Source organism: Ornithorhynchus anatinus, chromosome 11 (assembly GCF_004115215.2).
Source record: "Ornithorhynchus anatinus isolate Pmale09 chromosome 11, mOrnAna1.pri.v4, whole genome shotgun sequence".
NCBI classification, from domain to species: domain Eukaryota; kingdom Metazoa; phylum Chordata; class Mammalia; order Monotremata; family Ornithorhynchidae; genus Ornithorhynchus; species Ornithorhynchus anatinus.
In genome coordinates this window covers 6488039-6632217 of record NC_041738.1, presented here as the reverse complement: position 1 = coordinate 6632217, position 144179 = coordinate 6488039, and the positions used below count along the sequence as shown (strand labels likewise).

Genomic DNA, 144179 nt, shown 5'->3' with positions numbered 1-144179 from the left:
CCAGGAGAAAAACCTCCCACCAGTAACCTTTTCACGTGTGTCCCTCTTACATGATGTAAGTTTTGCCCCGGGGCAAATATTTGCCCAGAGGCCTAGAGGCTGCGGTTGCTGAACCAGCCAGGGTCATGGCAGAAATCAGAGTGGTTGGGAAGCAGTCAGGATGGCTATAGCAGACGGTACCTGCTCCTTCTATTGTTTCTTTTTTGTTTTTCTTATTTATGGTATACGGTAAGTGCTTACTATATGCCAGGCGCTCTACTAAGCACCGGGAGAAATACAAGTTAGCCGGGTTGGACACAGTCGCTGTCCCACATGGGACTCACTCCCCATTATGCCCCATTTTTACAGATGAGGTGACTGAGGCACATTCATTCATTCAATAGTATTTATTGAGCGCTTACTATGCGCAGAGCACTGTACTAAGCGCTTGGAATGGACAAATCGGTAACAGATAGAGACGGTCCCTGCCCTTTGACGGGCTTACGGTCTAATCGGGGGAGACGGACAAAAACAATAGCAATAAATAGAATCGAGGGGATGGATGAACATCTCATTGAAACAATAGCAAATAAATAGAATCAAGAATATATAGAATCAAGACTAAATAGAATCAAGGCTCAGAGAGGCTACGTGACTTGCGCGAGGTCACGCAGCAGACGAGTGGCAGAAAGGGGATTAGAACCCAAGTCCTTCCGACTCCTAGGCCCACGCTCTATCCGCTAGGCTACGTTGCCTCCTCACCGTCCCTCGGCCTCGCCCATCCCGCCGTCGACCCCCGGGCCACGTCCTCCCGCGGTCCCGGAACGCCCTCCCTCCTCACCTCCGTCAACCTGATTCTCTTCCCCTCTTCAAATCCCTACTTAAAGCTCACCTCCTCCGAGAGGCCTTCCCACGCTGAGCTCCCCCCTCTTTCCCTCTGCTCCCTCTACCCCCCCTTCACCTCTCCGCAGCTAAACCCTCTTCTCCCCCGTTTCCCTCTCCTCGTCCCCCTCTCCCGTCCCACCCCCTCGGCACTGTACTCGTCCGCTCGACTGTATATATCTTCACCACCCTATTTATTTTTTTTATTTTGTTTAACGAGACGTACATCACCCTGATTCGATTTATTTGCCATTGTTTTTATGAGATGTTCTTCCCCTCGACTCTATTTATTGCCATCGTTCCCGTCTGCCCGTCTCCCCCGATTAGACCGTAAGCCCGTCGGAGGGCAGGGACCGTCTCTATCTGTTGCCGACTTGTACGTTCCAAGCGCTTAGGACAGTGCTCTGCACATAGTAAGCGCTCAGTAAATACTATTGAATGAATGAATGAATGAATGAATAAATGAAGAGATTCAGCCTTCAGGGCCAGAGGAAGATCACCAGGGAATGGAGTCTGTCTTCTGCCCCCACGTATATAATCTGGAACAGCAAAAAAATCCTTCTACCATCTTGGAGCCAGCGGTAGAAGGCCTATCACTAGGACTCCTCCCTCTGACCGAAGCTCTCTCTCTCTCTATCCACCCCCTGAGGTGACTTACCCAAGGTCACCTAATCGCAGCTCCACCACTTGTCCGCTTGTGACGTTGGGCACTTCTCTCCGCCTCAGTTACCTCACCTGTAAAATGGGAATTGAGACTGGTGAGCCCCACGTGGGACAGGAATTGCATCCACCTCAATTTTCTCTTGTCCACCCCACTGTTTAGTACGGTGCCTGACACATACTAAGAGCTTAACGAATACCGTCATCATCACGAGTGTGAGAGAGATTGTCTCTCAAAGACACTCACAGTGCCAGCCAAACCACGGTCGACTCCAAGGAAGACCCAAGCCAAGCGAACCTGCAGAAATTCCTAGAGTTAAGGTTTATGGGGAGCTGGATTGCGGGGGCAGGGGATGGACATTTTTTGAAAAAAAAAAGGGAAATACTTGGCTGGGTTTTCCTTGGCTAATTAGCATCCCTTCTTAGCATTTTAAGTAACTGCTCATTTAGATCAGTGAATGATTGCTCTGAGATTAGAGTGTGGGGAAAATCTTTCTGTTGGGAATAATCTACTTATGCTGCTATTTGTTTGAAGCAGTGATAAACAGAGAGATTTTCTTCCTCTACAAGCCAAGCCGAAGAAAGAACAGGCTGATTAATGAACCTCTGCTTTCTGCCAATAAATTTTCAACTTCGGATTCAAATTTGTAGTTTTCCTTGAAAAGAAAAGTGAAAAAACCTCATCCCAGTTCCACAGTCCTTTGAAATCAGTTCCTCTGTAGCTATTCCTGGACCAGAGGAGGTTTAGATCATTTTTCATTGCCTCTACTGGGAATGGCATTTTGCGTTCCGTTATTTATAATTTGCAGAAATTAATTATGCTGCTAATTAACAGCTTGCAAACAAATTATTGCTCAAGGAGTTATTTATTCAGTTATGAAGCACAGCTTTAGGGCTGGATATAGATTTATTCTGACAGCTCTTTTATTTTTCCCTTTTTGTTCCTTCAGTCGCTCTGTTCTAAGGTTCATTAAAGGTCTGCTCCAGTGTAAATTTCCAGCTGACGACAATTAGTCAGCGTTCCAATAACCAGGGATGGGACTCGGTCCTGCCTGGGACCACTCGGGTGCTTCGACTCTTCTTAATTTCCTGCTCCCTTCTGGCCGTCCTGGTTTTCGGGCGGGGACAAATCCTCGTGGAAGCATTAGCAGCGAAAAGCTGCCACTCGTGCGTACGGTGTCTGGCACATAGTAAGCGCTTAACAAATACCGTAATTACTTTAATGATTATTCACCGAGGTTTACGTACCCACATTTCAGTAGGTTGGCTGAGCGCCGGCAGCGACATCTCCTGTTATTGGGAAGCAGTGGAAGGAGCGGGGGCCCGGGAGTCAGAGGACCTGGGTTCTAATCCAAGCTCCGCCGCTCGTCCGCTGGGTGACTTGGGCAAGTCGCTTCACTGCTCTGGGCCTCAGTTTCCTCGTCTGTAAAATGGGGATTAAGACTGTGAGACCCCTGCGGTCAAGGTACTGTGTCCAACCTAATCGGATTGTATCCACCCCCGCAGTTAGTACAATGATGGCCCATATTAGGTGCTCAACAAATACCGCAAATAAATAAAAGCTTCTCGGCGCCTCAGTTTCCTCACCTGTAAAATGGGGATTAAGACTGCGACCTCTTTGTGAGGCGGAGGCTGTTTCCAACCCAATGATCACGTATTTACAGTGCCCGGCACATAGTAGGTGCTTAAGAAATATCGCAATGATTAATCCCAGCTCCACCCCTTCCTTGCTGGGTAGCCTTAGCCCAATCACTTAACTTCTCTATGCCTCGATTTGCTCATCTGTAATAATGGGGATGATATACCTATTTACCTTCCCTCTTTGACTGGGAGTCCCTTGAGGAATGGAGACTGAATCCAATTTGCTTATATTATATCTGTACCAGCAGTAGACCCGGGGCTTGACACATGTAAGCATTTAACAAGTATCACCATTATTACTGAGGCCTTTTTCAATCCAGTGGTTCCACAGAGGCCTCCTCTCCTAATCGAAGAGGTGGAGAAACCGAGCCGCGGTGTCCCGCAATAAAGCACCGGGGCTTAGAGGGAGGTTGCCCGTTTGACCCCTTTATACCAGAAAGTCCAGTGTTTCGTTGGCTTGTCCCTTGTCAGTTGTTTTGGGTTTGGTTTTTTTCTGTTTCGGAGTTTTTGTTGTTTTTCGGAGCTGAGTCTCCCTCTATCATGGCTCCCGTTAGTAATAATAATGGTGGTATTTGTTAAGCACTTACTATGTCCTAAGCGCTGGGGCTGATACAAGATAATCAGGTCAGATGGAGTCCCTGTCCCCCGTGGGGTGTTCAGTCTGAGGGGGGAGGGAGAATAGGTATCGAATTCTCCTTGTACAGATGAGGAAACTGAGGCCCAGAGAAGTGAAGTGGCTTGCCCAAGGTCACGCAACAAGCAAGTGGGGGAGGCAGGATTAGAACCCGGGACTCCTCACTCCCAGACCGGTGCTCTTTCCACTAGGCCAAGCCGCTTCTTGCTAGGGCACACCGACTGCCTCTTCAACTCCAAGAGAAATCCTCGGAAGATGCTGCTTCCGCGGCCTACGTGTTCACCGCCGATCCAGAAGCGATGGTGTCACGGCACCAAACGGAAATTAATGCAACACCTGCATTTCCCTTCAAGTCTGGCCCGTGGCCGTTACGAGCCCCGAAAACCGAGGCCATAAAGCTGCCGAAGATGGCCCGGACCGGGCAGCCTCAGTTTCCTAGGGTAGGGCTCCCCGTTGTTAAGGCCCGGAGCCAATGGGAATCAGAGCCAAGGCCCGGCATCGCGGCCAGTTACCCAGGAGACGGCTACTAATTGCACCTGCAGCACTTTGCAGGTGTCAGAGCCACCCACCCGCCAATTTGGTATCCATTCAAGGAGGCGGTGGGTGGCGGGGAGGGCCTGGCTCCGGGACAGAGGGCTGGAGCCATCCGATCTCGCTTGTCAAAAGCTAAAACAAACCCATTTTGTACTGGGTGAGCCACTTTGCCCCCCACTTTTCACAGAGTCCATCTTGGCCTAGTGGATAGAGCATGGGCCTGGGAATCGGAAGAACCTAATCCCAGCTCTGCCACGTGTCTGCTGTGTGACCCCGGGCAAGTCATTTCACTTCTCTGGACCTCAGTTCCCTCACCTATAAAATGGGGATAAATAATAATGTTGGTATTTGTTAAGGGCTTACTATGTGCAGAGCACCGTTCTAAGCCCCGGGGTAGATACGGGGTCATCAGGTCGTCCCACGTGAGGCTCAAAGTCTTAGTCCCCATTTTACAGATGAGGGAACTGAGGGCCAGAGAAGTGAAGTGACTTGCCCACAGTCCCACAGCTGACAAGTGGCAGAGCTGGGATACGGACCCACGATCTCTGACTTCCAAGCCCGTGCTCTTTCCACTGAGCCTTGCTTCTTCATAAAGCATAAAGCCCGTGAGCCCCGTGTGGGTCAGGGACTGTGTCCAACCTGATTTGACTGTATCTACTCCGGCGCTCAGAACGGTGCCTGGCACATAGTAAGCACTTAACGAATATCTTAATCAGAAGAAGAAAAAGATGGCACCTAGGTATAACCGAGGGAGAGCAGCGGGGCTCGGTGGAAAGAGCACGGGTTTCGAAGTCAGAGGTCGTGGATTCTAATCCCCACGCCGCCACTTGTCAGCTGTGTGACCTTGGGCGAGTCACTTCGCTTCTCTGGGCTTCAGTTACCTCATCTGTAAAGTGGAGATTAAGACTGCGAGCCCCTTCTGGGACAACCTGATTACCCTGTACCTACCCCATCGCTTAGAACGGTGCTTGGCACGTAGTAAGTGCTTAACAAACGCCGTCATTATTATTACTATCATCACCAAAGGCGCTGTACGGCATGAGCAACCTGGAGCGATAGGATAGGGAAGCAGCGCGGCTCAGTGGAAAGAGCCCGGGCTCTGGAGTCAGAGGTCATGGGTCCGCATCCCGGCTCCGCCACTCGTCACACTTCTCTGGGCCTCGGTTACCTCATCTGGAAAATGGGGATTGAACTGTGAGCCCCACGTGAGACAACCTGACTCCCCTGTGTCTACCCCAGCGCTTAGAACAGTGCTCCGCACATAGTAAGTGCTTAACAAATCCCAACATTATTATTATTATACCTCGTCATCATCCACAAATCGGTTTATGAGCAGAGACGTATGTTAATCTTGGTCCTAGGAGTGTTTGAAATTTGTCTCTATCTCCCCTGTTAGATCACAAGCTTCTGGTGAGCAAGGATACAGTGTTCTGCACATAGTAAGCGCTCAATAAATACGACTGAACGAATGAATGAACGAATCCATGCACGCCACAGGAGCTGAGAGGCACTAGACCATTTTAGCAATCAACAAAAATAAGTGAAATGTTTTCCCAATGGAAAATTTTAATCATCTCAGCAATTATTGGAAATGAAATCACCACTGTACCCAGAAAGTACCAAAATATCTTCTTTCGAATGAAATGGAGTGTAAAGCAGACGGATGGTGATATTCAATCTCCTCAGAGGCGGAATCACAATTGAATTATAAGGAGAAAACAGCTCTGTTCTGATTTCATAATTATCCTGATCTACTCTTACGATCCCTCACTGGCAGAGCGGTGGGTGAAACCACGATAAATCACTATTATTTATAATGCAACAAATCACGAGGAAGCAACATCAAGAGACATAATTCACACTCACTCCGGATCATAATTACCAGTACAAGGCTCCACGGCCTTAGCCGGGGGTATGTCAGTAAGGAAGCGATCTATAAATCTGACTGAGAGGGATGAAAACAAAAGTGAATAGAGTTCGGCGTTACATTCCCCTGGGCCCAGCTTCCCTGCCGTATTGTTGCCGAACTGGACTTTCCAAGCGCTTAGTACAGCGCTCCGCACACAGTAAGCGCTCCATAAATATGAATGAATGATCCTTAGCCTGCCTTAGTGGAAAGAGCACACGCTTGGGAGTCAGAGGTCATGGGTTCTAATCCAGGCTCCGCCGCTTGTCAGCTGTGTGACTTTGGGCAAGTCGCTTAACTTCTCTACGCCTCAGTTACCGCATCTGGAAAATGGGGATTAAGACTGTGAGCCCCGTGTGGGACAACCTGATCACCTTGTATCTACCTCAGTGATTAGAAGAAGAAGATTAGAGAAGCAGCGTGGATCAGTGGAAAGAGCCCGGGCTTGGGAGTCAGAGGGCATGGGTTCAAATCCCGGCTCTGCCACTAGTCAGCTGTGTGACTGTGGGCAAGTCACTTCACTTCTCTGGGCCTCGGTTACCTCATCTGTCAAATGGGGATGAAGACTGTGAGCCTCACGTGGGACAACCTGATGACCCTGGATCTCCCCCAGCGCTTAGAACAGTGCTCTGCACATCGTAAGCGCTTAACAAATACCAACATTATTATTATTACGACTGTGCTCGGCACATAGTAAGCGCTTAACAAATGCCATCATCACTATTATTATCATTAGGATCTCAATCATTAAGTCTTCTCCACTTCCCATCCCCCTTTGGTTGAAAGAGCCTCCAGCCATTGGGGGAGCTGATAGGAAAAAGCTACAAGAGCAGAAATGACTATTGATCATGGGGAGACGCACGTGTGTTTGGTTATTTTTAATCTTCTCATCTTGCATTTTATTATCCATTTCCACCTCATTAAATAAATGTAACTGCAAATTATTTCAATCTGGCGGGAAGCCTTAAAACTGAATCCATCTTGTCAGCCACCAAAGCTCTCCCCTTCCTCTTCAAACAGACTCCGAACAGAACTCGTTTGAAGATCTTCCGAACCAAACCAGTGACTTCATCTGGTTCAAGGCTCTGAATTGTCTATTATGCCCCTGGCACCGAGCCACAGAGTTTGTTATGACAGTAATCTCAGAGCCTAATTTTTAAAGAATTTCTCTTTGAGGCAGAACAGATTCTGTGGTGATTTTTTTTTTTTTTATAAATATAGAGAAAGAAGAGTGAGAGATGGAGTTCAGACCGGTCTCCGAGAGGTTGAGTGATCTCATTTTAAAATAAAATGGCTTTTTTAGGGTTGTTTTTTTTTTAATAACTGCATTAGAAAGACCAAAGGGAAAGAGGGGATGGAGCTTTGGCTGGCTCTAATCAGCTTCAGGGGAGCCTCTACCCCTCCAAAGAAACTTCCACTGGTCTTCATCCTGCAGCTGAGAAAAGCATCTAATCACACGGGCAATCACGGGAATCCAGCAACACACAAATCCTTCGAATCACAAGCTCCTTCTAGACCATAAGCTCGATGTTGACAGGGAAAGGGCCTACCAGCTCTGATGTAGCGTATTCTGCCAAGTGCTTAGATACGGTGCTCTGCACACAGTAAGCGCTCGATAAACAGCATTGTCGGTAATGACCATCGCCAGGGAAATATTGTAAACGAGATGCACTGAGCTCAGCCAGAATGTAGATGTTCACTATGCAGAACTAGGGAATGCTCCTTTGACGAGACCTGTCCGTCAGTTGACGGCGACGGAAGAAATAGGCCTCTCTACCCAAGCATCGGCCATGGGGTGAGTGCCACAGAGTGAGTTTTCCTTACTGTGGGTTTCTGCAGAAACACAATACCAAGTTGAGGAGAACTATATATATTTAGTACATGGACTGAGGAAGGGGTGAATATCAAAAGCGTCCGCATTCCCATCCCACACTCCGCAGCGCATCATCCCATTCACACGTTCTACAGTTCGAGCCGTCACTCTACTTCTTAATCATTTTTCCTTTCTCTTCTATCTGAAGATCCCTTTTGTCTGCCTCACTTATTACCCTGTGTGTTCCTTGAGTGGTAACAGTAACAGTGTTTATTAAGTACTTACTGAATGCAGAGCATTGCACTACACACTGGGAAAGAAAGCACAGGTGGAAGCTAGAGACAGTCAGAGAGGGGAGGGACGGCATCTTCTACCTCTCTAGTAGTGACCCCAAGTCTTCATGCAGTGCTCGACACAGAGTAGGTGCTCAATAATGGGAAGCAGCGTGGCTCAGTGGAAAGAGCCCGGGCTTCGGAGTCAGGGGTCATGGTTTCGACTCCCGGCTCTGCCGCTTGTCAGCCGTGTGACTGTGGGCGAGTCGCTTCACTTCTCTGGGCCTCGGTTACCTCATCTGGAAAATGGGGATTAACGGTGAGCCTCACGTGGGATAACCTGATTACCCTGTACCCCAGCGCTTAGAACAGTGCTCGGCACGTAGTAAGCGCTTGACAAATACCAACATCATCATCATCATCATCATCAATAAATATGATGGATCGATTCATTGATTCACTGATGGTGGCAGAGATTTTTGAAAGGATCTCAAGAGTTCATCTGTTTCTTTCGTTGCTGGCCCGGGACTCAAGATGATCTGCCAAGCTGACGTACAAGATAAGCTCTCCAGGCCTCTTCTCACCTCCCCCTCCAACAAAAAGACATTGATTTTACCCAGAACGTACACACCGTCGATGGTGTTATCCGCGGGAAAGCTACCGCTCTGCATCTTATACAGACAACCATGTGGTCTAGTAGAATAACAGGAGTAATTGTTTATAGGGATTCAGTCCTGCCGGAGCACTCTGTCTTACTGATTTTAAGAAGTGTGGCTTTCTTTCCTGGAAAAGGGAGGGAAATCTCTCTGTAAGAAGAGGTAACAGAATGACAACGGGGCAACCGATCCCGTCCAGGATCTAATCCCTCTCTGCTTCCGTTCATAACCACCCCCAAACAGAGCCCCGACCTGACCTCCCTTGCTCTGATCCATCTCTCAGTCTATACAGAAGCCCCCGAGAAGCAGCGTAGCTTAGAGGCAATAGCCCGGGCTTGGGAGTCAGAGGGCGGGGGTTCTAATCCCACCTCCGCCACTTGTCTGCTGTGTGACCTTGGACAAGCCACTTCACTTCTCTGTGCCTCAGTTACCTCATCTGTAAAACGGGGATGAAGACTGTGAGCCCCGCGTGGGACAACCCGATTACCTCGTATCTACCCCAGCTCGTAGAACGGTGCTTGCCACATAGTAAGCACTTAACAAATATCACAATTCTTATTATTATTTCATAGAAAATAACTCTTTTTCCCCCGATCAAAGGTTCCTTGAGGGCAGGGAATGTGTCTGCCAACGTGTACTCACCCAAGCGCTAACTACAGTGCTCTGCACATCATAGACCGTACTATGTATATATTATATATATAGTAGTATATACCATGTACTAGTATAGACTGTGCTGAACGTTGGTATTTGTGAAGCGCTTACTATGTGCAGAGCACTGTTCTAAGCGCTGGGTAGATGCAGGGTAATCAGGTCGTCCCACATGAGGCTCACAGTTAATCCCCATTTTACAGATGAGGTAACTGAGGCACAGAAAGAGAAGCGACTTGCCCACAGTCACACAGCTGCCAGGTGGCAGAGCTGAGATTCGAACCCACGTCCTCTGACTCCCAAGCCCGGGCTCTTTTCCACTGAGCCACGCTGCTTCTCTAGACCGGAGATTAGACCGTGAGCCCGTCAGAGGGCGGGGACTGTCTCTATCTGTTAGCGATTTGTCCATTCCAAGCGCTTAGTACAGTGCTCTGCACATAGTAAGCGCTCGAGAAATACCACTGAATGAATCGTAGACGATAAGTTCCTCGATCCATCGATCGGTCGTATTTATTAAGCCCCGTCGTACTCTCTGAAGTACTCAGTCTGGTGCTCTGCATAAATACCACCGATGGATTATACCAGGCAGGTGTGAGGAGAAAGGGTGGCATCTTGGCTCAGCGAGTGACACGTGAAGGAGGAAGTGGGATCTTTAAAACATCCAAAGATTAGAGTCGGGATCGTGGAGAATCGGAGGGAGGGACAGAGAGGTCTCTGGCAAAGGGAGAAGGACCTGAGTGAGCCTGGCAGTTCTCCATGGAATATATTTATTGAGTCAAAGCACGGTATTTACTTAGGCACTCCCCCTAGGTGAGGGAGCTCAGGACGAAACCAATGTTCTTTTTTTAAACTGGTATTGGTTAAACGCTTACTACGTGCCGGGCAATGTGTTAAGCAACGGGGTAAATACGAGTTGACCTGGTTGGACACGGTCCTTGTCCCACGGAGAGCTCGCGTTCCTAATCCTCATTTTGCGGATGAAGTAACTGAGGTACAGAGAGGTTAAATGACCTGCTCGAGGTCATAAAGCAGACAAGTGGCGGAGCGGGAATTAGAACCCAGATCCTTCTGACTTCCACGCCCGTGCTCTGTCCTCTAGGCCGCACTGCTTCTAGGAGAAACCTTTAAAGGAAAAACCTGTACATGCACATCCCCTTAGGAATTCAAAAGAGCCCAGGCTTGGGAGTCCGAGGTCATGGGTTCGAATCCCGGCCCCGCCGCTTGCCGGCTGTGTGGCTTTGGGCAAGTCACTTAACTTCTCTGGGCCTCAGTTACCTCATCTGTCAAATGGGGATTAAAAACTGTGAGCCCCACGTGGGACCACCTGATCACCTTGTATCCCCCCAGCGCTTAGAACAGTGCTTTGCATATAGTAAGCGCTTAACAAATACCACCGTTATTATTATTTATCTAGCGCTTACTGTGTGCAGACCCCTGTACTATGTACTTGGGAGAGAACAATAACAGACACATTCCCTGCCCTCAACAAGCTTACGGCCTAGAAGGCTGCAGGAGTTCATCTGGGGCAATCCCCGTGAATATGGATATTTGCTCCTGTGACCGCGTGACTGGACGGACCTCCTGATTTGCAGGAGATCAGATGCTGAAAACCAATGCATCATCATTATTATTATTATTATTATTAATAGTATCATTAGCATTATCATTACTGCATATGCTACACCACGGGAAGCAGCTTGGGGTAGTGGATAAAACACGGCCCTGGGAGGCAGAAGGTCAAGGATTCTAATCCCTGCTCCAGTGCTTGTCTGCTGTGTGACCCTGGGCATGTGCCTCAGTTACCTCATCTGTAAAATGGGGATTAAGATTGTGGGCCCCGTGTGGGGCAGGGATTGTGTCCAACCTGTTTAGCCCGTATCTACCCCAGCGCTTAGAACAGTGTTTGACACATAGTAAGCACTTAACAAATGCCATAATTATCATTATTCTATGTGCCAAGCACCGTTCTAAGTCCTGAGGGAGACCCAAGTTCATCAGGTTGGAAGAATCCCTGTCCCTCCCTAAGAAAGAGGGAGAAGCTCGTTGTGGGCAAGGAATGTGTCTGTTTATTGTTTTATTGCACTCTCCCAAGTGCTTAGTACAGTGCTCTGCACACAGGAAGCGCTCAAGAAATACGACTGACTGACAATAAATCAACAATACTGTACGGAGGGAGGGGAGCCGGGCTGAATCTCGACTTCCAAGACCCCCGTCTCCCGAAACACGATATTGGATCACAGGAGGATTTTGTGGTTGGAGAGCTTCTAATCCCAAATTTAAATCCTTCCTGAATTTCAGAGGTTCCAGGACTAATATCCTTTTAGGTCTTTTAAAAGTGTGTAATCTGTTTAGGGATTTTTTTTGTTCGACTCTCTGGACTCTCTCTCTTTTCCCCAAAATAATCTTCTCCATTTTTAAACTTAGATTTTGAGGGGAAAAAATAAATCTCTCTCTCTATCCTCTATTTAACCCGAGAAGTATCCACGTCTCCAAAAATAACGGTGAAAAATGCTTACTTGACGTCTATAAAAAAAACTCTTTTCTATGATTATGGCGGAATCCAAACAAAGGGATTACCGAAAGGGGGATTTAAAATACTTTAATTTTCAAAAGAGAAGCCTGCTAAAGGAAAAGAAATTAATACGTGGGGAGGAAATCCACATATAAGCCCCTCTCCTAAAAACCACATTACAGAGATACTCCCCCGAAAACGCTCTTGGTTCCCATATGAACACTGACATTAAAGGACAACGGTCCACAACGCCCTTTATGCCGTGCAAACTTTCCTGTGGGAAAAGGGGGAGCCGAATTTATCTGGATCTTCGGGGGACGTCCCTGTCAGTTCTAGAACATTCCGCAATGCCCCAGAGCTGACCTGTAGCTACTGTCTTTCCCCCAGCCTGCAGGTATTCATCAAGAAGTTTGGTTTTCCACTCCATTACCCAGCCCCGGGCCCCGGAAAGCCAAAAACACGAACGAAACCTATTTTCTCGGTATCGGGTAAAGACCTCGGTCATTAAAGCATCCCTGGAAACAGCGGATGGTTTGGTTTTTCGGCGGTTATTTTTTCTTAAGCTATCTCGACTTTGAGGGCAGACTTTTCCTTGAGATTTTTCAGTCCATTTTCATCATCTCTGTTATAACATAAAATTTCATCAACTGTAAATGTCAGTTCTTTTTCTTATTATTTGCTAATGTCATAAAAATCTGAATTGTTTGCTTTGTTAAAGGGCTCTCCGAGCATTGACTTTTCTCTATCCGTGTTTTACGGCCCAAAATGTGTACGGTTCTTTTTAAAATAACAACCCCTTTGAAATGGGATTTAAATAACAGAGCAAGGCTTGCCATTATCATAAATGTATAAAGTGCTTTGTGAGTAATAAAATGGATCATGGATTCAGGATAATTCAAACTGAAATGTTATGTTCAGTATCAAGATTAGATTACATTAATGCAGTTCATTTTAAATGGTTTAAAGGCCATCAGATGCATGTGAAAAGAGTCTGTATCATAACTTAGAATAAATAGACTGAGACATTTGTTTATAATGTCAGTGCTAAACAAATCTATTACTACATTTCTGCATGTAGCGTGATATTACTACTGCTATTAAACAACCAGAGCATGAAGATAAATTATAGCTTTAATTATCAACATTACCTTTGCGTATTTATTAATTTAGAATGGAACAATGTTCAATAACCTTAGGTTATTTATATCCGCTAACATTTTAATTAACGTTGTTGTATTTATGCGACTACGTAATCGTTTGTGGCTGGTGGGCACGTGGAGCCGGTTGAATAATGAGGTGATTGAACCTATCACGGTACGGACTGTCCGTTCGACGACACTTAGCCGTTAGGATCGTTGACGGAGATTCCGACTCTACGGGAGAGGCTCGGGACCATCGAAGCCTGTGTCTCCTTACTCGCTGTTCTTCCTTGCATTCGTTAGGTCATTCGTCGTTAGGTCATTAGGAGAAGGAGCGGGGAATCGGGATTGGCAGTAGGGGAAGAGAAGCTGAGGGTACAGGTCCAGTTGGTTCTCGGACAGGCTGGTCACGTGCCCCGTTTCGGCCGGCACGGTTTGGGATTTTTGAACAGGGGCCCGAGAAATCTTAGCCCGTCAGCAAATGCTCTGGAACGGCTAAGCCGTTGAGTTTACCTGGAAACGGAACCTCGGCTGCTCTTTGAATACTTGGCTGTTCACATTCGGACAGGCGCCCGCTCAAGTCGGGCAACGCTTTAGAGGGGGGGAGTTGGATAGGGGAAAAGAGAAAGGCTTAGCTAGTAGAGGAGTTGCCTGGTACAGCGGAACGAGGGTGGGTCTTGGGAGTCAGAAGACCTGGGTTATGATCCCGGCTCCATCATCTGTCTGCTTCCGCGTGAGTTGGACAAGTCCCCTCATTTCTCTGGGCCTCATTTTTTCTCATCTGTAAAATGGGGGTGACATTCCTGTTCTCCCACCTACTCACACCGTGAGACTCGTGTGGGATAGAAAGTCAACCTTATATCTCCCCCAGTGCTTGACGTAGCGCTCGGCGTAGGGTAAGGGCTTGCCAAATACCTCAGTTAGCAGCGGCAGCGTACGTACGCCCACGGAAAGTGCTACGGTCGGCTGTGAGTGGAGCAATTCAGTAGTCGTGGGAAAGCGAGGACCTGGAGAGAAGAACTTTCATTGGGGAGGGGCTTCTGGAAGAAGTGGACTTTCAAGAGGGCTTTGCAGGGGGGTTAACTTTGATCCGGAAAATCTGATGGAGTCTTAGACAGGAGGAAGAGAGGGAGGAAGTAGTCAGATGGGAGATTTGAGACCGAGGCACGGCGAGAAGGTGCGACTGCGGGGAGCTGGACGCGGTGGGAGAGGAGATTCATTCAATAGTACCTATTGAGCGCTTACTAGGTGCAGAGCACTGTACTAAGCGCTTGGAGTGTGTAAATCGGCAGCAGATAGAGACAGTCCCTGCCCATCGACGGGCTTACAGTCTGCAGAGCTTACAAGATCTGATAAGTGGAGAAGAGTTTCCACTCCGGTGCCTAGTACGGCGGCTGGCACATAGTCAGCACTTAACAAATGCCTTAATTAATTAATTAATATGTAGGGACAGTTTTTCTTTTAACAGTGGGTTCCCAGCAAGCCCAGAGGCATTGCCCCAATCCAGGACCCCAGAGGGTTTCAGCTCGCAATTTCAGAGTCCAATTCCTCTGTGGAATCTCCCACCACACGAATGCTCAGCTTTATTCAGAGAAGCTTTTCGGTGGCATATTTAATCTCAATGGGGCACCGGCTTAATCAGGTCAGCTGCCATACCTTAGCAATCATTTAATTGCCAATAGTTTATATCCTCTGTAGTCAGTGGTTATATGATTGAAAATTCAGTGATGGAAGCACTTAAGTAAAAAAGACAAATATTAACACCCACTGCAAGCAAAACTCAAATGAACAGGAATGGCTTTTTATTTCTGTGGGTTGTTGGTTTCTATTTTTTGTTTTTTAATCTGTGTGACATAAAGTTCATGAGCTGTGTCTACAGAGGGAAAAATGGCCCCATCCTAATTGGGCATTTTCCATCTATAAATCTGCATAGCTAGACTCTTAACCTGATCTAGTTAAAAGCATCTCGTTAAGCTGTATTTATTCCCATTTGGTGCCTGGTGAACTTTGACCTTTGACATTTTCTGAATTCATCCTCTCCCTCCAGGTTAACTGCTTGGAGCAACTGCCTAAGAGGCAGTAATGTGCCGGATGATGTTTCATGAGGATTTTCAATTCCAATTTTTTACCCCGTCCGCTAGTCTCTTAGGGTCGTTTTAAATCAGTTCATCTCCCCCGCAGAGTAGAATTCCTGGCTCGGCACAGGCATCTGATCTCTTTCGGGGTTTGCCAGAGAGCTCCCTGCCTCCTTCACAAGTCAGAGACAGCGGCCCCTCGTCGGGCTGGGCAAACAGTAGAACATGTTGAACTGTGGGTGAATAGCCTGGCCCCGAGACTTGAGAGCCGGAAGGAAGGAACTGTATGGGACGGAGTCTCGGAGGGGCAGAAAAATCAGCCCTTCCCAGCCTACGTTCCTCGGGGAGAGAAAGCTAAGGTGGCGCAGGAACGTGGGGGCTTCAACTCCGACAGCGTGGGCTAGTAAGTAAATTACAGCTCCTTAATAGCCTCAGCGGGCACCTTCCAAAGCTGCCCCTCAAAGCAGTTCTGCCCGGCGTTTAACGTAAAACTCACCCGGCCAGTGTAGCCGAGAAGGCGGTGCGGTCTAGTGGAAGGCACGTGGGACGGAAGACCCGAGTTCTAGTCTCAGCTCTCCCACTGACCTGCTGCGTGACTTTCAGCAAATCTCTTAACTGCTCTGAACCTTAGTTCCCTCGGTTGTAAAATGGGGAAAAAAAACCATTCTCTCTCCTTACCTCTTAGATGCAGAGCCCCATGTGGGTGAGCAGGACTGGATCGACCCCAGTGTTTAGCACGGTGCTTAATAAGTATCCAACAGTAATTCGTATCACTACTGCTGATAAAAATTTTAGGCCTTCTTCTGAGACTCAACAGTGACAACCACACAGTACACATAATCGCCTACTACTGAACCGCCAATGAATTTATATTAATGTCTGTCTCCCCGTCTAGGCCGGAAGCTCACTGTGGGCAGGGAGTGCGTCTGGGATATTGTCATATTGTACTCTCCCAAATGCTCGGTATAGTGCTCTGCGCACGGTAAGTGCTCGATAAATCCTACTGACCGACTCTCTGACTGGAATAAAAATGGAACCGTCCAGGGCCGTAGGAACGCGACAGGAGCGGCCCTTACCAGCCGCTTTCGAGGGAGACCTCCCGACCCAGTGCCAGCCCTAACAGGCAGCTGCCGCTCGGCGCCCGTCTCACTAAGCCAAGGGTGCCAATGGGCTGAATGCCCGGGGCCCCGGAGGCTTCAAGCCCCGGCGAGGTCTAATTTTGCACTGGCGCTGGACTGCCCGCTCACAGTTCAGTGTCTGATCTGCGTATCAGAGAAGCGGCGCGGCTCAGTGGAAAGAGCAGGGGCTTCGGAGTCAGAGGTCACGGGTTCGAATCCCCTCTCTGCCACTTGTCAGCTGTGTGACTGTGGGCGAGTCGCTTCACTGCTCTGTGCCTCAGTTACCTCATCTGGAAAATGGGGATTAAGACCGTGAGCCCCACGTGGGACAACCTGATTCCCCTGTGTCTACCCCAGCGCTTAGAACAGTGCTCTGCACGTAGTAAGCGCTGAACCAATACCGACGTTATTATTATGTCTAGATCTTAAGCTTACTGTGGGGCAGAGAATGTGTCTGTCGTACTGTTATACTGTACTCTCCCAAGCGCTTAGTACAGAGTTCTGCACACTCTAAGTGCTTAATAAATCCGACTGGCTGACCGACTGATATCACTTATCTACCTCAGGGCTTAGAGCGGTGCTTAACAAACACCCCGAAGCTTTTAATGGACAGGGATCGCATCTATCAACTCTACTGTATTGTACTTTCCCAGGGGCTTAGTACAGTGGTCAGCACACAGTAAGCACTCGATAAATTAATAATAATAATAATAATGTTGGTATTTGTTAAGCTATGTGCAGAGCACTGTTCTAAGCGCTGGGGTAGATGCAGGGTAATCAGGTCGTCCCACGTGAGGCTCACAGTTAATCCCCATTTTACAGATGAGGGAACCGAGGCCCAGAGAAGTGAAGTGACTTGCCTACAGTCACACGGCTGACGAGTGGCAGAGCCGGGATTCGAACCCATGACCCGTGACTCCCAATCCCGGGCTCTTGCCACTGAGCCACGCTCTGACTGACTGATGGATATCCTGTATCCACTCCAGCACTAAATTAATGAATAATTATCGTCCTGGAGCGCATATGACCCGGACGGGCTGCACGCGTCAACTGAGCGAGCCAGGTAATTGTCACAGGTAAATTTCACCGTGAGGAGAGTGGCCCGGGTCTAAGGTCAGCCACAGATGGTCATCCGAACGGGACCAGTGAGGCGAGAAACGCCGGCTGCTGAAAAGAACAGTCATTTCTAGAGATTCACGCGGACCCTCCAGACCCGAGATGTAATTCTGCATTCGAGTGCGTGATTGAATGGACCGGCCCAGAGTGACCGATCAGACGCAGAGCGTTAAACGAGGAAGGTGAAGATTTTCCCGAAATTCACGGGCCGTCCCTTGTCACAGAGCCCTTCTCTCACAGAGCAGGGCCGAGCTGAGGAATTCAGCCAACAATATGAATTTCAGGGAAATATTTTTGCCATTAATTATGTCATAAGCAAAAGAGTAAAATAAACTGTTTATTATCACATCTGAAATGTTTTTGATCAGTCAACTGAAAAACTAATTTCATTTTCTCATTACACAGCCTCAGGCATTCTTTAACGTCAATTTTTATTACAGGCAGAGCAAGAAAATTCAAACGATCGGTTGTAGAGTAGGGAGAAACCTTTGTTTGGGCATGTTTCAAAGCAAGAGGAGTAAGGCACTGAACCTGTTAATCACTCATAATAACTACAAGTCACCGGTCCAAAAAGGGTCTGCCCCGCTCTCAAGTTCCTCGGCCTCCAGCCCCTCGGTGACGACGGGAAACAGCGCGGCTTAATGGAAAGAGCCCAGGCCTTCGAGTCAGGGGATCGGGGTTCTAATTCCAGCTCTTCCACTTGCCTGTAGTGTGACCTTGGGCAAGTCCCTTCACTTCTCCGGGCCTCGGTTTCCTCATCCGTACAATGGGAATCGAATGCTCGTTTCTCCTCCTGCTTTGACTGGGAGCCACAGGTGGGACGGGGACTGTGTCTGACCTGATTATCTCGTATTTCCCCCACTTATTGGCTCAGTGCTTGGCACGTGGTAAGACCTTATCAAATCCTAGTTATTATTAACAAGGGTCCTGGAGCCGCCCCGGGGGCTGCCTCGGAGGAGAGGAATGGAGTTGAATGATCACGCTCCCCTCTGTGTTCCCTCAAGGACAGCGAGAGCTGCCCATCTCCCGGGGACACCAGAGAAATCGCCACTCGGTTGCCTCATCCGTAAAATGTGGATCCAATTCCTGTCGTCCCTTCACTTCGACTTTGAGCCCTCCTGCTGCCTTGCAGCCCGAAACTCAGACCTCGATCTAGAGGCCCGATTGCTGGCTGCTTAAGAGACGTTATTACCCTCCTTACACTGATCTGGCCACGGGCAAAGGAATCAATCATTCGAACCGTCAGTTGTAATAATAATAATAATAATAATAATGTCGGTATTTGTTCGGCGCTTACTACGTGCGGAGCACCGTTCTAAGCGCTGGGGGAGATACAGGGTAATCAGGTCGTCCCACGTGAGGCTCACGGTCTTCATCCCCATTTTACAGATGAGGGAACTGAGGCCCAGAGAAGTGAAGTGACTTGCCCACAGTCACACAGCTGACAAGCGGCAGAGCCGTATTCACTGAGTGCTTACGGTGTGCAGGCCAGTCTACTTAGAGCTTGGGAGAATACAATGAAATAAAGTTGGTAGACGCGATCCTCGCCTACAAGGATCTTACAGTCTAGAGGAGGCAACGGACATCAAAATAAATTATGGATATGTACATAAGGGCTGGGGAACTGAGTGTGAGATAAATATCAAGTGCTTAAAGAGATAAGAAGCCTTGGTGGAAAGAGCACAGGCTTGGGAGTCAGAGGTCATGGGTTCTAATCCCGGCTCCGCCACTCGTCAGCTGTGTGACTTTGGGCCAGTCGCTTCGCTTCTCTGTGTCTCAGTTACCTCATCTGGAAAATGGGGATTAAGACTGTGAGCTCCATGGGGGACAACCTGATTGTATCTATCTCGGTGCTTAGAACAGCGGTTGGCACAGAGTAAGCACTTAACAGGTACCATCATCATCATCATAAGAGAAGCAACCTGGCGTAGTAGATAGGCCACCGGGCTGGGAGTCAGAAGGTCAGGGTTCCTAAACCCGGCTCCACCACGTGCCTGCTGTGGGGCCTTGGGTAAGTCACTTCACTTCTCGGTGCGTCAGCTACCTCATCTTCAACAGTGCTCCGCACATAGTAAGCGCTTAACGAAGACCAACGTTATTTAGGAGGAGCAGCGTGGCACAGTGGAAAGCGCCCGGGCTTGGGAGTCAGAGGTCATGGGTTCCAATCCCGGCTCTGCCACTTGTCAGCTGTGTGACTGGGCAAATCACTCAACTTCTCTGAGCCTCAGTTACCTCATCTGTAAAATGGGGATTAACTGTGAGCCTCACGCGGGACGACCCGATGACCCTGTATCTCCCCCAGCGCTTAGAACAGTGCTCTGCACCTAGGAAGCGCTTAACAGATACCGACATTATTAAAATGGGGATTGAGACCGCGAACCCCACGCGGAACAGGGACCGTGTCCAACTCGATTTGCTTGCTGTCCACCCCATCTCTCTGCGCAGTGCTTGGCACATAGTAAGGGCTTAACAGATGCCACGGTCATTATTTATTTATTACGGATCCAAGTTCGTAGGTAATGCGGAAGGCAGAGGGGAGAGGGGAAACGAGGGTTTAGTTAGGAAAGGCTTCTTGGAGGAGATGTGATCTTAATAAGCCTTCGAAGGTGGGGAGAGTTGTGATCTGTACGCGCCCACACGCACACCCACAGTGACACGCACACAGGGACAAACACACGCACACAGCATACAACCACCCAACCATGTAAACCACTTAGCTTTTATGTAGCGGAATATGAATCTACCTCTGGGTCATCATGAAATATTCAGAGCCTCAGCAGAGAGCAAACAAGGGAAGGAGCCATCGGAGAAGAGCGAGTAACAGAGGGCCCAGCAGACTTCCCTCGGCGCCAGCTTCCAGACCCCCAGATTGTGTTTAGGACACACCGTCATGAAACCTGCTCCCCCCAGACAGGGGGATCTACACCTGCCAAGGTGCTCGTCCGAACGCCTACCTCCCGGCGAGGCCTGCGGGGCCAAGGACACGGGGGCGAAAGCAAATCGTTAAAAGACGAAGGAGAAAAATGATCATTCGACAGAAACGGTAATAATCATCGCGGTATTTATCGAGCACTTAATATGTGCCGAGCCCCGGAGGTAGATACAGGATAATCGGGTTGAACCCAGTCCCTGTCCCACGTGGGGCTGGGAGTCTTAAACCCCATTTTACAGGTGAGATAACTGAGGCACAGAGGAAGTGAAGTGACTTGTCCAAGGTCTCACAGCAGATGAGTGGCAGAGTTGGCACTGGGACCCAGATCCTCTGACTCCCGGGCCCATGATCTCTACTAGTAATAATAGTAGTGGTGATATTAAGTGCCTTGTTTGCGCAGAGCATTGTGCTAAGAGTTCTGTGCTAGAAAAGCACCGTGGCCTAGTGGAAAGAGCACAGCCTTGAGAGTCAGAGGACCTGGGTTCTAATCCTCACTCTACCACTTGTCTGCTGTGTGACCTGGGGGAAATCACTTCACTTCTCTGTGCCCCAGTTACCTCATCTGTAAAAATGAGGGTCAAAACCGTGAGCCCCAAGGGCTGTGCCTGACTTGATTAACTTGCTTCTACCCCGGCGTTTAGTACAGTGCCTGGCACATAGTGAGCCCTTAGGAGATACCAAAGCCCGTCAAACGGCAGGGACCGTCTCTATCTGTTGCCGACCTGTTCATTCCAAGCGCTTAGTACAGTGCTCTGCACATAGTAAGCGCTCAATAAATACTACTGAAAGAATGAATGAATACCATTAAAAAAAAAAAAAGCTGGGGGAAAAAAACCAAGAACTAGACACAGTTTCTGGCCCTTAAGAGGCTCCTAATCCAAGAATAAGGGAGGGGCAAGGGGATGGACAGTAAACAAATAAGGAAGGCTGAAACAAACAAGAACAGAAAAACAGAACGAAAGAGCGGTACGATGATCAATTCAACCAAAGGGATAGGACGGCTCTCTGTCGTCAGAGATCGTGTCTACCAACCCTATCGTATTGTACTTTCCCAACTGCTTAATACGGTGCTCTGTACACCGAAAGCGCTCGATAATTACCATTGATTGATTGATTGATTGATAGAGGAGCACAGCTCCTACTCCTCTCTGCTTAGAGTCTAACGGTCCCGTCTGTGGGCACGGACATCGTCGCAACCTGCCCATTGTCCTGAAGGTTGAGGTCACATCTACTAAGTCTGGTGTCATTATGACGAGGAGGAGGAGGAGGATTATTTTCTCCATGTAGTTTAGAGAGGAGCCTGAAGTCTCTCAAGCCAAAGCACCAAAAATCCAGGAGTCTGCAGCCTGAGAATTGGCAGATTATTTACAAGTAGCGTGGAGCAGGAGGGAAAGCAGGAGATGACATAAAGGATTACAAACATATCATGATGACATGGCTAAATAAATAATTGAATTTACAAATATGTGTATTATATATCTATAAACAAATTCAAAAGAATTGAATTTACAAATGTATGTATTATATATATATCTACTATTACCAATTTATAAATAAATGTATACATGTATTATTTATAATGAATTTACAAACGTGTGCATATATGCGTTTCCTATATATATATATATATATATATATATATATATATTTGTAATATATAAGTCCAGAGGGTAAAATACAATACATAAGTGCTAGGGATGGCCATCCTGGTTAATTCTCATTCCATTAATGTTAACGGAGGGTGGGCTAAACAGGATGGCTTCCAGAAGAATACGTGTGTTGCTTCTGTGGTGCTCTCCCAAGTGCTCAGTACAGCACCAAGAACTCACTCGTTGCCCAGTCAGGATCGCTGATGATGCCGATTCGGGGAGAAATGATATGGAAAACTAGGAGAAGTGAACCCGGCTGTTCAGAGCTAATAATTACCTCTCTCTCTTTCTCTCTCTCTTCCCCTCCCTCTCTCGTTCCCTCTCTCCCTCTCTCTCTTCCCTACCTCCTCTCTCTTTCCCTCCCCTTTCTCCTCCAACCCCTCCCCCCTCAGCCCCACTGCCTCCATCCTCCTCCTGTCTGGAATTCTTCTTTCAACATTAGTCTTTTCAATGTTGCTCTTTGGAGCATTTTTGGGAATCCATGGAAGTGGAGGTTTAGGCTCAAGGAGTTAGGAGAGCGAAAGAACCACAGAAATAGTGATGGATGCAGAATTGGAGGCTCCTGCCCCTTTTTTTTTTTTTGCATAAATTGAAGGAGATTATTGTCTTTCGAGAAGTATTTTCTCGGTAATAGGGAAAACTATTTTTTGCAATGAAAATGAGAAAATAGCCATCTCACCAGCCTGGGCAACCATTCCCAGCAAGAGAATCTTCAACCCAGAAATATATTTAGCCCAACCATCCGAAGAGGGGAGGGAGGAACAATTACCAGTGGTATCTACACTGATTTTACTCTGAGAAACACCACTCCTACAGGGTCCTTAGAGGGAAAAGGAGAAATATTACGGGAAGACCTTACATAATAATCTTTTTGTGAAAGGCAGATGGCAGGATGATTTTGTAAGACACTCCACTCACATGTCATTAATCAGAAACGACAGTCTTTATTCTCATATATTTGACTGGCGCTGCATAATTTTAGACTCCAATAGGTCTGGATAAATGACCCTAAGTATAGCACTTTTTCAAATTGACAGTGATTGATGGTGGAGCCAAAAATTATGAACACAGAAAAGACACTGGGAAGTAAACAGCAAAGAAGGCTAGACTTCTTAGCATCAGACAGATTGCTGGTTTCATTCCACAAAGGTTTCCCAACTCTCTTTATCATTCAGTTCCTCAGATCCAATCATTTTCAGAGTAAGAGGGTTGCCCACGTGTATGCCTCAAGAGCCTTGAAGACCAGCTTTGAGACTGGTAAGGAAGAGCTGGGGGTTTTTTATTTTTAACCGGTAATTGTTAGGCATTTACTATGGGCCAGACTCTGTACTAAGCCCTGGGGTAGATGCAAGATAATGAGTTTGGGCACAGCCCACGTCCCAAGTGGCATTCACAGTCTTAATTCCCGTTTTACAGATGAGGAGACGGAGGCACAGAGAAGTGAAGTAACTCGTCCAAGGTCACGCAGCAGACAGCTGGCAGAGCTGGGATTGGAACCCAGATCCTCTGACTCCTAAGTCCATGCTCTGTCCACTAGATCACCTGGTTTCTTTAGTAGGAGTAGGAATAGTGGCATTTATTAAATGCCTTGTCTGTGGAAAGCGTTGTTCTAGAGAAGCAGTGTGTCCTAGTGGAAAGAGCACAGGGTTGAGAATCAGAGGAGCTGGTTTCCAATTCCAGATGCTCCACTTATCTTCTGACTCCCAACTCTGTGCTCTATCCACTAGACCATGCTTCTGGGTTCATTTCACGCTTGTCTTACTCTTACTCATGCTGGGGAAAAGTCTTCTTTCACTTTGACCTAGAGGAAATAGGATGGTTTTGGTCCCAGCTCTGCCATCAGCCCGCTCTGTGACCTTGTGTAAATTACTTACCCTCTCTGTGCCTCATCTGTACAATGGGACTAACAATGCCACCTCTCCCTACCACCCCGGAAGAGAATAGATGTTCTGGAGAATAAAACGGGGAAATCGATATGAAAATCCGATAGAAAAATAAAAGACAGTCGAGGCATTATTGATATCCATTTTTATGGCCATACTCAATGCAAATGGATTGTAAGATTGCCGGGTTGGTGCCATCAGGAAACGGAACCAGCTCAAAGACCCATATGGACAAGTTGGTTTTCAAAGGGCAGATTTCAGTTGTTGCTGATGAATTGTTGCTGATGAGCTCTAACAAGGCCGTCTCCTCATTACTCCTTTGGGTGATCCGGAAGAGCAGGATCATCAGGCCTAGAGCAACTTATTAAGCGCTTACTATGCACCAGACACCATCTGAAGCACTGTGGTAGACATGAGATAATCAGGTTGGGCACAGTCGCCGTTCCACATAGAACTCCAAGTCTAAGGAGGGGCAAGAACGGGTAATCAATCCCAATTTTACAGATGAGGAGACTGGGACGCATCCAAGCCAAGTGACTTGCCCAAGGTCTTATAGCAGGCAAATGGGAGAACCAAGATTAGAACCCAGGTCCTGTCGCTCCCAAGCCCATGCTCTTTCCACTAGGCCATGCTGCTTCCGATGGCACTCAAAGTAATAATGATAATAATAATGATGATAGTACGTGTTAAGCACTTACTATGTGCCAAGCACTATTCTAAACACTGGGGCAGATACAAGTCCCTATCCCATATGGGGCTTCCGGTCTTAGTCCCCATTTTGCAGGTGAGGTAACTGTGGCACAGAGAAGTTAAGCGACTTGTCCAAGGTCACACAGCAGACACGCGAGAGAGCCGGGATTGGAACACACGTTCTTTGACGTCCAGGTCCGAGCTCTTTCATTCATTCATTCAACTGTATTTATTGAGCGCTTACTGAGCGCAGAAGACTGTGCTAAGCATTTGGAAGAATACAGTAGAAGAATAAACAGACACAGTTCCTACCCCCAACAAGCTTATCGTCTTGAAGGGGAGATAGACATTAATAAAAACGAATACATCTCTTCGGTTCAGGTCAGGATGGTATTTGTTAAGTACTTCTCATGTGCTTACACAGTCCTTGACCTGCAAGGGGCTCACGGAATAAATAGGTGGGAGAACAGGTATTTAATCCTTATGGGGAAACCGAGGCCCACCCAGAGAATTTAAGTGGCTCGCCGTGGCTCAGTGGAAAGAGCCCGGGCTTGGGAGTCAGAGGTCATGAGTTCCAATGCCAGCTCTGCCACTTGTCGGCTGTGTGACTGTGGGCAAGTCACTTCACTTCTCTGGGCCTCAGTTCCCTCATCTGTAAAATGGGGATTAAGAGTGGGAGCCCCACGTGGGACAACCTGATTCCCCTGTGTCTACCCCAACGCTTAGAACAGTGCTCTGCACAGAGTAAGCGCTTAACAAATACCAACATTATTATTATGATGATGATGACAGGAAAGTGGCAGAGCCAGGATTAGAACCAAGGCCTGTGCCCTTCCCACTAGGCCAGGCGGCTTCTCCACAGAAGCCAGGACCCAAATTCTCCTCTTCCACGGGCCGGCTCTCTGGATGTCCTGCCAACTCCTACAGGTCTCCAGGATCAATGCGAAGCCCAGAGTCAGGCCAGTGAGAGGCGGGGTGGTCTAGTGGAGAGGGCCGGGACTGGGACTCAGAAGACTGGGGTTCTGATCTCGGTTCTCACGCTCACCTGCCGACTGACCTCGGGTGAGTCATTTAACTCCTCTGGGCCTTCGTTTCCCCATCTGTAAAATGGGGATAAGACAGGAACTTGCGTCATATGTCCGAAGACAGCTTCACCTCAGAGGTGTGGAACAGGATGGGTAATTGAATCCACCCGGGAGGTCTCAGGGAGAAAGAACTTGGGAATCTTGACAAGGGAAAAATGAAGTTTGAACCTGGAGAGGGATCAGGTTGAGAGGATATGACAGAACGAGGGGAAGATCCCCAGGTCCCTCCTCACTTCAAGCGTGGGCAGGGAGGGTTTCCGTGGGCCCGGGTTCCTTCCAACTGAGCAGGGCCGACGGGCCCGTGTGACCGGCCGGCCGGCCGCCTCCGTCGCGGTTCTCCCTTCCCCAGGTCCCCAGGTCGGCGGCACGACTGCCGTCTCCTCAGGCCCCTCGGCGGCCCCGCGGGGGAGAGCCAAAAGAGGCCTGCGCGTGAATCCCTCTGTGGCAGGCCGGAGGGTCTCGCCGCTTTGACTCCTGGGATCTGGGGAGAGTTCGGCCGAACAGCGCTCTCACTGTGTGTTGGGGCAAGAGGCGCTTGACCGGCTGGTGTCGTGGCTGGCCCAGCTGGGAGGCAGGGGACGGCGGTCCCGGAAGCCAGATGCCACGTCTGAGCCATCGCCCCTAATCGTATTACCTCTGAGGGCGGCCATTCATTCGCTCACAAGGGCGATTGACCGAAAGAGCCGGGGGCCCTGGCCCCGTTCCCGACCTGGGGGATGACAGAACGCAGGGGCCCAGACTCCCCTCACAATGAGGCACCCGAGCCCGGGGCGGCCCCCGACGAGCCGACCCCTCATTAGGCTAAATGAGGCTAAATGCTCTCCCTCGGCCTGGCCGACTGCAGTCCGGGGTGAATGGAGACAAGGTGATTCATAATGGGCCCTTTATCAGCCTGCAGAGCCTCCATTCAGTGGGGGTATCGATTCGGTTCATCTGGCCCCTCCTCTCCCTCCTTCCCCTTCCCTTTTCCAACAAGAGAAATCGACTGCCCTGAGCCCGGAGACCCCATAGTACCCAGACCGGGGGTCCAAGGTGTTTACTGAGGGGCGACTCTGGAGGGTGGGGGGCCAGTTCAGAGCTCTCTGCTGCTTGGGATGCCTTTGCTCAGAGCTTTCAGGAGAGAATAGAACGGCATTTGGCGGGGCGGGGGCGGGGGGGTGCCGCTGGACTCAATGGCAGTGTTGCTTAATGGATAGAGCACAGACCTGGACGTCATAGAGATCGGGGTTCTAATCCCGGCTCTGCCACTTGCCTGCTGCGTGACCTCGGGCAGATCACTTCACTTCCCTGGGCTTCATTTACCTCATCTGTAAAATGGAGGTTAAGAGCGTGAGCCCCATGTGGGACAGGGACTGTGTCCAACCCAATTGACTTGTATCTACCACAGGGTTTAGAACAGTGTGGGCACATAATAAGCACTTAACAAGTACTATTATTATTAATGATTCCATTTTGTTAATGAAGGGCCTTGTCAGCCAGACAGTGAGGAGTAGGGAGATTGGGTGGTCTTCTCTCAGCACAGACTACACAATGTGAGAAGCAGTGAGGCCCGGAAGTCATGCGTTCTAATGCCAGATGTGCCCGTTGCGTGCTGTGTGGCCTTGGCCGAATCCCTTAATTTCTCTGTGCCTCGATTTCCTCGACCGTAAAACAGGGATTCGCTTTGTTACCTCAATAAACTGGGTGAGGGGAAACTAGTGGAAAGTTCTAGAAGAGCTCAGAGAAATTCATGGGGGAGAGAGGTCTAATGGGTTGCTGAAGAAAAAGTTTAAGGTCCATCTTTGGATGGGGCAGGGATCTACCAAATCTGATGTATTGTATTCTCCCAAGCACCAAGTAAGTGTTCTGCAAATAGTAAGTACTCAATAAATATGATTGATTGATTGATTGATTGATTGATGGATTAGATGTCCACGAAGGCAACCGTCTCACGGTTCCCCTGTCCTGTTGAAACTGTTGTAGACAGAATGCTGGGTCAGGTGGATATAGCTATTTTAAGTTCCCCGCTTTCCTCCACTTCGACTCCCGCTGACGTGTCCCATCAATCCACCAGTCGATCCATCGTATTCAAGGAGAGCTTACTGTGTGCATGACACTGTATTAAGCACTGGGGAGAGTACACTGTAATAGAGTTGGTAGACACATTCTCCATCCACAAAGAGCTTAAAGACTAGAGAGGGAGACAGACTAATAAAAATAAATGAATTATGGATGGCTATGTGCTGAGGGGCTGAGGGTGGGATGAATGAAGTGTGCAAATCCAAGTGCCGGGGTGATGCGAAAGGGAGTGGGAGAAGAGGAAATGAAGATTTACTTGGGGAAAATCACTTGGAGGAAATACGATTTTCATAAGGGCTTGAAGGTGGGGGAAAGGGATGGTCTGTCAGGATGGGGGAAAGAGCTCCGGGCCGGAGGCGGGACGTGGGCAAGGGGTCGATGGCGAGACAGACAAGATCGTGGTCCACTGAGCAGGATGGCTGAACAGTGAAGTGTGGGGGCTGGGTTGTAGCAGGAGAGTAGTGAAGTGAGGTAGGAGGGGGGCAAGGTGACTGACTGCTTTAAATCCAATGATAAGGAGTTTCTGTTTGATGCGGAGGTGGATGGGCAACCGCTGGAAGTTCTTGAGAGGGGAGAAACATGGCCTGAATGTATATGTAGAAAATAAGATCCAGGCATCAGAGCGCAGTATGGACTGGAGTGGGGAGAGACAGGAATCGGGGAAGTCAGCGAGGAGCCAGATACAGTAACCAAGGCGGGATTAGGATAAATGTTTGGATTAATATGGCGGCAGTTTGGATGGAGAGGAAAGGGTGGATTTTAGCGATGCCGTGAAGGCGAATCTGACAGGATTTAGTGATGGACTGCATATGCGCGTTGAATGAGAGAGAGGAGTCAAGGATAATGCGGAAGTTCATGAGACAGGAAGGATGGTGGTGCTGACTACAGTGATGGGAAAGTCAGGAGAAGGATGGGGTTTGGGTGGGAAGACAAGAAGTTCTGTGGCCACCACAGTGACCTGTGCCTTTTTTCCACCACAGATTCATGGGTGAGGCGTCCCAGGAGCCCTCTGAAAGCTATGCAGTCTCCGTTGAACTTTGTTCCCGAATAGCCCCTTTCCTGCCAGAAGAAAAGCTGATCTTTCTGGAAGTCCCGCAGAGGCAGTGAAAAACAAAGGAAGAAATTCTGCTTTTTTTCTCATAGATTGCACACTCTTTGTGGGAAAGGATCACGTCTTCCAACTCTACTGTGCTCTCCCAAGCACTCAGTAAAGCAGTCTGTCCATAATAGACAGCAAATACTATTGATCAATTGATAGATTAGGGGCTTATTCTGCAGCCTGAAAAGCAGCTTGGCCTAGTGGACAGAGGACGGGCCTGGGAGTCGGAAGGACCTGGATTCTAATACCAGGTCCACCCCTCTGCTGTGTATGACCCTGGGCAAGTCATTTCACTTCCTCTAGGCCTCAGTCCACTCACCTGCAAAATGGGGATTAAGACTGTGAGCCCCTTGTGGGACAGGAACTGGGTCCAACCTGATTAGCTTGTATCTCTCCCAGTGCTTAGTGCCTGTCACATAGGCACTGACAAATACCGTTAAAAACAAACGACAGAATCAAACGGGCAATGAGCCTGCTGTCTCTTCTTCCCTCATTAATAACTGAGGTATCTGTTGAGCTCTTACCATGTTCCAAGAACTGTATTAAACTCTGTGGGTGGAAATAGGTTGATGGGTAGGACACGGTCCCTGTTCCCCCAGGGGCCCACTGGGGCCGAGGACTCAGAGATGGGATGATTGGGTGACTGAGGAATGGAATCCCATCCCACCTTGCAGCAGTGGAGAAAGCACTGATAGCGGGCAGAAGGCTCCGGCTGGACCGAGCAGCTTCTTCATTTCCAAACTCCTTTTTTACGTACCAGGCGCTGTTCTAAGCGCTGGAGTAGATACAGAGTAATCGGGACGGACACGGTTCATATCCCAGATGGGGCTTGCAGTCTTAATCCCCATTTTACAGATGAGGTAACCGAGGCCCAGAGAAGTGAAGTAACTTGTCCAAGGTCACATAGCAGACAAGGGGCGAAGCCGGGATTTGAACCCAGTTTCTTCTGACTGCAAGTTCTGTGTTTTATCCACTCGCAATCCAGAAATATGCCATCTTCCATAGTGCTGATCTGCTCTTTCTGCTCAGGTAACTGCGGTAACTGCTACTCAAACCCCCTGGAGCTCAGTGACCTGTGCCACCTGGCCCATGCAGAAGTCACTCTAGGCTGCAAGCTAGTTGTGGGCGGGATTTGTGTCTCTGAGGTGTTTAGTACAGACCTCTGCATCCAGTAAACACTCACTAAATACCATTGATCGATTGGTTGACAAGATGCCCAGAGATATGCCCAAGTGGAGGAAGACTCGATACACCCATTTCTAGAGGAAAGAGTGTGCGCCTACGAGAGACAGCAGGCCTGGGTTCTAGTCCCAGCTCTGTCATCAGCCTGCTTGTGTGACTTTGGGTGAGTCGCTTGACCTCTCTGAGCCTCCATTTCTGCATTGGTAAAATGGGGATAATTGTATTTATTCATTCGTTCGTATTTCTTGAGTGCTTACTGTGTGCGGAGCACCGTTCTACGTGCTTGGAAAGTACAATTCAACAGTAAGGAGAGACAATCCCTGCCCACGTTGTTTCTGCCTCTCCATACCTTGAGGATAAAATGAGATCACGGATGTGAAAAGCTCTTTGGAAAATTTCAAACAAGATACAAATTCACGGTTTTCATTATCACCATTACCACTACTTTATATGAAAACATAAATCTATACAAATTCTAGTGTTTATTATTTTATTACATTATCATCATCACATTCGCATCTTTCCAACTCTGGGGTCGGCTTGGAAACGGTTGAATATGCTGTGAACTCTGCAGGTCTCTTCTAGTGGATGGGGTGGGAGGTTAGCGTTTTCCTTGAACGATAGTTTTTCCAGCCTGGTACAACGTTTGATTACCCAGTAGTCACGGTGAATCGCTATAGGAAACCACAGTCTGTTTTACAGCTTTTTCACATGGAGCTCACATCTTCTTTCCAGAAAACGCGGTGTTTTTGTTCCAACGTAGCCATCCAACGTAGAACACCTCGCAGTTCCGTGAGCACATCCTGCTCACCTGTCTCCACGCGGTCTCCTTCCCCATCGGAGCCTGCGTCCCAACTCTGTTCCTATCTGCTTCTGCCCCGACTATGGCTGGTGCAGGAGACAGCGGGGCTACCGGTGGATTGTTCGGAGACCCGAACTCTAGTTCTGACTCCTCTGGCCTGCTCTTTGACCTTGAGCATGTCACTTAACCTCTCCGTGCCTCATCTTAAATGAGGAAAATAACCCTATTCTCCCTCCATCTCAGATTGTGAGCCCTGAATGGGACAGGGACTGTGTGATCTCATTGTCTTGTATTTTTTCTCCAGTCAATCAATCAATCAATGGTATTTATTGAGAACATACTTAATAGAGTAATTGAGTACTCAATTCCAATTGAGGAGCAGTGTAGTCTAGTGACTAGAGCACGGGCCTGGGAGTCAGAAGCACTTGGATTCTCGTCCCGGATCTGCCGCGAATCTGCTGTATGACCTTGGGTGAGTCACTTCATCTATATGTGCCTCAGTTCACTCATCTGTAAAATGGGGATTGAGACTTTGTGCCCCACTTGGAACATGGACTGTGTCCAACCTGATTAGCTTGTATCTACCTCAGGGCTTAGGACAGTTCCTGGCACATAGTATGCCCTTAACAATTACCGTTAAAAAAAAGAAATTTACTGGGTGCAGAAGCACTGCAGTAAATGCTTGGCAGAACACCATACAATAGAGTTGGTAGAAGTGAATTTACAGTCTGAGTCCGTACCGTTGTTATTCATTATCATTATTATCATTGTTATCGTCATCAGAGTCTGGAACCCCATCACTCCCTCTGCTGAGAGAGAAGGGGGAAGATTGGAGAATGCACACGATACCTTTAATGCAGCATCTCCTAGCTTTCTTCCAGTAAATAGCTGGTAATTTGGAAGCAGAAAGCTGTAAGTGGAACCAAAGTCCTGACTTTTAACCCTGCAGAGGTCTCTCACTCTCTCTCTCTCAATCAATCAAGGAATGGATGGTATTTACTGGGCACTTCCTATATGCAAAGCACTGTACTAAGCCCTTGGGAGAATTCCATACGACAGAGTTAGCAGACACGCTCCCTGCCCAAAAGAAGCTTACAGTCTAGAGGCTATCCATTGCAACTGTGTACAGTACTCTACTAAATATACTGTACTGAGTATTGTACTAAGCACGGGGAGACTACAGTATAATAGAGTTGGTCGACCCAGTCACTGCCGACAATGAGCTTACACATAAAATAAATAAATTACACATGAGGGAAGCAACAGAGTATAAAGATATGTATCTAAGTGTTCTGGGGGCAGGGATGGGGTAGCAAAGCATTTGGGGGGTTGGACCCAAGTTCATACGTGTCTCAGAGGGAGGGGAGGGAGGATAGGGTGGGGTTCTGAAAACTTCGTCCGGGAAGGCTTCCTGGAAAAGGTATGATTTTACAAGTCTTTGAAGATGAGGAGAGTAACGGCGGGCCAGTTAGAAACGGGGAGAGAACGAGGCACCAAAAATGAAGGGGAGAATGGACTGAGGCTTTCTTGGACAAACAGGTTGTTCCATAGTGCATGCGACAAACTTCAAACCCAGCCCTGGAACAAACATCAGAAAATCTTTCCCAGAAAGTAAACCTGGTCTTAAAATCCCCAGAGTCTCCCTCTGAGTTGATTGACTGCAGAAGAAGAGCGGGTTAGCTGTCACAGTTCAGCAAGACTCCTCCACTAATGGCCCCCAAAGAACAACAAGGGAAAAAAAAAAACACTGTCACACTGAACAATCGTCCATCATTACTCCCCTGCAACATAGCCAAGGTCCCCTGGCCAGTCAAGATGCCAGTGTTTCAGGTGTGGAGTTTTCCAGTCTGCTGCCATTTGAATAATAATAATAATGGTCTGTTAAGCACTTACTATGTGCCAAGCACTGTTCTATGCACTGAGGTAGAGACAAGGTAATCAGGTTGTCTCACATGGGCCTCACGGTCTTCATCCCCATCTGGCAGATGAGGGAACTGAGGCACAGAGAAGTGAAGTGACTTGCCCACGGTCACACAGCAGAGCCAGGATTTGAACCCACAGCCTCTGACTCCCGAGTCCAGGCTCTTTCCACTAGCCAACGCTGCTCCTCTATATTTTTGTAATAGCCATCTTTCTGCTTAAGGAAGACCATGTATTTCTGGCTTTTTTCCCAGCTTTATAGTCATTCCTCCTTGGCACCATGTCTTTCTCCCAAATAAAGTATCAGCAAATACTGGCCCGTTTAATCTAAGCAATAACAATTGCCACTGGAAACTGTAAGTTCCTTGAGGGCAGAGTATTTGACTCTGATTCAAGTGGACCTTCCCAAACAGTCGGAACAGTGATCTATAACTGGCGTTCAGAAAGAGTTACTGATCGAAATGTGCCCGTTTGCCAATCGCTGGCACGGGGAAGGGAGTTGAAGGGAGGAGAGGTGGAGCATATAAAATTAACCCAAAAGAGGTCTGGGGAAACTGATATGCTTTTCATGGGCAGACTTAAGACTACTGCTAAATCCCCTAATAATTTGGGACCTCCCCCACCAAAGTACAGTGCAGAACAGCACAGTCACAGAGAGTGTACGGTCCATCCTTTGAGACCTAATAACAGCAACAATAATAATAATCTGTGGGTTTTGTTAAGGTTGGTATTTGTTAAGCGCTTACTATGTGCAGAGCACTGTTCTAAGCACTGGAGTAGATACAGGGGAATCGGGTTGTCCCATGTGAGGCTCACAGTCTTCATCCCCATTTTACAGATGAGGGAACTGAGGCCCAGAGAAGTTAAGTGACTTGCCCACAGTCACCCAGCTGACGAGTGGCAGAGCGGGAATTCGAACCCATGACCTCTGACTCCCAAGCCGGTGCTCTTTACACTGAGCCACGCTACTTCTCTAAGCATGTACTATGTGCAAAGCACTGGACTGAGCATCGTGGTAGGAACAGTATAATCAGATCAGATACAGTCTCTGCCCCATACGAGGTTCGAAGTCTAAATTCATTCATCCAATCATATTCACTGAGCGGCTACTGTGCGCAGACCACTGTATTATGCTCTTGGGAAGTACAGTTCAGCCACAGAGACAATCCCTGCCCACAACGGGCTCACAGTCTAGAAGATGGAGAACAGTTATTGAATCCCCATATTACAGATGAGAATACTGAGGCACAGAGAAATCAAGTGACTAGCCTAAAGACACGGCGTAGGCAAGGGGCAGAGCCAGTGCTAAAACCCAGATTTTGTGACACCCGTTCCTAACAATACCCTGTACAGGAGCCAAGGGGCATCTAACACCAGGCCAACCTGTAGGGACAGAGATAACGGGGCTGTACTGGTCACATTATTTCATGACCTCTAGAACTCAACTGGCCAGTGCACCTATATTTGGCTTTTCAGGCAATTTTATCTGCCTTGCTTCCGAACGCATTTAACAAAATGGTGCGACTGGAACCATCAGCAACTAGGTCTTGGAATTGCAGTTCATCCTCAGCACTGAAACAGTGCTTAACTGCACAAAGAGAGGGCAGGATTCATGACAAGACCGGATGGATGGATGGATGCTGTGGACAAAACAGGATTCCTAAACCTACTTGCTAGAATTTGCTAGAAAGAAAAATACATCTGCTAGACTATAAGATCCTATTAGGCAGGGATTACGTCTATTAATTGGATTATATTCTCCCGAGTGCTTGGTCCAGTGTCCCGCTTATAGTAAGTACTCAATAAATACCAGAAATAATAAATACCATCCATCGACTGATTTTCTGACAGCCTTTCCCACTTTTTATTAGATGGAAGCCAACATGCCAGCATCCCTGAGTGGGAGAAAAGCCTAAGATTTTCCTAAATTGTCCACATCTGGGAATTCAAGCAACAGAGAAAATGCTCTCCTTCTAAGGGCTAATGTGGAGATTGAGGGATCCATGGCCATTGCCCTCAAAATAGGGCGGTCTATGGAGTAGCTGAGGGGGAAGAAACGGAGGACTGGGCCAGCGGGAGGGGAAACCTAGAATCTGTTGGTTTTGGAAGATGGGGAAGGGTGGGGATGCTTCTCCTTTTTCATTCCTGCCCTGTCAACCAGCAGAAAGGGAAAGTGTCCACACCCACATATCCTCTCCCTCGACCCCCACACACTCCCCCAGGCCCTCACCCCGACACAGATCAACAGGCCGGGCCAGAGATAGGTGAGATGAATGCTGGACCCTCGCCTACTCACGGATCTCTTGGTCCCAACCGGGCACGGCTTTCAAAAGCATCAGGATGTTGAACAGGTCCAGCTGGCCCTGGGGCAGCAGAGTTGAAGGCCCACGCAGCCTGCGAGATTCTACCAGGTTCCCACTTGTCAAGTCCAATCTACCGTTTCCCTGCCCAATCTGCATTTCGGGCCCAGGTTCATATAAGGTTTTACCTACCTACCGACAGACACACACACACACCACCCCCGATCCAGTTTTTTTATCGGGCAGACTGGTTTTCAGGTGGCCTGCCCCCAGTCCAGTATGGTACGAGAGGGGAGGTCGGCAAAGGGGCATTCAGGATTCTTCCGTGCCATCGATGGACTACCTCCCCTCCACCAACACACACGCAAACGTACACACGCCATAGGGACCCAAGTGGGCAGAAACGATTCCCCAACTGAGAGGCAGCTTTCCCCAGATGCTCCATTTGCAGTCCGTCGATCTGTGGTATCTGTCAAGCGCTTAAACCGTGTGCTGAGCACTGGCAGTAAGTGCTTGGAAGAGTACGATGAGGTTAAGTAGAAACAACCTAAGTACTTCAAGGACTCCAAGCCAGCAGGCGAGTGGCGTAACAATAATAATAACGGCGTTTGTTAAGCGCTTACCAAGTGCCAAGCACCATACTACGCGCCGGGATGGATACGAGCAGAAGGGTTTGGACCGAGTCTCTGACCCGAGTGGGGCTCACGGTCTCAATCCCCACTTTACAGATGAGGTGACTGAGGCCCAGAGAAGTGAAGTGACTTGCCCAAGGTCACACCGCCGACAGGTGGCGGAGCCGGGATTAGAACCCCCGTCCTTCTGACTCCCAGGCCCGTGCTCTCCCCACCGTGCCACGCCGACCAGTGGTAGGGTGGACCGCGGTGGCCGGGTGACCACAGCCGGTCACTTCTCTGGGCCTCAGTCGCCTCATCTGTAAAATGGGGGCCGTTGTCCACCTCGATTTGGATTAAGACTACGAGCCCCGTGTGGCAGGGGCCGGTGCCCGCCTCGGTGCCCCGGCGCTCAGCACGGCGCCTAGCACATAGTAAGCGCTTACCAACTGCCATTACAATCATGACCGCCGGCGGCCCGCATTTCACCTCGGCAAACGCCTCCTCTCCAGCAACTCTGCTAGAAAGGTGCTCGAGCCACACATTTTTGTGATGACCATCTCCGCAATTATCCCGTTTCCCCTCTGCCTCCTTAGCCCATTAATGCTCCCTCTCACTGAGCGGGCATGTTTCTGGGGCAGCAAAGGCCCTAAGTGGCCCGGGAGATGAGAGTGATAGATCACATGTACATGCTGTGTCATATCTAATTAACTCAAATCGACTGTATAGCGCATTATGCTGTTAGTGCATGGAAGATCAATAAATATGGAGAAAATCCAAGCCGGCCCTCTCCTTTCCCGACCGATCCTAGTAGGTCTGAGACAGATCATGCTGTTGAAGCAGGCAGGTGGTGCACAGACACCATTCAGACTGGGTTTATTCAATCCCAACTCCTCTAACTCTCCATTCATGCATAGCAAAACACCATCTGGTCCTATTTTGCCTCTAGCAATCACAGCTGACCAAAAACGATAATAACAGCTGTTGCAAAACAAAAGCCAAACAAAAGGGAGGAGGGAAAGGTTAGAATGAAGTCCAGTGCTGAAAAATGCTCCATGAAGTGAGAAATGGAAAAGGAGCCATTCAGATGTCGAAAGCCTATTCAACGGAGGCAGAAGAGTCGAGTTAAACCCGGGCCACTCGGTCCATCTGCCTAGAAAAATCTTCCGACCTCCGACGGCCGGGTGGGAACGTGCGATGGGAACGGCGCCGCGTCAGAGTATTTAAGCTCTGGTTCCTCGAGTCGCCAGCCAACGTGTCCGGGTCAGCCGAAGATGAGAACGTCGGACGCTCTATCGTCGTTCGGCGGGTTCGGTTCATGGGAAAATGGAACCGAGGTAACCGGAAAAATAAAAATAACTACCTCCTTCTTGGGGGGAAGGGAAGAGTGAGCCACGGGGGAACCGGCAATGTCGGGAGGAGGAGGACACGCTAATAGGTCCAGCGTGTCAGGCTCACACAGGACCGGCTCTCCCTTCGAACCGTTTCCATGAGCATGATTAATTTGGGGTTATTTGTGACCTGTAACGAAAAGCGCACCGTGTTATGGACTCGAATTCTAGGAATATGAACAGTCACATGTGTAAGCTGAAATACAAGCTGTTTCACAATATGCTTTAGTGGATCTTGTGAAATACGATTTGGTAACGAGGTTGGGGAATTCGTGTTTTTCCTGATTCGTGTCTTTGACATTTCGAACCCCCGCCCCCACCTGATGATTAATTTTATTTTTTTTTGACTGTGGTAATTAAACACTTTTTCCTGGAATTGACCATCGGTAGTTCAGCACACTTAATCAAATGTGATGAAACCCAAGATTTATAAAATCGTTTAATGGGAGTAATAACACCTGCTTCTAACGGCACGGAGCAGACAACCGACTTCAGTTGCAATTAACTCTTATCGCTAGTGACATTTTTTCCATGTGATACTTTGTAGGTCTTCAAAATGACAATTAGAGAACTAATACACAATTACTGTCACATGTAGTTTAGCAATTAAGTTTTGAAGACATTTGTCTAAAGGTTTCGAAACAGAATATAAAATAGGTCCCATCTTGAAGTAATGCTAGTTTCGATCCAGAGAAAAATCACCGATCATCTTTGTTTGAGACATTCCTACCGTAAGAAGTGCCGTTTTATAGACTACAGTCACCCCTTGCGCATGCTTTTAAGTAACCTTCCAGGCCTGCACGGACCTTAATATTTACCTGTCAACTAACACGGTTAAGAAAAAGCTTCAACCAATACCTACATTTTTCCAGTGTGAGAAATCCATAAATTTATAATTAGGACATCTTCCAGTTCAATATTTATATAAGGTGAAGTATGGGAGGATTATGAAATATTCAAAGTAGAATCCATTATTAATAGCCCACAACACGACGATTTTTGGAACTCCAAAAGCAACTTTTAGGAGCGTCCCATTGTTTTCATTACATCCCAGGCCCAGTAACCATGGACACAACATCTTCCACTCATTCTTTTCAGATTAGGATTCTGGTCAGGCTTGATGCTTGTTGTTTTTAATTTTCATTTTATCATAAGCAGTTTAAGACTGTTGCCGGTGGTAATTTGCAATTTTTATCAAGACCTCTTCATTATAGCTTCTGACAGGACAGATGCTGTAATTAATCACGCAAGACAACTGGGGATAGTGGCCATACTTCTCTCTCCTAGTGCAACTATACAGAGAAAAAAAGAAAAGTCACGGGGGGAGAGGGTGTGGGAAGGAGGGAGAGGATGAGACCGTAGAAAGAACGATCCTTGCTTAGAATATGCATCGTCCTCCAACCGCACTCCAACCTTCATCTAAAAATGGGTGGTTTCTCACACCTCATCTTTCCTTGAATCTAAGAAACCTGAAAAAAAAGAGGGAGAGGGAGGGAGGGAGGAAGGGAGAGAGGGAGAGAGAGAGATGGAGAGAGAGAAGGAGCACGAAAAGCTTTTAAGAGACCTCAAGATCACACTAACACAGATCTAATCACGTAACATAGAGGGTCATACTCTGCCTCTCTAGAATTGGGTAGGGTACATATTTACTCAACGTATTCGGTGAACCAGAAGGAAAGTTAAAGGGTCTTTTTATTTGATGAGTCAACAGTTTCTCGGTTGTTGCATCAAGACACAGGCCACGGTTTTTACTGAAATGTGTTTATTCTATAGCAAGATAAAAGCATTTTTTTAGTTAAGCAAAATACAAACAACTGAATCGCTGCTATCGTAACTCATAAAAAAGTATAAAACAGCATAAAAACACAATAAGCAACATAGCAATGGATGGTTTATGTTACCAGTGTTTACATTAAAGCCTCATTTATGAAAACTTTACAACACATGATATGAAAACTTACAACTTTTAAAGAAAATATTTACATTGATTACTGTGGCGCTTCTTTTAAATATTCTACTGGTTTTACAGCATAATAAAAACTCTTGTGTTTTTTTTTTTAATCTTCACTTTTGTAATAAGTTTTCATTTAAGTGCATTTCCCTTTGAAAAATACAGTGTGTTTATTTTGAAACTTGTCACTCGAAACACAGAATCTAATATTCACATTTGTCTTCTAATTAGAACGATCAGAATGAAGCAGCAGCGAAGGCCATGGGTATGTCGTCGTCTGACCGGTTGGCGTCGTGGATAGATGTGCGAGTGGGTCACATTTAATCCCTTGCGTGTGTTTTTTTCTGAAGAGATTTAGGACAGAAAAATAAGAGCTTTGGCAAAAAGTCTGATTTACATTATTTTTCGTGACAAAAAAAATGTCATCGACTAGTCACGTCATACATGTTCTTGTATGAAACCGTATCTTCGTTCTACAGGTAGTTAACAAACTGTGCTTTTAAAGGCTTCATGAGTTCAAACTGCCTGAAGGTACGCTCTTCCCCTCTTTGAGAAACGAGGACTACATTCTAGAACTCGGAAAGGACAGTCTGCAGTCACCGTCACGTCCCAGGATTTATTAGGCCATTGGATTCACATATCGTAGGTAAAGCTTGAATAAATTAAAAAGGCATCACACGAAAGAGCACAGCTTTTATTTTGAAAAACAGTGATTTATCGTCAGCTAAAAGATGATACACGGCTACATTGTAGTTCTTTATTGCCTATCTAATAGACACTTTAGAGGATCATTTGATCTGTTACGCATCCCTGCATAACTACCATCGACAATTGACAGTTCGCAGTCGAACGTGGTTTACCCTCGCGTCCTTCTCCCTTCCTCCTCGCCCCTTCCCGCCCCAAACAGCAACCCCCTCCTCCCCTCCCTCATCGGCCCCGGGGCCAAGACACCGCAATCCATCCTGCGAGACGCATCTTCAGAAAATGCTGACCTGGGATAACGCTTGAGTCTGTGCCTGAGCCGGTATTTGGGACTGATGCTGCTGCTGGGGGGCCGGCTGGGGGCTCCCGATGGCGGGGACGGGGGACGTCATCTGGGGGGCCGCCGGGGAATGCTGCCGCGGAGAAGGCTGGGACTGGTGCTGCATCTGCTGCATCTGCTGCTGCTGCATCTGCTGCAGCTGGATCTGCTGCAGCTGCTGCTGCAGCTGCTGCTGATTCATCTGCTGCTGGAGCTGCTGCTGCTGCTGCAAGTGCTGCTGCATGTGGTGCTGAAAATGCTGCTGCTGCATCTGCTGCTGGATCTGCTGATGCATTTGGTGCTGATGGAGTTGCTGCTGCTGCATCTGCTGCAGCTGCTGCTGCTGCAGCTGCAGCTGCTGGGTCTGCACCGACGGGCTGGCTTGGGTGGAAGATGGACTGGCCGCCATACTTGTCCCCATAGAGCCGAGCAGGGGGGCCGCCATGTTTGACGGCAGGTTCGGGGCAACGGTCACAGAAGCCACAATCTGATTGACGGGCAGTCGCATGGTCAGAGGTTTGGGAGCTATGGCCCGCGGGAGGGATTGCTGCAGAGTCTGAGGGGAGGCTGACACCGAGGCGTGCTGAGCGAGGGGAGGGTTCAGGAGGAGGGACGACGACAAATTAGTCGATGCCAACGTCTGCTGAACGGAACGAATTGTCTGGGCCTCCGCCGATTCTGCAGCCGCCTGGGTCGAAAATTGAAACGGAGGGCCACGATTAGTCCCGGAGGGGTAGCCGACCCCTCCCGGGTACCGTACGCAAATGCGCCTCAATCGGATGGAAAATCTTTTACATTCTTTTAGGGTTGCCCACGCCGCCTGGGGAGTGGTGGGGGGTGAGTGGGAGGGAGGTTGGGAGGGAAGGGGGAGAGAGAGAGCGAGAGAGAGAAAGAGGGGGTCGGGGCAGAGGAGGGGAGGGAGAGCGGGGGAGGAGGGAGATGGACGGGACGAGTTCTGGGGCCACTAGGCCTGGAGCCATCAGAAGAGTGAAAGAGCCAGGCTGGGGCGGAGAGAGACAGTTCCGGGGAAGGGGACGGTAGAGAAGAGCGGCAACAGGAGGGAGGGGAAGGGGGCGAGAAGCCGCCGACCAGATATTTTACAAAATCCCTACACTGTTATTGTCCACGAAACCTGGCTCAGAAGGGCTGGGACTTGTCTGCTGTGTGACCTTGTGCAAGCCACTTTACTTCTCTTTGCCTCAGTTACCTCATCTGGAAAATGGGGATGGAGACTACGAGCCCTACGTGGGACAGGAACGGTGTCCGACCCGCTTAAATCGTATCTACCCCAGTGCATAGTACAGTGGCTGGCACATAAAAAGCACTTAAATACCACAATTATTATTATTGTTATTAGTAGTAGTAGTAGTTTTAAGAAGACAGGGAAGAAATGAGATCTCTTGCCCCGAGACAAAGAGCAAGTCTGCCCTCTGGGGAAGGGGGTTACAAATGGAGACACCCCGGCTTCCGATTTCACGTGGAGGTCATGTGGTTGTCCCATAACCACCTTCATCCTCATCAAGGTCCATTTCGAAAATTGAAACGGCCACATCGCAATGCTACACCACTAGCTTGCAAACTCACTTTTGAAAAAGCCAATAAAATAAATAGCCCCGGCCTTAAAGGCGTGTTCATCACCCGCCTTTAAATAATGAGGATTGAAGGGAAAAACCCGACGGCACGTGATTTGGCTCTTCCGCTCTCCGACAAAGACGCTCACCTGGAACGCCCGTGCATTCGCTCTGGCAGAAAGTGTGTTTTCACCATGGTTATGGCTACGCCACCACTTTGGGATTGGGAACGTTCTCCCGACATAACAGACCCATCTGGATACAACCGGGGATGCGCCTGTGGCATCGGACACGGTAAGGTGCTACAAATGCAACTTTTCCTTAGTGCTGGATTTCGTAAAACCCACAACGCTCCCGTTCCACTGGCGTGATCAGGTGGCTGCGGGATTTTCATAAACGGGAAGTCCTGGTCTTGCATCCTGTCTCTAGAAATATTCCTGAGATTCTTCAGTACCGAGCCTATATGTGACTCGGAGTGGTTTTCTTTGTTCTGGCATCTCACTGCCCTAGACACTTTTTACTAATTCAGAGCATGCATTACAAAATCCACTCTTTACTGAACTTATTTTAGAGAAGCAGCATTGTCTAGTGGATTGAGCATGGGCTTGGGAGTCAGAAACACCTGGGTTCTAATCCCAACTTCTCCACTTGTCTGCTGTATCACCCTAGGCAAGTCATTCCACCTCTCTGTGCCTCAGTTACCTCACCTGTAAACTGGTGATAAACACTGTGAGCCCCATGTGGGACACGGACTGTGTCCAACCTGATCGGCTTGCATCCAGCCTAGCGTTTGGTAAAAGTGCCGGGCACATAGTAAGCGCTTAATCAATACCGTAAAAAAATACACTGACGACTTCTTCACCTAAAATACATTCCAAAGCACAAGATCTCTTCCTGACTAATCTCTCTGTACCCCAAATCATAAGCCCATCAGCTAGCTCTCCCATCTACGAGTGATTTATAAACATCCACAGCACTCTGGCCTGCACGTTTATTCAACCGTACATTTTATTACTCATTTTGACTACTCGAGTTGTAAATACTTTTATGTCTGCGTCCGGAGACTGCGTTTAATTCCCACCTGTGTGTTTTCTCCTGTATCTTAGTGCAGTGATGTGCCCACAGTAAGCGTCTACTGCTGTTGAGGGTCAGTTCTGTGGGACGGAAACATGTCACCTCTTTATTCTGTACTTCCCAGACACTTTCACTGCACCGGGAAGACGCTCAATAAATCCCACTTCTACTGCTGCTACTGCTTTACTCTCAGTTGGCTCGTTTTAGAAGGAAAGCCATGTTTTCTGGATAAGTAGCTCTCAAATCATCTAACAGATCCTACTTAAAAACCAACTGATCAACCTGGTTCCACAAAATGGCGTCCGTCAGTATTTTCCGTATATAAACATATTTTCCCTCGTTACGTTTTTTTTTTTTTAAGCATTTATTCCGACTCAGGTTGATCTTATACAATCCCTTTAGGTGAAACAGACTTCCTCAACAGAAAAACCAGGTGCTTGGAAGAATTTTGCGCGCACTTTGTGACCGTGAGGAGGAAGTTCAATGTTCCTTTTACTGACTCATCTTTCGGTCTCCTCGGCTGAAAAAAAATCACAACCATCTTTGATCTTACCAATAGCCAACAGGCCGGTTGTGATGTGTTGACAATGCAGTAATCCTTCACACGAAATCTAAGTTTAGGATGTTGTTCCGTTGGCTCTATCAAATCTTGGGGGCTTAAAAAATAAATCCAGCTTACAGAGCTGCTCTCAATATTGTGCCTACATCCGGTTTGAGCAGCTGCTCCTGACCTGATTGAAGTCAGCGGGCTTACCTTCGACACAAGGCTGGCTCGATAAGCAGCAAGTGCTTTCAGGTATTCTTTTTTGGCAGCTTCCGTTTTCCGTTTATAAACCTGTTAAAAGACCACAAATTAAAAGCCCCTTCCATGTTTGAATTCTGCCCCCACAGGACCAGGGCCCCAAATATAGCCCCCCAAAATAATGGTTGCTTTCTTGGCTTTGACTTTTCAAATGAAAAAATGAATTCCCCACTTTCCCTCCTGGTGCAGGAGGCTTTCAGCCCCTGAAGGGAATATTTCAAGTTCTAAACTCGGGGGTGGAGACTTTAACCTCGTTGCCTCATGGGAGACAGCATGGGGAAGAGCCAGGATCTGAGAGTCAGGAGACACGAGTTCTAGTCTCACCACTGCCACTGGCCTACTCTGTGACCTTGAGCAAGTCACTTTATCTATACCTCAGTTCTCTCACCGGAAAAATGAGGATAAAATACCTGATTTCCCTCTCTCTGTGAGTATGGGCCCCTTGTGAGGCAGGGCCTGGGTTCAATCTATCTTGTAACTACCCCTGCACTTAGCATATTTGGTAGGAGCTCAATAAATTCCACAATCAATCATCACTCAAAGTGTGTCAGTGAGTGTTTTCCCGGCTCAGGCACATTCTGAAACTCGTAAATCCCGGAGAGGTAATACATAGCGGATAGAGTCCGGGCCTGGGAGTCAGAAGGTCATGGGTTCTAATCCCAGTTCGCTACTTGTCTGCTGTCTGGCCTTGAGCAAGTCACTTCACTTCTTTGGGCCTCGGTTACCTCATCTGAAAAATGGGGATTAAGACTGTGAGCCCCACGAGGGACAGGGACTGTGTCCAAGCCCATTTGCTTGTATCCACCCCAGCGCTTAGTAGAGTGCCTGACACATAGTAAGCTCTTAACAAATACTGCAATTATTAGTATCAGTAGTGGAACGAAGGCAGCTTGCACTCAGTAGGTGAGCAAAAAGCAGTTCCTCTCTAAGAAAGATGCTCTTTCTCCTCTTCAGACACGTCTACCGACACTTCACTGGCGATAAAGAACCGATTACTAGGAAGGTTCTGAAGACAGAGACCAATCAACTTTTACTATCAATTAAAAAGGGAAATGAGTGGGGGCTGAAACATCCCCAAAAAGGCAAAACCTTGGCTCTTGTGAGCATGAGAATGCAAATCAGCAGCCCTTGATTATGGCCAGGGAGTTATGCATAGCAAATTCCAGGCTTAGCAAAAGATTATGGAGGCTGCAATGTTTGAGCAGAGGGTCATGGGACGAGAGGAAGCCCTGGGGAGAGAAAAGCTAAAGAAGCTGCAAAAGGGAAGTGAAGGTGATCGAAAAGCGGCAGAGGGAAGCAGTGTGGTCAAGAGGAAAAAAGCACGGGCCTGGGAGTCAGGATCTGGATTCTAATCCCGGCTCTGCCAATTGCTTGCTGAATGACCTTGACCAAATCACTTAACTTCCCTGTGCCTCCATTTCCTCATCTTTAAAATGGGGATTCAATCCCTGTTCTCCCTTCTATTTAGACTGTGAGCCCCATGTGGGACAGAGACTGTGTCCAACCTGATAAACTTCTATCTTCCCCAGTGCTTAGAACAGTGCTTGACATGTAGTAAGCACTTTACAAATACAATCATAATAACGTTCCAGGTAGACAGCAAGGGGAAAATGGACTCTTTTGCCAAACCAGAGACCGATCCTCTCCACACTGGTAGCGATGGAACGCCAGGACTGGAATTGGAGAATGACCCCTAAGGAAGCATCTCCTACCAGTACGACTAATCTCTCAAAACCTATCGCACTCCAGACCTCAAACGCAGTGAAGGAATAACATTTCAAATGCTTGGCGACTATAATGAGACATGCAGAGTTAGCTTCAAAGTTTGGAAACCAACCAGGGCATTACAAAGATTGACAAAGATGATCAATGGAAAGGCAGGCATGATGTACTAATCCTTTTCTAGTTTAACTTGACAAAGAAAAAAAAAATCCACATTATTAAAAAAAAAAAAACGATAAAAGTGGATGCTCATAGGACACTGAGAAGACCTCTTGCAACCTTCCCCTAAATTGGTTGTGAACATTAATCCTGCAAGATGACAGAGATAGGTTTTTCCCCAGCAGCAGCAAGCCCCAAGTTTTTCAAAACGCACAAAGGCTGGGGTAAGAAGCAGCCAATCTACCATTTACTTGGAAGGGCTGAAACTTAACTTGTGGGTATGCACGGATTCCTCCCCGCAGCTGCACCTCTCATTACCTGTTTCTGCTCTTCCCCGAGGCTGTCCCACATTGATGCCACGATTTTCGAGACCTCTCCGAATGTAGCGTTGGGGTTCTGTCCTTTAATTGCGGCTTGCGTGTCTCTGAAGAACAGGGCGTATGCGGACACTGGCTTCTGGGGCTCGTTTGGGTCTTTCTTTTTTTTCTTCTTTGGAGTCTTGGGCTTCTTGCCAGAATCTGGGGCAGCTCTTTTCTCTCCAATGGCCTAGAAAACAGACAGAGAAGTCACCGCCTACCCAGTATGAACTTGGAATGCCATTTGAGTCTACAATTGGCTCGCTCCAAGTCCGAGAAACAACAGATGAATATCAACAGATTACCTATCTCCCAAACCGGGAAATATTTTCAACCGCAGTTGAACGGTCTAGATTGATATTTGGAAGAGTTCAGGGGATTCGGGTTATGATCCATTTGCCCCACAAACCCCAACCATCGCACCCTGCTCTGGCATATATACGTGCAGTAAAAAACATCCTAACCCAAAGTAGGTTTCGATAGCAAAGGCTCAGAAAAATTGATTTTGAATATTGTTCTCAAGGATTTTACAATTTCTTCCTGCTCCAGGATGTGTGGACTTGAGTTTAAAAGGAAGATTTGAGGTTTCCTTTATCGGAAAGTCCTTTGGCTAAAAGAACGATCTAAATCTTAAAGAAAATGAACTGTAGAAGTATTAAAGCTTTCACCACAGAGGTAAAGGTCAGCTTTTATTTCTTTAAAAAAAAAAAAGTATTTTTGAGGAAAAGGATACCAAGAAATGTTAAAGTGGAAAAGTGGTTTTAAATGGGAGAGAAAAGGTATGGCTACTCTCCATAAAACTATATATACATGTGATTTCTAGCACATGAAAAATGTCACAAAGACTTTCAGAAGCAGTTCATTCTCTCCACACTTCCACAGCCCCCACAGTGCACCTTTGGAACTGGTTGCTGAGACACCACTGAGCGAGAACCACATCGAGTGGGTGCTCCTGAAATATATTTTGCTCTTCCCCACGAGACTGTAAGCTCCAAGAGGGCGGGGACGTTGTCGACTTCATTATACTCTCGAAAGAATTTAATACTGTGCTCGGCACACAGTGAGCACTCAATAAATACCACTGATACATTCCCGAAGCCCTTCTCAAATATCATCCTGGATAAAAGTCCATTTTGGTCCCGACTGTCCCCCAGGATTGGTTGGGAGAGCAAAGAAGATGAGAAATAAAACAGCACGGCCCAGTCTGGGAGTCAGGAGACTTGGGTTTTAATCCTGGATCCACCACTTGTCCGCTGTACGACCTTGCGCAACTCACTTAACTTCTCGGTGCCTCACTTACCTCATCTGTAAAATAGGTATTCAGATTGCGACATGGGACAGGGATTGTGTCCAACCGGATTATCCCGTCTACCCCAGTAATAACATTAATAACGGTATTTGGTAAGTGTTCACTATGTGCTAAGTACTAAACCGAGGGTAGATACAAGCTAACCAGGTTGGACACAGTCCCTGGCCCACATGGGGCTCACAGTCTTAATCCCTATTTTACAGATGAGGTAACTGAGGCACAGGGAAGGATCCCATAGCAGCCATGTGGCGGAGCTGGGATTACAACTCATGTCCTCTGAATCCCAGGTCCGTGCTCTTCCCACTAGGCCATGCTGCTTACAAGACAAAGTCCTCTAGACTGTGAGCTCATGGGAACAGGGAATGGGTCTGCTTACTGTTATATCGTACTCTACCAACAGCTAAATACCGTGCTTTGCCTCCAGTAAGCCCTCAGTATGCTGTGTGACTGTGGGCAAGTCACTTAACTTCTCTGGGCCTCAGTTCCCTCATCTGTAAAATGGGGATTAAGTCTGTGAGCCCCACGTGGGACAACCCGATTCCCCTGTGTCTACCCCAGCGCTTAGAACAGTGCTCTGCACATAGTAAGCGCTTAACAAATACCAACATTATTATCATTAAATACGACTGAATGAATGAAAAAATAGTTCCGATTTTGTCTACTGATTTCTACTGTCCTGTGCCTTCCAACAGCTTAGTACAGTATTCTGCACGTAGTAAGCCCTCAATAAATACCACTGATTGAATGATAGTTCTGGGAGTTTGAATCACTCTTCGGCCCCAAAGGGACGGATTGGGAGGATTCCTGAACAGCCTTGGCGTGGGCTGGGCCTGTCCTATAGACCAGATCCTGAACCCTCTAGACTGTAAGCTTGTTTAGAGCTTACAGTCAACAACTCTGTTACACTGCACTCTCCCAAGTGCTTAGTTCAGTGCTCTGCACACAATATGCACTCAATAAATGCGATCGAATGAGTCGAACGAATTAATGAATGAGATTCTCGGGAGGTTTTCCCTGCCCTTCTGGACCTAGGATTCCCTACTTGGACTGTACCTCAAGTAGACTCCCCAAAACCTCCCTGCAAGATTCCGTTGTTGGGGCAGAGATACAGAGTCCTCCTGGGGTGTCCTTTGAGGGGAAAGATTCCCCAAAGGGCAGGAAGGGCAGGACATCATGGTACTCGCTGGGTACCGGTCAAAGATGGCTTAGCTGACATTAGTCCTCTACACCGTAAGCTCACCGTGGGCAGGGAATGGGTCGGTTTATTGTCATATTTTACCCTCTCAAGGGCTTAGTACAGAGCTCTGCATCGCTCAATAAATGCAGTCGACCGATCGACTGACTGGAATTTGTTTCTTGCAGCAGGTAACCCCAGTTCGTGGAGCAGCCGGCACCGCCTGGTCATCGGGTGAACAGAAATCTTTGAAACAAGGGAACAGTTAACTGTAACTGGGGGTTCCGTGCAGGTCAGGAGCAGGTGGCAGGGAGAGGCTCTTGAACTTTGAGGCCTAAGCTTTGACCGCCACCCTTTCTATTTCCTGACTTCAGGCTCTCCTCTGGAGGGGCAGGCTCTCCCGAATTTAGCAAGGAACTCCATCTTGACTCTGCCCTTAGCTCTTCCGCCACGGTTTCATGCGTGAACCAGATCCCCGGTCAACCTGCTGCACCACGACCGCAGATCGGGTCTATCTGCTATTCACATCCTCACCCTCACTCCGCTCCCAAGTGACAAAATGCCTCCCAGACTTCTCTTCCCATCTCTCTCCTTCAGTGCTCCTCTAGACCGTAAGCTCGTCATGGTCAGGGAACGTGTCTACCCACTCTATTATACTGCACTCTCCGAAGCACGCAGTACAGTGCTCTGCATACTGTGAGCGCTCAATAAATACTATTAATCGATTGATTCTTGAATCGGGTCTCCAATCCAGGGATAAGTACGAGCGGGCTGGGGAAGACTTTTAAGTCTGATTGATGAACGGAGACCTTTCCGGAAGGGTGACAAGCCCGTGACTGGAGACAGCGATGACTCGGTCGTGCCGAATTTACGGCTGAATCGCTCAGAAGCAAAGGTCCCCGGAGTGGGAGAGACTGCCATTCCCCAAAGACCCAAGGACACACAAAGGATAGCAGCCCCCCTAAAAGCTGGAGAGCCACAGGCTCATCCCAGCGGGCAGAAGATTTAAATGCCGACCCTCCACCCCCAGGTTCGGCTATGCATCGGCAGGGAATGTGTCTGCTTAGTGTTATTTCGTACCCTCCTAAGCGCTTAGCACAGTGCTCTGTACCCAGTAAGCCCTCAGTAAATACAACTGAATGCATTTCAGCCTGCTCAGCGTTCTCGCTGAAGTGCTTTTATTCTGAACCGGACAGGGAAGATCCTGAGCCAAAGCAGATGGTTCCAAGAATCACTCCTTAAATAAACAGCTCGGAGACATCTGACTCTGTGGGTGAAGGTGGTCGGGGAAGGAATTGGATCTTTAGTCCCCATCTTTGCTAACACGGGATGTGAGCCTCACCCAAGGGGGAAGTGGTATCCACTGTTATCATTTCGAAGAAACTAAAATCTTTCAGCAGGAATATTTGAATTAAGGCTTCAACGGGAGCTAGATGGAAACAGCCTCTCCTAAATGAACCTGATGTTTCTGATGGCCAATTAAAGTCTCCTTAATTGAACCACACTCACAGTTCACCTCATAGGTTTGCGATTTGGTTGATATATATACACACACACACACACATATACATGTTTGTGCATATACATATATACACATATTTTATACATACACGCATAGGAAAACCCACACTTTCAAGTAAAGTAGCACACAAAACATTTTAGTAACCAATAGTTACTAATCTATAGGTCCACAAAGGGGAACACCAGAAAGAACTTAAGCTTGGTAAAGATGAGCACACTTCTAAATCCTTCAACTGTGAAAAAAACCAAATACCCCCAGGGCACAATTACAGGCAACACAAATGCACAACTCATCCCTGGGACCCACTCTGCTAGTCTGGGTAATTGCTTCGGGAAGTTCCGAAAACAAAAGGGTAGAAGAGGGGAACGTTGAGGCGGGGACTCGAAAGGGCCCCTCGACGCAGTAGCAGTGATATTCCGTAAACGCTTAGTGCGTGCAGAGCACCGTACTAAGCACTGGGAGAGAATTCACAGGTGGGAATTAGATGAGATTCCCGTCCCTCGTTGTAACGCTAAGCCCCGAGATCAATCAGTCCATCGGTGGCATTTGACGGATCGCTTCGATGACGCTTTCGGTCCCAAAGCGTCTCCAAACTCACTCTGTTGGACTCATCTGCGTCCTCTTCGTTGATAGAGCTGGAAGGCGACGGGGTTGCCGATTTGCTTGCAGGAGGTGAAGGGGAGGTGTGGGGCACACTGGCGCCGCCCACGTTCAGTCCCAACTGAGCGCTCAGCTGGGATTGGTTAATGGTGGTGAGCTGAGCGGGAGGCATGATTCCAGAACGAGCCGCATCGGTCATCTGGACAATCGACCTCATGATCAAGGAGTGATCCTGACGATACTGCGAGACCGCTGTGTGGCCGTGATCCTAGGAGAGAAAACGGTAAATGGCAGATTTCGGCAACCAACAGCCCAGCCACATCAAATGCTGAAAGAGTATTTTCTTGGGTTCAGACATTAAGGGATGCTTCCCGTGTTCCAGGAAGGGGGTGTCTATTTTGGATGATCGAGCTTTTGACCTCGAAAGGCAGAGATCACAGAGTCCCGTGATCTGGTCAGCCGGACCCGAATCGAGACGTAACTGGGCTCCAGGTTTCATTTTTCCCCACCGTCGTTGCTGCGGCTCAGAATCTCTCATGTCCACAGGAGTGGGAGGTGGGTGAAGAAGAGCAGTCCCCATCCCCTACCTCTCCTAGTGGAAGAAGCATGGGCCCTGGTAGTCAGAGGATCTGGGTTCTAATCCCGGCTCTGCCCTTTGCCCGCTGTGTGACCTTGGGAAAGTCGTTTCGCTTCTCTGAGCCTGTTTTCTCATCAGTAAAATGGGAATTCGACACCTGTTTCCCCTCCTACTTAGACTGTGAGCCCCACGTGGGGTCGGGACCGCTTCCGACCTGATGAACTGACTCGCATGTACTACGTCCTGTAAATACCAGGGCTTAGAACGGGGCTTGACGCAAAGGACGTGCTTCAAAAACACTATAATCAGCCCCACCCAACTGCCTGGCGGGATTTCACGGCTTTGGCGACCCCCACCACCCCCTACCCCTACTCCCATGTTAATAGCTACCGACATTCAGAACGTTGCCCGCCTCAAGAACGGGCAGGTGGGTGAAGGGTGAGAGTAGCTTGTTCATCCATTAGAACTTGGAGAAGGTCGTGATAGTTTGGACCTGGTGGGCCTCGAGGGCTACTCTTCATTGATCTGGCTTTTCTCGAATTGCCCTTTTGGTTAAATCTACTGTTATTCTTTCCCTTACCATCCAGGCTGCCTCCCTTAGGTTGTAAGTCCCCCACGTGGCAGGTACCGTGTCTAAATCAGTGTCCTGCGATTTCCTTCCTAGCTCTTGCACTGCACTGGCTTAATAAATATTTCTACTTCTACTACCGATCCCTCCAACTTTCACTGAGTTTGACTAGCTATCTCAAAGATAAGAATCCAGAACGGCAACGATTGCCTCCTCAAACTTTTGACAAAGTGGTGTTATTCCTGGCTGACCTCTACTTATCTCAGAATCACCTAAAGCTGCCCCTGTCTTGGACAAACCTTTGTCAACCAGCTGCATGTCACTTTGAGGATATCCTCCGTCCAGCCTAACGAAAGAGAAAGGGTTGGGGCTTTATGCTATCGACACTGGAAAGAAAGAGAGTGGGTCAATAGTATTTATTGAGCACTTACTGTGTGCAGAGCACTGTACAGTGAAACAATAAAGACGTATTCCCCGCTCTACAACAAGCTTACAGTCTAGAGGGGTAGACAGACGTTAACATAATCAAATAAATAAATTACAGCTGTGTTCGTAAGTGCTGAGGGGCTGGGGGAGGCGGGGAGATGGATAAAGGGAGCAAGTCAGGGCTCTGCAGAAGGGAATGAGAGAAGGGCTCAGTCAGGGAAGACCTCTTGGAAGAGATGGGCTTTTAATAAGACTTTGAAGGCAGAGAGTGTAATTGTAATCGCCTGTTAGACACGAGGGGAAAGGGCATTCCAAGCCAGAGGCAGGACTCGGGTGAGAGGTCGGTGGCAAGACAGATGATAGCGAGATACAGTGAGAAGGTGTCAAACAAAGATCCCATTGCACAAATATTTGGGACTTCATTCTCCCTGGGACGGGTGTACTTTGGGGTGAAATTCACTGCAAATTATGGGGTTACTCTGATTCAGGATTCTGTTGCCAATAGCCTCTGGGAGTCATTCAAAAAATCTTTTTAAAGGCTATCACTTTCTGCCTATGAATCCAGTCTTTCTTAACATAGGCTGTTTTATTTTTATCAAGCAATCATTTTTAATGTTAAATGAAGACCTGGAGAGAATCGGAAGGGGGTTTTGTAAGAGTTATAATAATCGTGGTATTTGTTAAGTGCATACTATACGCCAGGCACTGTAGTAAGCGCAAGGGAGATACAAGCAATCGGGCTTGACACGGTCCCTGTCCCACGTGGAGCTCACAGTCTCAGGTTTCAGATGAGGTAACTGAGGCACAGGGGGTGAAGTGACTTGCCCAAGGTGACAGAGCAGATAAGTGGCAGAGCCGGGATTAAAATCCAGGTGACTTCTGACTCCCAGGCCCACGTTCTATCCACTAGGCCACGCTGCTTCTCGTGGGATCGTTTCCAAATGTATTTTACTACAGAAAGACTAGTCCATTTCTTCCAACAGTCGTATAAAACAGATTTTTTTTTAATACCAAAGCACCAGAACATGAAAACATGGGTAACCAATGATTTACTGTAAGTCTTGTCATTTTGGCTGAGTGTATGATTTTTACTGAAATGAGATTCTCTTGATTCACACTGACCTAGTATCTAATTTTATTTAAGAGCTTATGAATTCTTAACTGTCCCTCTTCTGAGGGTACACAAGCATCCTTGCTTCTCTTAAAAAAGGAAAAAAAAACCACCAGTGAATTGTAAACAGCTAAATTAAGGTGTTTGTTTTCTTAATTTGGACCAGCTAAAATTTCATTATGTACATGAAATTTTGGATAGAAAAACAGTATGCAGCTATTTGCAGGCATCTTGCTTATTTTAAGAGTGGGTTTGAGGTCAGGGAGACCAAATCTCATTCATCTATACTATGTTCAGATGCATCTCAACATTCTGTTTAACTGTTCCTTAAACATCACTCTTTGATAGTTAATTCTCAATCAAGCGATGGAATTTATTGTGCATCTTCAGAGTGCTAAGCACTGTACTAAGCACTTGGGAGAGTACAAAGAAGCAAGACATTCTCTGCCCTTAAAGTGCTTAAAATCTAATAAGGGAAACAGACAGAAATTATTTTACCAATAATTGGCAGAAGGAAGTACAAGGCGACAAGAATGAAATAGTTCAACAGTTGAATTCACAATGTACATTTACACATACATATGTGCATATACTAATATATATACACACATATATATATGTATAGATTCCTTCCCACACTCCAAAACCTGTAGGGTCCGCTCTCTACTCAATACTAACATTTCTAGCTTTCTTTGTGGCTTCACTCAAATTTAATTGGTCCCTGCTCCCCAAATCTTCCCCATCTTTTCTTTGGTCCCGCCTTTAGCTTCTTAACCTTCGTACCTTTAGAACCCCATTATAAACCCCTTTAGTTACTGAAAAAACCCAGCATTTTCAAAAGACCTCTCCTCACGACATCCATATTGTTTCTATAAAGTCTTTCCAGATAGAAACCTAGGTTTAATTTAGACCTTCCACCCACCTGCAAGGGCTGGGTCTGATTCTCAACTCTACATCTTAACAAGCCATGTTATTCCCATGGGACCTCGCTGCTTCCTACTTGATTATCTTGCATCTATCCCAGGGCTTTATACTGTACTTGGCACATAGTATTATAATGTTGGTATTTGTTAGGCGCTTACTATGTGCCAAGCTCTGTTCTAAGTGTTCGGGTAGATACAAGGTGATCGGGTGCTCCCAAGTGGGGCTCACGGTCTTAAGGCCCATTTGACAGATGAGTTCACTGAGGCCCAGAGAAGTGAAGTAACTTGCCCAAAGTCACCCAGCTGACAAGCAACGGAGCCGGAATTTGAACCCGTGGCCTCTGACTCTCCAGCCCATGCTCTTTCCACTGAGCCACACTGCTTCTCTCCCCTCCCCACAACACTTGTGCATATTTCTATATATTATTTATGACGATTTTATTAATGATGTGTCTATGTCTACAATCCTATTTATGTTGTCTTGTTTTTGTCCGTCTGTCTCCCCTGATTAGACTGTGAATCCGTCATTGGGCAGGGATGGTGTCTCTCTGTTGCCAAACTGTCCATTCCAAGCGCTTAGTACAGTGCTCTGCACATAGTAAGCATTCAATAAATACTACTGAATGAACATATTAAGTGCTTACCAAATACCGTTATTATTATTATTGGGATTCAGGTCTGTGCTTCCCCTCCTGACAAACCTCTTATCGACTTCCCCTCCTCCGTAACAAAAATAAATCAATGTTATTTACTGAGCACCTCCTCAGTGCAGACCTCTGTACCAAACGATTGAGGGAATAAACAGAATCAAAAGAAACGGTCCCTTCCCTCGAAGAGCTTGGAATATTTTTCTGTCCTCCATCACTCATCCTACTGCTTCCCTTTCGCTGGGTGGCCGTCCTTGGGCTCTCACATTTAGGTGTTCTCGTCAACCTGGACACCTGCTCCACTAACACATCGCCTAAGCGATAAAAAGTGGTGATAATCAAATTATTGGGAATACCTATTCATGGTGAGTTTGTTACTCTAAACCTCTAAATTGAACTTCATTGAGTGTAGAAGTGGGAAACTATCACCTAGCTAGAACTCGGAGTCAATCCAATCAATCAGTCTTATTTACTGAGTGCTTACTGTGTGCAGAGCACTGTACTAAGCAGTTGGGGGAATAAAATACGTGTCAGATGCTAAACTTGACCACTTCCTGAATTGTCACAGTTTCCTGTTGAAAATAAAGGTCCCTAATGCCCCAAGAGTACCCAGTCACTGTTTTTGGTGACTAAGGGCCATGGTGGCAAGAAGTTTGGGATCCAGGTTTCCCTAATGAGGGTCCAGCTGCCATAGGTAAAACTTGGACAATAAAACTTTTTACTACCCTTTTTGTTAATGAGGTGTACATCCCCTTAATTTTATTTATCATGACTATGTTGTCTTGTTTTTGTCCGTCTCTCTCCCCTGTTTAGACTGTAAGCCCATCACTGGGCAGGGATCGTGTCTCTATCTGTTGCCGAATTGCACATTACTATGTGCTCTGCACATAGTAAGCGCTCAATAAATACTATTGAATGAATGAATGAAAACTTTGCCTTATGGAGGGCCGAACTGTGAAATAATAACAATTTGGGGTATTTGTTAAGCGCTTACTCTGTGGCAGGCACTTTCCTAAGCACTGGGGTGGATACAAGCAAGTCGGGTTGGCCAGAGACCCTGACTCAGGTGGGGCTCATAGTCTCGATCAGATGAGGTAACTGAGGCACAGAGAAGTGAAGTGGCTTGCCCAAGGCCAGACAGCCTACAAGTGGTGGGTCTGGGATTAGAACCCATGACCTTCTGATTCTCGGGCCTTTGCTTGGTTCTGGGGTAGCAATTCCATGAGAGAATCAGCGTGGCTCAGTGGAAAGAGCCCGGGCTTGGGAGCCAGAGGTCATGGGTTCGAATCCCGGCTCTGCCCCCTGTCAGCTGTGTGACTGTGGGCAAGTCACTTTACTTCTCTGTGCCTCAGTGACCTCCTCCGTAAAATGGGGATGAAGACTGGGAGCCTCACATGGGACAACCTGATTACCCTCTATCTACCCCAGCACCTAAAACAGTGCTCTGCACATATTCATTCAATAGTATTTACTGAGCGCTTACTATGTGCAGAGCACTGTACTAAGCGCTTGGAATGTACAAATCGGCAACATGGTAAGCGCTTAACAAATACCAACATTATCATTATCATTATTATTATTTTGCCAGTGGAAAGTCTACTGGAACCCCAAAAGAGGTCCAGGTATTTTTGAATCAACACAAAACTGCAGATTAAATGTTTTCTCTAATGCTGTTTAAACGTTTTATTGTTTCATAAATAAATACCACTGATACGTTGATTCGCCTACAAATATCAGCTCATTATGAGCAGGAAATTTCCCTGTTACATTGTGATTTGTATTCTCCCGAGCGCTTAGTATAGTTGCCTGCACACAGTAAGCACTCAATAAATATGACCGATAGAGTGATTCGTTTCTGCTTCCTCTGAAATCTAAATTTATGGAAGCAGCGTGGCCGAATGATTAGAGCATGGGTCAGGGAGTCAGAAGGACCTGGGTTCTAATCCTGACTCTGCTATTCGTCTGCTGTGTGACCTTGGGCAAGTCATTTCACTTCTCTGGGTCTCAGATACCTCATTGTAAAAGGGTATCGCCCCATGTGGGATATGGACTGTGTCCAACCTGAATAGATTGCATCTACCTCAGGGCTTAGTACAGTGTCTGGCACATAGTAAGTGCTTAAATACCACAATTATTATCATTGTTATTATTATTACATCATAATAACATTTGGTGGTTTCCCAATGTATTAACTACCTTTCATCAGTTTCTCTTGCTCAGTTCTGAGTTCAATTTATGATGCGATCATTTCGATATCACAGTCGAAGAATGTGGTTAAGGACCTTTCGTAAACCGGAATTTTTTTTACGGTAGTCGTTAAGCGCTTACTATGTGTCAAGCACTGTTTTCAGCATTGGGGTAGATACAAGTGAATCAGACCAGACACAGTCCCTGTCCCACTTGGACTCATAATTAAGTAGTCAATGGTATTTAGTGAGCACTTACTATGTGCAGAGCATTGTATTACGCACTTGGGAGAGTACAATAAAAGAATATAACAAAAACATTCCCTGCCCAGGATGAGCTTACAGTCTAGAGTGGGAGACAGACATTAGTATAAAGTAGGAGGGAGAACAAGTATTGAATCCCCATTTTGCCGTTGAGGAAACTGAGGCACAGAGAATAATAACAAAGGTATTCGTTAAGCCCTTACTATGTTCCAAGCACTGTTCTAAGTTAATCAGGTTGGACACAGTCCTTCTCCCACAATGGGCTCACATTCTTAATCCCCATTTGACAAATGAGGTAACTGAGGTCCAGAGAAGTGAAATGACTTGTCTAAGGTCGCATGGCAGAAACGCGGTGGAGACGGGATTAGAACCCATGACCTTCTCACTCCCAGGGCCGAGCTCTATCCAGCACACCATACTGCTTCAGCATGGTCAAGTTAAGTGACTTGACCGTGCTCACACAACAGGTAAGTGGCAGAGCCAGGATTACAACCCGGGTCCTCTGGTTCCCAGTGATTTATCCACTAGGCTACACTCCTTGAGGACAGGGATCATGTCCATCAACTCGGTTGCATTTTACTCTCCCAAGAACTTAGAACGGTGCTCTGAACACAGTAAGTTCTCAATAAATATCACCGATTGATTAACCATTGCTCCCGACGCATCTGTCTCAAGTCCTCTCCCCCACTTTTATCCGTAGATTGTGAACCCCTTGGGGGACGGGCTCCAGGTCTAATTTTCACGTATACTCTTCCCCGCCATTTAGCACAGTGCTCTGCACACAGTAAGCACCTAATAAATACCATTAGTACTACTAATGGTACATAATGTCTAAGCAGTGTGGATAATGCATCGGTCAGTGAATTGCACTTATTGAGTACCGTGTGCACGAGTACAATAATAATATTATAAAAGACATATTCTCTGCCCACAACGAGCTTCAATCTCATACAACTGACCTACCCACCAAGGACATATAATGCAGTCAGAAAGCCTGAGGATTGGAAATCTATCATTTGCTTAAAAGAAAGTTACTCCAATAACACAAAACTTGGAATGGACTAATATGTTTACCATGCCAAAATGTAGGCAAGAGCAATTAATTCCACTTCGACTGCCTCCTCCTAGTAACGGCAAGAAAAGAAACCACTCGAGCATTTTTGTGGCACTGGTAGTTAAATTAGAACAAATTGTTCTGAGGATAAGAAGGATCACTGGAAGGAATAATACTAATAATGATGATGGTATTTGTCAAGCGCTTACTGTGAGCCAAGCACTGTTCTAAGTGCTGGGATAGATACAGGCTAATCTGGTTGTCCGCATGGGGCTCACAGTCTTAATCCCCATTTTACAGATGAGGGAACTGAGGCACAGAGAAGTTAAGCGCCTTGCCCAACGTCACACAGCAGACAAGTGGTAGAGCCGGGATTAGAATCCACATCCTCTGACTCCCAAGCTCCTGCTCTTTCCAGTAATGGGATTGGGAGGCAAAAATGTAACAGCTTTAACAGGGCCATTTTCTCAGGACACTGGGATCTTCGGGCCCTTGAAGGGGGATGTAAGGAGGCCCCTCCTGCTACCTGTTCCTGAGGCCTAACAATTCCTATCAGTTACATTGCTTTTTGGCTCACAGAGACCCTGCAGTCAATCAAGAGCCTTTATGATGTTTATATTCTATGAGGAGCCCTGTACTAAGCAGTGAAAGACGTCCTTAAGGGCACGGAATCTGTTCACTGTTATTTTGTAGAGTTAGTAGGCATGAACCCTGCCCTCAACAAGCTTGCAGTCTAGAGGGTCTGGGAATCCAAGGGACGGGCCTCAAAGACTTTCAAGATCAGAAAGTCACATTTTAGGAGTCTTTTCTGCCTCAACTGGAAACTTAGAGACCTGGGGTGAGGGAGGTTGAAGAGTCTATCTCGAATAACTGTAGGCAATCATTCTTGTCATCCTCTAGACCGTAACTTCCTTCAAGGTGGGGAAGGTATCTAATAATAATGATAATAACGGTATTTGTTAAGCGCTCACTATGTGTCAAGCAGTGGAATGTGGCTACTGAATGCTGTATTGTACTCTCCCAGATGTTAAGTGCTCTGTACTTGACAAGCGCTCAACAAATACCATCGACTGACTGATCTTTATGAAGTTGAACGCTGGCTATTCATACGCTGTCCTTCCATCTCCTTCACACGATTGTTACTAAATTCACTACAGAGCTGAGAGCAACGGGATATTTTCATTGGATGAGCCCGCTGGTGGAATTGCACGAGCATCTTCATTCAACACAACGCCAATCTGTCGGCTGTCGAACTTGGAATTCACTGATTGATTCCTACCGGTCATTGTTGCTGCTTTACGAATTTTAACTCACTGTCGTTCTTCTGACCAGAATCTCAGAGAGCACAATTTAAAAGCTGCTATGTATTTTCTTATATTTTGTCTTTATATTTCATGTTCCATAATCACAATAGTTATAAAAGATTAAGCCCCCTTTTCCTCAGCTCCCCCTCCCCTCCGCATCACCCCGACTTGCTGTGTTCTGGACACAGAATACTGGGTTGGATGGACTAAATAACGGCAGTCTGACCAAATAATGGCATTTTTTATATTTTTGTATTCTTAATTATATCAGAGAGAATGTTGGACAAGTCTTACTCTACCAGTACTACTTTTAATCAGCATGGCCTAGTGGATAGAGCACGGGCCTGGAAGTCAGAAGGACCTGGGTTCTACTCCCGGCTCCACCAGGCAAATTATTTCACTTCTCTGTGCCCTCAGTTACCTCATCTGTAAAATGGGGATTAAGACTGTGAACCCCACGTGGGACAGGGACTGTGTCTAACCTGATTAGCCTATATCGACTTCAGTGCTTAGAACGCTTAACAAATACCATCGTCATTATTACTTGCCAAGTTGAGATAAATATATAGTGAAAAATCCATTGAATCAATTTACCGTGAGTAATAAAAATTATTTGCCATTATATGTTGAAATCACTAACCATCCATGAGAAATGAGCCAGGAATTTAGCACACAAATTGCAAGTCAACTAGAATCCTAGAAAAAATAGTATATCTGTATTTCTAAAACTGAAAACTGCCATTTTACAGTCACACACTATATCATTTTCCACAATCTTTGAACAGACTGTTTTGCAAATATATATATATATATATATAGGAATATATATGTATATACATATATATATATAACACTATCTGCAAATGTCCATAAAAACCCTGAATTTCATAAAACAATCTCTTCAAACAAATTTACTGTCTTTACCAATGTAAAGATAAAATCTCAAATCAAGTTCACTGAATTTAAACAAGTCTATTCATCAAAATATCATTCTACCTGCTCTTTTAAGCCATCTTTATGTCGATACACTTTTTTAAAAAATAAATCTGAGCAGGGCAAAGAGTAGCAGTGCATGGAAATTTAGAAGAGTGTAGCCAGGAGATATGGATAAAGCCCAATGTCAATGGGGCATATACTTCCAGTGACTTATTCTGTCTAGTTTTAAAAAGGTCCAGATGATTGCTTCCTACCTCATTCCTCCATGGAGGCTATTCCAATAGCTCAAAACTCTCTGTGACCTGAAGGTTTCCTTCTCCTACTCTCCCTAGGCAACCATCTTATTCTCAGTGGCACTGCGTTGTCAACTCATAAGAGAACACAAATAGAATCGACAGGTAGGCCGCAGCTATACCATTCAACCACAATTGCATTCGCTCCCTCAGGTGGCGGCCACTGGCGTGGGGATTATATCAAGTCAGCAGGTAACAGCTCCGCTTGAGACTTCCAGGTTTCATTTTTCTTTTTACACATCGCTCTCCTATTGCATTTCATTCTAATCCGCTGTTGTTCCATTTGTGCTAGTGTCCAACCATCCTGAAGACCGGTAACAGATTTCAAGATTTGATTTGGGGGGCGGCGGGGGAGGTGGGCAGGTTTTTCCTCAAATCTCCCTACTCTTCCATAAGAGATGTGATGGTCTCCATAGTTATTGCAGGTCTTTGGGAAGTACCAACCTGCTTAACCAGACTGAAAACTTAATCTAGAATATCATCGATTAAGAGAGCACCAAGCCCCCTTTTCAATAACAGCACAAACGGTTAATTCCAAATCCCTGTAGACAAATTAGAGATCACAATCCTTTGCATAGTCTAATTCCATTGTGCAAATTTTAGCACATTTTTTCTTCCACCTTTGTTAGCTCATATCCCAACCTTCAGATTCCTAACTCCTCATGTGTTTAGGCCCAGAAGCAAATGACGGCAGGCTATTAGCACGGAATGTTGATTTTATTTTGTATCTAAATTATTTAGTTAGTGTAGCCTGCCAGGGGATCATGCTGATAAGTAAAAAAAAAAAATACGGGCTCGTAAATTTTTGAATATATCTGCAAGATTGTAGTAAGTGCTAAATGATAGAATGATAAAGTTCCAATATGCCTAGGGATGTTTCTCCGTCGAGCAAGATCTACGGGACAGGGGCCGGGTTCAAATTCATGAATACGTTAGATAAATGATCTTCCGTTATTTTATGGAAATGTAGGTAATTGTATCGTTATGTGTCAAACGCTGTGCTAGGTGCTAGGGTAGATACAAGATAATCACGCCACTCACCATCCTGCCCCACATTAGGACATTAGGTTCCCAATCTAAAAGGTAGAAGGTAAACAATCACCATTTTACAGGTGAGAAAACTGAGGCACAAAGAGGTTCAGTGACTCGTCCGAGGCCTCACAGCACGTGAGTGGCAGAGCTGGGATTAGAACCCCGGTCTCCAGAATCTGAACCCAATACTTCATGTTAACTGGAAGATGATACTCAAAATTGAAGGACAGGGGGTACTTCAGGTGGGAACTAATTACTCACCTAAATGGAAATAATGTAATTTCTACAGGACGTCACGATCGAGCTCTGCAAAGCTAATTATATCACAGTGTAGCTTTCATTACAGATAATAATCATAATAATAATTATGGTGTTTGTTAAGCACTTACTATGTGCCAAGCACTGTTCTAAGTGCTGGGGTACATCCAAGGTAATCAGGTTGTCCCACTGGGGCTCCCATTTTACAGATGAGGTAACTGAGGCCCAGAGAAGTTGAGACTTGCCCAAGGTCACACAGCAGACAAGTGGCAGAGGTGGGATTAGAACCCACATCCTCTAACCCCCAAGCCCGTGCTCATTCCACTAAGGCACGCTGCTGTAGATTTAACTACAATATGTAACCGTTCAGAGCAAATAAACATTGGTATCACCCAAAAAGTCTTTGTGATTGAGTTTCCGAAGCACACGGTAAGATATTTTAAAATAAGATTTGGAAGAATAACCTCAAATCTTAAACTCTACTTAGCACAGGGTTCCGTGCATAATAAAGTGCTCAGTAAATACCACTGATTGACTGATTGGACTGGTACATCTTAAATTTGAAATAATCATCCTTCTTCTGAACTTGTGTTTATTTTGTGATGTAAACAGTACTGAATTATCCCTTGGCCAAAGGGAAAAACTCGTGAAACAAAAACCTATTTGGGTGAAAAACAGCTTGCGCTCTTACAAATAAATGCTTACTGCTCGGCACAGTCTAGAAGGATTTTCCCTGTTGACAATGGCAATAAACATGTTCATAACAATAATAAGAGGTTGTTTTAATAGAATGTTCCACGCATTAAACACATTAATGATCCATGAAATAACTGTTTTATCTGTAACACATTAAGCAACATTGCTATAACACTGTATTAATTGAAATCCTGCTATTTTTCTTCTAAACACAAGATCATAAACTTGGTTCAGAGAGGCAAAAAGTTTTTGAAAATCTTAATTTTAGAAGCAGGGTTATGTGATTGTGCACATATGATGAAAACATTTTAAGAAAGACAGCTGTCAACTTAAAAATGTAATAAAATGTCATTTCCCTACATTCTAGTCTATCTATTCAACGTTAAATCAGCCATCTGGGATTCACCTCAAACCAAAAAGGTAAAGAAAAAACACAAGTATTTGAAAGAGCATCACTCGGTAGATCCTCAACAAGACAAAAGAAAAATACAAACATTCAACTCCTGGATTTTAGCAAAAATGTACTCAATTTCTAACATGATTACTTATGCCAAATATAAACACTATCATCCTTCAAAATATTTCCCCTTTAACATCCCTCCAAAACATAATCTACTGTGGGAAAGTTGTAATAAGTGAGAGATATTTTGATGTATGGTAGTGTTCTAGCCTAACTCTGATTCAATATATTCGTTGTCACCATTAAAACTCAAGCAGGATCAAATCTCGACGAGATAGGAAACGTCAGTTCTCTAACATGAAGCAAAATGTAGAGAAATTCTCGATGCATTCTTAAACCTTTTGTTTGGATAAAAATATCAGACTAGAGACAATTATTTTACTGTCTGTTTCTAAGATATCAAAGAGAATTTCAAAATTCATCAAAGCTAACCTTCTGTTATGTACAACAGGCTAAGCTGAAAAGAATGTTAACAAGTTCAATTTTCATTCAATCAGCACTACTGCTCTCTGAAATGTTTCATTGCAGGAAAGAAATAAAAATAATCTATATGGTAATTATGAGGATGAATCCCCCAGTAACTTTCAGCTACATGAAAGGTCAGTTCTATTCAAGATATTTTATCAGTCCCCTGCACATACTCCTGTCCTGTCATTTTAAATCTGAACAGCATTTTATTTTCCCATTTACAGCTACCTGCAGAATTAAGTACTTAAGCCAAATAAGAAAAAAAAAAAGAAATGTTGAATGCTGGCAAAGGCTATAATAGCATGGAGATAAATCGTTCAGCTGCTCTCTCTCAAGCCTCTGGGGCTGCAGATTTTTCTTCTCCTGGTGCACTGTGGGTATTCAAAACTTGTTCAACATGATTTCATTTCATTTCAGGCACTGCCTGAGAAAACTAAATTACAGAATCAATCATACAGAAGGTCAGAGTGAGACTTCATTACAAGTATTGCATGCTTGCATGAATATCTTTCATTTATGACTGACCCAATATGTCACAATAGCTGTCTAGTAAAAATAATCCACTTTCTGAAATTGATGTACTACTGATGTCAATGCTACTCAGCAGGCTGGGCAGATTATAGAGAGGTGTTAAGAAAGAGCCCTTTGGAGCACAAGTTGTAGTTTTATGGAACGGCAATCTTCAACAGATTAAAATAATTTTCAGATAATCATCTATAATGGCAACGCTGCCTTCAGGTAGGGTAGTTTTGAAAGCCAGTTGTGCTGCCCATTTCTTAATATTGCATTCTAAAATCCAAACATCTACGACATGCAAATCGGGGTGGTCCTTTGAACTCGCAAACAGGCAACAAGATTCCGGTTTTCAGCAATTCGCTCTGGAAGGGTAGAACATTATTTGCATATTTTGAAATGTGAATGCTAATCACCGGGCTCCTTTTATCTCCCCTTTTTGTTGCCACTGTCTGTTTTTTAAATATCATAGCATGAATTTAAGGAAGATAAACATGTTGTGCTTGTTGCCAATTATAATGAAGCTAATCGGTAATGTGACAAGTCGTCTTTCTAAAGGGACAAACAATGAGGCGGGATAGGAGAGGAAATCCGGTCCAATAGGACAAAAACAAGGCTGCTTTTCTTCTTAGAAACTATTCCTGATTCACCAAAACAATCTTTTGACAGCCGTATTCATTTAGAAAATAAACTTCTCGCTCGGGCAAGGAATACTCAAACATCCTATTCGGCAATCAAGGATACGATGTAAAGTAGTATTTATTATTTTACCGGGGCTTTTCCTAAGGGAAATATCCAAGGAGGCTGCTGTGGACATATTATGATGTAGCTAGCCAACTCAGGATCCTCAGGGAGATATAGAAGAACCTTGACATAACCTATTTTTAATCATGCCTCTGGCGATTCTGCATTGGAGTTTATAGGTGAACAAGTCAGGTAGTACCTAGAACAAAGCCAGCGACACACTATATTCATCATAATTCTGTCCCAGTACGTTTTATTTTTTCCAACATTTGTGATGTAAAATCCCATGACATTTCTTCAAGGTGAAATTCTTCCAGACTTTGCAACGAGATTAGTTTGTTTCGGGCGGGAATAAATATCATTCGAGTTCATCAAAGCTTCAGAGTAACCAGTAAATTTGATGGGGTTCGCATTAAATAATACCGTCCCGCCACAAGCAGCTGTATTTAGCGGAAGCACCTACGCTTTTTAAAAACAATAAAATATTTCGTCTGCTGTAGAGATCGACAATATGTTACCAATGAAGCATTGGAAATTAAGTACTACACCCAAACCAGTACACGAATATGTTGTTCTGTAAGTGTACACGAATATCATAATTATTTTATGGTACCATCTCTAGTTCTTTCCAATATAATAAATTCAATTGACCATGAAATGAAATTTCATAGTCAAAATGCCTCCTTTACACTTTTTTATAGCTGTAATAAAGCTTTTATGGCTCCAAGGCAAGGTAATTCATCAGATATTTAATTTAGAGATGGGCTTTATATTATTAATAAATATTTACCAGTTTAATGTGCACATTTTTAACATAAGGGTGATAATGTTTTCACCATTTCCACCATTTATTAGCCACATAAACATATTTGAATAATGGGGGAAATCTCAGAAAACTCCCTTAGTACCTATATACTCTTTAGATTGGATTATTCTCTAAAACAGCAAACCTGATTAAAGAGGCAAGGGGAACAAAATTATTTTTCGAGTGTCACGGAAATATGGCAAACCTTACGTCCAAAGCAAATAATTATATGTACTTGAGGTGAATGCTCCATGAATACTTAATGAACATTTATGATTTCTCATCACACCCCTTTCTCTTAAAAACACGGGCATTTCGCTGAAATACACAGAGATTCCATGCCACGTGAATTATGATCCAGCAAGCCTATTTAGAAAGCAACGAGAGATTTCCGAAAGTATGCTGAATCTCTGAATATCAGTCCACTATATATTTTCTAATCATCAGTAATTATCTAGGGAGTAAAGAATACAACCAATAAACACTACCAAAGTCCGATGCTGGGAGGAAAAATGTAAATAAGCAGTACTGCTTGTTTTCTGTGAGGCTAAAAAATCCATTTCACTTTCTCCAGATGAGAAAATGACTACATAGGGGTTAGATTGGTTTGAAAATATAAGTTTGCATGCTGTCCACATAAGAAGGCCACTTAGCTGCATCATATATAATACTATGCATAATATGGCTGTCATATAATTGTATAACATTGTCTATTCTATATACTCATATACTCTATTCTTTAGGGGAAACATACCCCAGCGAAAATGTTTAAGCTAAGATTGACTCTGTTGTTGGGCACCTATTTGTGAAAACACATGGAAGCAACTCGGACTAATGGAAAGAGAGTGGGCCTAGGAGTCCGAGGACCAGAATTCTAATCCCAGCTCTGCCGCTTGTCATCTATGTAACCTTGGGCAAGTCACTTAATGTATCTGTGCCTCAATTTCCCCAGGTGTAAAAACGGGGATTAAATCCTCATTAGGCTGTGAACCCCATATGGGACAAGGGGCCGTGTCCAACCATATTACCTTGTATCTACAGCAGTGCTTATTATAGTGATTGGCACATAGTAAGTGCTTTACAAGAACCATAAAAAAATAGAACCAAAAATTCTGCATTAGTAGGAGATAAGACTGTGAGCCCCACATGGGACAAACCAATTACCTTGTATCTACCCCAAGAGTAGAAGAGTGCTTGGTACATAGTCAGCACTTAAATATCATCATCATTATTATTATTATTATAAGACTCCCAACAACTGGAAATAGGTTTTCCTTCACTACCTATTTTCCCTTTGATTCAATGCTTACCTTCTAGATTCATCTTCCAACTGTAAAAAGGGTACACCTCCCTCTTTTCACCAACATCATAAACTGTCTAGCAAAAAGGAATGGGGCATATTTGGGGTTTGGGGACAAATTGCAATCCGTGTATTTTTCTCCAATTGAATTAAAGTCAGAGCTGACCCAACAGGTCTGAGTTACAAAAAGGAATTTTAACAAATAGGAATTCTTCCATTTCCCTGCTCGGTCATTCGACCCACCAGGATAGGTAGGTCTTTGGAAATCTGGAATTTTTCTCTTCACAGGTCTCTGTTAAACAACAACCACGTTTATCAGAGTAGATGGAACCTATTTTCAAAAAGTTAACCCACTTGACTGAAATTTCAGATAAATCCAATCAATGAAGAAGTAAACAAAGTGCCTACCAGATGCAACCCGCTGCTATGGATTACAGCATCTTGTTCGACAAGATTTCGGGATATCGTGATAGAAGGAAGATCCAAGCTTTGTGGGGGAAACTGAGGTGTGAACTCATTTCCTTGAGGAGGTAGTGGATCACTGAGGCCTTGAAAGGGTAACAGAACATCCGACATTCCCAGGGTAGGATCCGACTCCGGAGGTGGGGTGATGGGTGGGATCTCAAATTCTTCATCGCCAAGGCTTGGAGTATGAAAGGTCTGCTGAAAGGAAACAAAGGTTCCCTAAATTGGTGTACACTGCTAAGAAATCCCAATTCTGCTCCAGACACCGGACAATCTCCGAATATCAAGACACTGAAGCATATCTTGGCTAAATATTTCCTTCTCCAACGAAAACTTCCCAAGTCAAATTTAGATCAAGTTTTGCTGATCATTCCGATTAAAGATTTGTCTCATTATCATCTGGTTCTAATGGTGTATCGGTATTAACAGTTTTTTAATGCAGACTTAATTAGCAACATCTGTCTTTGTTGTTAGTCAGACCATGAGCTACATTAGATTTGGCTATATAACAAACTGCCATTTTATTGATATGTTAGTGAAATAGCACAAACAGCTATATTATCCTCATGCTTCATAAAATACTGACAATTGGGTAGCACACAGCATTACTCTATTTCTGAACATTACACATTTTTTCATTTGAGTTCAACTAATAAGATACATACTATCATAATTCTGTTTGTGATTCTTCACTGGTCTATCCTTAAGCGAAATGGGAGGTTTTATGTTCGATGCTGTTGTTTGCAGTATGGAATTTGACACCACAAGGATTAAAATGGCTTTCTCTTAAGATGTGAAAGCAGCTTTGTTTGAACGCTGGACTTTTTCTTTACGATGTAACCACCTGTTAAGATATGTTCATCGGACAACTACTGCCAGTTATCTGGGTCTTTTTGAAGACCGCTTTAGTCCCAATCTGGTTTATAGCTGCACTCCATATTTTTGGCTCCTTTGAAACCCCAAGTGCACTATGGTTACATAAATTTCTGGCGACCTAAACAAATCTTATGGAATGAGTTCTTTCCCACTGCTGTCTAAGTGGACAGATTCTATTTCCGTAAACTAGAGCACTTTTAATCAATCCAAATCAGGACTATCCTTGCTACACTGGCTTTAGTCGTCAGCCCTACAGTGGGTGGGGCTTATTCATTTTCCTGATTTCCACCCTCAGGCTTTTTCTTATTTCCTAGCTGGGAGGGTCAAAGTTGTTTTTATTTATTCGTCATTTTCATGGTTTGAGAGGGTCAATGCAATTTCTTTTACAACTGATAACTTCCATAAAAGTGCTCATTAACTCCTGGAAATTGTCATCCTTCAAACTCCTAATGATGATGTAAATTAATAAGCTCTTGAGAGAAAATAGCAACAACACAAGGAGAAGAGCCTTGCTTGCCTAGAGAACCTGTCAGCTGTCATTATTGGTCTTCCATCAGAAACGACGAGGTCTCACACTGCTTCTGCCCGCAGTACAGTGAGACTCTTAAGACTCTAAGCCGGCTCAGTGGTGGCGAAACACTGCCATGCTTAATTCTCCTTTTGAAATCCGAAGCAATAACACAGATAAGTTTTTCTTTCATCGCGGTTCTAGCAAAAAAGGAGGAAAATTTTCTTACCAGGCTACCCTGAGTTCACAAACACAAAAGGATGGATTGGCCACAAAAATGGTTGGCTAATGAACACAACCCTATGGCTGCATTTGCAGTTATTTTGGCACTAATGTGGTCTAGTAACAGATGCAACTGTAATTTGTGACTCATTTGCTACCCCATTACTGCTTAATGAAATCTAACATATCACATTAACAATACGGATAAACACTCATTCTTGATATGTGGCATTTGGCTGTTTTCATTACCACTGTAATTAACACTTGAAATATTATTTCAATAAATATTTAAGATGCTTTAAAAATGGGTCGCCGTAATCATGACAGAGATAGAACCGTAAAGCAAATGTGTGAATTTCAAACACGAAGGTATTCCATTGTCTCCACGGTTACCTACAGGGCATTATCTGTAAGGACAAAATTGCTTTCAAGCACCACAATTTAGACTTTATAACATTCAAGCATAAAGTCTTAATGAATTAGCTTGCATCATTAAGATGCTAAAACTGAATAATTAAATATACTTTTAATGCAGCAATTGTAAAAATAGGCACATGCTAAAAGGGGATATGATTGCTCTGTGGTGCTTTAATTCTTTGCCTCGAAAGATGTATAATGAAATCTCTAAGATCAGCTTTAAATTCTATCTAAACCACTTCATGTGAGGTATTCCTAATTGAGGTTTTAAAAAAACTTAAAGATCGACTACAGCTGTATAAATAAGTGTGACAAATACCTACCCTATGGTTTCTATTAAAGCTATATATATATTTTTTTTTTAAATCCTGAAGCCAAGACAGTACTGCTTCTTCATGAGCATAACCAAAATCAAAGTCAGAATTTTGTAACACGTGAAACAGACACCGAACCCTGACATGCAACTAATACTGCAGGCTTAAACTATCTATATTAACAGAGTTACAACTGATTAAATCTAAAGAGGAAAGTCTCTTAGGGAAATGACTGAACCAAGACACTGGATTACTGAGATAATAAAAACCAGGAGGTGAATGAATCATCAATACCACATACACTGGTCTTGAAGAAAATAATTGTCATGACCAAAATCACTTGAAATGGTGACGATGATGACGATCTCAAGATGACCGCCTTGAAAAAACCATCAACTTTTTAATATTCCATATATTTAAAGCACATACATGGTTAAATGCCATCTGTACTGAAATGTTCAAAACATTTGTTCCTTTTGATAAAAATGCAAATCTGGAGAACTGTTGTATCAACATATAACAGCCAATGTCTGACACGGTGAATTATCACAGCTGGAATTAAATTGTCTCTGAACAGCTGCTGGCAGTAGAGTTTTCATCAATGTTTGATTCAAATGTAGGAAAAAAAATCTACAGAATGAAACATCATGTTGTCCTTACAGATGGGGCTTGTGCTCATTATCACAAACAGCGCTGGAGCCAATGCCAAACAATATTCCCTTATCTAAGCAATCTTCTTGGGGAGAGAGACAGAGTGGTCATTTTAAAATGATTAATAGATGGCCAAACTTAACTTGCGCTTTCTAATTCATCGTCACATTTTCTCCAATTAATGTCTGCCACTTTCTTCTTTTCACTACACCAGTATTACACGAAAAACATAAATTTCCTAAATTTCCGAAGCTTTTTACGTGTTTTGAATAGGACCGTTATGTGAACCACAAGAGGAGACGTCCCATTTAGATTTATTTCACTTCTGATTGACTCCTGCTCAACTGCTAAGGCCATGCTGGGTTAAGGGATGCCCCTTATCTTTTGTATTGAAGACCCCTTTTGGGGACTTATTTTTACAAGAATGAACAAAACCAGACTCACTCTGAGGTGGGTGGCCATGTCATCCTCTGGAACGCTACTGACAAAGCTGAAAGGCAGGAGACTCAACCAGGATGGTGATTACGAATAAGGCGGTCTCTCTGTAGCCTTTACCCATCCTCCACCCCACCCCGCCAAACCACAGGCCAAAAAGAAAGCTAGCAAAGCTAACTGGGCCCCATCTTTCTACACGCCGGTCCCCGTACAAACCGATCGCCCCAGCTTCACTCCCTTCTCCACCCCCCTTTTCCACCCTCCCCTCAACAAACGGAAATGAAAACCAGCCTAGTACTCTGTTTTAGTTCCAGTTAACTTCCAAGACCAGTTCAACGGAAATGAAAATATCCCTATCCATGAAATGAGCATATTGCCTGCGAAAATGCACTTCTATTCCTGCCTTTAAAATTTGCACCTACGTACTTTATGTGTCCCTTTCTGTTGATGTTTTTTCTTTCTCCTGAGGTAGATGGTTTCCATTGACATGCAGTATAAGTAACAGCCTTATGGACAAGTAATGGAGATTTGTCAGGTTATTTTCTTTCTCATTAAAGTCTTTATTTTGTGCTCCATAACACACATAGAAATTCAGTGTTTCACTCTCACTGGAAGCCTGTTAAATTATCCAAGTAAACAGGAGAATATGAACTCAGAAAAAAGAAAGTCACCTACCTCATTTGCAGTAAGGAATGCATTGTTTGCTTCAGCCATGTTCATGTAGTTGTTATTGTTTCCAAACTGAAATAAAAATACATGTTTGCACGTTAAAAAACAGCAGATTGAATAGCTGGGCTTCTTTCTAGACTACCTGGAAGTAATTTTTGGAAAATATTTTCATGCCCCAGTGTAAAAAACACTATTCATGGAACAAATATGGAGAGCAAAGAGATTTCAAAGCACTATCCTGTTCGTGGTTTGTCCACATGACTGAACCAAGGGGGTATTCCTATCTACATCTGACTAGGAATTAGTTGCCTTGTTCCCGAAACTAATAGTGAATGGAGGCTATTACTAGCATTTGGCTAATTGGTCACTGGTGTACACTGTTCTCTGAAATACCATTTGTCAGATGTTAGGAGGAAAAGAGTTTCCAAGATAACAGTCTTAGCACTTATTCCTAATACTCATTGGCAATTCGACATGGCTGATGTGAGGGCGAAAATTTCCATCAAAGGAAATTCCAGTTACAACCATGGGACTAAACTTCTATTATCAAATGACATGTGGCATGAATGGAGATGAATAAAACTGAGAAAGACTGGATGACATCCTTGAGCAATTCCTTAAACCTGTACCGATGTTGGTTATCAATGTTGTCAACTTTAATATCCAATCCTTGGCCCACCACTGTGGACAAGAGTTTAAAAAAAGGAATAACTGAAATCTGCGAACACAATATGCGTTTTTTACAACCTGTCATCATAGGAATTCATTTAAATCACAATTGTGCACCCATTTTAAATCTTAAGCTCTTCATTTCCACCAAAATGTAAACCTTTGATGAAGATTTTTTAAATGGGATACAAATTCTTCTTGTAGATGGGCATTACATTTTGTTTGCAATATCGGGGTTTCATTCGGGGTGACGTTTTATAAACAAATCTGAATTTTTAAAAACGTGGCCTTTTTTCCCTATAAAATGCTCCAAACTAAAAAATGCTTTGGTCTTAAAGCAATTGAATTAACCCAGGCCTGTAATAAAATATAGCTAGGACGGTCACACATTAAAAACCAAAGGTTTTTCTTTGTTTTGGTTTTTAATTGTGTGTATTTTTTTTGCTTTGTTTAATCACTTCGGGCACATTCATTGTTATCCTCTTGCCAAAAAAGCAACCAATCTTCCAGGGGGACTTTCAGTCTTCAACTTAGAACTGAGGCACAGGAGTAGGATTGACATGATACACTTGATCATGCCAATGATCCAAGAACTAAGTAGGATTTCCATGAAAGAGTCTAATGGTTCCAAAGGAGCTGTTCTGGTCCACAGAAACAAAAATCCACCTCTTAAAAAAGCCTCCTAAACATACACTTTCATAATAGACCCGAATGCCTCCAAGAGATGCACCTCTGATTCTCAGATGAATATCTTCAAAGACAGAGAGTCAAGAAGATGTTTATTAGACCTCCAAATTGGTGTTCAAAGGCCATGAGATATCGGATGCACTTTCTCATCAAAATATTTAGAAAAACTGGATTACCTATCCACTGAGATGGAATGATAATCCTAATGAAAAAAAAGTAAAGACTAGAGTAATGAATTTGGCTTTCCCTGTTGTTGTTGTATTTGAGAACTGCATCTAATATTAGATATGTAAAGCACTAATATCAGGCCCTGGTAGAAAGTTTGCTTTTGTCAGTCGGGATGCAACTTTAACGTTATTTAAATGTAGTTTTTGTCTGGGAATTAGAAATCCATTTAAGGCAAACAGCTCATTATCAAAGAGCATTTTTAAAAATTAAACTCACTTATTATCTAATAGTACCTACCACCACAAAGGAAAATAAAATGGCTATTATCTTTAGGACCTAAACAATTCAAAAAACAAATTAAGCTTAGAGTGAAATAAGAACTGGGTTAGAAATCCTCTTCTGAACAGTTAGTATGCGAATGTAATTACTGAAGAAACTACAGCTAATCAGCTGTGAATTGTATCCATTAATTAGTATTTGCCCTGGAGAAATGAGAAAAATCAGTAACAATGTTAACACCGCAATGCACTGATGAGTACTGAAACACAGGGCTCGCAGCATTTAGTAGAGCAGGTGGTTCCACTGGCCCAAATAATTTAAAAAGCTCTCACCTGAAGTGCTGGGCTGGAATTACAAAGCACTTCTCGCATATCTTTGGTATCTACGTAAGGCTATAATTAATGGCTTTTAATTTAGAAACACTTTGGGATCAGCTGGGAACCCTTCTAAATCATATTAAGTAGACCTGGAGTTTCTTTTCTATTTTAGGAAAATATGTGAATTTAGGATGGATGCTTCAAATGTCTGGTGTGAAAAGACTTGTCGCAGTCCACAAAGACTTTGGCCAAACTGCTTGCTTAACCTCCTGAATTGTAAGGTTCACAGCTAGAGTTTACAGGCCTTAAACTGGTAATCGTTTTACTCAACTGAACGGTCCGTGGGGTGATCTTAAATTTACTTAGGGCAACACGTGGTCTTGCTGGGCCCTTTGCATATACTCAGTTCTCCAGTAGCACAGGGTTTACACTCCTGACACACCTCACGCTAAGGATTACTTTCGATGTACACAGAAGCACTGTGGCCCTGTGGAAACAGCATGGACCTGAGAGTCAGAAGACCTGGCTTCTAATCCTGGCTTTTGCCACTTGCCTGCTGTGTGACCTCATACAAGTCACTGCACTTCTCTGAGCCTCAGTTTCTTCATCTGTAAAATGTGGGGCCAAATACCTGTCCTTCCTCTTACTTAGAACCCGAACCCTATTCTGACCAGAAGTTGAGACCGACTGATTGTCTCGTATCTACCCCAGGGCTTAGGACAGTGCTTGGCACTTACCAAACAGTAGTAGAATGAGAACACCTTGGCCGGCAGCACAAGCATGTACACAACCATTTTTTCCAATGTCATGGCATCCTCTATCCTAATAGATGGGCTTTGTCGGAACACATCGTAAATCACGGCATTATAGGAGAACTGAGTGCATTCTGAAATCAATGCACACATGCACCCACATAAACACAGAATCAATCGTCTTTATTGAGCGCTTGATGTGCGTAAAGCACTGTTCTAAGCGCTCGGGAGAGACAGCATAACAGAATTGGGAGACACGGTCCCTTCTCACAAGGAGCTTACGGTCTAGAGGGGAGAAAGAAAACAGGATGTCAACTACCTAGAGAATGTACTGGGGAAAGAAACGGTGAATCCGCCATATAAATAAACTTATCCCTGTACACTAGGTGCATTCTGTACATTTGACAAGTGTTCGTGATGTGGAAATCCACCCAACTCCTGACGCCAAACTGTCAGAGGGGGGAAGAACTGACTTGCGGGCAGCCCTCCATAGGTACGCTTCCTTAACCACGGTCCCTCTGGGAATACGAGAGCCGGAGAAGGCGCAGGAAAGAGCAGTATTATCTCTCGAGTAATAAGGGGACATGAAGTGCATCTGAAGCACGGACTACAGAACATGCCAAAATAACTGCACATGCTCCAACCCCAACTGAGAGCTTTTTGAAAAGTCTCGACACTTTTTCCGTGTTGAGCTGGGGAGTAGTCCTTAGCACCGTTCCAGTCAGTCAATCAATGGTATTTAAGTCCTTACTGTGTGCAGAGCACTGTGCTAAGCGCTTGGGAGAGTACGACAGAGTTGGTAGATGCATTCCCTGCTCACACGGAGCTGCTCGGACTACTCAACAGATGTAACTGTCTCTCTTCACTACTCACTCAACAACACATTGTTTTTACGAGATGTTCTTCCCCTCGACTCTATTTATTGCCATTGTTCTCGTCTGTCCGTCTCTCCGATTAGACCGTAAGCCCATCAAACGGCAGGGACCGTCTCTATCTGTTGTCGACTTGTTCATTCCAAGCGCTTAGTATAGTGCTCTGCACATACATAGTAAGCGCTCAATAAATACTGTTGAATGAATGACCACACACACACACATATCCCTCGTAATATTTAAATCATGGCCTTATGAAAGACCTTAAGGACAAGTCCCCTTATTGCATTACATACCTTATTTTACAACTGTAAATACCTTTAATCACAAAAATGTGGCCTTCCAAGTTCAGGGCAATTTCAAAGCATTTAGAAACAATTTATTTCATTTTGGAGGTCTAACATATCAAGTCTCCTCCTGCCAATATTGTTCAACTCTCCTGGAACCCTTCTTATGAAATTCTAACCCAAAGGTTGCTTTAAATTAGATTTATGAAGAGGTGGCTGGCACCGTTATTCTTGGTAGATATATAAGCTTTATGAGGTTTCTACATGAAATACATGGAAACGTCTAAGTGGCCTAAATCTAAGTCAAACTGCCTACTACTACTATCACTATTTTCCAACCCTATAGATAGTACCCTTCACAGAGCATAACACAAATACATCGACAGGCCCTGCGCTGTTCTTATGAGCAACATCATGAGCTCAAAATGGATCATTCCGAGAGATATGAAGCCTACGTCCGGCAAAGGAGAATGTTTACTGATTCCAAGTGCCAGAGTGAAATATTCATTTAATCCTGAGTGCTTATTGTGTACAGATCACTGTATTAAGCGCTTGGGAGAGTAATTTAACAATAAGCAGACACAATCCCTGCCCATAATGAGATATGCCATCTACATCATTCAGTCATTACCTAAATAATCTCATACAAAAATCCATCAGTAATATTTGTTGAACACTTACTCTGTGCTACAATGAAGTTACTGAAAATGCACATACACTGAAAAAGCTCATTTATATGGCAGTGATATTCAAAGAACATATGGAAAGTGAGCAGAGCACATTGAAAGTGACCTGTTTTCTTTGAGGATTTATAACCCTTTCCTTTCCAAAAGGGATCAGGGCTGATCCCCAAAGATGTAATTATAAACCACATCTCAATTATTCTGTAGGTCTAACGACTGTTTCTTAATCATTCCACCAAAGTACATCTTCACCATATTTTGGCAGATTTGATTTTGCCATCTGACCAATAATTATAGCTCTGGCAAATATAATGCCTGATAAGGACATCAATTTAGAATGACCATTGTGCTATAAAAAAAATCATGTTCACAGCCTGCATGAAATAGCAAATTCAATTAATGGAGATTGCTAAATCTAGCTACCTAGTGTGGAGTTGGGGAGAAAATGGGACAGCATAGACAATAATTAGCAGTAATTAAAAGATGAGAAACTGGACAAATGCTAATTCAGTTTGTTTGGTCCATACAATGCAATATTCACTAAAATTATTTTAACAACAGGGTGGACAAAAGCAACCCGAATGGTACAGAAGATGCTGATGGGATGAACTGATCGGAGAAACATTTGCTGAATTCCATTCTTCATACTGAAATGAGCATTTATTCACACACCACTAACCTAATACTCACGGTATTCAACTCCCTTTTGCCTTTTCTGCTACTGGCAAAGGAAGGCAGGTTGTGACCTAAAGAGGGGAGAATTTGATATATAATGGAGAAAAGGAACCAAGCCACCTGTGGTGAGGAACTCTCACAGCCAATCCTGGTTACTCCCAATTTAACTGGATCTCCAATGTCCAAGGCTGAGTCAGAGACATGCAAGAGATACAGGCCCGTTTTGACACTTGGAATTTATCTCTGAGAAAACTTCAGAGGCCAATCTATGCCCCAAAACACATACTCTGGTATACTGGGAGGATCACATCCACAGTAGCTTAGTACATTGGATTAAATCAATCAGTTGTACTTATTGAGCACTAAGTATGTGCAGAACACTTTACTAAGCACTTGGGAGAGTAGAATACAACAGAATTCACTGACACACTCTCTGCCCATAATGAGTAGATTAGAGGGATTAGTCTAGTGGGATTAAAAATGAAAGTTTAGTAGAGTGTTTAGTACAGTGGTACCAAATCCTGCTAATACCTTCTTTACCTCGAATTAGTACCGCGCAATTAAGTCTTAACTAGGAATGATAAAAAAAATTTAAATAATTTGGGTACTTGTTAAACGCTTACTATGTGTCACGCACCGTTCTAAGCGCTGAGGTAGATACGAGTTAATCATGTTGGACAAAGTCCCCATCCCACTTGGGGCTCACACTCTTAATCCCCATTTTACAGACGAGGCAACTGAGGCCCAGAGAAGTGAAGTAACTTGCCCAAGATCATACAGCAGACAAGTGGCAGAGCTGGGATTAGAACCCAGATCCTTCTGACTCCCAGGCCTGGACTCTATCAAGCCACGCTGCTTCCCCAGTGGCACTGGTGACTGTCCAGTTCAATTTATGTTGTTCTTAATATTAAGCACTTACAATGTGCAAAGCATCGTGCAAACTGGAATATTTGCAAGGTAAACAGATTTACCCCCTCTGTCTGGGCTTCACAAACCAAATTGGGGTCAGACACAGAAAACAGTAACAGTGAAATAACAGTGAGTAGCAACATGGCCTAGGGAAAGAGCGCAAGTGTGGGAGTCAGAAGACCTGGGTTTTAATCCCGGGTCCACTACTTGTCTGTTGTGTGACTTTGGGGAAGTCACATAACTTCTCTGTGCCTCAGTTACTTCATCTGTAAAATGGGGATTCAGACTGTGAACTCTACATGAGAAAGGGACTCTGCACAACCCCGATTATTGTCTATCTACCCTAGAGCTTAGAACAGTGTCTGGCACTTAGTAAGCATGTAAATACCATTTTAAAAAATGCATAGCTATCAACTATCCAAGATAACAAAGGGAAACAAAGCAGGTGAACACCTTTCTTGGAGGAAGGGCTCCAAGCAGTCTTTCTACACCATCTAGTCTACTCTAGAAGCTTCCCCTTTAATAGACGATAAAGTCGATGGTGTTATTGGTATTTCAGGGTGACTACGGAACCCCACTAAATCTCATTCTTGGTTAGATTTGTACAGCAAAAATGACATGTTCAACAATAGGCAGGGCACAGAAGCAATATCCAGGACTTAAAATGTGAGATTCAGGGAGCACGATTTAGCAACTGCTGTAAGGAGGGAGGGAGTGGGAGAGAAATCCAAAGCCAAGCTAATAAGACATAGAGGAGTTGGGATGGACTTTTGAAATGGGGATTTGAACACAGTTGAAAAAAAATTCAAGAATCCAGACTAGTCACATGATTTCCACTTTCATTTGGAATTATATTTTAGTATACTTGCATAGGTGATCAGGCATTTCACTTTCATGATCTCTTTTTGGAGGCTTGTTCCAGTGAACCAAGAAAATTTAGGGGATTTGCAACAAACTTCACTTTAATCAATCCCCCTCCACCTTTTCTGGAGTATCCCATCACAGCTCATTACTGAAAATATATCTAAAATTCATGAAATTGGATATGGACACCCCCTTGGTGAAAGTATGTGGCCTCTCACGTCAGACACATATCTTAAAACCGTGATTCTTGCAGACATTCATTCTCTTCTGCTGCCGGAGAGACTGGAGACAGGAGAAGATGGGACAAGAGGAAACTGGAGAGGCAGCGGCTACTGAGTTTCCACTTAGAGTGAATGTGAGCAAAATGGGTGTGCATGTATGTAGAAATAGAAAAATAAATATCATTGTGGTGAAGTGTTTTGGAGCACTCAAAGCACTCCTTCAAGAGAAAGAATATAAATAGCGCAGACTTTAGGAATGTTACGGTCATAATCGCAGTCAATATTTGGAGATTTTGAAGGAAGGGGTTGCATGTCCATCAAACCGCCCTACCACCGAAATAAAAAGGTAACTTACTATTTGGAAGACATGACTCAGTCATTTGTGTTGTGAACTATTACTATTGGTCTCCTTGTTTACCGTGTCTTTTTAGAATAATTGCAGAGTGCTGGAAACAAATTCTAAAATGTCTACCCGGCATCTTACCTAATGGTGACAAATCTAAAGTCTTTACATAAATGTCTAAATTTAAGTCATGCAGATTCCAAAAGAGCAACAGAATCCACGATGGCGATAACATCACCTGGGAAAAGAAAGTTTTTCACGCTTCAGATCTAGAATGAAATCCGTCCCTTTGATCCCCAGTCAAACGCATCCCTCTCGACTGTAAGCCTGTTGTAGGCAGGGAATGTGTCTGTTTATTGTTATACTGTACTCTTCCAAGCGCTCAGTACAGTGCTTTGCACACAGCAAGTGCTCAAAAAATACGACTGAACAAATGAATGGGATCTTCCCCATCAGTGCCCTATCTAAAATTATGCGGGACGGTTCTAGATTCCTATGGGGGCTTAGTAAAATTGTCCTTCCTTTCCAAGAGGATGCCGCAGACGGGAAGACAAGCATCCATGCGATTAAAAACTCCGGGACAGGGATTGGGCCTAACTCTACTGAACCCTCCCCAGCACGTAGTATGGTGCTCTGCACACAGTAAGTGCCGAATGATCACTGATTGAAATTTGAGCGGCGCACCTTTTCTGGCCCCTTGCCAATAAGGTGAGCATTACTCAAAGAGGCACCAATAGTTAAGAGGGGAAATGGATTTTCTATCAGCAGCGCACACATACCCACAAACAATCCGTATCTATTTGCTGAGTACAATACAGTCATCCCAAGGGTCACTGAAGTTGAGAAGGAAGGACTTCAAACTGTTTCCCATCCTCATCCTGGCCAAGGCAAGGAGAACAGTCCTTGGCACACAGTAAGCACTTAATAAATACCACAAATTTTATTAGTGTCATTATCACATCGAAAGATGGGTGCCTAATTTTGATTAACTTTATTGTACTAGGTGACCACGGATGAAATTGCCGTTATTTCTTCCAACAGCCATTCACACGCTATCAAATGTTGCAGTTGTAGCTTTTCTGATTTTTTAAAATACATTTTCCTGACCTCCTCTAGCCCCATCTACCTTCTTCTGCTGCCTTGGAGTTGTCTGTTACCTGTTAGAAGTGAGTGGATGGTTTCATTAGCTCTGCTGGCTCTGGTCAACCAGGACACGCTCGCTCCTGGTCGTAATAGTAACTGCAGTATTTGTTAAGCCCTTAACTCCGTGTTGAACACTGTGTTAAACAATGGGTTTCACATAACTCAGTAAGAGCAGACACTGTCCCCATGTTGTCAGTTTCCTTAGCACCTCTTTGCCAACAAACTTTCCAAGCTACAGGTAAGTCCTGGAAGCAGCAGTCTTGTAATAAATGTCCCCTCAAACTAAGATTCACAGAGATGGATTATCACTGACCTCTTCCCTGACAGGGATGAGTCTTGCACTAAGAGCTCAAAACCCACTTTGGCAAAACCAACTAATAATGCCCGTGAAAGGTCCAATTTTTAGACAGATTCTTCCTGCCATTTCATTACCTTGCCTTAGCAATTTGTAGATGTTTTTATCTGCAAGATGGGGGTTGTGAAAATCAGCTAGTGGAAAAAAAATGCAAATCACTTCATAGTAGCCAAGTTTCTCCTACATGCTCAACAGCAACTCAATCTCAGTAAGCCAAAACCCCAGTTCCAAACCCAGGAACCCCCATCCATAGGCTGACTACAGTTCTACTCGTGATATGCTTAAGGTGTCCCGCTGCGCCTTACTTTGCAAGGAGCAAGTTCATCTGTATTGTATGTCGATAATTTCCTGACCCAATATTGCACTTCAGATAAATGAGGATCAAAACACCCCTCCAATTCTACCAAAGAGCGATGTAGTATTCTTTAGGTGTATTTCTTGGCTTTCAAAAGGTTTCAGTCTCATTAAATCATCAAATCCCTCAGAGGCCCGCTTGAAAACAAATTTCTAGGTTTTTAAGGAATTGATTTGCATTTGTGATTTTAAAAGGAGAATCTTGCTGGGTTTTTTCCTTGCCCACACTATTTTGATAATCAAAATAGCAGTGCAAAAATAGGCATCATATGAATGAAACAGTAAACAAAGACTGAAAACAAAACACTAGCAATGGTATCCACAGAAAGTTTCTTTATACCAAACTAACGTCCTTTAGAGGGGAGGATAAAAGTCTATACCGGAAACAAGGTTTCTCATGTCAAAAAATAGCTCTCTTTTTGCCACCCTTCATAATGATCACCAAGCCAAAGCAGATAAGAAGGCTGACTTGAATTATTGGTTTCCATAATTGTGTTCTATTTTCTGGACAACTTCATGGTCTCGTAATTTAAGCATATGCAGATTTGCATCCGAAAAAGGTATTCACGGTTATGAAAGTCACTATGTATTCACCATCTGTGAAACATGCTTTTCTTAAGTATAAATACTGCACATAAAATCTTGTTGGCTTCCTAATTCCTCCACCTGATCCAGATGAAAATACCATCAGGGGCTCTCCCACTGTTTGCATATTGTACTTGGGAAATCAATGTATGTGAGTTTACATAAGGTAAACTAACTGTCCTTTCAAACACATATCAGTTTCCTCATCAAACACAGAGAGATCAAATTTACTACGAGGCTTCGAGTAGAACCATTCAAATGGCTACAAATGATATAAACTGTCACCTTAACTTTCCCATGTACTAGTCAATAAAATGGGTGCATTTTACCTACGCGATGCTATTATAATGGAGACGTTCGTGAATTCCAAAGTCTTTCAAAAAGATGAAATACTTAAAACCCTCTCAACCTAAGACTGCCATTAACTGCGGCTTTCCAAAAAAAAAGAAAAAAAAAAGACAATCCCATTTCATTCAGGAAGGTGACATTACTGGTGTATACTTTGATACTTGTTAATTTGGGCCTATTTCTATTTTTCAATAATTTAGAAGCAATTAAATCTACAAGAGGATGTGATGAGAACACATGGAACAAATGGAATTGTTCTAGCTAAATAAACATGTCAAGGATAGGATTGTATAATGTAAGAGCAAAGAGGTTTTGCACACACTGCAAAATATCTTGATTACATACATTTTTTCTGTGACTTTATGATTGCCTAAACTCCATAGGGACAACTTTTTACCAGATGGGTAATCTTATAGCTTTCCATTTGTTCTCTGTATTTTACTAGTAATGTTTGTTTATTTATCCAAAATCTTTTTACCAAGAAACAGCTCACATGAGACTCTAGATCTCATTTCTGATGGGGTCCTGAGGCAGAAGGCAGTAAAATTACATTCTTCCCAACCGACTACTCCCAAAATCACAGTTTAGGGGTATGCAGCAGGCGTTCATTATAGAAGAGGGTTTTTTTAAGTATATATTTTTAATTAGTTTGATTGTGATGTTTTCTTAAACACGCCCATAATATATGGTCTCTTCAAAATTCACCATTTGACTGTCTTTGCCTAGACATTTAATGTGATTTCATCAAAATGGTAATGCTAATCAGGTCCGCAACTCAGATTTATTTGAGCATTTTATATACGATAAGCATGGGTTTCAATGTCGCTCACAGAACGAAGGCACTTTATTCTAAATATCCCAAGTAATGGTTGTATCCCACTACATTCGAGATTGTCTTCACATTTTCTTACATGAATTTAAGATGATGTGATTATCCTGCAATTGGTCTCCAAGTAGCTTTTCTTAGAACCTTATATCAAATTTTACTCACTTCAGCAAAAACTAAATTCCATCTTGGAAATGTGACTCAACTGTACAAATTATATCAAGTTTAAAACATAAAATGGGCAAAAAAGAGGAAAGCAGATGTAGACATATTATAATAATCATAATGGGATATTAGTCAGGGCACATTCTGAGCTAAATACAGTATATGAATACCATCTAAAACACATTAACTCTATTGATTCCACATTTCCTTGAATCTCAGCTGAGCAGCCTCCATTTTAAAAGACAATTCCCTTTCAGATCCAAATGGAAAGGCAAATTGTGTGGTTAAATGATTCCTATGTTTAGACTGAAATGATGCTACATTATTTACAGATGCCCTTCCGCAATGAGTCTATTACCATCTCACTCTCTTCAAGGAGTTCAATGCCTAATTTCATTGATTCCTAGCAAAATCTCCCACCCCCGGTCCACACTGCTAAGGAAATATATCATACAGCAAACCACGAATAGAAAAATACTATTAATTCTAGGTAGCTGGCAAACGACTCAGGGAAAACAAGACCCGTCTTGAAAGTCCATCTTTAAATCTGTTTTGATCATAACAAACATGAGCTAAGTGCAGGAATTATGAATTCATTTCCCTTGTCAGGCTACAGCTGCTTCAGTATCAGGATTAATATAGAAAATAAACTTTGTATAATAGAGACCTTCTGATGAGTAACAGATTTCATGAAGGATATCCATCTGGCACTAAAGACTCAGGCAGCAACGCCCTATATACTGCCCTTCCAGTTTAGCTGAAAGGTCTACGCACTGATTTCCTTAATTTTTCCCCCCAAATAAAATTGACTTTATGCCTTTTATTGTTGTAATAGTTACAGTCTGGTTTAAAATGTACAGTGAACATCTAGGGCCCTTATTCATAATTGAAAAATAAAGCACCAAGAGGAGAGGTTATTGCTATTAACAATCAAAATTATCCAAGCAGAAAATGAGCCACTGAAAATTGAGACAGCAGAAAAAAAAAAACCCTTTCATTTGATTAGTTCTAAATCCCTCCCCTTGGAGGCAATGAGGAGAGGAAAATGACTGCTTCGTCAGTCCCACATTCATTTTTTCCAGGGTACCCCACTTTCAATTACCCGTAAGGTTAACTTAAGTACACGCTTTCTCAGAAAGTCTTAAATGGAATGCTTGGAATGCATTCCCCCATTAGCTTTGTTATACTTAGGCCCCTCTCTCCCTTCAATGCACTAGAGTGTCAGCTCTCTGTGGGCAGGGAATGTGTCTGCCAACTCTTTTGTACCTTACTCTGCCAAGCGAAGGCCCATCTCCTCTAAGAAGCCTTCCCTGACTGAGCCCTCCTCTCACCTTCTCCCGCTCCCTTCTGTGCCCCTCTTATTTGCTCCTTCATTCATCCTCCCTCCCATCCCCACAACACCAATGTCTATACCTCTATGTATATATCTGTAATTTATCTACGTATTTATTTCTTTATATTAACGTCTGTCTCCCCGCTCTAGAATGTGAGCTCCCTGTGGGCAGGAATGTGTCTGTTTGTTGTTATACTAAGAACTCTCCCAAGTGCTTAGTTCAGTACTTTGCACACAGTGAGCGCTCAATAAATATGATTGAATGAAAAGCACTTGAGTGCCCTGCACATAAGCGCTCCATAAATACCACTGATTGATTGTGTTTCTTAAAAGACATCTCCTCCAAGAAGCACTCTTTGATTAATCTCACCTCCCGCCCTCACCTCATCCCCAGCTTCCCCCTACTACTTCAAAAAATAAATTTAAAAATCCTAGTCATGTCACTAGCTCAGTCTTCTTATTTACCTATTATGATTTATTTGTCCCCTGGTACATATAATTCATATGTTTTCTCACTCTTAACTAGTTTATATTTATCCATTTATATCTGCTGCTTGTCTTCCTAATTAAGGTCAAGACGCTCAAGGGAAGGGATCAACACTTTTTCTTCTCCTGAATGTTCTCCCAAGTGTCTAGTACAGTGGTGATCTGCACACGGAATGTTGCTCAGTCGATGCTGCTGATCCATCAGTGGTATTCCATGAGCACTTAATGTGTACAGAGCACTGTAGTAAGTGCTTGGGAGAGAACGATATGAAAGAGTTGGTAGGCATGCTCCCTGCCCACAAGGAGCTTAGTTTAGAATCACTCCACAGGCTCCACTCCGCTGTCAAACCCCCTCTCAAAGATCACAAAGGAATTAGTTTCATCAATCGCCCTTAATGAATACCAGTTTAAAAATCACATTTTTTAAACCGTGAAAGACAATAGGATTGTTGTTGTTTAATGGAATGATCAGCCACTATTATGGAGAGAGTTCAACTTGGGGCCAAGGTCCATGGCAGGCAAACATATCATTATAGAAACTCAAAACACACACATTATTTATGAAGACCTTCATTGCTAGCGGAAGAGCAGGCAACATCTGTGAATAAAAGTTCCTTCTCTTCCTTACTTCTTGAGATATCTATGTCCAATTACAACTAAATGAAAAATGCCATTTCTCAGTGCACACGAAAGCAATAAGAGACACTGTATTGAGGCATTATGCTTATCTCACCCCTACCCGCCCCTTCGCAGAAAAAAAAAAATTATGGCTTAAAAAAAAATGGAAATTGCTAAGCAGATGCAAGAAATGGAGCCAAAAGCAGGCAGAGTGGATCCATTTTTTCCTGGACCTGAAAGTGTATCATCAAATATTCACACAACTCCCAGGTAATGGGCAATGCATATTTGGAATGAAGGCAATTTTACGGGCTACCACATACCATATAGAAATTAAAAGCAGCACAAGACCACAAACATCAACCAGTACTCTTAGGATCAGCGCAAGAAGATTGCAGCAAAATAACGTTTTTGCTACCTGATTTTAAAACATCCAAATGGCTTTTCCACCATCTTCCCCAAATTTCTGCATGCTGACAGCCACCTTTAAAGGGCTCTATGTAGCAACTACAGGAAGTTGAGATTTATTTGCGTTTAAGGGGTAGCTGTAAGGACTAGTTGATTGACCTACAATCCTATATTACAGAAACTCTCTTAAGATCCTCTCACATTTTCTACTTGTAGCGCCAATCACTGTTTTCATTTCCATAACTTGATTTTAGGATCTTCTGGAAGCCTCTGCCTAGATTCCCCATTTTTAATTGCAGTGCATCATGTTAGTCTGCCTCCCTGATATCCACAACTACACCTCATCATCTGAGGAACTTCTTTATTGATTTTTTTAGAATAATTTTTTCTCTCCTTTCTTTACATTTTTCTTACCCGAGTTCAAGAAGCAACAGTTGTGTGGATATCTTACCATTACGCACTCTCTTCCCACTTCTCACCGGTTTTAAGGTGTGACGCTCCATCCTTCGATGACAGTAGACTGATTGCATTCCAGTACACTGTTTGCAATCTTAATTTGCCACATGATGCTGTGAATGACATGTTGGTGGTATCGATGGAGGCCCCCTATAAGTTGGATGTGCCCTCTGAGGTAATTATGGATTTTTCACAGCCACAACCCTGCAAAGGTTTTACTTAATTCTTCTCCATGGAAATTATTACCATATTTAGGCCTTAGATATACAAACATACAATATTTTTGTAATGCTTGCAATCGGTAATGATTTAAATCAACCAATAATATTTATTGAGCATCTTCTGAATTCAGAGCATAGGAAATAGTGTTGCCTAGTGGATAGAGCACAAGCCTGGGAGTCAGAAGGACCTAGGTTCTAATCCTGGCTCTGCCACTTGTCTGCGGGTGACCCTGGGCAAGTCACTTAATTTTCCTGTGCCTCAGTTATCTCGTCTGTAAAATGGGGGTTAAGACTGAGCCCCATGTGGTACAGGGACTTTGTCCAACCTGATTTGCTTGTATGCACCGCAGCGCTTACATATAGTGCCAGGCACATAGTAAGTGTTTAACAAATATTATTTATTAATTACTATTAGGCTATTGGAACAATACTATAAAATTAAAAGACATGATCCCTACCTGCAAGGAGCTCAAAATCTAGTGGGGGGGAAACAGTCATAAAATAATTTACAAATAGGAGGAAGAAGTGCTCAAGTAGTAGAAAATATAAATCAATATGTACAAAGGTGCACTGAGAGACTGTGAGTACAAAAGTGCTGAGATAACAGTTGGAAGATGCAACCAAGGGAGCAGGAAAATTAAATCAAAGAAAGCCTCGATGACGAGGTGGGGTTTCAGAAGTGTTTTGAAGATGGGAAGAGCTGTGGGCTGGTTCACCTGGAGGTGGAGGGAGAGTTATTGGCTATACATTATTTACTAGGTTACAGTGACAATAATTAAGATTCTTTCTCTATGCATTCTTGACCAAACGTCAAATGGCATGCCCTCATGGAAAGAGCACAGGCTTATCATTATTATTATTGGGGTCATAGGACCTGTTTTCTAGTCCCAGCTCTGCCACTTGTCTGCTCTGTGACCTTGGACAAGTCACAACTTCTCTGTGCCTCAGTTACCTCATCTGTAAAATGGGGCCTAAATCCCCCTCTCTCTAATTTAGACCGACAGGCCCAAGTGGGCCAGGGACTGTGTCCAACCTGATTATCCGGTATTGACCTCAGAGATTAGCACAATGACTGGCATAAAGTGTTTAACAAGTACCATTAAAAAAACCAAAGATGGAGTAGGTGCTGATTGAAGATGAAAATTACCCTCACACATAAACAACCATCAGACCTAGATAATCTAGGCATACATGTGCAGAGAGATAGGATAAAATGATTTCTTAATCACCTTTCAACTCCAAGGTTCTAAATCAATAAGGTAAACAGAAATCAATGGTATTGATTGAGTGCTTACCATGTGCAGATCACTGCACTAAACACTTGGGAGAATATGAAAGAGTAGCGAGACAAGCTTATCGCTACTTGAGGTATTCAGAGAACGTGATAGTTTGAGAAAGGATTTCTTATTAGTGTCTGGGGTTTGAGTAAGAATATTTCATGTTAGGGAGAGCCAAGATGACAACACCCTGGATAGAGTGGGAAATGGAAATATAAGAGACAAAAAGTAGCTGTGCTTCATGATAGCATATAGGATACGGAGCTTAAGAAAATCCAATAAATAGGGGCAGAAAACCTCAAATATTGGGATAGATTATTTCATCTTACTTTGGCAAGCAAAGAGGAGGCAGTGAAGACTCTCCAAAAGATGATTTTCAGCTGCAGAATTTTAAATGAGGTAGATTGGAAGAAAAGCAGATGCCAATGTCAAGCACGAAGCATAACAAAAAACTTTAATGACGAATCTGGATGGGAATAAAAAGCAGTGAAAGGATAGGAGAAGATTTTAGCAAGGATGATAACGAGATGCGCCAACAGAGACCAGGATCAATTTGCAAATAACTGGTAATCAAGCAATCAGTGGCATTTACTGAGCTCTTACTATATGCAGAGCACTGTACTAAGCACTTGAGAGAGTATGATACACCATGTAAAGGAAAGAGTAATTGATGATGATAAATTTCTGGGCCTCGGGATCAAAGAGGTGAACTTAGTTCCTACACCAGCCAAAGTTGAGAGGAGACGAAGATAAGCACCTCAACTTGAAGAACTCAGCAAAACTTGAATCATCTTCTCTGCAGGGATGTGTCCCTTTATTGTGTATTGTACTCTCCCAAGCACTTGGTACAGTGCTTAGTACAGAGTAAGCGCCCAATAAATCTGAATGAAGGAAAGAATACTTTCTGTATCGCAGAATGCAGAAGAACCTGCCCTTTCTCCACTTCGAGTGGGTGTCATCAGAATGTAATTCGTTCTATGAGACGTAATGTGGAGAAAATAGGATAAATGTGGAGCTCCAGTTTGTGGAATTCTGGGAATACCCAATCGGGGGGAAGAACTGTTCCAATTTTTAAAAAATGAGTGGTTTTCCCTCTCCCCTAGGGGTAAAACAAACTTGCACCTTGTATTTTCATTCATTATGGAACAACCTCCCTTCTCCCTTCCACCTGCCTGCATGGGTCCTGTGACGGCACCCCTTCTTCCTCCTTGTTGTTGTTTCTTAACGTGTCCTGGGAGATAAGCATGAATAGTGCTTTCAGACATCATATCTATGGCAGGACAACACAAGGAATGGCAACCCTCCATAACAAAGCTGGCATAGCACAACAAAGCCACTGATTCAGAAACCGATCAAAGGTACCACACTGAAACGCTTCACAAAACTTGGCCATTTGCAAAAGTAGGTGAGAACAAAGATTCAAACCCCTTCCCCTTCTGGCTAGACAAAATCAGCTCTTTGGAAAACCACCAAGGGAAACCCAGACTTTGGGTTAAGGCCCAAACTACTAAGACAAGGGAATCAAGTTATAAATTGGCTGATGGCTTGATTAGAGAATTGGTTTCAAAAGTCTCAGAGCAACAAGTTTCTATGAAACTGGAGTGAATTAATGTCTCTATATGTCTGGGTGATTCTTCCACTTAGGGACAGCGGGGTCTAAAGAGAAAAATATACAGTGGATTGAAATTAGCCCCTGGAAGGAAGTTCTTGGCAGCCTTCCCTAGCTTGACAGAGCTCAACGAGGTATATATCTCCTCGCTTACCCTTGGGTGAGGTGGAGTTCTGCATGGATTAGATTTTTTCAAGGTTGGGCCCAACTCAGCCTAACGACACCTAGAATGAATCCGGCTCAAGCCCAACCCAGGTGAACCCCCCCCGCCCCAAATTTAAAAAAGATTTCCCTGCGACAGATTTGGCTTGTAAATGTGTTACTGGTCCCTTTAAATACTACTCTAGGGCACCAGCTGCATGTAGAGTCATGTGTTTCCACTCCGGGCTCTGGCCTTAGCAGCTGTTCCTGACAGCAGCAGCAGCAGTAGGGAAGGTAAATCATTTATTTTTTTTTTCCTTTGGACTATCTCCCCGAGTGATCAACAGAAGATTAAGTCAGCACAAAGAAACTTAGATGAGTATTAAATCCTTAGCTGGACAGAAGTGAATAAATGCTAGAGGAAAACGGGTGTAGAGGGCGAGTCAGTGTGGCACAGTGGAAAGGGCAAGGGCCTGTGGTCAAGAGAGAAGGTCTCTAAGTTCCACCTCAGTCCTTAGGCTGCCGTGTGACCTCGGACAAGTCGCTTAACCTCTCTGCGCCTCCATTTCCTCAGTCCCATTTTACATATAAGATACCTCCTCTCTCCACCTCTTAGATGGTGAGCTGCCTGTGGGGAAGGGGTTTTTATCCAATCTGTTGACCTCATGTCTTACCCTAGTTCTTAAGGCAATATTTTGCACAGAGCACGGGCTTCATGGATACCATGAAAATAAAATAATGATAACAAATACTTTGTAATTTTGCTCTACGCCAGCCTAACCCAATTCCACATGCTTCAGTCCTAGGAGATGTGCAGGCCAAAAGAAGCCGGAGCAGGTATCTAGAGTGCAATACTGCCATAGACCAACAAAACTTCCCAAATAACTCATAAAGCCACGACAGGGAGCAGGGAAGAGAAAAATCCACTTTTTGGAGAGCCCTTTTTTTTTTCAAATGGTATTTGTTAAGCATTTACCCTGTGCCAGGCGCTGTACTAAACACTGCGGTTGACACAATCTAATCAGGTTGGACACAGTCCAGGTCCCACAGAGGGTTCACAATTTTAACCCACCATTTTACAGTTGAGGTAACTGAAGCAGAGAGAAGTGAAGTGAGTTGCTCAAAGTCGCTCAGCAGACAAGTGGCGGGAGTCAGGATTAGAATCCAGGCCCTCTTGGCTCCCAGGCCCGTGCTCTAGCCATTAGAAAAGAGCCTGGGCTTAGGAGTCAGAGGTCATGGGTTCTAATCCCGGCTCCGCCACCTGTCAGCTGTGTGACTTTGGGCAAGTCACTTCACTTCTCGGTGCCTCAGTGACCTCATCTGTAAAATGGGGATGAAATCTGTGAGCCTCCCGTGGGACAACCTGATTACCCTGCTTAGAACACTGCTCGGCACATAGTAAGCGCTTAACAAATACCAACATTAGACCACGCCGCCTCCAACCGACGTATGCTTTCCAGGTTCCACCCATCTGTGCCTTGGAGTCTTTGGATAACAACGATGGTATTTGTTAAGCGCTTACTACGTGCCTGCACTGTTCTAAGCACTGAGCACAGTATGTAGAGGGGTACCTTGTACTAGCCACCACATAGAGCTAAAGTTCCGCTTCCAGATGATAGTCCTATCCTCCTCTTCCGGAGAATCGGGGCATCCGGACATCCCTTTGATACAGTGGCACGATTTTTCTATCGTCTGGGAGGGAGGTGTGAGGAGGAAGGGGCTTCAGATGTTCACCCTTATCATAGTCGTCCCTCTTATATCGTCGTCTCCCCCAGGGCAAGCACCGTGCCTAAATAACTTGCTTTGTTCAATTCCCTGCGCAGTGAAAACAGTTTAGACGATGATGATGCAAATGACTCTGGAGATAGGCTCATTATGATTACAGATTCGAAGTTTTTCAACACTGAACTCTTCAGGGCAAAAACTGGTGAGCAAGTCAGAAGAAACCTCCTCCTTTATTCATGAGACCACAGACTGGAAAAATGCAGCTTTCAAATCAGCCTGAAGTTCAGAAAGTACCAAATGGAAAAAAGCAAGTTTTTCCGGCTCTTACTCCAAGAGTGATACCATGGGATCTGGGTGGGTTCCTCTTAGGAGGCCAATCAATAGGATTTATCAATAGTGGTGGCCCATCCACCTCCGCATCCAACGGAAACTCCTTTCCATCAGCTTTAAGGCAATCACCTTATCCCCGTCTACCTCATCTCGCTGTTTTCCTACTACAACGTAGCCCGCACGCTTGGCTCCTCTAATGCCAACCTACGCACAGTATCTTGATCTCATATATCTCGTCACCGACCCTCTGCCCACGTCCTGTCGCTGGCCTGGAAAGCCCCCCACCGTCACACCTGACAGAAGATCACTTTCCCTCCTTCAAAGCCTTATTTCAAAGCACATCTTCTCCAAGAGGCCATCCCTGATTTCCTCTTCTTCCACTCCCATCGGCGTCACCCGTGCACTCTAATAATTCTGGTACTTGTTAAGTGCTTACTATGTGCCAAGCACTGTTCTAAGCACTGGGTTCGATTCAAGTTCATCAGGTTGGCCACAGTCCCTGTCCCACATGGGGTTCACAGTCTCAGTCCTCATTATTGCCGACAAGGTAACTGAAGCCCAGAGAAGTTAAGTTGCCCAAGGTCCCACAGCAGACATGTGGCAGAGCTGGAATTGGAAACCAGGTCCTTAATAATGTTGGTATTTGTTAAGCGCTTACTACGTGCAGGGCACTGTTCTAAGCGCTGGGGGAGATACAGGGTCATCAGGTTGTCCCACGTGAGGCTCACAGTTAATCCCCATTTTACAGATGAGGGAACTGAGGCACAGAGAAGTGCAGTGACTCACCCACAGTCACACAGCTGACCCAGTGGCAGAGCCGGGAGTCGAACCCATGACCTCTGACTCCGAAGCCCAGGCTCTTTCCACTGAGCCACGCTGCTTCCCCTCTGATTCCCACTACGCCACTTTGCTTCAACTTGATTTGCACCCTTTATTCACCCCTCCCTCAGTTCCCAGTCTCACAGCCCTTACGTACCTTTCCGTCATTTATTTATTTATATTAAAGTCCGTCTCCCCCTCTAGACACTAGACTCATTGTGTGCAGAGAACATGTCTACCGACTCTGTTACTCTGAATTCTACCAAGGGCTGAGTACAGTGCTCTGCACACAGTAAACACGCACTAAATATGATTGGTTGGTAAGTACTGTGGGACCTAACCGAACTGATTATAATAATGATAATAATAATAATGATGATGAAAGTATGGTATTCATTTAGTGCTATGTGCCAGGCACTGTATTAAGCGCCGGGGTAGATAGGAGGTAATTGGGTTGGACACAGTCCCCGTCCCACATTGGGCTCACAGTCTTAATCCCCATTTTCCAGATGAGGTAACTGAGGTGCAGAGAAGTAAAATGACTCACCCAAAGTCACACAGCAGGCTCATATATTATAATACTAGGGGTTTTCCACAGTGCCACTTGCACTCTCTCCCCGCAGTCAGTCCGGGTCCTCCTGGAGATGGACAGACAGGCAGCATGGCCTAGTGGATAGAGCACGGGCCCGGGGGTCAGAAGGACCTGGGTTCTAGTCCTGGCTCCGCCACTTGTCTGTTCTGCGACGTTGGGCCAGTCACGTAACTTCTCTGGGCCTCATCCGAAAAATGGAGATTAAGACTTTTGCCCCTTTGAGCAACCTGATTAGCTTGCATCTACCCCAGTAAAGTGCCTGGTACTTAAATACTATAAAAATATAAAAAATGGGAATAAATTGTTGCATCCTTTTCACTTAACTGTAGATATAAAATCCAACTAGGGCAATTATTAAGGACTATAAACTGGGCATGGCATGAGATCCATGTTTTTGAGCTTGGACACAGTCCCTTCCCACACAGGAATCACCAATCTATCTTCTTCTTGTTTCACAGATGAGGAAGTTGAGTCCTAGAGAGGGGAAACGTCTTGCCCAAGGTCACGCAGAAAGCCGGTGGCAAAGCTGGGACTCAAATCTGGGGCTCCTGACACTCTGTCATGCGCTCTTTCCACTAGGCCACACTCCCTCCCCTCAAAGCCCCGACTGCTGACCACTGCCCGAGAATTCTGCAAAGGATTGTCTAAATTAATCAAGGACACACCTGCTCTCTTGCATAATGGTGTTTGCAATACTGTTTCCGTCCGCTGCCTGAGTCAATAAGATGTTATGAGTAACCCTTTCAAAAGAAAATTAATGTCACCATCAATAACGAGATATTTCGATCATAAATTTATGGTGGACAGCAAGAAACACAGTGATCAGCTTAGCATGTCGACCTAAAGCATATCAACGCTTCTGCCCAGGAGCTTTTAGAATTTTCGCCCCAGAGGACCAGAAGGTATGCATGTATGAAACAGAAACCAGAGCTTTAAATATAATAATAATAAGATATTATAAATAAAATACCATCAGGGTAGTTCAAATTTACTCATCTGTACAATAGATTAGGCTTTGTACAATTTAAAAGGACCAAACTGGAAACCAAATTAACCAAGGCAAATAAAAGCTTAAGTTTTAAAAGAAACACTAGACGCCTATCAAGTTGACACTTTCAGATATAATACAACATTATTCCAGGTTACGCTTGCAATAATAATTTTTGACTGGCATATCACTTGTTACTAACTACTGCTTGGCTTCCATCCAGAGTGTTTGCAGTGTACTATAAACTGTTATGAAACATGTCTTTGTATTATTCAATATTTACCGCATGCATTATTTGGTAAAAGCTAGCACTGGCAGGAGCAGATCGGCGTTAAAATATTTCCGATTAAAATAATCCCCCTTTGCTTACAAAAGATGTACTTTTCTAAAGACAGGTGACAGTTCTGTTCAGTAATTCACACCATGGCTAAGTAAATGTTCAGTGGCAAAAATGGGATTGCTTTGTTCAGCTGCTCAAATAGATTTCTACCTCACCGCAATTTGTGGAGTCCTGAATATCCCTTTTCAGATCCTATTTTTGGAGTGAGTAAAATCAATTTTCTTTTGGGCAAAAAGTGAGATCTGCTCTAATGATGTTAAGCTGTTAAATCAACTTGAATGACATCTGGGTAAAAAGCTTTTTCTTAAAAGAAAAAAAAAAAATCTTTGTTATTGAAAAAGAGGAGTTATTTGAATCCATGGATAGCAACTACTGCTACAGTAGTCAAACCTGCAAAACGGAAAATCTACAGACACACACACACACAGACCTACACAGTTTAATAGCAAATCTAAAAAACCCGGCAATTTTCGTAGCTTCAAATTTAGATTAATATGAAACGCAATTTTTGAAGCAAATTATATTCCCATGCCAATATTTATACAAACCGAATAAAGAGCACCAAAAGAGACATAAAACCTGTGTTCCTGTTTCCTGAGGAGGCATACTCGTGCTTATGAACTAGCTTTTCTCTTCAGCTCAAAAGAGATTGTTCTGAAATTCAGCAGTTCTGCAGAAACCTTAACTCCACCGACCAAATGCAGTTTTTCCAGGCCTGTTCCAGGCCTGCTAATAGTTATTGTTTGCACAACTGTAACTAAGTACATTACCAACCAGTTGTTCAATCTATATAAATTTAAGAAACACACATTGCCAAGGAGTGACTCATATATCAGTCTATTATATGCTCCAGGGCTGACTGTATTAAACAAATCACTCTGCCTACAGCTGAAGAATAGAAGCTATATACAGAGCAGAGGTTATTGTCTAATTTAAATCTTGGCTCACTTCCCAGTGCTGTACAAGATTCCAATTTGTGGAAATGTTGCTCTTTGCTACTACCAGAAAGGCTGCCGAAAATGGTGTTGGGTATCTTCCAGAAATGTGTCTGCAAAGTGCCAATCAACAAGTCACTAAAGATTAACAGTATGACTGTACCAAATTAATTTAAATTATAGAAACATATGGCTAGAATGTTTGCTTTGCACTTAAGACAACACCTGCTTTGCAAATAGCTAGGCCTAACCCCCAGTACCAAAATAATTCGCTGGTGCTCGGGTTACTGCGAGATATGTGAAAATGAGTTCATAAATCATCACCTAGATGCTCGCGAAGGCCCTCTCTTTTAGGATGTTTGGGGGCTCCTCTTTCCCGTGTGGGGAGCTTCGTCGACAATCGCCTCTTTCGTTTCGAGGTCCTCTTTCTTCTAAGAGGACTGCACCCTAACGAGCACCATCCAGAAACAAAAAGGGATCGCCCAACTATGTGGAGAAAGATGGAGGATTTCTCAAAACTCATTAGGGAGTCCTAAGAGGGCCCCGAGCCAGCCCACCTAAAACTCTTAATTTGGTTCTTTGGTCTCCGAGGACTTCGGCTTACGACAAAAGAGTTAAATATCCCGCCAGTGAGAAGATTCAGAAACTGGGTCTCCAAATCATGGAAATAAAGGGGGGGAGAAATTTTACACCCTAGCAGCTGTGCCTATTGTATTTTCTTGATGCAGTTTTCCCATTATTTTTATAGGAGACTTTAATACATACAATCATGCTATCAAACCAAAAAGGAGTAGGGAGCTGGGGGTGGGAGGAGGAAATCAATGACACTCCTAGCTGTAGTTCCGTATTAGTGTATGCTGTATTTCAGCTGACTAGGAAGGGAACTGTTTTATGTTTCTCTCCACTGCTTTTCTATTATTGCCCAGCTAATGGAAATACATCAAACAAATGTTCTACAAGAGCAATAAATATTAAAGTTGACCTATCCATCTGGGAGAAATGAGAACAATACTGCTCACTTTTAGCCCAAATATGACACTGATAAATGAAGCTGTGAGATTCCATCACACTTTCAACAACCTGGGCCGACCGTCCACCACGTGATCCTCGTACCGGCAATTTTCTTCATTCATCTTCATTAGGCAGTCACTTGACCTACCTCCTAACATCCCTGTCAAATCGGAACCTTCAGGGGGCTTGTTGTGCTTTCTAACAATATACTCGGAAGGTTCTGTTTGCCTTAAAAAAAAAAAAATGAGGAAAAAAAAACCCAAACAAGGCATCCTGGTGGAATATAAACAACAAAAAAATTATGAACCATTTCTTCAGGAGGCACAGAAGCATTAACTGTTCCTCATGATTAAAAGGGATCTATGGTGGGAAAATGATCCTTGTGATAACTTGCTCTCCAGTCCAGAAGCAAAGCCTCACAGAAGGTCTACATGTGTCTGAGCAAACATCCCTTGGGCCATAAAAAGACAATTACGCATTCAAATGAAGGATGTTCATGGAGCCTTATCACATATGTAGAAATACTTTCCATTTCCTTACTCAATCACTGTTTCAAGTGAGCTGGAACAAGAAGGGAGAGCATTCTTACTCTAACACAATAAGCGAGTTTCATCACATTAGCAGTTTTACATTACATTCCCATTATTTTCCATTTCAACGGCATAATAACAGAGGTGCTGATTTGATTATTCTATATTAGTGAAAATGAATACCAATGCCACATGAAATTGCTATTGTAACACAAAGCTAGTAATACGATTCGCAGGACCCCCCGGAAATTAGGTTTTATAACTATGATCACGGGAGGAGAATTAGAAAGGAGGAAGGCAATGGATGAGTATTTGGGGCTTCCATACCAAAGTATCTTGGTTATTCCAACAGCTGCTTCAACAAAGGCAGGCTGGTTTTACTTAGAAAAGACAAGCACAGCCCAACCCTTGGAAAGCTCATTAAGGAATTCATTTTTAGTTTTATTTACCCCACGTGTTCCAAATTGGACTCACAATACAGCTTTATCAGTATGACATTCTGAGCCACAAATCCGTGAGCCTTCCAAATACAACTTCGAGTGTCCAGCCCAACAGAATAAAAAATGAACACTGGGCATGAGAGTGATAATCATTCACCCCTCTAGAGCACTAATTCAAGTCCAACCTTGGTTAGCTGATGTCAAAAATCAATAATGAACTCCGGTGGCTGCACAGTGATTGTGAAAAATGAGTTGTGGATCTTAACTAAGGTTCTTAGTGAACTGAAGCTCAATAGATTCAAAAGCTATTACTGAAACTAGCAAGTTACTCAAGTAAACGACCACTATTGAAAGACCAAGAACTGAAAATTCAACTCCAGAGTCGAAATTAGACCCAAAAGTAGTGTAAGTACTTTTCGTTTAGTCGTTAGCTTCAGAATAGCCGATTCGATACCTCTCCTTACCATTAATCACCTGGAAAAATACTAAGACATTTAAATATGGAATATTTCAATACCACAAATCATGACCCCCGCTCCTTAATCCACCCAGGCAATCTGGAGATTTAAATTGGAATTGCACAGTGATGTGTGTCTACCCAGGAGTCAATCCCTGGGTCACCTCAAGGAACACATTCTACACATTTGACTTTTCTAAACGACTCCCATTGCTACCACTGGGGAGTTCTGAATAAAGTCAGGGGGGAGCAATATTGCCCAGCTCCTATTGTTCTAAAGAACCTATGAGATTTTTCAGCATCACCTCTACCCAGATTTTCAATTATGCCAGTAAATGGATGTTCCTGGCCCCTGAACTATCCCCTCCGCAGAGTTTTGTCACGTCTGTCTTTGTGAAAAAGCCTGCCAACATTTCCCCAACCACAGGACAAACGGAAAGAGACATCAAAAAGTAGCAGCAAGTCACAGAGTTATTCATTTACATTAAGATACCAAAGGAGAGAGAAAAAGAGAAATGGAATCTATGCATTTCTGAAACCGGATGTATCTGAGTCTGTGTGCACTGAAGATGCACACTGTGGGACGATGAAGAGTATACGGAGAACTTGGGATGAAATGGAAGAGGTCCAAATAAGGCCCAGTTTGGAAACAGGATGACCCTGAAATAGTCAAACTGCTATGGCGGAGTAAATCATAAAAAACGAAATTTCCAAGTGTCTAGAAACAGAGCAAGGTCCATCAGGCTAATCTTCTTTTCTTCTCTTAAGAGTGGTTGGCTGGTAAATTGCAGAAAAGCAGTAGAGAGAATGGGTCTTTGTTTTTGCTAAGCTTTTGATTCTGTCCAGCAGGGGAGACCAATCAGTAAGGCCAGAAAATAGGAACCAGAAGAATAAGTGGAATTCTCAGGGGATCAGTAATGGGGCTGGTGCTATTTTGTATCAATAACTTTGATAAAGTTTCTCACTAATGAACAGATAACAGGGCAGTAAGGACAACAAGGTATTAGGAGCCCCCCCGTCCCCACCTCGCGTCAGGCTTCAAGTTTCTTCATAAGCCAATTCCGGCCTCCGTAGCTTTCCTCCCTCCTTTCCCAACTTCCCAGCTCAGATTCTCCCCTTGCCCCAGGCAAACTACCCCACCACATCCAATTAGTCCATCAGCCAGGGAAGCAGCAACACCTAATGGAAAGACCACGGGCCTTGGAGTCAGAGGCCCTGGGTTCTAATGTCGCTCCACCGCTTACCTGCCGTGTCACTTTAGGCTAGTCGCTTCACTTCTCTGTGCCTCAGTCGCCCCATCTGCAAACTGGGAATTTCGGGACCTGCTCTCCCTCCTTCTTGAACTGTGAGTCCTATGTGGGACCTGGTTGTCTTGTATATACCCCAGGGTGTACAGTGCTTGGCACATAGTAAGCACTTAACAAACACCATCATTACTATTATTAAGAAATATCACAATTATTATTATCTGCCAATTTTCCCCCGCCTGGGACATTCTCTCTCTCTCCCACTCACGACTTTCTTTCTTCAATCACTTTTTCAAAGCCATATGGAAAATCCTGAAAGATAGCCGGCAATCGTGGGCAACAAACACCACGGACGCTAACAAGACAATCGTCAGCTGTATTATGGCACTACCTCACAGCATCAGCAAAATGCTGTGGTCATTTCAGCTGTAAATAGGCTATGCACATTAAAAAAAACACCTTTGTGAGAACTTCAAAATGGCTTGCTTGCTTGTCGTCCCCCCCTGCTTCAGCAGATACACAACTTGCAAGAATCAGAGAGGGGAACTGGTGTTGTGTTAACCACTAGGACAATAATTCCTTCTCCATGTAGACTGCAACTTCCCTGTGGGCAGGGATCACGACTACAAACTTTACTAGTAACTGTGGTCCTCGTTAAATGCTTACTAAATGCTGAACACTGTACTAAGCGCTGGGATAATTAGGTCCCCCATGGGGCTCACAGAATAAGTAAGAAGGAGAACGGGTGTTGAATCCAATTTGTGTAGATGAGGGAACGGAGGCACAGTGATATAAAGTGCCTTGCCTAAGATCACAGAGCAAGAAAGTGGCACTGAATGAAGGAATGAATGAATAAAAGCAGAAGACATGGTCCCTGCCCTCAGAAGCTTACAATCTAACAAGTGACCCTGCACCGTCCTACCTCCTGCGTACTCCAATTCACACTGCCGATGCTAACGATGCCAGCGGACTTCATGCTCAAGATGAATCAGCAATGTACCTCTGCTAAAGCAAGAGTAATTCTGAATGGCATTAACAAAAATACAATACGTGGGAACCATGAAGTAATCCATCAAGCAATCGATCAGTAAGTGCTCCCAGCCCACAACCCTTATGTACCTATCTGTAATTTATTTACATTAAAATCCGCTTCTCCCTCTAGACTGCAAGTTCAGGGAATGTGTCCGTTTACCGTTGTTCTGTATTGTCCCAAGTGCTTAATACAGTGCTCTGCACACACTAAGTGCTAAAGAAATACAAATGACCCAGACTACTAAGCACTTAGGAGTGTACTATATGAAAACATTAGCAGATACATTCCCTGTCCAAAATGAGTTTACAGTCAGGGGCAAGGGGAAACAGATATTAATATAAACAACTAAATTTCCTATAGGTACATAAGTGCTATGGATGATTCCACAGCAGAGGATTCTTCTGCTGCATAACATGCTGGCACTTCAGGCCTCTCCCACCAGCCTTACCCCCACACTCTCCCACTCAAAGCAAGTCTTGGTGATTCACAGAAAACTAAGTGAGACTACGCTCCCTGACGTCTGGAACTGCGTCTCCTGCTATACTCTCCCATTCTCTACACAGAGTAGAAGCCTGATAAATACTATTGACTGATCAAAGTTCCAGGAAAGTTAGGAAATGGAAACCCAAGGCCTTTTTCCTGGAATGGTGATTTTCCTTGGACAATTCAGAATGGGTGGAAGTTACATTTCTACATCTCAAAATTGTAAATTGGCATAACCCAACTTTAATTCTTTTTTTGCTACACTCTTTCTCCCACTTTGCTTACTGGCCAAAGTTCTAACTCCTGTTTATATAACCATCACCAGATTTCATTCAAGTTAAACATACAAGTACTGATTTCAGGAAAAGGAAACAATTCTAAAACTATAAATAAGTGGATGGCCTTGTTATCAACAAAATTCCAGATAACCATTACCTCACTGGAGAAATATAAAAGTAGCAGGAATGGGGGGTGGTTGCTTTGTTTGATAAAAGCAAGCAAGGTTCCTAAGGAAATCTATCAACAGTGAAAGAATTATAACATAGTACAACAAAGTCAGAAATCCCCTTTGAAAATCACTTTTAGCCACAGATGCGGAAAGTGTTTCTGAAAGCTAATTCTCCTGATGTTTGTTGAAGACCTATGTGAGATTTCCATGAATATCATACCAAGATTAGTAGCTCTACAAAACCGACAGTACAAACTTCAGCAAATCTTATCAAGTAACAGCCCAGGACAAATGTGCATTATCTGCCTCTTAGAAAAGAAGAAACAGATATTGGTACTGTTAAGTGCTTATGGGCGTCAAGCACTGTTTTAAGAGCTGAGGTAAATAAAACATAATCAGGTGCAATTCAATCCCTAAGTAGGAGGAAGAGCAGATACTAAAACCCCATTTTACAAATAAGGAAATCAATCAATATGTACTAAACACTTAAGTGTGCAGAGCACTGTACCAAGTTGGTATATATATTCCCTTCCTGGCTCACAATGAACTTACAGTCTAGAGGGGGAGGCATATATTAACATAAATAATTTATATATGTGTGCATAAGTGTTGTGGTGCTGAGGGTGGGGTGAATATACAGTGTCCAAAGAGTAGAGATCCGAGTGCACAGATGATGCAGAAGGGAGAGGGTGTTGGGGAAAGAGAGCTTTGATGGGGAAGGCCTCTTGGAGAGATGTGAACTTAATAAGGTTTGGAAGATGGAGCGAGTGATGGTCTGGCATATGTGGAGGGGGAGGGCGTCCCAGACCAGTGGGAGGATTTGGGAATTGGATCAGTGGTGAGATAGACGAGATAACTGAGAAACAGAGAAGTTAAGTGACTTGCCCAAGGCTACACAGCAGACAAGTGGTGGAGCTGAGACTAGAACCCAGATCTGATGATTCCCAGGCCCGTGCTCCTTCCATTACAACACACTGCTTTATTTGCCTCATTGGATCTATGTGATTTCTAATAAGAACGGAAAGGGTAGGTAAAAACGTGCAATAAATTGGGAGTCTATTCAATAGTATAAGGACTGATCAAATATTGGATTAAGCCCAGGCTATAGAACGAATCAACTGATGGCTAAAAATGGCCAGCTCCCGCCTGTGGCAGTTGGTAATTCCCATCCGGCATTGCCCCTATGAGAGGTCCCTTATCTGGGAGAGGTTGCTTATCAATCAATCAATCAATCAATCAATGGGAGCCTGCTGAGTTCTGAACAGATCGGTGGCTCGCCCAGAGGCAGTTAGGAGCCACCACGTGTGAAAACTCAGCTGCTCCTGTCCCTCTAAACCTTCTCCCCCCGACCTCAACGCATCATACGTGGGTCCTCGAGAGCCATGCCAGAAAATAAGTTGCCCTCAGATCAGCATTATTGCCTGCTCTTGCTCTACTGGGTCCAGAGGGTTTGTGGCTGTCAGAGATAAGAGAGAGATACTGAGTAAACCACTAGCACTAGAATCAATTTCTCCATGCAAGTTGTCAGTCCCAAAATCTCGATAGGGGAATCCCTTATTAATCAGTGAACCCTCCCCAGTAAGGTCATTCAATGCCCATTGTTGTTGTATCTCATAGGTATTACCCAGGGCACTGAATCATTTTACTCATGAAATAGAAATGCAAAAATCAATGTATAATTAGGATCTCCCTTTTCTTTTCAGAGTAGGAAACAAGTAACTAGTAGTTAAATATCACTGACAACAGTGCCTGAAGATTTTGCATGACACTAATTCTAATCTAAAAGCTAAACTGGAGAGATACTAAGCAATAACACCACCACAAAGTAAAATATTTACTCGTGGTGATTTAAAATACAAACCACAGATTTAGTGACTTGTGGAGAGGACAGAGGAATCCAAAAATTGTGTCAAATGACTTTATGGGCCAAATCAGCTAAATTAATTTCCACTTAGTGACTACTGAGTAGAAAATGTAGATACTTCTCCACAGGAGTCATTCTTCTCTCGTAGATTATTCTGAGGGAGATAAACTATATATTTTCCTTAATTAAGAGAGTTTAGGGTGCTATAGATTGATAAAGTGCAACTAAGATCACTGGAGGCAGATGTGTTACAGGATTTCACATGAATAATAATAATGATAATCATGGTACTTGTTAAGTGCTTACTATGTGCCAGGCATTGTACTAAGTGCTGTGGTCGAGTCAAGCACAGTCCTTGTCCCATATGGGGCTCACAGTCTCAATCCCCCTTTTACAGATGAAATAACTGAGGCACAGAGAAGTGAAGTGGCTTGCTCAAGGTCACACAGCAGACAAGTGGTGGAGCCGGGATTAGAACCCATGACCTTCTGACTCCCAGGCCCGTGCTCTATCCTCTATGCCATGTATTATTAATGGTGGGGATTGAGTAGCCAAACACGGTTAAATTCAACCACTATTGCAAATGATCCGTAATTTACACCGGTAACCCGAGCCAGGCCAAGTGATTCCGGCTGAAGTGTTTAGAACAGTGCTCTGCACATTGTAAGAGCTCAATAAATACCACTGATTGACTGATCCCCTGCATTTCCTGCACCGCTTCTTTTATCATTTCCAGATCCTTTGTTGTCACTCCAGAGTTACCGCCTTGACCATCTCTGAAGTTTTCATCTTTTTTCCCTATCCCTGCTCAGGCAATGCGGCACCAGACATCAGAATGGCAATCAGAATGATCTCAAACTATTAAATTCCTTAAGCACTTACTATGTGCCAAGCACTGTAAAAAAAAAAAAAAGGCACTCGTTAAGTGCTTACTATGTGCGAAGCACTGTTCTAAGCGCTGGGGTAGATACAAGTTAATCAGGTTAGATACAGTCCCTGTCCCAAATCCCCATTTTACTGACAAGGTAACTGAGGCCCAAAGAAATTAAGTGTCTTGCTTCAAGTCACAGAGCAGACATGGGTTGGAGCGGGGATTAGAACCCAGGTCTTTCTGACTCCCAGGCCCATGTTCCATTCACTAAGCCATGCTAACGCTGGGTTAGAGTCAAGATATTCAAGCTGGACACGGGTCCTGTCACGCACGGGGCTCACAGAATACAAAGGATCTACCTTCCACGTCTCAGAGAACAACAGCACCGTTTTCTTTATTATACGTTTCTATGTAAAGGGAGGGTTGTCATTTTCACTGACTTGAAAGATGTTTTGACAGATAAGTTACCATGAGGCATTAGGCATTACATGCCAGGTGTATAATTCAGAATTAAGATCCTTAAGGATTTACATGGTAATTAAGATACAAGGGATCTGCCCTTGAGAAGCTTACATTCTAAAGGGGAAGGGACAGAATGAGCATATGTAGATAAATGCAGCGTGGCTCGGTGGAAAGAGCCCGGGCTTGGGAGTCAGAGGTCGTGGGTTCGAATCCCTGCTCTGCCACTTGTCAGCTGTGTGACCGTGGGCAAGTCACTTCACTTCTCTGTGCCTCAGTGACCTCATCTGTAAAATGGGGATTAAGACTGTGAGCCTCACGAGGGACAACCTGATTCCCCTGTATCTACCCCAGCGCTTAGAACGGTGCTCTGCACGTAGTGAGCGCTTAACAAATACCAACATTATTATAAATGCAAAATAGCATAAGTACTACCTCACTGAACCAGACCAATAGTCTCATCTAGTCCGGTGATACCGACAGGAATGCTCATCTTCATCGACATTCAGTTTCATACTTAAGGATGAACTTTCTAACATCCCAAACCTTTCTCTTCTCACAATTGTTACATTACGGGTGTCTCATGCATGATTTTAACTCCCATTCTTGTATTTATTGATATCTTCCCTGCTCAACGTCTTGTGATAATAGTTACAACGATGGCACTTGTTAAGCGCTCAGTATGTGCCAAGCACTGGGATAGATACAAGGTTATCAGGTTGTCCCACATGGGGCTCACAGTCTTAATCCCCATTTTACAGATGAGGTAACTGAGGCACAGAGAAGCGACTCGTCCAAAGTCACACAGCTGACAAGTGGCAGAGCCGGGATTAGAACCCACGACCTCTGACTCGCGAGCCCGTGCTCCTTCCACTAAGCCACGCTGCTTTGTATCTCATATTTCAGTTTACGCTCACCCAAGGAACAGAACAAGACTAAGTTGATTTTGAATTTAAAACTGGAGAGATTTGGGTTGGAGATGAAGAAGAGCTTCTAGATGATCAGAGTAATAAAGTCCTGGTATGTGTGAGGGAGAAGGGGAGAGAGAGAGATTTTAAAGTTTTCATCCCTCGAGTTCTTCAGGAGAGAATAGTTATCTGTTCCGCTTGGTTTAGCAATTCACCTGCCTGGAGCTAGAAGTGGGGTTAGATGATCTCTCGAGTCCCTTCCGTCATTCTCATGCTCTAAATAGCTGGGTTTTTCTATCTTTTCACAGCTCAGTTATTAAAATGTCCTTTACCGTAACAAACCAAAAATACTCCAACCCTCAGTCTCCATTAGGGCTCTTCCACAGGCCTTGAATCTTCTGTTGAGTGTCTTACCAGAGGTCAGCCTTGCTCAGACTAAAATTCGAGCCCCGAGCTCGGCGTGAATCCGAGTCCAGCAAGGACGCAGCCAATGTTGGATTCTCCCCTTCGTTACGCCAGACTAGATGCAAACTCACTTCTAGGATGGGAGGTGCTTGAACTAGGAACCCAAACATGGTTGGAGGAGCAGCGTGGCTCAGTGGAACGAGCCCGAGCTTGGGAGTCAGAGGTCATGGGTTCGAATGCCGGCTCCGCCACTTGTCAGCTGTGTGACTGTGGGCGAGTCACTTAACTTCTCTGGGCCTAAATTCCCTCATCTGTAAAATGGGGATTAACTGTGAGCCTCACATGGGACAGCTTGATTACCCTGTATCTACCTCAGCGCTTAGAACAGTGCTCTGCACATAGTAAGCGCTTAACAAATACCAGCATTATTAATACTTCCCGTGCTCAATACCTTACCGATATGTGGGCACCGGTGGGATTTTACTTCACTCACTGGGTGAACCACTGGGCTAACCATCCTTTATCTGGCCTCAGCCCAACTTTCCATCAACCAGTCGATGGACAACCTGAAGGCCAGGACCAGCAGCAACAGGTGCTGAGAGGAGACTTGAGAAACTTGAGAAACAGAGACACTACAAGACTTCCCCTCAAAACGATGGTGATGGGAGTTTCCCGAGGAGAATGAGAGATGAATTGAGGGGCAGTCTAGTGAGTTTTGGCAAGGCCCAGTGGAAAGAGCCCGGGCCTGTGAGTCAGGGGAGCTAAGTTCTAATCCTAGATCTGCCACTTGCCTGCTGTGTGACCTAGGGTCAATTATTTAGCTTCTCTGGACTTCAATTTCCTCATCTCTAAATGGGGAATCCAATATCTGTTCTCTCCCCTACTTAGATTCTGAACCCCATGTGGGACAGGGACTGTGTCCGGCTTGATTGATTCGTATCTACTCCACATAGTGAGCACTTAGATACCATAATAAAAAAAAAAGAAACCAGAGGAAAGGATTAAGGATTAGAGACCAAAAAAAAAAAAAAAAACCTTCTGCTTTCCTTTACTCCAAGTGAGTTTTCCATGATGAGAAGCAATAACACACTTTCTTCTTTAGCACCTTATTTTGGTATCACACTGCTGATTTTCCTAAACACATTTGGGTCCTGCTAAGATCCCATGTCAATATCTCCAAGAACTTCAATCTTTGCAGATTATAAATTTCCAGAGGGACAGGGATCACATCTAGTTCTAATCTGTGTATTCTTTCTCCACAGTAAGTACAGTGCTCTGCACACAGTAAGCGCTTAATGAACACCATTACTACTACGACCGCTGAGAAGCAGCATGGCCTAGTGGGTAAAGCACAGGCCTGGGAGTCAGTAGACCATGGGTTCTTATCTCAGCTCCTCCTCCAGTCTGCTGGGTGACGTTGAGCAAGTCACTTCACTTCTCTGGGTCTCGGTTACCTCATCTGCAAAATGGGGATTAAGATTGTGAGTCCCAAATGGGACAGGGAGTGTGTCCAACCCGATTTACTTGTATCCATCCCAGCGTTTAGTACAGTGTCTGGCACACAGAGCTTAACAGACACCATAACTGTTGTTATTATCATTACTACTACTAAGCACCCTGTGGGCAGGGAATATGTCTACCACCTCGGTTACACTGTACCCTACCAACCACTCAGGACAGTGTTCCACACACAGTAAGCCCTTAAAAAATGATTTATTTCTAAATGGTGAACTGATTACAAAAATTATCAACCTCAGAGGAACTTGTACAGAATTTATAGAAAAGATTTTATTGACCTAGTACCCTTTCCCTCCTGCATCACAGCTCTTCCTAAGACAACTAGTCAAGCGTTCTTTTTCATCCTCATAAGTCCCTTGTGGCATCAGGTATTTTAGAACATTTAAGGAACAAACAGGAACACAAGGTCTCCCAGTTTCCAGAATTACGCCCTATTCAGGACACCTTTCTACTTGTCTCTTTTCCATCAGTGATGAGAAAACCAATTTGTTAAACATCTCGAAGTATTTAACCGTATCGAACACTGGCATATTGTATAAATTTCTCTTTACAGCCTTCATCACAAAGTGTGAAGCAGAAGAAGTGCTTAACTATTTAAAGCCATTAAATGCTGCTGAGATATTTACTGTAAACAAATGAAAAGCCCAGATAAAATCCCTGTTAAAATTTCCTTCTTTACAGCTTCATTAGCTTCCTTTAGAATGTCCTTCCAAACCCAGTTCTGCCAAGAACCTCTATTATAATGCTCTACTGTTTATGTCAAACTTTCAAAAGGGAGGTTATCACTGTAGGTTAATGGATTTATGTTGAAAGAAACCACGATTAGAAGAGGTTTGCCTTCTGTGACCTACATTCTGCAAAACAAAGTTAAAAACTTCTATTAGTGTGATTCTCCTCCAACACCAAAGTAATAGGGATTCCAGGCACCCCGGAACAATCAATGGTAGCCTAAATTTTAATGCATAAAAAGGCTCATTTTAGTCAATTGATGGATGAGTTAAGTCACATAAAAACTATCCCAATCAAAGAAATTTGTTTAGGAAAAATGAAGTACACCTTTCAGGTGACATATGTTTTGATGTGAAAGATTTATAGTGTCCATAATACTAGTGCAATCATGCCTGAAGACAGGAAGATGGAACTTCAGAACCACAAGGGTCCTTCTATTATACAACAGGTGGGAGTGGAAGAGCAAGCCGGCCCCCCCAAAAAAAAGAATCCATCATAATAGAGAAATCCTAGAGACAATGTTTACATCAATTTCCCAGATTTTAGGCTGGCTCTTTATCTTCATAGGCATCAATATCAATTTTCAAACTTTCCATTCTAGTTGAATTCTTTAGTAGTTTTGACACACTCAAACGTAGTCTTCCTCCGACCTTATGGAGGGAACAACTTACCTCAAACCTTCAAGGCTGGTACGATAATAGGGACCCATTTCCAACCTAAGAAATCATTACCAGTTGTGACCAGCACAAGGCCTTGTTCCCAGCATACCCCAGTCACAGAGGTAGTGCGGCAGGGTCCCTGAGCATAAAGGGAGAGATTTTTACTCCCAGTTCCTTCCACCAGACCATGCTGGTCCTCCAAATGAAATGCTTAAGTTCCTGGAGGGCAGGGATCATGTCCCACCCCCTCAGCACTGTACTCGTCCGCTCATCTGTATGTATCTTCATCACCCTATTTATTTTGTTTAATGAGATGTACATCACCCTGATTCTATTTAGTTGCCATTGTTTTTATGAGATGTCCTTCCCCTCGACTCTATTGACTGCCATTGTTCTTGTCTGCCTTTCTCCCCCGATTAGACTGTAAGCCCATCAAAGGGCAGGGACTGTCTCTATCTGTTGCCGATTTGTACATTCCAAGCGCTTAGTACAGTGCTCTGCACATAGTAAGCGCTCAATAAATACTATTGAATGAATGAATGCTACTGTATTCTCCCACGTGCTTATTGCAGTGCTCTGCATAACAATAATAATAATAATGGCATTTGTTAAGCCCTTACTATGTGTCAGGCACTGTATTAAGCGCTGGAGTGGATACCAGCCAAATTGGGTTGGACATAGTCCTTGTCCCACATAGGGCTCACAGTCTTTATCCCCATTTTGCAAACAAGGTAACTGAGGCACAGAGAAGTCAAGTGACTTACCCAAGGCCATACAACAGATAAGTGGCGGATCTGGGATCAGAACTCATGACCTTCTGACTCCCAGGCCCATGCTAAGCCATGCTGCATAGAGCAAGCACTCAAAAACCATTATTGATTGATTGATTAAATTTTTCAGGTCATAATTGTAAGGGAACTTTTGGTTTTCTGGGAAAATCCATCTTGGTTTCAGGAGAATTCAACTTTACCATATAATGATGGGTATTCCATTAAGATGGAGCAAAGGAGAGGCAAACTAGCAGAGATCTGTGATTTTTGACATTCACCCCACCTCCAACTCCACAGCAGTTTTGTACATATCTTTAGATTTATGTTATGAACTACTTATTTGCATGAATGTCTGTCTCCCCCTCTAGACTGTAAGCTGATTATGGGCAGGGAACATCTCTGTTAATTCCATTGTATTGCACTTTGCCAAGTGCTTAGTTCAGTGGTCTGCTTCTAGTTTGTGCTCAATACCACTGATTGATTGGTTTTGTGTTTTTACAACATGTTTTCCCCACGTAATCTCTCCAAACTGAACAGACATGACTTTTGAATTATTGAATAATTGAGCTTTTAACGGACTACGGAGCAGAAAAGAAAAAGGTAAATGTTTTGCTTGTTTTCTAGTAAACCACTAAGGTGCTTAAACCAGGCTATTGAATTCAGTTTATTAAACCATATTATTATGCAGAGTTACTGTCCAGAGAAAAATTTTTCAATAATTTAACCTAACCTGTAAAATTTCCACTCTGTTGACAGCGTATAACAAAATTTTTGCCTTTGATTTACCAAGTGAGTTGCTAAAAACATCTCTTTAGAGATCATTTAACAGGATCAACTATTTTTTGAAAAAACCCTTGAAATAGAATTTTAAGGGACAAGATAAAAGAGTTCATCAACTGCAAAAAGCCCAAATTTCTAATTTATTGAAAAACATGAGGTTCAAATCTTTTGAATGATGAAAATGTCACAATAAAGTTGGATTTAAAGTTAAAAGCATAATGGGCATTTTCAGGAATTCTGAACATTGCTAACTGTTAGTAACCTTTAGTAATTCATTTTAGAAAGTTTTCATTTGGGTATATCCCTTCCAAACTGAAAATATGAATAAAATGTGTTAGTTATGTCATACCTCTGGAACTAAACAGATAGCTAATGCTGAAAGAGGTTATTTATATAGTATAATCATTGGTTTGAACACCCTTATCTCTGCAGTTTCACTTCAAAGAACAGTGTACCAAAGGATTTATTTCCAAGCAAAGCAAAACCAGGACATATAATAAGTTGTCTTACATTAACAGGCAAAATGCTCCTTTCAGAGACTGTAATATAATTAGGTTCCTATTCCAAGTCTGTCAATGTACACAATTAACCCCCGACAACTGTGCATGAACCTTTTAATTAGCATGTTATCTTTGTTGCAATTAATATCTTGTACCTCATGTTATATTCAAATTAAGCATACCAGTCTAAGTCATATGACTCCACATAATTCAAAAAATGCAGTAACATTCCAAATTTTTTAATATTCACAGCTCATGCTCTCAGGCCATTTTTATTGCTACACGGTTTTTAGTAATTAAGATTCTCAGATTATTTTTAACCTAAAACAGATTTTCATTAATTTTAATTTCATACCTATGTCAGATAATACCTCCAGTTTTCCCTTCCCCCTTCTCTCCTCTCCCCCCATTATATTCCTCCAGTGGCTGGTCCTCTATTTGGGAAGCGGTATGCTTCAACACACTCAGCTAAGGTGCTTGGAACTGGTATTTCTAAATACCAATCTACTAGAATACAATCTTGTGGCCCATTATGGTCTTTAGAAGTAATCCTGGTGGACATCACCGATGGAAAAAAAATAAATTTGTAATCAAATAGTCTATGATAAATAATAATTTGATGAGACGAGAGACGATTAATGTGAAAAGATTTGTATTTTCTGAATAAACACAGATCTGATACATTTTTCAAAGCACTTAAGGATAACATAAAGCAAGAGGGCTGAATAAATGCTATTGATTGAACGTTCCCTAATTCCTTAACATGATAGCCAAAGTACACAGGGAGAACACGAGTCATGTCAAAATTAGGTATACCAGAAACCCCTTTGTTTGTGCCCTCCCACTTTCCTACACACACAAAACCCATAAACAAAATGGGACGACCCAGCTGAAATCAGGAGAAATGAAGACATTACTTATACCACGCTACCCAGCGATCATAACAATAGTACTTGTAAACGTCGACTTTCATTTACTCTCACCTAGAACAGCACGGGCCCAAAATCACTCTAAGAAAAGTCATTTCTACTGTAACTCTACATTGAACTAATAAACCCTCTCAGGAACAACTACCTTAGCTTAATCACCATCTTTTTTTATCCAATAAAGAACAGTCATCCGTCATACTAAACTACTGATCAAAGCAGAGGGGAGATGACATTCATCACAATTACTTCCACTAAACTGTAAACTCCTCGTGAGCAGATTCTCCCAACTCTATTGTTTCGTACTCTCCCAAGCACTTAGCACAGTGCTCCGCACACAGTTAAGTGCTCGATAAATACCGCCGATTGATTACTACCGGAGAACTCTTTGAAAGTCAAGGTATTCACATGTCTCTCAGCATGTCTAAGCCTATTCCACATGCCTTAGTACTAAGTCAGATGGTTTATGGCAGTACTTATGAGAAGAAAGGGGGAAGAGAGCAAAGACTGGATACCAGAGAAGAGAGAAAAGGCAACTCCAACCTACTTTCCCATGCTGCCCTTCTCTCCACCCGCATCAAAAGTTGGCAACTGGGTTCAGGACACAATTCCAGATATTTATTTTGGAATGGTATTTGTTAAGCGCTTACTATCTGCCAGGCCCTGTGCTAAGCATTCAGGTAGATACAAGATAATCAGGTTGGACCCAGTCCCTGTCTTACAGGCGGCCCACAGTCTTAATCCCCATTTTACATATGAGATAACAGGCATAAAGAAGGGAGGTGACTTGCCCAAGGTCACAGGGCAAACAAGTGGTGGAGCCAGGATTGGAACCCAGCCTTTGGACTCTCAGGCCCATGCTCTAACTACTAGGCCATGCTGCTTCTCATTCCTAATCTCCCTCTGTCAGTCTAAGAGAAAGGTTTATTGTACCACATAATACAGTGGGCAGGCCGAAAGGGAGCAGCAGGTAGGGAAGATGACAAGTGCTTGTTTCTATCCTTCCCCTCCAAATCTAGAACCCTAACCGAGGCCACTCCCATTCTGGGGAAAAAAAACCACAACCCAAAGTTGGTGAATTTTCGAGAAGATATTAGGAGCCATACCTAATCATTACCACTCAATTATTCAACAGAGGTCAGGGAGTGAAACAACACACAACAGAAGTTCTAGCCGTACTGAAAAAGCCCTCTGTTACTGAATGTAATTCTATACTTTGCCTATTTAACAGCCTTGTCTTTAAAATGCTACCCACACTGGACGACTTGGGCTTGAAGTCAGACAGAGCTACCAATCTGTGGGTTTACCTTTTCAGAAAAGGATACAAATCCCAAAAACGCTTTTTTAAACTTTTACTAAAAAGGCATCAAATCTCAAAACTGAATCATTTGGGAAAAGAAGGAAGATTTTCTTAATTTCTACGGAAGTTCCACTTCTAGATCGATCCGTCAGAAAGAAGGAGGATGCATGACTAACTATTACCCAAAGCATTTTGAAACTGTTTCCAAAAAGAATAGTTGAAGAGTCTGAACTAACAGCCCATAATTTCCAACAGGAAAATAGCTCCAAAGGTCTGTGACTATCTCCAACCACTAATAAAGAGCAAGCTCACCCAAATTCCACAACAAATATAAAAGAACAAAAAGGCTTCTTTCAGCGGACCTCATAATAAAACCATGTTATTAAGCTTGGTCTAAACAAGGGCTTCCATGACCTTTATTGAAAAAAGAAACTTCAAACAATATTTATTACATTCCCTCTTGTGAATAAAATGTCATTTCTCTAGCAAAACCATAAGCTCTGAGAAAAGATGAAAAGGTTTGACTTTCTGGATTTCAATCTTTTTATTTTTATTCCAGGTTCTGAGAGATTCGATTATAAGAACAGTTCATAAGCTCTACAGAGACATGATAAAATATGACTGTTTGCAAGGCTATTTACTTATTTTCAAAAGCAACTTTTCATGCTCTCATTTCCCTGCCATCATTAAAATTAAACATAGCCAATTTTACCAGACTTTAAAATGAAATCACTTAAAGGTTTTAATTGCATTATAATCCCAGTCATTTGACTGTAACACAAAATATGCAGCCACTCTTTAAAATTTTTAGCTAAATGGTTTTCCTCCTAGTATCCACTAAGAGTCATCAGGGTTTAAAGGCTGAAAACCAGAAATCAGAAGCAAAATGATAAAATTATAATGATCAGTACATTTTCTGGGCACATCTGTGATGTGTATCATGACACCTTAGTCAGCAGGCAGACAAAATGTATACAATATACCCTAAAAATATCTGGCATATTATGGTTGTTCGGTGAAAGTTACACACCAAAAGTAACGTGTTAATCAATCAATCGCATTTACTGAGCACTTATTGGGTGCGGAACACTGTCCTAAGCGCTTGGGAGAGTACAGTATATCAGAGTTGGCAAAGGTGTTCCCTGCCCACAACTTACTGCTCTTGTATCTCTGAGGAGTTCTTATTTTGCTATTTTTAAGCACCAAAAAACCAAGATTTGTCTTCAAATTTGACGTTAGGTTTGAAGTGTTGACAGGTCATTCCAGTAGAGACGTCCTGAAGGCCGGAAGAAATGTGAGATTATAGAAAAGGAGAAAGTCGGGGCTGGAGAGACAGACTTAGTAATCACCCACACAGAGATGGTAGTTGAAGCCACGAGAGCGAATGAGTTCTCCAAGGAAATGGGTGTGGATGGAGAACAGAAAAGCAACATGGTCTAGTGGAAAGAGCATGGGCCTGGGAGTCACAAGACCTGGGTTCTAATCCCAGCTCTGCCAATTTTCTGCTGGCTGACTTTGGGCAAGTCACAGCTTCTCTGTGCCTCAGTTACCTCGTGTAAATGGAGTTTAAATCCTCCTCTCTCCAATTTAGATTTTGAGCCTCATGTGGGGCAGGGAGTTTGCCCAACCTGACAAACTTGCTTTTACCCCAGCCCTTAGAACAGTGTTTGAGACACAGTAAGCAGTAACCACGTACCTAGAACAAAGCTATGATGGACTCCCACAGTAAAGAGGTGGGAGGCAGAGGGGAAGACGTAGAAACATACTGGCCGGATAGACAGTGGAACCAGGAGGAGACAGTGTTAGTGAAACCAAAGAGGGTGGTCTTCGGTGTCAAAGGCAGCTGAGCTGTCGAGGACGATCAGGATGGAGTAGAGACCAGTGGATCTGGCAAGAAGGAGGTCACTGGTGACTTTCGAGAGGGCAGTTTTCATGGAGAGGAGGGGGCAGAAGCCAGATCTCAGGGGGTCAAGGAGAGAATTGGAGGAGAAGAAGTGGAGGCATCAGGCTTGACAATTCACTCAAGGAATTTGGAAAGGAATGGTAGGAGGCAGATGCGGTGAAATCTGGGGTGGCGGGGGGATCCCCTGGGGTCATGCTGGGAATGAAATAGGCGTGGCATATCCTCAAAGATAATGCAGGAGAAATGGCTGCAGCTGTCAACACGGACCAAATCTGCCCAGGTCTATAAGAGGAGGGGGATTTCCCAAAAGTCTTCCTTAGCCAGCGATCCTGCAAGAGGTATTGCCATTGACCCCCTTCCTACAAACCACTTCTTAGAGGCAGCAAGAAAAGAACTCTTCTGTTGTTGCCTTACAGAGTGGCAGGAGCGACGCCAGGGTCACCATGCTCTCACTGAAAACTAATCCTGCCCCCCTCCCTCACTGGGAAGCCTGGCACCGTCTTGGGCACAGGATAACGCCTAGGTGAGGAGTTGGTGGGTGCCCACTATCAATTGAGTTACAGTAGGGCTAGGCTCAAACCCACAATGAAGTCATCTACCCACTGGGTCCAAGGGTGGGGAACACAAGCGGCATGGCCTAGTGGACAGAGCGCGGGCCTGGGAGTCAGAAGGTCATGGGTTCTAAGCCCCACTCCACCCCCTGTCTGCTGTGTGACCTAGGGCAAGTCGCTTCACTTCTCTAGGCCTCAGTGACCACATCTGTAAAATGGGGACTGAGACTGTGAGCCCCACATGGGACAGGGACAGTGTCACTTCATTCATTCATTCGATTGTATTTATTAAGCACTTACTGTGTGCAGAGCACTGTACTAAGCACTTGGAAAGTACAATTCAGCAATAAAGAGAGACAATCCCTGCCCACAAATGGCTTGCTCGATTTGCTTGTATCCACCCCAGGGCTTAGTACCGTCCCTGGCACATTGTAAGCGCTTAACAAATATCATCATCATTAATATTATTAATACAAAGCTTCTTATTATTATTACAAAAGCCAGAGGCTTAGTTTCATAAGCCGACAAACGCACTGGTGAGATCCAATAAAATCGGTTACCGATCTCATAAAAGTAATTACTAAAGGACCAGTGTGAACTGTCCATCTCCTAAATCAGGAGCAAGTTAGTGTGATAGCATTGTATCCAGCTTAATGATCTTGTATCTACCCCAGTGTTTAGTACTTCCCCTCTAGACTCTAAGCTCACTGTGGGCAGGGAATGTGTCTTAAACTACACTCTCCCAAGCACTTAGTTCAGTACTCCGCACACAGTAAGCGCTCAATAAATACGAATGACTAATACAGCGCTTGACACATAGTAAGAGCTCAATAAATGACATTATCATTCTTATCGTACAATATGTGGGGACGGTCAGGGAAAACCTTGTCAAGTATGAAGCTCTTCAGTGACAGACAACAGAAATACAGACAAAACAGCCCCTACATACAAAGGTCTTACATTTACTATTGACCATATACAAAACTATTGACTGTACACAAGAAACACCAGAACTTAATTTAAATCATACTCCCCATCATGAAAGCACCCTGAAATGATTTAGGTGAACACAGTTGAATTTGCAACAATATGATAAACTAGCTTATCAAAAGTTTCAGCTCAGTCACTGTTGTTTTCTTTATTTTAATCTCTTCTAAGGGGAAACAGATTTCTCTTTCCCTAAAAAGGTTTCATCAAGCACCACAATACATGTGTTTTCAATTTTATTTAATAAAAACTAGGGAAAGTGGAGAACAGGTGCCTCTAACAGATGGATCGTGCTAAAAGTAAATAATACTTAACTTTTTTTTATTCTGAATCTGAGTTGCTTTAGAAAATGGAATTTTCAAATACTACTGAATATTTAGTTTAAACGGACAAAATCCATTACTCCTCACGGTAACACATCTCCGAATGGTATTTCTGTCTAGTTTTCCAGAATCACAATTGATATCTTTTCCCTATATACTTAACCTCCTACAGATTTATTTGATTCTTGATAATCATTATTCCCCGGGAAAAGCCGTATGTTATTATAATATTCTGCATTCTCACAATCTGTCCACTCAGTGTATTTTAATAAATCTCTTCCAGGGCTGTATAAATTTGATCCTGTTTAAATTTAATAAGGATCAGAATATATCAAAGCATAAATACCCCTGGGAGAAATTGATATTTTGCATAGTTATTGAGTGCCCCATTCAGAAGTACAATGTGTAAGATCTGGTCCATCAACCTTGAATTAAGAAGAAAGGAAGATTAATGTGTGCAAAGCTAGCTTCTTAAACAATAAGTGAAATTAGTTTTAAAACATCTTCCCCATATTTCTGCTAAATATGACATTATTGAACTTTTAATATTAATTATCTGATAAAAATAACTTTTGCAATAGTAAACAACAGCATTATATTCTAATTGCTCCACCTGGGTTCACTTACATTTCATCAGCACAATATTTATTTTGGCAAACGACATCCCAAATACACAAACTGCATTTGCAGAATGGATTTTTAAAATGATTTCAGCTTTAATATTATGAATCCAAATGATAATAAAGAGATCTCATTGTGCCTCTGCTTTTTTGCTCTGTGAGAAAGCTTCTTACACAATGAATTCTAAACTGGTGTGCGAGTCAGTGCAGTCACTGGAAGGAGTCTTTGTTTTCAATTCTGAAAATTTTCAGTGATCTGTTAATATGCTGTATCGTTCCAAATCTTTGAATTTTTCTCCAAACTTTACACCGGCGTTTAAATCACAAAGAAAGCGAACCAGGAGTTGGGGGTTAGAAATCTTAAAAAGTCAGTGAAGGAAAATCTGGAAATACTAATTAAGCAATCATCTCCTGTAGACTGAGAGGAAATCCCATCTTTCAGGTCACGTTAAAAGACCTTCAAAGCACAAACTGCTTAGGTGATGGCCTACTCAGACTAGATCAATTTGCAGATGTTTTTAAAAATCCCTGGACTTGCAAAATTTTTTTACCATGCCATAAAAACTCTATTAGCCTTATTCAGATTAACCAAAGCAACCACCTACATCACTCCTTTCCCTTTGTGGCCTGAAGCAGTCAATCAATTATATTTATTGAGTGCTTACTGTGTGCAGAACACTGTACTAAGTGCTAACAATATTACAGATGTTCCCTGGCCACGGTGAGTTTACAGTCTAGAAGGTTTTAAGACCCAGCATCTGCAGGAAGCCAATACACTTCAAAACTGTCCCCAAAGCACAAATTCCCCTAAGCACCATAGTAAAAAGAAGAAAGGGAAGTCTGTTAGGTCTGGCCGAATTTCCTTTCCCTGGCACCACAATTATTTGCATAGCTGGGCAAGATGGGCTATTGGGTCTGTTTTACTGCTAAAGTCTAGCCCTCTATCAAACAGGGGCATCTTCTCTTCCTGATCCAAAATAAAGACACCCTCGGGGGCAAAGATAAGTTATTGGCTCAAATACACAATTCCTCTGAGGTGACTATGCAAGGCACTCGGAAAAAAACTTGAGCATTTCCTTTTTCTTCACCTCCAGCTGGGTAGAAGTCCTAGCATCTGCCTTCCCGGCAGACTGTAAGCTTGTTGAGGGCAGGAAATGTATCCGGTATGTTGTTGCGCTGTACTCTCCCAAGCACTTAGTATAGTGCTCGGCACACAGCACGCGCTCAAGAAATACGATTGCCTGACGACTGCAGAGAACGTTAACCTGTATTCAACTCATTAGGTGCCGGTCATTGATATTACTCCCTTAAGACGTAAAGGGCTCCGAGCAGTGTGGCCTAGGGGACACCACAGCAGAAGGGAGTGGGAGAAGAGGAGAGGAGGACTTAGTCAGGGAAGGCGTCTTGGAGGCTTCTTTAATCAGGTCAGCTGTGGTTCCTGTCCCAGAAGGGGCTCACAGTCTAAGTAGGAGGGAGGTATCGAATCCCCATCTTTACAGCTGAGGAAACTGAGGCACAGAGCAGTTAAGTGACTTGCCCAGGTTCACACAGCAAGCCAACGGAAGAGCCGGAATAGGGACCGAGGTCCTCCGTCTCCCGGGTCCGCGCTCTGACTCCCTAAGCCACGCTGCTTCTCTCATTCACATCGGACGTCAGAGCGAAGACGAAATGAGGCTTTCCTTCTTCCATGCTGTTGGAGGAAGATATGGGGCTATGGAAGAGAGACGGCCATGCCCACCTCATTTCCTTCCAACCATCCTGAAACAACCCAGAGACAGCTGGGAGCTGTGCTTGATAATGCCACCTTGAGGTTTAGGGTTAAACAGGTCAACTCTGGGGACAGGAGAGCAGGAACCAAGCCGGGAAACTTGTTGTAATACCTCAAGCACTCGCAACCCCAGCCAGTAATCGGGGGGGTGGGAGGGTCTGAGTCCTGCAGACACTGTCAGGGACCCCCAAAAACCTACTAGGCATATACATACATTTTATATCACACCGAAATCAAGATTCAAAGTACATTATATTCTTCTGTGTTGGTCCTGTTTCTCCTCACAGTAGAACTGGGGTGAGAAGGCAGGGAGGGAAAGCCTCAAAAAGAGGGGCGATTTCTTGCATTTTACTGGGGCCTTCCCCCCGCCATGCTCGTCATCACACTCTATACCCAGTGGACACCCTAATTCTGTTGACCGCCTTACTTACGTCACCTTCTCTTTATTCCGGTGATAACCCTGCGGGTAGCCTTGGGCTGAACTCATGTTCCAGTCAGATCACTGTCTCTGCCGCTTGCCACATAGAGAACAAGGGCTCTCACAACCCACAGAAGACATCACTTTGGAGGAACGGTTTAGGAAGCTTCTGGGATGAAAGGCGCAAGCTTGCCTCTAAGGATGCTTCCGGAATGGTGATGAACCATTCGGCCGTTCTTGGATGATTTTTGAAAGTATGGATGAAATAGAGACAGGTCGTAACTTTGTCTGAATTACAGTTTAAGAATCCACAACTGTAGATGACATATAGCATTCCTGAATACCCTCTGATTAACTCAGTCCTTTCTCCAGGGGTGTCCTGATGTCCAAGATTTTCATGGGAGGGTTAATTCACTTTCTTGGCTTTTGGGCTTTTTATAGGGCAATTCTAAACATTGGACTCTTGTGTTCACAATGGCATTCTGATGGATGGCATTTTCTTTTTTCAGTTCATGAAATTTTCAACACACACACACAAAAATCAAAAATTCCTATTCTGAAATCCATACTGCCATTTTTATTCAGCCAGTATTTTAATATATCATCAATATTTAACTACTCATTAAACCAAGTATGGCTTTCATAGAGAAAATGTCAGTCCGCAGGTCGTTAAATTCATTTAAGGTATAGATGTTTGATTTTTTTTACCCAGGAGAACTATTAACCGAAGGCATAAACTTTAAGTTTAAGCATGCACTTTGTTCAAAATTAACATTCAGAAATCCTAAACTTTCTATATAGGTTTAAAGGACTATGTGTATCCCTTTGCATTTCCTTAGAGGCACGCTTTTTATAGCATGCGTATTTGCTAATCACAGTTGGATGGGGTCGGTGAGATATCACCAAGAGCATTAAGTGGTCCGACGCTGTTATGAAACTGTGGATTCATGTAGTATTACGAAGTCATTATTTTGAGCTGTGGCCTCTGGAGAAAAACACTAGTAGTGAAACTTAGGAAAAGACGTGGGAAACGGCCTAGCTAAGAGAATGAATTTCAATGTATTTTTCAGATGCATCACTTTCTTTTGGTCTAGAACCACTACTGTTTACCAAAAATAAGATGAATGCTAATTATTTCAGGTTAATAAATGTTTATGATTTATAGTGCCTTTTCACCAATTAAGTAGACTTTGGAATTTACCGAGCTAGACATAAAGTGAATGTTTTTATGCTTCATCTTTCAGTTCCCACAAAAGTTACAAGTCAAGCAATTCTTTTTTAACATCCAGCTATAAATTCCTCCCCATTTTCTTTCTGTGAATCATAAGGTACGTCTCTCTTAGGAAACAAATGTTTCTTTAATGGAGTGACTTTTCCTGTTTAACAGCTAATGGAGGGCGAAAGAGGTGAGAGAGAGTAAGGAATAATGTCCTGCAAGTCCAAACACTTAATTCGCAACAAAATTCCACTCACCATAAAAACCTTCTATCACAATCGCCTGTAGCTGGGGTTCTGGCAATATTTCCCTGGGTAAACAATTTCCCTTTAGAAAGGTTTAATTTTCTTCTGTACCTTTTCTGCAAACTCCAAAAAGTATCTTAGAAGGGGATCTTGTAGTCATCACCCAGTGTTCTGAGAAACCATCAGCTCAATGTACAGCCAAAGGCATCATCGGTTAAGGATTTTAAACAAAGCAAAAACCCTGGTCTATATAAAACTTCGATATTTCCCTTCCACCTCTCCTCCTCAGGGAATAATGGTGCACTGCTCATCAATTAGGAAGGACAGAAGACTGTTAGAAAAGCTACACAAGTGGTCAGCTAAATTAATCAAGGAGATAAAGTTGCTTCCCTGTGCAGAGAGACTGAAAATGTTAGAAAGGCAGGATAGCCTACTGGAAAGGGCACAGAATTACGGGTAAGGTGACCCAGATTCTACTCCTGTCTCCATGACTTGCCCTGTTGTGTAACATTTACCAAGTTACTTAACCTCTCTGGCCCTCAGTTTCCTCATCCGTAAAATGGAAATGAAAATATCCATTCGTCTCCTTTTAGACCATGAGCTCTGTGTAGAAGGCCTGGGTCGCATCTGATTATCTTGTACCCACCCCAGGTTTTGCCACTAAGAAACATTATTATTATTAGAAATCGATTTGGTAAGGCAAAGGTGGAGAATCAATGTTATTTACTGAGCACTTACTGTACGCAGAATTCTTGCACTAGGCACTTGAAGGGAAAGGAAATGTCTGAAGCTGTAACTCAGTAACTCAAGTTCTCCACTTTAACGGGTAGACCTCGGCCCAGAACTATCCCCACCGCCTCCATTTTTTTTCCTTACATTTCCCATCCTCATCCTTCCAATTCTCACACTCCTCTTTCCTCACCCTTCAGGAGAAAAAGTTGATGCGGCTACCATTTTAAATGAGGCTAGGCCGCTTTATGACCAATAGTTGTGATTAACGTCACAGGCGTTGTGGGGGAGATGGGGTAGAGCTGGGATCTCAGCAGCTACTGTGACCTCCCAGATATCCTCCTGGGGTCTCAATGACTGATGTGTTTATTTAGGCAGTTGCCCCAACTATCCAAAGGAACTATTTTTCCTTAGTTTCCCAGATGAATCCTTTGAAACTTTTCTGACTTACCATCAACTAACTCGGCAGGTCGGGGGAATCAATGGTCAACCAGTACACTGTCAAGAAACGCAACTTCTCCAGACATCAGAGAGGTAGCATGACCTAGTGGAAAGAGCAAGGGCCCGGCTGTCAGGACACCTGGATTTCAATATCAATTCCACCACTGGCCTGCTGTGTGACCTTGGGCAAGTCACTTCACTTTTTGGGGCCTGAATTTCTTCTTCTGTAAAATGGGGATTAAATACCTGTTCTCCCTCCCATTTAGACTTTGAGCCACAGTGCTTGGCACAGAGTACATGTCTAAATACCACAATTATTATTAATACGAAGAATAACCAAGGGATTAGTAGTAGCAATATTATTAAGTCCCCACTGCGAGCAATGTACCACGCTCAACACTCGGGAAGTACAAAACAAAGTGACATGAACTTAAATAATAACCAGGCAGAAATAAAGACATTTACAAATAGATCAGTCAAAAGAAATAAATGAACATACATTTGAATAACCACATAGTCAAAAGTGCTGAGGTTGAATATAAATAAGCTCACAAGTATTAGAGACGGTTAATTCGTTTATACAGCTTGAGGTGCGGAGAACTAAATCACTGGAAGAACTGAGATTTTAGCAAGGGTTTTAATGTACAGAATGTGCTAGAAGTAAAGAGAAACACAGAAGAACTAAAAGATAAAGAGACCTAGGAGATAGAGTTACATTGAACATGCATTAATTAGTTGGGTTGTGGCCTCAATTTTCTGAAAGACTTCTCTTCCAACTCAGGAAGAATGAAAACTCAAGTGGACTTATGCTCCAAATATAATTTAATCCCCCAGCCCTTAAAAGAATCTAATAGATTTCATTTCCTTGAACTACTGTAGTGCAGAAACTCAAACCACTCTATCAAATGTTCAACAGAATGTATCAGCAAGGCCATTAGACACCAAAAAAATGTATTACTGCCCCTTCAGAGTTTGGTACTGGCCCTCTTCACTTAGACTTTTCAGAGGTGAGGTATACGACAACACTGAACCTCAGTAACTTTTTGAGAGTGTTTTTCATTTGTGTAAAATTTCTTACACTTGGCTTACTTTCAGGCCTGACCTAATTTCTTTCAGGTCTTGAGCTTGGGCGATGAGATGCTTTGCATGACGGATTTCCAAGTCTTGTGGTGGAGTTTCAGAACCCCGTGGATGTGATTTGCTTTATGAAAGCTGATTTTCCCCCCAACTTTTAAAATCCTGATCGCTCAAGGCACCTCGTCTGAAAGGGAAAAAGCTCTAAATCTGAATTATGTTTCATGTTTGGACCAAGACCTCTGCCAAATTGCTTATTCAGTTCTTATCCAAGAAGACCAGTTTCTTCTACAGGCAGAGTGCCCTACCATCAGCCACCCAGGAACTGTGGCTGGAATTTAAAGGCCTAAGACCATAAGCAGCACTGAGTCAGACCGACGGCCGGTGAGCTACATAAAGAATCTCCTCCGTCGGCAACCACCGTCCCCCCCGCCCTCGTCACTAAATGATAACGAGCTTTCCTCTGCTGACTTCCTGGACGAGACAAAAAGTTGATTCATCCTGTGCAGGGTCACCGATGCCACGGGGAAGAAGGGAGAATGAGGAAAGAACACTGTGATCTTGGATGGTGTCTCGTTCCAATCAATCACACTTACTTTGTGCAGACCACTGTACTAAGCACTTGGGAAAGTACAAGGAGGAAGACACGATCTTTGTCCACAGGGAGCTTGCCTTCCGCAAAAGGAAAGATAAATACCAGGTGGGGGACACAGTTCAGTCTGTAGTACAGTACAGTCTACAGCCCCCCAGACTGTAAGCTTGTTGTGGGCAGCAAATGTGCCTGTTTATTTTTGCATTGTACTCTCCCAGGCGCTCAGTACAGTGCTCTGCACACAGTAAGCGCTCAATAAATATGAATGAGTGAATTAAACGATTCTGATATCGGTCCAGCAGTCTCTGCTCGGATTCCATTTTGAAATAGCCTCAACAGGCCGAGCTGAGGTGCACTTAGCGAGGTATAAAGTCGACGGCAATGCACATTGCGGTGAAGTGGGTGTGTGTGTGTCGGGGGTGGGGGGGTTCAGAGGGAGGTTTACTCCCCCTTCTCAGGTCACAGAGATGCATTGTTCTGCCTCTGGGAGTTCCTGAAGGGAGACTAGGGTTCAATAATACTTGGATTCATAGAGTGACTTCCATTCCAAGAACTCAAAACACTAGCACATCTGTTATCTCATTTTATCCTCACAACCTCCTGCAGGGGTAGGGAGAGGCAGGTATCATTTCTTCCCCCTTGTACAGAGGAAAAATTAAGAGCTGGGGTTTATGTGGCTTGATGGATAGAGCACGGGCCCGGGAGTCAGAAGGACCCGTGTTCTAATCCCGGCTCTGCCACATGCCTGCTGTGAGACCTTGGGCAAATCACTTCTCTTCTCTGTACCACAGTTACTTCATCTGTTAAATGGGGATAAGAGTGTGAGCCCTGTACGGGACAGGGACTGCGTCCAACCTGACTCACTTGTACTTACCCCAGCGATTAGAACAGTGCTAGGCACGCAGTAAGTGCTTAACAAGTGCATTAAGTATCATTATTATTATTATTATAAGATTGTGCTCAGGTCACTGGTGGAGACAGCACTGGCTGTAAGACGTTCACTAGAACACACTCCGGCCAACAGAAGGATCCAAAAATGCAAAAAGCATAAGATCCTAAGGGGGAGGGACATGATGATACAATTTTCCTCGTTATAAGAGGTCCAGCAGGTATTTCTGTCATGCGTTAGATAAGCGGAGCGCAAATAAAAACACCCGAGTTGCTTTCATTTTATGAAATGGGAAATTGTCTTCTGGACGCCATCGTAATAGTCTGTTCGGGGGGAAAAAAAAAATCTGAACTTCTCTGTCAGCAGAGTAACAGAGTGTAGCTAAAGGTCCCAGCTGTCGATAAAGTGCTTTCAGTTCTCGCTAGATCTGGTATTTTTGAAAAGTAAGAGAAATCCATTAATGCAAGTTGATAAATCTGAGGCTGCACGGTTGATTTTACCTGATGGAACGGCGATACTTTCGTGCGTTTCAATTTAAAAAGAAAAACATGCACGGTACAGAGAAAATCCCCGTCGGAAACAGCCAGCCAGAGGGTTGTAAATACCCATTCTCATTGGCATCCACAGAACAGCTGGATTCTTCCCTTCTGGATGCGGAGGGCTCAGAGACTTTTTGAAGCGGTGGAGGGGAGAGAGTGCCGACTTGCTCACCTCTTATATTTTCCATAAAAATGGCAGCTGGGGAATCAGAGGCTTCTAGGGAACAGGTGAAGTAGCTCTCCTGCCCAGAAAACTTGCACTGGGTCAGCGCAGCACCTTTCAGTCAATCGGACATATTTCTTGAGCTCTTACTGTGTGCAGAGCACTGTGTTAAACACTTGGAAGAGTGCGATATTACAATGAACAGACACATTCCCTGCCCACAGAACAATGAGAAAAATCACCAGGAAGCAGGGAAAGTGTCTGCTGACTCTGCTGTATTATACTCTCCCAAATGCTTAATAATAATAATGGCACTGAAGCACTTTACTACGTGCCCGGGGGTAAATCCAAGGTTATCAGGTTGCCCCACGTGGGGCTCCCATCTTCATCCCCATTTTACAGATGAGGAGGCTGAGGCACAAAGAAGTTAAATGGCTTGCCCAGGGTCACGCAGCCGACAAGCGGTGGGGCCGGGATAAGAACCCAGGACCCCTGACTCCCAAGCCCGGGCTCGCTTCACTAAGCCACGCTGTTTCTCTTGGACACCCACGCGGGAGTGTGTTTTCGAGGTGGGCCGGTGAGGGGGACGAGCATGTGGCCTAGGAGAAAGAGCTCAGGTTACAGCTTCCTTACTAAAACTATTCCGGGGCTCAAGGAGTCATGGCGGCCTGCTTTCACTTTATCGGGCCCTTAAGGGAAAAAAAAAAAAAAAAGAAGTCCTAAATCTAGGCTAATGCCCTAAGGAAGAAACTAATCGAGGTAACATTATCTAACTGATAAAACAGAAAGTGTCAATCAACAGGTCCACCCGAAGTAGCCTAAAATAAGAAGGCATACCCCTAACTAGCAGTATTTGTGCAGGAGAGCTACAGACTTCCTGCTTTCAAGACTAAAGCGCACTCTTTCTGTTACAACCAATATATCCATCACAAAGAAAATAAACATTTCAAAATAGGCATTTCAGAAGTAGCTCGGCACACTATGGGTATTAATCATGATTTTTTAAAAAAAGGAAGAGAAACCCCAACTTTTTTTGACTCATACAAAGTTACCCACACAGCGATTCAGAGGCTCTGAAGTGGGCAAACTACCATAATAATAATAATGTTGGTATTTGTTAAGCGCTTACTATGTGCCAAGCACTGTTCTAAGCGCTGGGGTAGACACAGGGGAATCAGGTTGTCCCACGTGGGGCTCACAGTCTTAATCCCCGTTTTACAGATGAGGTAACTGAGGCACAGAGAAGTGAAGTGACTCGCCCACAGTCACACAGCTGACAAGTGGCAGAGCTGGGATTCGAACTCATGACCTCTGACTCCAAAGCCCATGCTCTTTCCACTGAGCCACGCTGCTTCTCTGGTACAATACGGAACTATTCACCAGGTAACCCATTTTCCACTTTGGTCGGCAACTTCCTTGAGCAAATGAGAGTCCAACAATTATTCCAAAGCATGCAACACCTTCTATAAACAAAGCGACTAGAGTATAAGGGAAGGCAAGTCTACCACCTGGTGTATTATGCCAGCATAAAAGATAGAACAAGGACGTGACCACGCAAGTTTCTATTTTGAAAGTCAGCTCACTTGGCCTGATGTGTCCGCTCACTCTTTCTGTCGCGTGCTCACCAAATTTATGTAATATGTCAAAATTGAGGACTTAACCAACTTGTTCTTATTAAAGTAAAAAGTTATTTTTCCCAATCTAACAGCTGTGCAGGCTACAGGGAAAAAAAAAAAGTTTACTCAACTGGGATCTCCAGGGGGGTGCCCGCGGATACCCCGGAAGAGATAGAGGGGCAAAAGAAAGAGCAAGAAGCAAGCCTCTTCCGTCTTCCCGCTGCTGCCCGGTTTCTTCCCAAAACCCATGAAATGGAAACTCATAACCAAGGGGAGAGGTCACGTAGGAAAGTTAACCCCTACAGAGTTATCTTCCCTGCCACGCACTAGATTCCCATTAGATTATAAATTCCTCAAAGTCAGGGATCGTGTCTACCAACTCTCTTGTACTCTCCCAAGTACTCACGTGGACAGGGAACATGTCTATCACCTCTTTTATATTGTAATAATAATAATCACAATGGTGGCATTGGTTAAGCACTGATTATGTGCCAGGCACTGTACAGAGTACCGGGTCAGAGACAAGCAAATCGGGTTGGACACAGTCCCTGTCCCACGTGGGGCTCCCAGTCTCAATCCCCATTTTACAGATGAGAGAACTGAGGCCCAGAGAAGTGAAGTGACTTGCCCAAGATCACACAGCAGACAGGCGGCAGAGTCAGAATTAGAACCCAGACCTTCTGACTCTCAGGTCCATGTTCTATCCACTACGCCACGCTGCGACTCACCCAAGTGCTTTAGTACAGTGCTCTGCACACAGCAAGCACTCAGTAAATACAAATGATCGATCGGTACTGTATTTTGCGCATGATATTCGAAAAACACCACCGATCGATTAAGTAACAACACCTGTCTGAAACCCCTACAACTCAGGATTTCCATTTTGCAGCACAGAGTCTATGGTTCCCAACAGAGAAGGTACCCTTTGTAACGAATAAGGATAAGTAACCTAACTATTGCAAATTGGCTTTCCTAACCAATGTGCAATATAATTGCAGGAAATTCCAGTTTGAGGTTGTGGTGACAAACCATAACTTTTGAAGAGGCTGTCACTGGAAGCCCTAAATGGAATTATTAAAGGGTTCTGCATCTGATCAACATATTTTTCTCTTTAAGAAAACTAACTGAGGTACTGCAAAGGAAGTGATATTCTAGGGGGATGGCAAATCTTAATTCTCTAGAAACTGAGTTACACATAGCTCAGTGATGGTTATGAACTGAAAATAAGCTCTGATAAATTGAAATGCCAACACTGGAAACCAGTCTGTGGATTTCTCCAGCACTTATTACAGTTTCTAACATTTAGTAAGCACTTATTACAGTTTCTAACATTTAGTAAGCACTTTACAAATGCCATTAAAAAAAAAGAACCCCCCACCAAAAAAGAGGTTATTGTAAGAGTGGCTCCCCCCCCCCCCCCCCCAGTTTTTCTGCACGGTGAGCTCTCTCCTAATTCATTCACTCTCCTCTTTATCTTTCTATTCTTTTTATTTGATTTTTATGTATCCATTCTGGCCATCTTGTAATTATCAAGTTCCCTATCCTGTTTGCATTCTATTCATAGTGAGTTGTTTTGCTTCTATTGTTTGTATAAATACCTATTGTTTGAGTTCCTCCTGGTTTTATCACTCCAGATTTCATTTATCTAATGGCTGCTAACTCAAAGTTGTACTCATTGAGAAGCTGACTGAGCAAACAAACAAAAGAGCAAACAAACTTCCTAAATCAGTCAACAGCTGATCTGTTAGATAGGGCCTTGTTGTGAAAATGTTTTTCACCGGATGCGGAAGCTACAAGCATTTTACTTTCTAATGCTCAGCTTTGGGCAGAATGTTGCTATTCGATCAAGTAAGTTAGTGCTAACTCTGTTCATTTTATGTCTTTGAGAGATGCAGAGTGGTATAGCAGAAAGAAGACCCAGACTACTAATTCCAACTTGGCCGCTGACCCGCTGTTTGTCCTAAGACAAATCAGTTAAACTCTCTGGGCCACGGTTTCTTCATCTGTAAAACGGGGAGATGATACTTGATCTCCTTCCTTAGACTGTGAACCCACCTTCTCCAACGAGTCTTCCCCATTAGTTCCCAGGGCCAGGTGCTGTATAAACTCATCAGTCGTCTCTAGGACTTACCATCAATCAGCCAATCGCTGGTATGTATTGAGCGCTTCCAGGTACCAAGCACTTGGGAGAGTGTAACATTACAGAGTCGGTATAGATGTTCCCTGCCCACAAGGAGCTTACAGCCTGGGGGGCGGCGGGGCGTTACCATAAATAAATGAACTTTCTATCCATCCTCAGAACTTTTGCATAGATTTTTCTTCAGTTTGACACTCTATTATTCATTTTGACGACTCCGTCTGCTGACGTCAACCTCCTCTAGACTGCGAGCTTGTTGTAGGCAGGGAATGTGGCTGTTCAACTGTTATATTGTACTCTCCCAAGGGCTAAGTGGAGTGTGTTCTGCACATCTTAAACGCTCAATAAGTACCACCGATTGATCGATGCTCTGTTAGAGTGTAAGCCTCTTGTGGGCAAGGAACAGGTCGCTTCTTTGGTTTGTACTTTCCGAGTGGTCAGTGAAGCGCACTCAATAAATATCACTTCTATTTCTTTTACTCTTCAAATTTAACTTATGTTCCAGTCTATATTTCGGATCTCGGTAAGTCATCGGTGCACTCGACATCATTTCCGACGGGAAAATTATTTTTTTAGCAGTTTTTTGCTTATCGTTCTAGTTTCGTGAAACCTATTCGAAACATTGCCTTGGGATGACTCTCTGCCTGACTTGGGAATCGATAAAATCTATAATCACTCGAGATTAGGAATTCATTGGAAAACAGCATTGGAAAATAGAAAGAGGTCATTTGAGAATGGCCCCTCATTTGAATGGTCATTTGAGAAGTGAAATTTGCAACTAAAGAATGGTAAGTGGAATTTTGAAGGAAATGAGAAAATTTATGGGAAAGAGGGGATTAAAAAGTTGAATAACGCTGTAACGCAGAATACTCTGGAATCCTAAATCCTAGATGCATAGAGCCTTAAAGTCCATATTAAAAACTTCATTAGCGTTAACCATAGATCATGGTATTTCAGGACAGGGAAGAACACACATAAATGAAGTTAATGGAAAAAGATGGGTCAATAATTTCAACCGCCTCATCCAAAACTCTGACCAGCCGAATTAGCAGATTTAAGGGTTATTTCCTTGTATTTTTCCTGACTCCCACACTCCGGTGGATGTTCTAATAAATAACAAAATGACCTCAAACCAGCAGCCAAAGAAGGACGGAAGAGAAGCAAATGGCCTGCATGAAGCCTACCACCACAGAAAGTAAAATCAGCTTCAGGGTATCAAGAGTTGATTGAGCAATCCAGAAAAACCTTACAATAATCAGCTGGGCTCTCTTTCCATCTCTGAGTCTCACCTCTAATCTTCTAATATCACAGGCACCTGGCATCTTTAGTTACAGAGGATCAAAAATGAAGAGGGAGTTAGTAGAATAAATTCGATTACGCAACCGCGGGAGGATGCGATCGCTTCTGGACTATCGGATCTCAATAATATTTTTCCATTATATTTATTTAGAACATGCTCTCTATTTCTCAAAGATGTCTACGCGGGACCACATTTCAACTCCCACATCCCCAACCAGAACAAAGTAAAGCCCTCATACATCATCAAAACCTTCCCTGATTACACTGTAATTGGCTTTAAGGAAAACTGCTGAAAACCCAACAGTAGGATAGATCTACTTATGCTACATTAACTATTAAAAAACCCTAGCGCTCACCACTTCGGCATGTCATCCATGCAAGTGGTTTAGGAGATGGAGAAGGTACGGCATCCATGGGATAGAAAACGTGCACTGCACACTCCAATTACCGTTGGCAATATTTTGCAAGCACTCACTCACTCAAAGCCACATACTTTAAAAAAAAAAAAAAGAAAGAAATTTTGCCGCCTTTGTCACACGGGAGTCCGTTTTCAAATCTGGTTGCTCTTAAGGCGTGATCCACGTGGCTGGGCTGGCAGCACATTTTCATGTTTTGGTTTCAATTCCAGCATCTCTACAGACTGCCATTCTGTTTCATTCGATTAACGGCTTATAGGGACACAACGAAACGGGGGTCAAGATGGAGCGTCCTCGGCACCCCAAGCCCCGCCTGAAGGCTACCGCGCCAGGCTGTGTCAGAGAAGACTAAACCCCATTCCCCTAAGAACAGATGCGTGAAAATGAAGCCACTCTAGAAGAAGAAAATCCGACGGGAACCCAGAAGAGATAAAATCATCAATAGCCAGAGTGGGAGGTGAAATTTCAGGGCCCTAAAATGAAGCCTAGATCATTCTCTCTGTTGTACCAATTAGGACTCATCCCACATATACACATGAACAAACACCCACCCAATTAAACACAAACTTGGCCTCGTTTAGGAAAAAAGACAACCCTCCAGATTAGACTTCCTCGAAAAGACAACCCTCCAGATTAGACTTCCTCGACTGTGAAGAGGCATGGGGGAGAGAGGGAACGGGGAGGGAGGGAACGAGCGGCCGAGAGAGGGAAAATACCAACACGTGGCCATCTTCGTTTTCATAGCTGCCTTCTCGCATCTCAATCTTCCCGAAGTCTCTGCTGGAGAATAACCCCTCTCCTGACCGCCGTAGCCAGACTGTTAACTGCCGCTGTTTGTCTCCCAACAGTCGATTCCCACAATGTCCCCCACACGGCTGGAGACTGTGCTTCATTATGTCTTTAAAAACCTTTGTTCTACCTTCTACGCTTGCCCCATTTCAGCTCACGATTCAGCAGCTGCTCGGATTTCCTGCCGCCATTCATCGGGCTCGCACGTCCCGCCCGGCAGAGCCGGGTCGTAGCGAGCGCCGCTTCAACCCTGACGAACCGCGCCGGTGGCAGGACCTCACTGTTGGGGAGCCTGCCTTTGCCACTGGATGTTAAGTAGAGTTCATGAGGGGATGCTCAGGAAACAGCTCCCCTTAGGACTCACTGTCACAGCCGGACGCTCGACTTTGGCTCTCTCCACTTTTTGTCTGGGATGAGAAGTTTCTCTCCTAATGGAAATATCCGCTTTAATCATTGGCTTTTCTAGGTCCGGGCTTCCCTACGCAAGGTGAGCCAGCAGACTGCGTAGGGTGCGGAACTTTGGTGAGAGTCTGCATTTCCACGTTGCTAACTTTTGTTGAAGACAGCGCTTCCCCACGACAGACGGGTACAGAACGCTGGTCTTCTTGAGGCTGCACAACGGCGTGCTGAGTACGTGAAGCGAGCCACGATCATCTGCCTGTCTTCTCCTGTATGGGCCTTCCAGGCCCAGCCACCGGCGTTCAACCGACCCCCGGAGGAGCGGCACAGAGATTCTCCGATGGTACTGGAAGACCGTTGCCCGGCTGGTTTTCCGGTCCATCAGAAACAGATTCTGACGGTCCGACCCGGAACCTATCTTAACGTGTTTCCCTCTGTTGGAGCGTAAGCTCCTCGTGGGTAGGGATCCCGTCGACCAACTCTCTCATCCTGTACTTTCCCAAGCATTTAGCACCGCGCTCCGCACCCAGTAATGACTCGACAAACACCACTGACTGACACAAGCGCTCAAGTACCCGCTCTCATCCTTCCACGTGGCAACGGCTTTTATTCAGCTTAGTAGAACCGGTCCTACTACACAGCTCCGCTTTACCTCACTGATTAAATGCACATGGAGTAGCAGGAGGAAAAAAGTGTGCGGAACATACGGTTCTGCCTCAATTCACTCCTACTTAGGAGACATTTAGTTTTTTACGCGCATCATCCTGAACCCGAAACCTTTAAGGCTTCGCCTTGATATTCGCCCGATTTCAGGCACCGTACCGGAAGGAAGATTTCCGAAATTGTGCGAGTCCACAGGATCCGCCTTCCCAACTGGGAGAAAGTTTACTAGCCAAAATGGCAAAGCCCGGTCCCCGATCAGAATGTCTCTTTGAGATGAAAAACACAAACGGGATCCGGTCAGAGACCAGATCGAAAGAGATGATCTTGGCTTAATTTCTAAATACGGGAAGGGGTGCGGAGAGGGAGCGGGGGTATTGCCGGAGTAGATTTTATACTTGTGCAAATAATAAAACGCTAACGAGGAGTCACACTGCAAGCTGCTCCAAAAAGTGGCACTACTGCAGAAATGAAGAGACATACCCAAACTGTGCAGGAAGAGCAGGGGAGACCTCAAGAACAGACCCGTCATTCCACCCCATCTTTAACGCCCCAAGATACCTTCCGGCCCAGTGGCTCGGGATCTTTCGACGGAACACTCGGGAAAGCAACAAGGATCGCTCAAGTTCTGACCCGTGACAGGTCCCTCACCCAACAACTCGGAGATAGTTTCTTCTTCCACTTCAACTCTGAAGCATTTTTGAGGAGCTGACTTTGAAATACGGGACTTCTGCCAGCCCCCTCTCGACACGCGGGGACCGAGGCCAAAACCCACCCGCCCGAAACTGATAACCCAGTTACCTAACCCCGACATCCCACGCGACGGCCGGACGTGTCACCAGCCCTCATTTAACCCAAATTTTAAAACCCAAGCCGGGCCGCCGGCTCTTTAGTAAAATCCGTTCGCCGATCGATCCCTGGCATCGACTCTGCGACCTATCGCCGAGGGTCCGACGGAAACGAAAAGGCGTGTCTGGGTCTCGCTCTTTTCGGTCACCTCCTAGGGTCCACCGGGTCCGCTCATCGCTCCGGCGCCATTCTCCTTTGCCTTTTTTGGCTTTTTTCCGGGCTCTTTCCCTCTCCGCCCCGCCCCGCCTTCTTGGGCCTCTGGACGCGGGCCCCATACACCACCCCCGGCAACCGCGACCGCTACAGGGTCCCTTTAAACACTAAGCAGGTTTATGACATCACGACCATTCCTCCCAAGGTCGATTTGCATTCCGTTCCCCTATTGGAACCGAGGCACGAGTGACCAAAACAGAGGGAAGAAAAGAGACAAAGATACGGGGAGCAGTAGAAGATGGATTCACTTAAACAAAACCCACACCTTATCTGTACACCAAGGGACGCTAGCTCTCGACCGACAGCATCCGCTCCGAAAAACAACGAGCGGCAGAGCCTCTGTTGGAAACGAAAGTGGAAATCAGGCCGTAGGAGATACAAATGATTTGTAGGTTTAGGAATCCACGAGCGCCTCACGCATCGTTAACCGACTTTAACGATCCCGAGTCCGATCCATCTGAAAACTTTCTCCGACTCCGAGGGTAACCTTCGGGCCCCTCGAACGTCTTCCACGCGTTCTCCGTGGACACGGGACGCCGCCGTCCCGAAGAATCGTAACGTACACGGAACATAAAGAGAGCACGCGCACGTTTTACTGAAAGTCACCGACGGCTAAAGAGAAAAGCGAACGGAACTCAGTTTCACGGTGTACAGACGCAGAAGGAAACTTTCTACCCACGGCAGGCGGGGTCTCTTCTAAAAAACAAGGCCGCCGTCACCGACGACGGAAACAACACAAGAGAAGACATCCCCCGGAATGCGGACGGCAGACACGTCACCCACCGGCGATAAAGTCAGCACGGCTAGCCCAGACTCACGCCTGAGAGATGACCGTAGGGGCGAGCGGCCTTTAAAATAAGATGCGACCCCTACGTAGCCTCTTTCAGCACAGACACCAACCAGCACATCCGCACCAGCTCTCGTCCCATCGAAAGAAACCACGGCCCGGAGCGAAGACCGAGACGCTCTACCGAGACACGCGCCGGTAGACCTTCGCTTTCTCTCCCCTCGCTACGGTCTAACGGTAACGAGAAACCGCAGGGGTTCAGGGCTTCCGGGCAAGTCGTCGTCGGAAGAGAGGGCGTTTTTTTTTTTTTAAGCTTCCGGAAAGTAAGCGCGAACGGCCCGAAGCGGCGCGGCCTCTCGACCGGCACCGACGTCAGCCGCCGCACCTAACCCCGGCAAGGGTCCGGCGTGCCGCGGGCAGCGTCACGGACGCCGGCCGGATCGCCGACTCACTCGGAGAGCGACCTCATCCCGGGAAGGCCGCATCGCAGGAGAGCACGACCGCGATCCGCCGCCGCCGTCGCTCCCCTCTCCGACGGAGCGACCGACGCCCGCCGTCCGGGTCTCAGAGGCCTTCGCCGAGTAAACGCGCCAGGGTCGAAACCTTCTGAACGGCCCTCCCCGAACGGCCGGAGCACGCAGGGAAACGCCCGCCGTTCCCCGTACGCACCCTTCCGATCCCGAGCACCTCCGGGATCTCTCCCGACGGAGACCCGGCGCGGGCCGCGGCGGCCGGACCGACCCGCCGGGTTCCTACTCCGACGCCGTCCGGCCACCGCCCACCCCTGGATCGCCGAACGAGGCCGCGGTGCCAGAAACGGAGGCCGCCGGCCTCCCGAAACAAGCGCCCGGGGAGTCGCGCGGAGTCCGCGCCACGGAGCCTCAGGTCTCGGGGGGGGGCCGAGGGACGAGGCCGATCCCGAAGACCGGCCGGCGTGCGTCCGAACCCGGGGACGCGGGGCCGGCCGTCGTGGCCGACGCGGTCCGGGGCCCCCGCGCCGTCCGACGGGACGACGGACGCCGAGAGCCAAAGGGCGGGGGACGAACCTCGCCTCGCGACGGGAGGCCCGTCCTCCCTCCCCCGGCGTGACCGTCGACGCATCGCTCTTCTTTTCAGAGGGCACGGGAGCCCGGCACAGGGCGGGAGCCCCTCCCCGGCGAGGCGGGCACCTCATCGTCTCTCGCGAACTTCGGGCGCGGAGGCCAGAAGGGAACGAAACGCGGGAGCATCTGGGGGGAACTGCCCGGCGAGAGGTCTCCTTCTAGAAACCGGTCTTCTTCCGTTTAAAATCCGCGTCGATAAAGCATTAAGAATGAATAAAAGGCGTAAAGGGCATCTGGGGCGTTTTCGTTCTGTCGTCGTCGGTCCGGTGATCAGCAGCGGCATCTTTAAGTCGACGGGAGGGAAGGGGAAAGCGGGGCAGGGGAAAAACCGATTTTTTTTTTCTTTTTAGAAGCCAAACTGGAGCCCCTTTCTTCCCCTGGCCTGGCGGGGAGGGGGGAGATCCGCTCGTCCCTTCACTGGGGCGCGCCTCCCGACCGCTCACGGGGTGCGGAGCGCTGTGCTGAGCGCTGGGGGAGTCCACCGTCTGCGACAGACAGAGGCGATCGCGGAGGATCTTCCCCAAGCAAGGAGCGGGGAGGTGGGGGGGGGGGGGCTTTCGGGGAATCCGTCTCGGAGTCGCCCGAACTTTGGATGCCCCAAAGGCGGAGAGGGGGGCTTTTCGGTGGGGGCGGGATGGGGAGGAGGGGGCCGACAGCGGGGGGCCGCCCCCCGCCACCCCCCAAAAAGTTTTCCTCCCGAGATCGGGGTCGCCCCGGGGAACGGCGCCAAGGGGGAGAAAGGCCCCCCCCCCCCCCCCCCCCCCCACCCCCCGCCCGGGCCCGGCCGGGGGGGACACTCTCCGTTCATTCATCCGTTCCATCGTACGTACTGAGCGCTTCCCGCGCGCACTGTAGTAAGCGCTTGGAGCGGCGGGGCCCGGGGAGGAGGAGGAGGAGGCCGCACGGGGGAAAGGGAGGAGGAGGAGAAGGGATCCGGGAGAGACGGACGCCCCCCGGGAGTGTCCCCCCCACCCCCCCCCCCCCAGGTCGTCCCTCCCCCCGGGGTCCCGGTCACCTTGGTGTAGCCGTAGTAGCCCAGGCACTGCGCGAAGTCCAGGCCGGCGGGGTCCCCGGCCGCGGCGGGGTAAAACCTCACATCCATGGCCGGGCCGGGGAGGGGCCCGGGGGGGGGGCCCGGGGGGGGCCGCGCACCGACGAGCAGCCCCGCGAGCGGCGGGAGAGCGGGAGCCGCCGGGGGCCCGGCCCGGCCGGGGATGGGGATGGGGAGGCCCGGCCGGGGGCGGCCAGGGACGGCCGGGGACGGCCAGGGATGGGGAGGCCGCCGCTCTCGCCGCCGCCGCCGCTCTCGCCGCCGCCGCTCCGCTCCGGCCCGAACGGAGGAGCGCCGCTCAGCAGTCAGGGGGCCCCTGCCCCGGCCCCTCCGGCCCGGCCCGTCCCGTCCCGTCCCGTCCCGTCCCGTCCTCCCGCTCGCCCTCCTTCTCCCGGGCCGGACCGTGCCGTGCCGTGCCGTGCCGAGCCCTGCCCTCCGCCGCGCCCGCCGGCCGCGCCCCCCGCTCCGCCCCGACCGCTCCGGGACCCGCCCCCCGCTCCGCCCCGACCGCCCCGGGACCCGCCCCCCGCCCGCCCCCACCACACTCTGCTCGCCCCCCCCCCCTTCTACTGGCCCGGCCCCGGGACCCGCCCCCCGCCCCGACCACTCTCCGCTCAGCCCCCCATACACCGGCCCGGACCACACTCTGATCGACCCCCCCAACCTCCCCCCCCCCACTTGCCCGGACCGGCCTCGGGCCAAGCCCCCCTCTCCCGCCCGGACCGGCCTCTGATCGCCGCCCCCCCCCGCCACCGCCCGGACCGGCCTCGGGCCCCGCTCCCCCCCGCCCCCCCAGGACCAGCCTGGGGCGCCGCCCCCCTCCCCTTCCCCCCCTTGTCCTCAACCTGTCCCCCACCTTGTCCTCCTGGGGGGTGGGAGGGTCCCCTCCCCGTCCCCCTGCCCCCCGCCTCCCTCGGCCCTCTCTCCGCCTCCGGCCTCGACGCCCTGGATGGATGGATGGATGGATGGATGGATGGATGGATGGATGGATGGATGGATGGATGGATGGATGGATGGATGGATGGATGGATGGATGGATGGATGGATGGATGGATCGACGGGGTAGATTCCGGGGGTCCCGGAGGCCGCCCGCCCCGCCCCGCATCATCGCCGTCTCACCTTCCCCCCCCCCGTGGCCCGCGGACCCTCCTAGGCCGTGAGCCCCTCGCGGCCGGGGATCGGTCCTCCCCGTTGCCCGGTTGTACTTTGCGAGCGCTGGGCACGGCGCCCCGCACGAGGTGAGCCCTCGGTAAATACGAGCCGATCGAACGTGACCCCGCCGCGGGCGGGGATCGTCTCTCTCTGTTGCCCGATTGTACTGGCCGAGCGCTCGGCACGGTGCTCTGCGCACGGTGAGCGCTCGATAAACACGATGGAGTGGATGGATGGATGGATGGATGGATGGATGGTTGGATGGGTGGATGGATGGTGGGTGGACGGGTGGACGGACGGACGGACGGACGGATCGGCCTTGGCGCCCTAGCTCTCTTAGAGGCTTTCGCGGCCTAGCGATCGGGGGCGTCGATTGAGCGCTTTCTCTCCGCGGAAGGCCGTCGCGCATCCGACCTCATCCGTTCTTGATTCTGTTCCTCTGTCCTCCTCTCGTTTGCCCCCGGCGGGCGCCCCGAGCCCTTCCCTCTTCGGTGCGGCGGGCGCCTCGAGCGCCGTGACCGCCGGCGTCCCCTTGCCCTCCCTCGAACCCGGGGCCCGGGCCCCCGTCGGCCCCGTGATCCCGCCCCCGGATCCCCTGCGCTCCTGGGGTGTCCTCCCGCGGCCGGGGGGGGCCCGACGTGGATCTCCCGAGCCGCGCTTTTCAGGCTCGGCCTCTCCCTTCCCGTGTTCCTTCGGTCTCGTTCTGCGTTCGAGGGGGTGTTTCGGTGACCGGATCCGACCGGGTCGCTCCCTCCCCCCGGAGAGGACGTCCCCGTCTTCCTGAAAGGTTCTGGGGGATCGACTTGGCTACGCTCCGACCCCACCTCTTCCGAGTTGCGACTTCTCCCCCCGCCCCGTCCCGCCGCCCCGTCTTCGGTTTCCTCGAGTGGATTGACCGTCGTTTGACTTCTACCCCTCCGGGGGAAGCGGGGTCCTCGTAGAGGGACGTTAGACGGAGGTGGCGAGAGCGGCCGACGGAAGCATTTCCGCCAAAGTTTCAATCCTCCGAAGGCCGACCTGACGAGGAGAATACGTTCCCGGGAATCTTTCGCTCTCCCGCGGTCGCCCTGAGGTCGCACCTGTCGTGTCAGTGGCGATCTCGTCTCTGCTTTAAAGCTCTCGGTCTCGTGACGGATTTCTTCCGCCCTGCGAGTGGTCGGTGAGCCTCGGTCGCACCCGGTACACCCGCCGGATTTTTGCCCGTCGAGAGGGGGGAGGGAGCGAAAAAGAAAAGAAGAAAACCGAATCGAGGCCGCGGTGATGGATTATAAACTTTTCCGCCGCCGTCCGTGGGCCGGAAGTCGTTTTTCGGCATCGGCGTGCGCGTGGGGCAGAGAAAAGGACAGGCGGGACCGAGCGTGTCCTTTAAGAAGGGGAATCGCTCGGATTCTACCCCCGAACCCCGACTCCGGTGCCCCTCGCCCCCGAACTGCGATCCCGCGTCTCCGTCCCGTACGGACGGCGCGGTGACCGTGCCCCGGGGCGCGGCCTGCTCGCGCCGACTGGCTGGGCGAGAGAGATCGTCTGCCCAGAGCGTCACGGACTTGGCTTCCCAGGCACTGGATGGTGACCTTTTCTCCTTGCCAGGAGGTTCTGGGGCCCTTCCGGCCCCTCGGATTTGCGGGCCGGAGCGTCCGCCTGTTATTTGGGTGGCGGGTGTTTCGAGATCCCGCTCTCGCCGGTCGACAGTTCGGGATCTGTCCGCCTGCGAAGATCGCCTGCTGTCCTGGGTCTCTGGAAATCGGGATGGGTGGGATGGTCGTGACCCCGAATCCCGAAAGGATTAGAAGCCTTCTCTCCGGCGTGGCCTTTCGCCGCACGCTCCTCATCTTCGTGTGTGCCGTGGCGCGTCTGGAGCGATTTGAGGTTTGATTACAGCCGTGATAAAAGTACAGTCAGGGTGACTGAGTGACTGAACCGAATGCCGTGATCAGATCTCGGAGATCGGGAACGTGAAACGGAAAGGGCCCAAAGATCCGGAAATCGCGTGGTTTACGGTGAGTCGTGGTCGTGAAGAGGGTGCTGACCTTGCGCGGTGAGTCGCACGACTGTCGACGGCGACCCGGGTGAAGAGAACTCGCGTCCTTAAAAGCCGGTTTTGGTTTTTTTTAGAAGTCTGGATGCGTGTCGCCGATATGCGCAGTGTTTAAGATCCGGTTTAGTCGTTGAGCTGAATTGCATCGGTCCGTGTAGTTTTGGAGTCCGGCTGTAGGGTGGCTGGGATCCGATGCAACGTTGTGTGGCACTGAATGGGCCACTCTGGAAATTAAAATCCTCTAACACATTTTGCCTCCTCGAGGAAAAATGTTGGAGTGTTCGACTCTGGAACGGTGCTTTTTATTTAAATGCAGTTTGCTTGTCGTGCTATTTGTCATTTTAAGCGTCTGATTCTTTTCGGTACGGGTAAGCGGTTTTGTTCCCGAGATGACGTAGGCAAGGGTTTCCTTTGCGCTCGATAGCCTTGAATTGGAAGGGACTTCTTCAAGAACATATTTTCAGGAGGGTTTGAATTGATGCTGAATAATGCTAGGGGTTACTGATTTGAAGATCTCACAAGGTTCAGCTGTTGAGCGAAATTGCCCTCTGGAAAAAAAAATAATAAATGGCACTTCGGACCGTATTAAAACACTGTACTTAAATTCCGGGCATAAGAAAACAGTCGTAGGTTTGTAAATGATTTTGTCAAACTGTAGTTTGATGTTTTTAATTAAAGCGTGACGTTTCTATTTCAGAGCCGTATATCGAAAGTAAAGGGCACGTTCTTTGAGCGGCGATATCAACCCTCTGGATTTGGCAGAACTTTCGAGAATGTCTCGCTGGAACCGAGAAGGCGGCATTCATGCGAGTGATCCCAGCAGCGGAGATGGTGACTCAGAATGCCTGAGTTTTGTTCCTTTGCTTCGTCACTGTGTTTCGGCAGGATCCCCAACGTTGACGAGTCCCCATTTAGGTCCAGAAAATGAGGACGATAATACTCAACTCTTAGATAAGCGTTTCCTCCGACGGAAGGCACCGTCCGAATAGATTCGTGCAGATCGTCTTGCCTTGTGGCAAAATGAACAGCAAAGCATCGAGTGGGAATCAGCAAGGCAGACGTTACGCATTTCCCGTCACCCGTCCCTCGAGGACCAGTCGCGTAGTCTGTTTTCTTTAACGTCGGAATCCGTCATCGTGTCGTAAAGTGCAGCGCTTTCGGAACCGAAACCCCTAGTGCGTGGTTTGCTTTTTTTAATCCAGTTCATCCCCGTGAAGTTTAAAGAGTTCACATGGCTGGAAATCAACGCCTCTCGCTTGAGGGCTGAACCTAATGGGGGTGAAATGAGCCCGGATATTCCCCGGTTCCCGCCACTGTGGGGAAAAGAAGGTTGGGAGTCCAAATTCTGACCCAGGGTCCCTCATTACAGTCTTGGGTTGTAATTGCTACGGCTAAATCCTGGGACAACTGGCATTTGAGGAAGTCCCGCCTGGTGGCTCAAGTAGGACCATCCCGAAAGGAAACCTGATATTAGACTGGCAGATCTCCACCGGCGAAGAACGGCCAGCGGGATTTTTGTCCCCGGTTTGAGTTGCCATCGAATCCGAACGTTCCTAGCCCCCCAAACTGGAATGAGAATCTCAAGCAGAGGTTCTTTACAAACTCCCTTTGAGGACCGGGAAACGTTTGAACCTAGGAAGCGAAAAGTCAGAAAGTTCAGTTCCAGATTTGTGCGTAGAAGGTAGGCTTGGAGCTTATCACGACCTCATTACCCGCTCTCAGGCACCAGGAGAGGATCCCTTTCCTAAGTGAGCTCTAATTGAAACCTACCCCTATGGAAAATGCGGGCACCTTTAGGCGAGACTATATCATAATAATTTAAAAAAAATAAAACTTTCATATAAAAAGATGAAAATTAATTTCCAGAAGCATGAACGGTAGCTGAGGTGCTTTCTAGCTTTTGGAGGATCTTGTTTCAAAAACGGCGCACCCGATACAATCGAGAGGCACACAATTTTCACTCTCCTTTCAAAGAAAACCCCAAAACTGCTATTCACAGAAACACAAAACTGGTTAGTTGTCTTACTTGTTTTCTGAATTATATTCCGTTTCTTTTAAAAGTGAAAGAATGACTTCTGTGCAGGAACGATTTATAGAGACAGAGTGTTTATCAAGTGGTTTCTCCGCTTTCATAAAAAACAATTTATTTTCACTGAACTCCTAAAGATAAGCATCAAAGCCAAGAGGAATGTACAATGAAGTTTATAATTACACTACAGAAACAAACACAGGGCCGTTTTTATTTTGCTCAAGTGAAAGAGGCTTTATCGAAGAGACAAAGGTGTTTGGCTTGGTTTTCTAATATAAGTGAGAGTCGAGAATCCCGGGGTGGAAGTTGGATGATAATCCACAGGGGTCATGTGGATTAAACTCTGCCAACTAAAGGCACAGTATTCCTCCTAAACAAAAACAGGCACGTATCAGAACACGCTAGGTATTTTATTCTTTATCAAAGGATGCCTTACCTTGAGTGCGCTCGGTCGGTTGGGTGGGGTTTTTTTAATAAAACATTAAGTTATCTGTTAGAATTCCAGTTCAAGATCTAGTTTTAGTCCGCGTAATTATTTTCCATTCTTGAAGTCATTGATAGATTCCTTCTTCGACAAGCATTTTCCACTTTACTGACCTCGCTTGTACAGATTTTATTATTAATATCCACAGGACAATAAAAATGTAAAAATAACTGCGAGGAGAACCGGTCTAAATGAAGATACCGTGCCTTAAGAAATGGAAACAATTGCATTTGATCACATAACTGCCCAGAATTCACAGCAAAATAATCTCCCCTAATTTACACAGATTTGTGCATGCCAAACAGAAAAGAGTATTTGCTTTTCAAGTAATAATGCAGGTGCTCATTCTGCAGTGACTAAATCTCCAGCTCATCAGACCGCTTCACCAGAGTAGGACATGGCCTTCTTTTCTGGAAGAGTTTCAAGCTTCCTCTCCAGCCTTCTAGCCACCTGTTTACTGAGTTCATACTCCAAAGACGATGCATGCAATTAGAAACAAGGAAATGAAAATAAATGACCTTGTTTGTTATTTATAACAAAGAGGCTCGGCAAAATTAATGCTAGGGGGCTTGACCTTTTGACCCGAAAGAAAGCGCAACCCCATGACTCTGTTGCCGGCAGACAACGGTCCGGCAGCCGGCATTGTTCGGCAGACCTGCCTTTCGGCGGACACTGAAAAAGCATATTCAGAAATATGAAATGCCCTACGAGGTAGATCAGGGATGTTGCATTAAAAAAAAAAAAACAGGCCGAAAGCGTTACATTCATTCAAGGAGTGGAGTTTTTGTTTTCAGAAAGCTAAAGTAAAACCATTTAGCGCAGCTGTTCGATATACTCTTTGCCCATTACCCTTTGAAAAATTGAAACCGGCTCGGAGGATTGTCAGGGAGGAAGGTGCCAGGGGTACAGTTTGGTGGAAAAGGCACTTCTGGTTTCCTTGGGTTTGTTCTTGGCATTACGTGTGATCCGAAGAGCGCGTGTAAGTACGGTCACGTGGTTGAGCTTGCGGAGCTGAAAGGTTGGAAGATCCTGAAAGAGATAACTAAAGGAGATTAAATAATATCTCCTCTTGGGTACTTTCAGAGCCTACTGTAGAGACTATCCTTCCAGAAGGATTTAAGAATGGCCCAGTTGAACTCTTGAGGATTCCTCCAGCCAAGCGCGCAGTGTGGTCCTTGGCACTCAGCAGATGTTCGACAGATACTACCGGTTGGCTATTTTGCAACCTAAAATGAATCATAGGCCACTTCTGGCAAAGGGCGATTTGGGCTAGCCTACGGGTCTAGCTTTCTCCAGAAACACATCCCAAGGTGCAGAGCCATAAGTGAGCAAGGATCACTTAGGGTTCGGTGGGTGGTTCGGAGAACCTGCCAACTCGTCTCAACCCTTCCGGACTACTTCCCCCTGAAATTTGTTTCCACATGAAGTGTGGGTGTCCTGTATAAAACCAAGGTTTCTTTAACATTCGTGGGCTAAATATGCTGAATACCAATTATTCTCCTCAAATATTGGTGATTATTATAGAAATGATTCTAGAGAGATTCCCTACACAATACTTTGTGTATAGGAAGAGGAGATACATCTTGAGGGAGAAAAGCATTTCAAGGAGAGCTTTCAAGGAGATCTGGAACCGGACATGAGCCTGAGAGAGTTTGGAATGACATTAAACTGGCTTGTTTTAATTAGCCTCGGCCAAAAAGAAATTAGTCGGTGAGCAAGAGTTGTAATGAAGATTGAAAATATGACCCAGGGCTCTGTTAGAACTTCTCTAGGTCACTGTTTTCAATGCTGCCTGTTTCACCATTGCATGGTAAATCTAGGAAGGGCTGTGTATAATCAGCCAGGGTTAAAAGTATTCGTGTTCTAATAGGGTTTGGGCATCTAACTCTCTTCCCAGAAAGGGAAAATTTACATGTAGACCAGGATTGAATTTCTTTCTTCAAAAGTGGTATTGAGAAGCCGCGTGCTCTAGTGGATAGAACACAGTTCTGGGAATCAGAGGGATCTGGGT

The 144179-nt window shown here is 45.2% G+C and overlaps 1 protein-coding gene and 1 long non-coding RNA gene across 3 annotated transcripts; one reads left to right on the top strand and one right to left on the bottom strand.

Moving 5' to 3' along the window:
- Positions 1-38935: 38935 nt before the first annotated feature.
- On the bottom strand, positions 38936-136558 carry TOX3 (TOX high mobility group box family member 3). 2 transcript variants are annotated; one of them, XM_029075294.2, is made up of 7 exons: positions 136433-136558; positions 71580-71645; positions 67425-67679; positions 50450-50719; positions 45809-46036; positions 43562-43642; positions 38936-40850 (listed from the first exon to the last, which is right to left on the bottom strand). In XM_029075294.2, the coding sequence occupies exons 1-7, from the start codon at positions 136517-136519 to the stop codon at positions 40119-40121; spliced, it is 1719 nt and encodes a 572-aa protein (XP_028931127.1). In that variant the 5' UTR covers positions 136520-136558; the 3' UTR covers positions 38936-40118. The 2 variants fall into 2 exon arrangements, with proteins under 2 accessions (XP_028931127.1, XP_028931128.1); XM_029075295.2 differs by having other exon boundaries at positions 67425-67676.
- Positions 136559-139203: 2645 nt separating this feature from the next.
- LOC114815135 lies at positions 139204-142194 on the top strand. The gene is made up of 2 exons (XR_003762910.2): positions 139204-139617; positions 140353-142194. It is a non-coding gene; the product is annotated as an uncharacterized LOC114815135 (long non-coding RNA).
- The last annotated feature ends 1985 nt before the right edge of the window (positions 142195-144179 follow it).

Coding starts and splice junctions, on each gene's coding strand:
- TOX3 (XM_029075294.2), bottom strand. CDS start 136,519: ATGGATGTGAGGTTTTACCCCGCCGCGGCCGGGGACCCCGCCGGCCTG. Junction 50,720..67,424: donor ATAGCAGCGGGTTGCATCTG/GTAGGCACTTTG, acceptor TTTCTCTCCTAG/GATCACGGCCACACAGCGGT. Junction 40,851..43,561: donor GAGCCAGCCTTGTGTCGAAG/GTAAGCCCGCTG, acceptor TTTTCGACCCAG/GCGGCTGCAGAATCGGCGGA.